Below are 130086 nucleotides of genomic sequence, written 5' to 3' on the forward strand. Positions count from 1 at the left end.
AACTCCAGCTTCCTGGCCAAGAAATCAACTATCATGACACAGGCCAGGAGCTTCTTCAGGTCAGTTGTCTTAAGACGTAAAAACCATGTCATCCGCCATGACACAGCTGAGAAGACACCAACCAATTTTATTGCTGATCCAAAAGTTGCACATGAGGGGCCCGTAATACCACAAGGCATGTCCCTGGGAGAAATACCAGAAAGGGGGGAACCCCCACAAAAAAGACCCCGGGACACTGATGCTGTGGAGCCATTCCTTGTCCACAAAGCACCACCTGCTAAAAAAACACCAAAGAGCTGTAAGCGACGATATAATAGAAAGACTCGTCAAAAACAGGACAAGAAAATGGCTGAGTCTGCTGAAGACCTTTTGAAGGCATCTTGTGAAGCTTCCAAAGCCAGTCTTAAAAGGAAAGCACCAACCTCCAATGACAGTCAGTCCGGGACACTTCCACCAGCCAAAAGAGCTGCGGCAGAAAACATGTCCGCTCCATCTACGAACGATGTAGGAAGCCCGGAGCTGGGAACACCACAAGTGGAGATGGCCTATACCTGGAGAGCACTGAACAACTTGTCTCCAGAGCACTTATCCATCCTGAAGAGCAGCGGCCAGGAAGGCATGCTGGTTGATGACATCATTAACAAGGCCCAGGATCTCCTGCAGAATCAGTTTGGAGACGTTGATGGCCTGCAGCCCGCAGCTGCTATTCTCTTTCCAGGATACAGTGTGCTAAAGAAGGCCGTACAAATCCACTACGACGAGGACAGGGTGCACTGGCTGACTACCTGCTTCAAAAATGGCGACATCCTAGTTGCCGACAGCATCAAGACCAGCAATTTGCCTCTATCTGTTTGCCAGCAGATTAATAACATCTACAGTGTAGTGGTCCATGAGCCCCTGAAACATCTAAAATTTCTCAACGTGGATCAGCAAAGAAACACCTATGACTGTGGGGTGTTCGCCATAGCATTTGCCTTTGAGTTTCTGGCAGATGACGGTGAACCCACGGCAATCTTCCAGCACAACGTGATGAGAGACCATCTAATATCCTGCCTGCAGAATGGCAGGATCACAGGCTTTCCCAAAAAGGTCAATTAGCGACTCCATGTCTTTCATGACATGTCGAGTCTATGATGGGCCAAGAGATCGCCCTGACCAGAAGCCTGATATTACTGAAACAGACCTGGATCCTCTACGTCACCAAAGCTGCAGTCTCTACCTGACCCCAGATTACAACCGCTGATCCATGGTACAGGTCTAGAACCCACAGACTTGTTGGCATCGGTAAGTAACCAGTGACTTTTCTGAGTTTGATCATCTTCCTGTACTGATTGTAATAAAGTCTTCTCATGTGATAATATATGTATGTGTAGTAAGTACTTAGACAACCACCAAAGGTTCTGGATAATCCTCACAAACATTGGCCTTTTAGCCTATGGGCCCCATAACTTTGCTGTGTCTATAGTTATACCTATTAATGTGGGGGTGTCCTAATTTATTATTTTAACTCAGTCCCAGAGACCTGATTATCAGGAAGTTGTGTCCCGGGAACATGTGTCAGACTATCAGATGATAGGGACTGCATCCATGAGAAGACCTTGTATCTTCATTGAGTATATTGATGATTTGTGATTTTTCAGCTTCTTGATATTTATGGTGTTTTCTGTCTAATTTGGACACAGCGGTATTCACTGGTCACCACTGGAAATAAAAACAGCCTGGGGTTAAGAAGGCAATTGCAGCAGATCGGATCACCAGAGGTCTGAGACAAAATGAGGCGCAAAATAAACCATCTCCTGATCTTCACCAGTGACCCCTGCTGGAAGGTATTGGTCTTAAGAACCAAAAAGAGCCATAAATAAGGTAAGATCCTTGCTACAGGAGTCATAAAATGTAATGTGATTTATGACAGGAGCTCATAATAATAACAGACATGATGCTAAGTTCTGGAGGCACCACCAGAGTGATGACACAAAATAATTTAGGGTTTAGATTCTCTCAGTGGCCATTAGTCGAAATTCGTCCAAATCGCCTGATACATGGCATAAAAGTATAATAAAATTCTAACTATCTGCAGTCACCACTAGGGTGTGTAAGAAAGCAGGGGTTTTGGCAATTTGTATCAGAAAAACTGAGCTCCAAACCCTATAAAGATGAAAATAAATCAGCCCACAATTGTAAGGTGCATTCTGTTTATGTTGGATACAGCAGTAGGTCCCAGAACAAGAATAACAGCTATAACAGTCAATGAAAATGATAAGCGTTGGTATCGCTGTTAGAAACACGGACCCAAGTATAATACAGTTAAAGGGATTACAATGACCCACAGTGACCGGGAGTAAATTGTGTGTCACTTACATGTAACTTTCCGCTGCTCCATGTTCAGTCATAATTAGTTATATTTTTCACATCTGCAGATCACTGTACCAGAGCGGGGGTCTCGCTGTGTCCTGGCAATGAATATGGGATACAGCTGGAGGTGATGACTCTACCACAAGTCAACGACATGGTGGCCACCATGTCAGGATCAGATTACCTGCGCTTCAGCAAGAGGCAGATTCCGGGCTCGGTCTCTGCACTCACCCACCGGACTTTCTGCAGTCAGACGTATTCACCGAATAAGTGAGTTTCCTGCTGCACCAAAGGCAGATTCCAGGCTTGGTCTCTGCAATAACCACTGGACTTGACATTCACCGGACTTTCCGCAGACAGATGTATTCACCAAAGAAGTGAGTTTCCTGCTGCATTAAGAGGCAGATTCCGGGCTCGGTCTCTGCGTTCACCACTGGACTTGTCATTCACCGGACTTTCCGCAGTCAGATGTATTCACCGAAGAAGTGAGTTTCCTGCTGCATTAAGAGGCAGATTCCGGGCTCGGTCTCTGCATTCACCACTGGACTTGTCATTCACCGGACTTTCCGCAGTCAGATGTATTCACCGAAGAAGTGAGTTTCCTGCTGCACCAAAGGCAGATTCCAGGCTTGGTCTCTGCAATAATCACTGGACTTGTCATTCACCGGACTTTCCGCAGTCAAATGTATTCACCGAAGAAGTGAGTTTCCTGCTGCATCAAAAGGCAGATTCCAGGCTTGGTCTCTGCAGAAGTCAACGCACTTGACATTTACCATTGATTGAAGGAAAAATCTACCGTCCTTGTCATGTGACATCGATTTCCTCCACCGCCTAGGGGAAGGGCAGTCCTTCAGCCATGGTTCCCTAGAGGTTTCCTCCACTGGGGGTTTTTCCTCTCCTGAGTGCTGAAGGCCCGACTCTTCATGAGTCAAAGCCCCATCATCAACAGGGCCACATTTAAGACCAGTGCCCTGACTTCTAATGATAACATCTATTACTGTACATTTGATACCTTGCAGTTAATAAAGAAGTCAGTGTATATTAAGTAGTGGTGTGTCTGAGCCTCTTTATGAATCTTCATAGTCAACTGGATGGGGGTGCAGGGTGTCGGACCCTGCTGATCAGATAGTGATGGCCTTTCTTGGTTTTACAGCTCAGCTTATTTTATTATCCCCTACCTACAGGATAGGGAATAAGTATCTGATCGGTGGGGACTGCTGGGTTCCCCATGATCATGAGAAGGGGAATCCTGTGTCCCCCAAAAAATGGAATTGTAGGTCAACCATGTTCCCTTCTGCTTCATTCAGTGTCTATGGGACTTCTGGAAATAGCTGAGCATTGTACTCTTCTATCTCCAGCAGTCCCTATGTGCACGCTCGACCTGCCACTTCATTAGTAAGGGGCGCCGGATCCAGTTCTCGTGATCAGTGGTGGTCCCAGATATTCTGTGGAGAGGGGAAAGTTTTGTTTTGACAGAAACTATCTCCGGACCACATACCCATTGAAGTCAACAGGTCCGCAAAAAATGTGGATGTAACATGGACCACATCCATATTTTTTGCAGATCAGCGATTTTCAGACCGCAAAATGGATATGGTTGCATGCATGGCATCTTATATAGATCCTACTGAAAAAAAATGAAATAAAAAAATTGAGGTACAGTCAGCCATGCACCTCCAATGGAGGCAGAATACGCTGCTGCTATGGGGCACCTGGAGGAGGGGGGCCCGATATTGGCCAAAAATCCCCTCCTCCTAATTACTCTTATTTCTCGCTCCTGTCTTGAGTCGCTGCCCGGGGCTCAGGCTCCGCTTCCCAACTCCCTGCTTCCTTTGTCCTGTCCTCGGGGCCTCCCTTTACTCAGCACATCATCAGTGGCTAGCGCTGCACCTGCTGGAGTCCCGACTAGCGCTCTATGTTGTCTCACTGCTGGGTGCTGGGCTGGCCAATCAGCATTAGCGGTGCTTGCAGAGCCTGCTGCTGATTGGCTTGCCTAGCGCCCAGCAGAGAAAGTTTAGTGCCCTGTGCCACGGGAGTTGGGATTTCCTTCCTCTGTAAGCAACTTGCAAGTGACAGTGTAGAGGATGATGAGAGTGACTTCTGCGGAAACTATGACTTAAGGTGAGAAGTGACTGTGCTGTCAGTAATATGTGTTTTAGGTGTGAAGTGAACCCATCATTTCCAGTACTGAACCTGCAACGGCCACCTACACTAAGGGCCCTCTATGTAATGCGACACAGGTATAGCAATGCCAAGTGGTATAGTGCAGCATAAAATGTCCCTTTGTGTGTCACGGTGCTCCTACCTGGATACGGCTGGACCCCCAGCAATAAATAGGGGGAATAACTGAGGAATTTGCAAGAAAACTTGAGTCCAGACCTTGTATGTATTTGAACAGCAGCTTTACTTGAATAAACGTTCATCAGAATCAATCTTCAAACTTTATCTTGGTCCCAGCAGGCTTCAGCATGAAACTGGCAGGCAAACTCATCTCTGCTACATCTGTTTATGATGAGACTCAGGCCTCATTATAAGGGCTCATGCATACGACCGTATTTTTTCAGTGTCTGTTCTGTGTTTTTTTTTTTTTTGCGGCCCGTATGCAGAACCATTCACTTCAAAGGGGCCACAATGGGGCGGAAATGGCTCCATGTGCATTTTGTGTCCGTATGTCTGTTCCGCAAAAATATAAAACATGTCCGATTATTGTCCACATTACGTACAAGGATAGGCCTGTTCTATTAGCTGCTGGACGTTCTGTTTTCCTCGTGCCCGGGTTTTGCGGACCGCAAAGCATCCAAAGATCATGTGCATGAGCCCTAAATTAGCACAGTCTGAATGTCTAGATTGACTACTACACCAGCCCCTAGGTGGAGTAGATTTAAATCGGCATTTATATGCCAGAAAACGGTCCCCGCCTCTGCCACTCCTCAGAGTGTAACAACACTGTGTGTGCCTAAATTTAGGGGCATTGGCATTCAGAAAGTCACAAAACTGGGCCGAGTGACTTATTTTTTACCCCAGTTTCGGGCATAGGGGGTAATAATAAATGGCCTGCAATGACCCAAATTTACTAATCCACTGAAATGTACTTATGTGTGCATCTAAAATCTGGCGCCATTTTGGTGCAACTAGGGTTTGCACATTTTTTCAGACTTGCTTGAAAGGCGGTGGAGCATTGTCAGAAGGGGTGTGGCCTAATTTTGCACCACAATTATGGCATAAACTTCTGTTGCAAAGTAAGCCAACCAATAGTTGGTAGCGAGTTAGAGAAAAGTGTCTATTCCTGCACCAGATTTATCATCCAGCCTGAGCCACTGTGATAAATCTGCTGCAGGACTAGACAGCCTTATGATCAGTGACTGCAGCTTAGCTGCATTGTGTATAGGAGGTTCTGTCTACATATAAACTTGGTCTGCTGTTCTGTATCTCCCTCATGCTTTACACTGCAGCACGGCCTGTTCAATTTTGCTGCTGTGTGTAAGTGGAAGGTCAGTACGTGGAGAGATGATTAGGTTACAGTAAGGATAGAAGATTATAAACTACAGGGACCCAAACCCTCAGAGAGAAGAGGACTATCAGGAAGCTGCTGCATGGAGGGGAGGGGCATTAATAAGGGGGAGGGGCCTGGGGAGCTGCTTTCATCAGCCATTGATTAGTAAACCCATGACTCCTTGGGCTGAACGGTGCAGGGCTCGCTGCGGGAGGAGAGGTTTTGGGGAAGTTGCTTGGGGTGTTTCCAAATTTTGCACCTAGTTATGCCCTTGGGTACAGTAAGGCCCCATAGACTACTTTGGGGGCTGTATTATGGCTGCGTACCACTTGCATATTACTCTGGTGTCAATGGGTGGCTGAAATTAAATTGACAATTTGGACAACCCCTCTCTAATCACCAGTGTGGGCACAACACAAAAATACACATCTCATACACTGCAGACCTTCTTATGACGAGGCCTTTTCCAAGCAATCAGCGATGGAAAGGAATCTCTTCCTTACTTTTCAGAAAAGAGTTTCTGTAGCATCGGCATGATGTAATTTTATTTAAAGTATTAGAGTGTTTCATATAATATAAAGATCTGACCCCTAAGTTTTGGAACTATACAGATTAAAAAAATTATAATCAGCAACCAAATGAAACTAAAAATGCAAAGCACAAAATGTACTGTAAAAGTAAAAATCTATGAATTCTCGAAAACTGAAAATCTGCATCCATTAAACAAACACTATCCGTACATCTTAGTTAATTAACATATTATGTGCTCTGGTCATTAAGTGGTTAAAATAATCTGGCCTTCATCCTGGCACAGCATTGTGATGTCACCACATTTGCATAGAATGTTCTAGAACTGGGCCTACAGCTGTGATGTCACTGGATGACATCACAATGACGAATTTGTGAAGGTGTGACTCCAAGTTGCACACGACTTCAGAAAGAAGATTGGACGCCATCATGAGGATTCATAGGCGTCGGCGCTATGTTGATCGGCGGCTGCTGGTCAACTCTCTCTCATCCTGCATGTCGATTGGCTCATTCTTTCTGACCCGATTCAGGAAATTGAATCAAAAATGGAGAACTCTGATCAGGAACTCCAGCTTCCTGGCCAAGAAATCAACTATCATGACACAGGCCAGGAGCTTCTTCAGGTCAGTTGTCTTAAGACGTAAAAACCATGTCATCCGCCATGACACAGCTGAGAAGACACCAACCAATTTTATTGCTGATCCAAAAGTTGCACATGAGGGGCCCGTAATACCACAAGGCATGTCCCTGGGAGAAATACCAGAAAGGGGGGAACCCCCACAAAAAAGACCCCGGGACACTGATGCTGTGGAGCCATTCCTTGTCCACAAAGCACCACCTGCTAAAAAAACACCAAAGAGCTGTAAGCGACGATATAATAGAAAGACTCGTCAAAAACAGGACAAGAAAATGGCTGAGTCTGCTGAAGACCTTTTGAAGGCATCTTGTGAAGCTTCCAAAGCCAGCCTTAAAAGAAAAGCACCAACCTCCAATGACAGTCAGTCCGGGACACTTCCACCAGCCAAAAGAGCTGCGGCAGAAAACATGTCCGCTCCATCTACGAACGATGTAGGAAGCCCGGAGCTGGGAACACCACAAGTGGAGATGGCCTATACCTGGAGAGCACTGAACAACTTGTCTCCAGAGCACTTATCCATCCTGAAGAGCAGCGGCCAGGAAGGCATGCTGGTTGATGACATCATTAACAAGGCCCAGGATCTCCTGCAGAATCAGTTTGGAGACGTCGATGGCCTGCAGCCCGCAGCTGCTATTCTCTTTCCAGGATACAGTGTGCTAAAGAAGGCCGTACAAATCCACTACGACGAGGACAGGGTGCACTGGCTGACTACCTGCTTCAAAAATGGCGACATCCTAGTTGCCGACAGCATCAAGACCAGCAATTTGCCTCTATCTGTTTGCCAGCAGATTAATAACATCTACAGTGTAGTGGTCCATGAGCCCCTGAAACATCTAAAATTTCTCAACGTGGATCAGCAAAGAAACACCTATGACTGTGGGGTGTTCGCCATAGCATTTGCCTTTGAGTTTCTGGCAGATGACGGTGAACCCACGGCAATCTTCCAGCACAACGTGATGAGAGACCATCTAATATCCTGCCTGCAGAATGGCAGGATCACAGGCTTTCCCAAAAAGGTCAATTAGCGACTCCATGTCTTTCATGACATGTCGAGTCTATGATGGGCCAAGAGATCGCCCTGACCAGAAGCCTGATATTACTGAAACAGACCTGGATCCTCTACGTCACCAAAGCTGCAGTCTCTACCTGACCCCAGATTACAACCGCTGATCCATGGTACAGGTCTAGAACCCACAGACTTGTTGGCATCGGTAAGTAACCAGTGACTTTTCTGAGTTTGATCATCTTCCTGTACTGATTGTAATAAAGTCTTCTCATGTGATAATATATGTATGTGTAGTAAGTACTTAGACAACCACCAAAGGTTCTGGATAATCCTCACAAACATTGGCCTTTTAGCCTATGGGCCCCATAACTTTGCTGTGTCTATAGTTATACCTATTAATGTGGGGGTGTCCTAATTTATTATTTTAACTCAGTCCCAGAGACCTGATTATCAGGAAGTTGTGTCCCGGGAACATGTGTCAGACTATCAGATGATAGGGACTGCATCCATGAGAAGACCTTGTATCTTCATTGAGTATATTGATGATTTGTGATTTTTCAGCTTCTTGATATTTATGGTGTTTTCTGTCTAATTTGGACACAGCGGTATTCACTGGTCACCACTGGAAATAAAAACAGCCTGGGGTTAAGAAGGCAATTGCAGCAGATCGGATCACCAGAGGTCTGAGACAAAATGAGGCGCAAAATAAACCGTCTCCTGATCTTCACCAGTGACCCCTGCTGGATGGTATTGGTCTTAAGAACCAAAAAGAGCCATAAATAAGGTAAGATCCTTGCTACAGGAGTCATAAAATGTAATGTGATTTATGACAGGAGCTCATAAAAATAACAGACATGATGCTAAGTTCTGGAGGCACCACCAGAGTGATGACACAAAATAATTTAGGGTTTAGATTCTCTCAGTGGCCATTAGTGGAAATTCGTCCAAATCGCCTGATACATGGCATAAAAGTATAATAAAATTCTAACTATCTGCAGTCACCACTAGGGTGTGTAAGAAAGCAGGGGTTTTGGCAATTTGTATCAGAAAAACTGAGCTCCAAACCCTATAAAGATGAAAATAAATCAGCCCACAATTGTAAGGTGTATTCTGTTTATGTTGGATACAGCAGTAGGTCCCAGAACAAGAATAACAGCTATAACAGTCAATGAAAATGATAAGCGTTGGTATCGCTGTTAGAAACACGGACCCAAGTATAATACAGTTAAAGGGATTACAATGACCCACAGTGACCGGGAGTAAATTGTGTGTCACTTACATGTAACTTTCCGCTGCTCCATGTTCAGTCATAATTAGTTATATTTTTCACATCTGCAGATCACTGTACCAGAGCGGGGGTCTCGCTGTGTCCTGGCAATGAATATGGGATACAGCTGGAGGTGATGACTCTACCACAAGTCAACGACATGGTGGCCACCATGTCAGGATCAGATTACCTGCGCTTCAGCAAGAGGCAGATTCCGGGCTCGGTCTCTGCACTCACCCACCGGACTTTCTGCAGTCAGACGTATTCACCGAATAAGTGAGTTTCCTGCTGCACCAAAGGCAGATTCCAGGCTTGGTCTCTGCAATAACCACTGGACTTGACATTCACCAGACTTTCCGCAGACAGATGTATTCACCAAAGAAGTGAGTTTCCTGCTGCATTAAGAGGCAGATTCCGGGCTCGGTCTCTGCGTTCACCACTGGACTTGTCATTCACCGGACTTTCCGCAGTCAGATGTATTCACCGAAGAAGTGAGTTTCCTGCTGCATTAAGAGGCAGATTCCGGGCTCGGTCTCTGCATTCACCACTGGACTTGTCATTCACCGGACTTTCCGCAGTCAGATGTATTCACCGAAGAAGTGAGTTTCCTGCTGCACCAAAGGCAGATTCCAGGCTTGGTCTCTGCAATAATCACTGGACTTGTCATTCACCGGACTTTCCGCAGTCAGATGTATTCACCGAAGAAGTGAGTTTCCTGCTGCATCAAAAGGCAGATTCCAGGCTTGGTCTCTGCAGAAGTCAACGCACTTGACATTTACCATTGATTGAAGGAAAAATCTACCGTCCTTGTCATGTGACATCTATTTCCTCCACCGCCTAGGGGAAGGGCAGTCCTTCAGCCATGGTTCCCTAGAGGTTTCCTCCACTGGGGGTTTTTCCTCTCCTGAGTGCTGAAGGCCCGACTCTTCATGAGTCAAAGCCCCATCATCAACAGGGCCACATTTAAGACCAGTGCCCTGACTTCTAATGATAACATCTATTACTGTACATTTGATACCTTGCAGTTAATAAAGAAGTCAGTGTATATTAAGTAGTGGTGTGTCTGAGCCTCTTTATGAATCTTCATAGTCAACTGGATGGGGGTGCAGGGTGTCGGACCCTGCTGATCAGATAGTGATGGCCTTTCTTGGTTTTACAGCTCAGCTTATTTTTTTATCCCCTACCTACAGGATAGGGAATAAGTATCTGATCGGTGGGGACTGCTGGGTTCCCCATGATCATGAGAATGGGAATCCTGTGTCCCCCAAAAAATGGAATTGTAGGTCAACCATGTTCCCTTCTGCCTAATTCAGTGTCTATGGGACTTCTGGAAATAGCTGAGCATTGTACTCTTCTATCTCCAGCAGTCCCTATGTGCACGCTCGACCTGCCACTTCATTAGTAAGGGGCGCCGGATCCAGTTCTCGTGATCAGTGGTGGTCCCAGATATTCTGTGGATAGGGGAAAGTTTTGTATTGACAGAAACTATCTCTGGACCACATACCCATTGAAGTCAACAGGTCCGCAAAAAATGTGGATGTAACATGGACCACATCCATATTTTTTGCAGATCAGCGATTTTCAGACCGCAAAATGGATATGGTTGTTTGCATGGCGTCTTATATAGATCCTACTGAAAAAAAAATGAAATAAAAAAATTGAGGTACAGTCAGCCATGCACCTCCAATGGAGGCAGAATACGCTGCTGCTATGGGGCACCTGGAGGAGGGGGGCCCGATATTGGACAAAAATCCCCTCCTCCTAATTACTCTTATTTCTCGCTATTGTCTTGAGTCGCTGCCCGGGGCTCAGGCTCCGCTTCCCAACTCCCTGCTTCCTTTGTCCTGTCCTCGGGGCCTCCCTTTACTCAGCACATCATCAGTGGCTTGCGCTGCACCTGCTGGAGTCCCGACTAGCACTCTATGTTGTCTCACTGCTGGGTGCTGGGCTGGCCAATCAGCATTAGCGGTGCTTGCAGAGCCTTGCCTAGCGCCCAGCAGAGAAAGTTTAGTGCCCTGTGCCACGGGAGTTGGGATTTCCTTCCTCTGTAAGCAACTTGCAAGTGACAGTGTAGAGGATGATGAGAGTGACTTCTGCGGAAACTATGACTTAAGGTGAGAAGTGACTGTGCTGTCAGTAATATGTGTTTTAGGTGTGAAGTGAACCCATCATTTCCAGTACTGAACCTGCAACGGCCACCTACCCTAAGGGCCCTCTATGTAATGCGACACAGGTATAGCAATGCCAAGTGGTATAGTGCAGCATAAAATGTCCCTTTATGTGTGTCACGGTGCTCCTACCTGGATACGGCTGGACCCCCAGCAATAAATAGGGGGAATAACTGAGGAATTTGCAAGAAAACTTGAGTCCAGACCTTGTATGTATTTGAACAGCAGCTTTACTTGAATAAACGTTCATCAGAATCAATCTTCAAACTTTATCTTGGTCCCAGCAGGCTTCAGCATGAAACTGGCAGGCAAACTCATCTCTGCTACATCTGTTTATGATGAGACTCAGGCCTCATTATAAGGGCTCATGCATACGACCGTATTTTTTCAGTGTCTGTTCTGTGGGGTTTTTTTGCGGCCCGTATGCAGAACCATTCACTTCAAAGGGGCCACAATGGGGCGGAAATGGCTCCATGTGCATTTTGTGTCCGTATGTCTGTTCCGCAAAAATATAAAACATGTCTGATTATTTGTCACGGCTGAGGACGGGGAAAATCCTCAGCCGTGCGATGCCAGATGATGTTAACCCCTGCTCGGCCAGGACGACAGAATTAGGGAGCAGGTCACCTCCTAAACGCATCCCTAATCTGACCCTAACTCCTAGCTGCATGGGCCGACCTTTAAGGTAGGAGGACCCATGCTCAGGAACCTCGGATCCCTACTCACCCTCCGACCGGTCCCTGAACTAGGAGTGAAGGGTAAGACGACCTGTTCCTTCTGGACACGGAGGAACAGGAGTCTCACTGGCCAAACTGCAGGGAAAAGGGGAAACACAAACAGATCTATGGATATGGCAGGTGAACTGAATCAGTTCTACCTACCTGCCACAGCCTTGCTGGCTGGATCCCTGTGCTGGCAAGCTGAAGATCACAACGCATCCACACACAGGGACCCAGATCCATAGCTGCACAGAAAAACAAGGAAAACATCAAATAGACATCACACATAAACTTGACATAAACTTATGACCACAAGGGTGGCCCCCACTGGCAGGTGAAATAACAGGAGGCTGCTCCAGCTAAGCATGGCTGAAGTAACCCACAGACTGGAGCTAACAGTGAGGCTTTATAGGCCCAAGTAGCCACACCCAACAAACACACCCAGTGTTCACAGACACAGAAGGGAATTAACCCTTGAAACACAAGGTACGGGAAGACGGACACTTAAAGGGGAAGTGTCCAAACCAAGATCACACTGTGGCTGTTGCCGCAGGCAACGACATGGGTGGCAACCATGTCCTGGGAGTCAGCCCGAAGGCCGGGACACTGCCACCACATGTACACATCCAACCAAACGTTGCCACGGGCAGCCACAGTGAAGGGAAGAGTCCTAGTGCACACACACAACACAAAACGCAGTGCACACCAGACAAACAAACACAACATCCAACATGAAGGTTGTTAGGTGCAACCGCATGCCATGCATGCGGTTGAGGAGTCACAACCATAACCGTGGCCGTGACATTATTGTCCACATTACGTACAAGGATAGGCCTGTTCTATTAGCTGCTGGACGTTCTGTTTTCCTTCTGCCCGGGTTTTGCGGATCTGCAATTTGCGGACCGCAAAGCATCCAAAGATCATGTGCATGAGCCCTAAATTAGCACAGTCTGTATGTCTAGATTGACTACTACACCAGCCCCTAGGTGGAGTAGATTTAAATCGGCATTTATATGCCAGAAAACGGTCCCCGCCTCTGCCACTCCTCAGAGTGTAACAACACTGTGTGTGCCTAAACTTAGGGGCATTGGCACTCAGAAAGTCACAAAACGGGGCCGTGTGACTTATTTTTCACCCCAGTTTCGGGCATAGGGGGTAATAATAAATTGCCTGCAATGACCCAAATTTACTAATCCACTGAAATTTACTTATGTGTGCATCTAAAATCTGGCGCCATTTTGGTGCAACTAGGGTTTGCACATTTTTTCAGACTTGCTTGAAAGGCGGTGGAGGTCTGCTGTTCTGTATCTCCCTCATGGTTTACACTGCAGCACGGCCTGTTCAATTTTGCTGCTGTGTGTAAGTGGAAGGTCAGTACGTGGAGAGATGATTAGGTTACAGTAAGGATAGAAGATTATAAACTACAGGGACCCAAACCCTCAGAGAGAAGAGGACTATCAGGAAGCTGCTGCATGGAGGGGCATTAATAAGGGGGAGGGGCCTGGGGAGCTGTTTTCATCAGCCATTGATTAGTAAACCCATGACTCCTTGGGCTGAACGGTGCAGGACTCGCTGCGGGAGGAGAGGTTTTGGGGAAGTTGCTTGGGGTGTTTCCAAATTTTGCACCTAGTTATGCCCTTGGGTACAGTAAGGCCCCATAGACTACTTTGGGGGCTGTATTATGCTTGTGTACCACTTGCATATTACTCTGGTGTCAATGGGTGGCTGAAATTAAATTGACAATTTGGACAACCCCTCTGTAATCACCAGTGTGGGCACAACACAAAAATACACATCTCATACACTGCAGACCTTCTTATGACGAGGCCTTTTCCAAGCAATCAACGATGGACAGGAATCTCTTCCTTACTTTTCAGAAAACAGTTTCTGCAGCATCGGCATGATGTAATTTTATTTAAAGTATTAGAGTGTTTCATATAATATAAAGATCTGACCCCTAAGTTTTGGAACTATACAGATTAAAAAAATAATAATCAGCAACCAAATCAAACTACTTACTGTAAAAGTAAAAATTAATGTATTCTCAAAAACTGAAAATCTGCATCCATTAAACAAACACTATCCTAACATCTTAGTTAATTAACATATTATGTGCTCTGGTCATTAAGTGGTTAAAATAATCTGGCCTTCATCCTGGCACAGCATTGTGATGTCACCACATTTGCATAGAATGTTCTAGAACTGGGCCTACAGCTGTGATGTCACTGGATGACATCACAATGACGAATTTGTGAAGGTGTGACTCCAAGTTGCACACGACTTCAGAAAGAAGATTGGACGCCATCATGAGGATTCATAGGCGTCGGCGCTATGTTGATCGGCGGCTGCTGGTCAACTCTCTCTCATCCTGCATGTCGATTGGCTCTGTCACGAGGGTGTCAAGAGCCACGTCTGACTCAGTTATACCCGGGGTCAGGAAGTCGCAGCGGGTGGCTGCGCGCTCTATGTCTAAAGATCACGTTGTTTCTTAGTGATTGTTTTCTGTGTTTGCCTTGCAATCCTTTTGTCTCACTCAGGGATCCGTAGCTTCTCCTCCTCAGCTGTTTCTTGTCTGTCACTCCCAACCTCCTTATATTCTCCTCTCACACTTCTCTAGTTGCCAGTTATAGAGCTTCCTGCCTGGACATCTATACTGACCCACTGGAGCTGTGAATCCTGGTTGTTGTTCCAGAGTGCTTCCCTCCGGATCCCTGTTGGGCTTTTTTGTTGTCTCCTGTTGTCGCCCACCTGGGATTATATGTTTAGTCTGTATTGTCTGTCCTCCCCTTGGTGTTTTCCTTTAGAGCTAGTGGTGCGGACTAGTGTTCCCACCGCCCTGTTCACTATCTAGGGCTTATCTTAGGGAAAGCCAGGGTTTTAGGCTAGCGTGACCACGTGTCCCGGTTTGCCCGGGATCGTCCCGTAATTTAAGTTTTTGTCCCGTGTCCCGGGAGCCTTCAAACCGGGACAATAGAGAGTCCCGGAATCAACTGCCAGTCTGCACTCTGCAACATTCACTGCCGCAGCGCTCCCCCTGAGTCTCCTCCCCGGGCGGCCGCACCGAACATGAGGTTTCCCTAGGCTGCGCAGGCGCACAACGACGCCGAGACGCAGCAGGGAGAAGGCGCCAGAAAAGATTTGTAGGAGCGCGAGCGCTGCGCGAAGAAGCCGATGCCGGAAGAAGATAAGATTTGTAAAAAAAAAAAAAAAAGGTCTTCATAATAGCTCACCATAATTGGTGAGTAAGTTCAGAACTTCAGAGTAGAGTCAGGAGTAGACTCAGAGTAGGGTCTGAACTCTGATGGGGGCTGGCTAGTGGCTCTATCTCTGCTATATTTCTGTAGCCTGGTGCCTGGAACCTCTGACTGCCCAGTTGAGCTGAAACTACTACACCCAACATGTTCTGGCAGTAATAGTAAATGGATATTGGTGCAATTCTGAGCTACTAGTCTATATAATACATAGACTAGTAGCTCAGAATTGCACCAATATCCATTTACTATTACTGCCAGAACATGTTGGGTGTAGTAGTTTCAGCCTGAAACTACTACACCCAACATGTTCTGGCAGTAATAGTAAATGGATATTGGCGCAATTCTGAGCTACTAGTCTATATAATACACAGACTAGTAGCTCAGAATTGCACCAATATCCATTTACTATTACTGCCAGAACATGTTGGGTGTAGTAGTTTCAGCTCAACTGGGCAGTCAGAGGTTCCAGGCATCAGTCTGGCGGCGTTCAGCCTCCGCTCCGCTCGCCTCCGCACGGACAGGCGGACAGCTGAACGCTGCTTGCAGCGTTCCGTTGTCCGCCTGGCCGTGCGGAGGCGTGCGGATCCGTGCGGATCCGTCCAGACTTACAATGTAAGTCAATGGGAACGGATCTGCTTGAAGATGTCACCATATGGCTCAATCTTCAAGCGGATCCGTCCCCCATTGACTTTACATTGAAAGTCTGAACGGATCCGCGCAGGCTACTTGCGCACTTGCGAATTTTTTTAAAGTTATTAATGCAGACGGATCCGTACTGAACGGAGCCTCCGTCTGCATTAATATGATCGGATCCGTTCAGAACGGATCCGATCAAGCGCAAGTGTGAAAGTAGCCTAACACATTAAAAATATGACCTGTTTTAGGTAGCCAGTGATTGTGTGCAGGGCACAATCACAAATTACTGAACAATGCACAGGCAGTTATGTTTATAGCAATCTCAAGCATAACTTCGATGCAATGAACTTGCCAGCGTAAGTACAAAGTACGCCGCTGTCACTAAGTGACTTAATTTTTTTTTAAAAGTATCAAAAATCATATTTTTTGGGGAGTGGACATGGGTGCGGGGGGGCCGGGGCGGGTGTCCCTGAATGGCAGTTTGGAAATGTGGTCACCCTATTTTAGGCACGTGATCGGCGTACGGGTGAGGAACCCGTCTAGGGACGTCAGGGCAGCCAGGTGCCAGCCGCAAGGTGAGTCAGGGGTCACCACCTTCCCTCTCACTTGGGCAGGGCCTTCCTCTTTCCCTCCCTCTGTGTCACGTATGTGATAGTCACGCCGATCGTGATATTATAACTGGCCCTTATTTTTTGAGAAAAAAAAAATATATATTTTTTTTTTTTCCTCTCTCTCTACTTAGAATCCAATATGGATCCTATTGCTGCTTTGGCAAAACAGCTTCAAGGCCTGTCTTTGGAGGTGGCAGGATTGAAGGCGTCTGTCCTCCAACAACAGCAGCAAATGCAGCAGACCGCAAGCCCAGCGGTTGCTATAGGTAACCAGGTTGTTACAGAACCCAAGGTTGTTCTTCCTGACAGATTTTCTGGGGGAAGGGACAAATTTGTCACGTTCCGTGAGGCCTGCAAATTATATTTTAAGCTGCGCCCTTACTCCTCAGGTAATGAAGAACAGCGGGTGGGGATTGTTATTTCCCTGCTTCAGGGGGACCCGCAATCCTGGGCGTTCTCGTTACCCCCTGGTTCCCAGGCTCTCCGGTCAGTGGAGGGATTTTTTGGGGCTTTGGGTCTCATATATGATGACCCTGACCGAGTCGCCCTGGCTGAGTCGAAGTTACGGAGACTCCTACAGGGAGATCGGCCAGCAGAGGAATTTTGCTCAGAGTTCCGTAGGTGGGCTACGGATACTCAGTGGAACGACCCGGCTCTCAGGAGTCAGTTCTGCTCTGGGTTATCTGAAAGGGTTAAGGATGCGCTGGCGCTGTATGAGACCCCCCTTTCCCTTGATGCTGTTATGTCCCTCTCTATCAGAATAGATAGACGTCTTAGGGAGAGATTGAAAATTCCTGAGCAATCGGTAACCTCTCCCAAGCAGCAGTTAGTCGGTACTGACTTAGATGAGCCTATGCAGCTAGGAGGAACTTCTCGTCAGATCCGTCCTCCTGAGGTTCGCCGTAGGTGGGGGGCTTGTTTTTTCTGTGGGGGGAGGGGTCATTTCATTAATGTCTGTCCCTCCTTTCTCAAAAACAAAAGACCGTCGGAAAACTACTAACCCCAGGCTGTGCGGAGGATGTCAGCCGGGGGGTATACGTTTCCTCCATACGAACATCTCAATTTGTGTTGCCAGCGGTTATTGTTTTTGGTGTTAAGACGGAGTCTATTTCTTTTTTTCTAGACAGTGGAGCAGGGGTAAATTTAATAGATGCCCATTTTGCCCGCACTATGGGTTTGTCTCTCTGTACGCTGCAGAGACCTATTCCCATATTCGCTATTGATTCTGCTCCTCTGTCTCAGAGAAACCTCACTCACATTGTCCATAACTTACACCTTCGGGTAGGGGACCACCATAATGAGTATCTTTCATGTTACGTTCTGGAGGGCCTTCCCTCTCCTGTGGTATTGGGTCTTCCCTGGTTGGTAGCGCACAATCCAGTGGTGGATTGGCAGGCCAGGGAGATATTGGAGTGGAGTGAGCATTGCAGAGAGAATTGCTTAAATAACAATTGCTTAATCGCCTCCATAGCTTCCCTACCTACATTTATTTCGGACTTTGAGGACGTTTTTTCTGAAAAGGGTTGTCAGAAGCTACCACCTCATCGTCCGTATGATTGCCCGGTTAACCTGATTCCCGGTGTAAAATTACCCAAGTCCAGGTTGTATAATCTTTCGGGTCCCGAGAGACAAGCCATGAAAGATTATATCTCCGAGAGTCTGGCTAAGGGACACATCAGACCCTCTTCTTCACCCGTGGCTGCAGGGTTTTTCTTTGTTAAAAAGAAAGATGGGGGCCTGCGTCCTTGCCTAGATTTCCGTGAGCTAAACCGGATAACCATCCGAGACCCATACCCTCTTCCTCTCATTCCTGACCTTTTTAATCAGATTGCGGGTGCTAGGTGGTTCTCCAAACTTGATCTTAGGGGGGCCTACAATCTGATTCGTATCAAGGAAGGGGATGAGTGGAAGACAGCTTTTAACACCCCTGAGGGGCATTATGAAAATTTAGTCATGCCTTTCGGTCTGACCAATGCCCCTGCTGTCTTCCAACATTTCGTTAATGATATTTTTAGTCATCTCATCGGCAGGTTTGTAGTCATATACCTAGATGATATCTTAATTTATTCGGCTGATCTGAAAACACATGAAGTACATGTCAGGCAAGTACTGCAGGTCCTACGGACGAATAAATTATATGCGAAAATTGAAAAATGTGTTTTCGCCGTTCAGGAAATACAGTTCCTGGGATATCTATTATCCGCTTCAGGTTTCCGTATGGATCCTAGGAAGGTCCAGGCAATTTTTAGATTGGGATCTTCCTGAGAACCTTAAAGCTCTACAACGGTTTTTGGGTTTCGCAAATTTCTATAGAAAGTTCATTAAAAATTATTCAGTGATCGTTAAACCCCTTACTGACATGACTAGGAAGGGGACTGATTTTTCTAAATGGTCTGACGCCGCTAAAATTGCATTTTCCTCTCTAAAAGAGAGATTTACCTCGGCACCTGTTCTAATTCAACCCGATGTCTCCCAGCCTTTTATTGTTAAAGTAGATGCGTCAGAGGTGGGGGTGGGGGCTGTATTGTCTCAGGGTCCGTCTCCTGGCAAATGGCGTCCTTGCGCTTTCTTTTCCAAAAAGTTATCTACAGCAGAAAAGAACTATGATATTGGAAATAGGGAACTGTTGGCGATTAAACTGGCATTTGAAGAGTGGCGTCACTTCTTAGAGGGAGCAATCCACCCCGTCACGGTGATTACGGATCACAAAAACCTTCTGTACCTAGAATCGGCTAAGCGTCTCACCCCTAGACAAGCTAGGTGGTCGCTATTCTTTACCAGATTTAACTTTGTAATCACCTATCGTCCTGGGGCAAAAAATACCAAGGCAGACGCATTATCTCGTAGTTTCCCTGGAGAGGGTAATGTTAGTGATCCGGTACCTATTTTACAAAGAGGAGTGGTTGTCTCTGCTGTACACTCTGTTCTAGAGGGAAAGGTGTTAGAGGCCCAGGGGGACGCCCCGGCCTCTTGCCCCTCAGAGAAATTGTTTGTACCGTTAAACCTGCGTCTTGAACTATTAAAGGAACATCATAATTCGGCACTTGCTGGGCACCCGGGTAGTAAAGCAACCTTGGAGCTATTGTCTCGTCGTTTTTGGTGGCCAAGGTTGCGTCAGGATGTAATGGATTTCGTGTCTACTTGTTCTACTTGTGCACGCGCGAAAGTCTCTCATACACGTCCAGCAGGGTCTTTATTACCACTTTTCATCCCCAATAGGCCATGGACACATCTATCAATGGATTTCATCACTGACTTACCTTTATCTGCGGGTAAAACAGTTATCTTGGTAGTAGTAGACAGGTTTAGCAAAATGGTACACTTTATTGCGCTACCCGCACTTCCTAATGCTAAGACTCTTGCTCAGGTGTTTATCAGTGAAATCGTGAAGCTTCACGGGGTCCCTTCTGATGTGGTTTCGGATCGGGGAACCCAGTTTATTTCTAAGTTTTGGAAAGCTTTTTGTTCCCGTTTGGGGGTACACTTGTCCTTTTCCTCAGCTTTCCATCCTCAGTCGAATGGACAGACTGAGCGTACCAACCAAAACCTAGAAACATATTTAAGGTGTTTTGTGTCTGAAAACCAAGAGGTGTGGTCATCATATTTACCGTTAGCCGAGTTTGCCATAAATAATCGCTGTCAGGAATCCACTGGCAAGTCACCATTTCTTGGTGCATACGGTTTTCATCCCCAATTTTGTACTTTCAAAGAGGGGGGGTCTTCTGGGGTTCCCGAAGAGGAACGGTTTTCTTCATCTCTTTCATCGGTATGGCAGAAGGTGCAAGCTAACTTGAAAAATATGAGTGGTAAATATAAATGCATGGCCGATAAGAAACGGTCGCCAGGTCCGGACCTAGGAGTGAATGACTATGTGTGGTTGTCTACTAGGAATATTAAGTTGAAGGTTCCCTCTTGGAAACTGGGTCCTAGGTTCATTGGTCCTTATAAAATAGTAGCCGTCATTAACCCTGTGGCTTTTCGCCTGGAGCTACCTCAGACTTTTAAGATCCATAACGTCTTCCATAAGTCGTTACTCAAGAAATATGTTCCACCTCTAGAACCATCACCGCTGCCACCTCCTCCTGTTATTGTGGATGGTAATCTGGAGTTTCAAATATCCAGAATTGTTGATTCTCGTCTGGTCCGCCGCTCTCTTCAGTATCTGGTGCATTGGAGGGGTTACGGTCCCGAGGAAAGAATGTGGGTTCCAGCGTCAGAGGTAAACGCCAACAGGTTAATTCAGGCTTCCATGCCTCTCATCCTGAGAGACCTGGTCCTGAGTGTCCGGAGGCCCCTCGTGAAAGGGGGGGTACTGTCACGAGGGTGTCAAGAGCCACGTCTGACTCCGTTATACCCGGGGTCAGGAAGTCGCAGCGGGTGGCTGCGCGCTCTATGTCTAAAGATCACGTTGTTTCTTAGTGATTGTTTTCTGTGTTTGCCTTGCAATCCTTTGTCTCACTCAGGGATCCGTAGCTTCTCCTCCTCAGCTGTTTCTTGTCTGCCACTCCCAACCTCCTTATATTCTCCTCTCACACTTCTCTAGTTGCCAGTTATAGAGCTTCCTGCCTGGACATCTATACTGACCCACTGGAGCTGTGAATCCTGGTTGTTGTTCCAGAGTGCTTCCCTCCGGATCCATGTTGGGCTTTTTTGTTGTCTCCTGTTGTCGCCCACCTGGGATTATATGTTTAGTCTGTATTGTCTGTCCTCCCCTTGGTGTTTTCCTTTAGAGCTAGTGGTGCGGACTAGTGTTCCCACCGCCCTGTTCACTATCTAGGGCTCATCTTAGGGAAAGCCAGGGTTTTAGGCACGTGATCGGCGTACGGGTGAGGAACCCGTCTAGGGACGTCAGGGCAGCCAGGTGCCAGCCGCAAGGTGAGTCAGGGGTCACCACCTTCCCTCTCACTTGGGCAGGGCCTTCCTCTTTCCCTCCCTCTGTGTCACGTATGTGATAGTCACGCCGATCGTGATAGGCTCATTCTTTCTGACCCGATTCAGAAAATTAAATCAAAAATGGAGAACTCTGATCAGGAACTCCAGCTTCCTGGCCAAGAAATCAACCATCATGACACAGGCCAGGAGCTTCTTCAGGTCAGTTGTCTTAAGACGTAAAAAAACATGTCATCCGCCATGACACAGCTGAGAAGACACCAACCAATTTTATTGCTGATCCAAAAGTTGCACATGAGGGGCCTGTAATACCACAAGGCATGTCCCTGGGAGAAATACCAGAAAGGGGGGAACCCCCACAAAAAAGACCATGGGACACTGATGCTGTGGAGCCATTCCTTGTCCACAAAGCACCACCTGCTAAAAAAACACCAAAGAGCTGTAAGCGACGATATAATAGAAAGACTCGTCAAAAACAGGACAAGAAAATGGCTGAGTCTGCTGAAGACCTTTTGAAGGCATCTTGTGAAGCTTCAAAAGCCAGTCTTAAAAGGAAAGCACCAACCTCCAATGACAGTCAGTCCGGGACACTTCCACTAGCCAAAAGAGCTGCGGCAGAAAACATGTCCGCTCCATCTACGAACGATGTAGGAAGCCCGGAGCTGGGAACACCACAAGTGGAGATGGCCTATACCTGGAGAGCACTGAACAACTTGTCTCCAGAGCACTTATCCATCCTGAAGAGCAGCGGCCAGGAAGGCATGCTGGTTGATGACATCATTAACAAGGCCCAGGATCTCCTGCAGAATCAGTTTGGAGACGTTGATGGCCTGCAGCCCGCAGCTGCTATTCTCTTTCCAGGGTACAGTGTGCTAAAGAAGGCCGTACAAATGCACTACGACGAGGACAGGGTGCACTGGCTGACTACCTGCTTCAAAAATGGCGACATCCTAGTTGCCGACAGCATCAAGACCAGCAATTTGCCTCTATCTGTTTGCCAGCAGATTAATAACATCTACAGTGTAGTGGTCCATGAGCCCCTGAAACATCTAAAATTTCTCAACGTGGATCAGCATAGAAACACCTATGACTGTGGGGTGTTCGCCATAGCATTTGCCTTTGAGTTTCTGGCAGATGACGGTGAACCCATGGCAATCTTCCAGCACAACGTGATGAGAGACCATCTAATATCCTGCCTGCAGAATGGCAGGATCACAGGCTTTTCCAAAAAGGTCAATTAGCGACTCCATGTCTTTCATGACATGTCGAGTCTATGATGGGCCAAGAGATCGCCCTGACCAGAAGCCTGATATTACTGAAACAGACCTGGATCCTCTACGTCACCAAAGCTGCAGTCTCTACCTGACCCCAGATTTCAACTGCTGATCCATGGTACAGGTCTAGAACCCACAGACTTGTTGGCATCGGTAAGTAACCAGTGACTTTTCTGAGTTTGATCATCTTCCTGTACTGATTGTAATAAAGTCTTCTCATGTGATAATATATGTATGTGTAGTAAGTACTTAGACAACCACCAAAGGTTCTGGATAATCCCCACAAACATTGGCCTTTTAGCCTGTGGGCCCCATAACTGTGCTGTGTCTATAGTTATACCTATTAATGTGGGGGTGTCCTAATTTATTATTTTAACTCAGTCCCAGAGACCTGATTATCAGGAAGTTGTGTCCCGGGAACATGTGTCAGACTATCAGATGATAGGGACTGCATCCATGAGAAGACCTTGTATCTTCATGGAGTATATTGATGATTTGTGATTTTTCTGCTTCTTGATATTTATGGTGTTTTCTGTATAATTTGGACACAGCGGTATTCACTGGTCACCACTGGAAATAAAAACAGCCTGGGGTTAAGAAGGCAATTGCAGCAGATCGGATCACCAGAGGTCTGAGACAAAATGAGGCGCAAAATAAACCATCTCCTGATCTTCACCAGTGACCCCTGCTGGAAGGTATTGGTCTTAAGAACCAAAAAGAGCCCTAAATAAGGTAAGATCCTTGCTACAGGAGTCATAAAATGTAATGTGATTTATGACAGGAGCTCATAATAATAACAGACATGATGCTAAGTTCTGGAGGCACCACCAGAGTGATGACACAAAATAATTTAGGGTTTAGATTCTCTCAGTGGCCATTAGTGGAAATTCGTCCAAATCGCCTGATACATGGCATAAAAGTATAATAAAATTCTAACTATCTGCAGTCACCACTAGGGTGTGTAAGAAAGCAGGGGTTTTGGCAATTTGTATCAGAAAAACTGAGCTCCAAACCCTATAAAGACGAAAATAAATCAGCCCACAATTGTAAGGTGTATTCTGTTTATGTTGGATACAGCAGTAGGTCCCAGAACAAGAATAACAGCTATAACAGTCAATGAAAATGATAAGTGTTGGTATCGCTGTTAGAAACACGGACCCAAGTTTAATACAGTTAAAGGGATTACAATGACCCACAGTGACCGGGAGTAAATTGGGTGTCACTTACATGTAACGTTCCGCTGCTCCATGTTCAGTCATAATTAGTTATATTTTTAACATCTGCAGATCACTGTACCAGAGAGGGGGTCTCGCTGTCTCCTGGCAATGAATATGGGATACAGCTGGAGGTGATGACTCTACCACAAGTCAACGACATTGTGGTCACCATGTCAGGATCAGATTACCTGCGCTTCAGCAAGAGGCAGATTCCGGGCTCGGTCTCTGCACTCACCCACCGAACTTTCTGCAGTCAGACGTATTCACTGAATAAGTGAGTTTTCTGCTGCACCAAAGGCAGATTCCAGGCTTGGTCTCTGCAATAACCACTGGACTTGACATTCACCGGACTTTCCGCAGACAGATGTATTCACCAAAGAAGTGAGTTTCCTGCTGCATTAAGAGGCAGATTCCGGGCTCAGTCTCTGCACTCACCCACCGGACTTTCCGCAGTCAGATGTATTCACTGAATAAGTGAGTTTCCTGCTGCACCAAAGGCAGATTCCAGGCTTGGTCTCTGCAATAATCACTGGACTTGTCATTCACCGGACTTTCCGCAGTCAGATGTATTCACTGAAGAAGTGAGTTTCCTGCTGCATCAAAAGGCAGATTCCGGGCTTGGTCTCTGCAGAAGTCAACGCACTTGACATTTACCATTGATTGAAGGAAAAATCTACCGTCCTTGTCATGTGACGTCGTTTTCCTCCACCGCCTAGGGGAAGGGCAGTCCTTCAGCCATGGTTCCCTAGAGGTTTCCTCCACTGGGGGTTTTTCCTCTCCTGAGTGCTGAAGGCCCGACTCTTCATAAGTCAAAGCCCCATCATCAACAGGGCCACATTTAAGACCAGTGCCCTGACTTCTAATGATAACATCTATTACTGTACATTTGATACCTTGCAGTTAATAAAGAAGTGAGTGTATATTAAGTAGTGGTGTGTCTGAGCCTCTTTATGAATCTTCATAGTCAACTGGATGGGGGTGCAGGGTGTCGGACCCTGCTGATCAGATAGTGATGGCCTTTCTTGGTTTTACAGCTCAGCTTATTTTTTTATCCCATACCTACAGGATAGGGGATAAGTATCTGATCGGTGGGGACTGCTGGGTCCCCCATGATCATGAGAAGGGGAATCCTGTGTCCCCAAAAAAATGGAATTGTAGGTCAACCATGTTCCCTTCTGCTTCATTCAGTGTCTATGGGACTTCTGGAAATAGCTGAGCATTGTACTCTTCTATCTCCAGCAGTCCCTATGTGCACGCTCGACCTGCCACTTCATTAGTAAGGGGCGCCGGATCCAGTTCTCGTGATCAGTGGTGGTCCCAGATTTTCTATTGATAGGGGAAAGTTTTGTATTGACAGAAACTATCTCCGGACCACATACCCATTGAAGTCAACAGGTCCGCAAAAAATGTGGATGTAACATGGACCACATCTATATTTTTTGCAGATCAGCGATTTTCAGACCGCAAAATGGATATGGTTGTTTGCACGGCGTCTTATATAGATCCTACTGAAAAAAAATGAAATAAAAAAATTGAGGTACAGTCAGCCATGCACCTCCAATGGAGGCAGAATACGCTGCTGCTATGGGGCCCCTGGAGGAGGGGGGCCCGATATTGGACAAAAATATCCTCCTCCTAATTACTCTTATTTCTCGCTCCTGTCTTGAGTCGCTGCCCGGGGCTCAGTCTCCGCTTCCCAAATCCCTGCTTACTTTGTTCTGTCCTCGGGGCCTCCCTTTACTCAGCACATGTCACGACCCTTGGTCATGGTCGTGACTCCTTGGGAACCGCATGCAGTTGCCTGCGGTTTGGTGTTGTGTCAACCGCAGCTGGGGGCAATTAGTTGTTTGCCTCAAGTGCGGTTGCCGTGGACAACAGGTAGGCGTGCGGTTGCCCTTGGCAACGTGTGTTTGTGTGCACTTCCCTTGTCTGGTGTGCACGGGGGTTATTGTGTGCACTTTCCCTTTGAGTTGGTGTTTTCCCTTCCCTGGTGTTAGAAGGGTTAACTTCCTTCCTAGTGTGTGTGTGCACTGGGTGTGTCTGACTGTTGGGTGTGGCTTCTTGGCCCTATATAGCCTCAGTGGAAGGCAGTAGTCAGAGAGGGTGCTTCAGCCATGCTTGCTGGAGACATCGTCCTGGTTATTTACCAACTGCCAGTGGGGGCCACCCTTCTGGTCATAAAATGTTACCTTGTCTGATGTGATGTTTATGTATATGTGGTTGCTTGTTTATTGAACCTTATGGTTTCCTGGTTTCCCGTGTGATGTATGGTGTGTGCTGTTGTCATTTCTGTTGTTGTGGACAACAGCACTTTTACATGGGTTCTAGGCTGTGTGTCTGTGGCAGGTAGGTGAGGTTGTAGTTTCCACGTACCTGCCACTGCCATAAGTTGTATTGGTTTCCCCTTATTTACAGCTTGGCCATTCTAGGCTCCTGTTCCTCCATGTCCAGGAGGAACAGGTAGTCTAACTAGCTCCTAGCTTAGGGACCTGCGTAGGGTTAGTAGGGACCCAAGGTTCCAGAGCATGATTCCTCCTACCTTTAAGGTCGGCTCATGCCGCTAGGAGTTAGGGTCAGATTAGGGAGGTTTTAGGAGGTGACCTGCTCCCTGATCCTGTGGTCCTGGCCAAGCAGCGACCTAACATCTACGGATACCGCTCGGCTGAGGGTTTCCCCCATCCCCAGCCGTGACAGCACATCACCAGTGGCTTAGCGCTGCGCCTGCTGGAGTCCCGACTAGCGCTTTATGTTGTCTCACTGCTGGGTGCTGGGCTGGCAAATCAGCATTAGTGGTGCTTGCAGAGCCTGCTGTTGATTAGCTTGCCTAGAGCCCAGCAGAGAAAGTTTAGTGCCCTGTGCCACGGGAGTTGGGATTTCATTCCTCTGTAAGCAACTTGCAAGTGACAGTGTAGAGGATGATGAGAGTGACTTCTGCGGAAACTATGACTTAAGGTGAGAAGTGACTGTGCTGTCAATAATATGTGTTTTAGGTGTGAAGTGAACCCATCATTTCCAGTACTGAACCTGCAACGGGCCACCTACCCTAAGGGCCCTCTATGTAATGCGACCCAGGTATAGCAATGCCAAGTGGTATAGTGCAGCCTTAAATGTCCCTTTATGTGTGTCATGGTGCTCCTACCTGGATACGACTGGACCCCAGGCGTTGGCTCCAAAGCAATAAATAGGGGGAATAACTGAGGAATTTGCAAGAAAAATTTAGTCCAGACCTTGTATGTATTTGAACAGCAGCTTTACTTGAATAAACGTTCATCAGAATCAATCTTCAAACTTTATCTTGGTCCCAGCAGGCTTCAGCATGAAACTGGCAGGCAAACTCATCTCTGCTACATCTGTTTCTCTCTGGCTGTGCTGTACTGACAGGCTGACTGTATAACTTCTTTTGTCTGCTGCACCTTCTCTCTGTAGTCTGACTCTTAGGTTATGCCAGGGAACCATGCTACTGGCTTCTGAGGCTTTAAGCTTTGGTCTCCATGGCCAGCAGATCTGAGGGTGTTCTGGCTGGCTTGGGCACATCCAGCAGACTTGCCTTTGCACAGCTTCCCTTAGCAGGGGGTAAGCTAGAACTGACTAGTAAGTGGGACACTCCCTTCCTGCAGTAAGTAGGACTTGCCCACTTCTCTCCAGGGGGCGGGTTTAGAATGGAATGGAAAGCTGGATTGTACCTAACTGCAGCTCTGCCATGTTTGCTGCCACCTGCTGGTGAACCTGGCACATTACACTTAAACATAACAGTTGCAAACATTAGAAATGCACAGTGTATAGGAACTGAACAAAATACATAAGATTTGAGATAGTAGCAGGGTGCAGAAGTGGTAATGCCACTCTGGGCGTTACAAACCCCCAGTTCTGCTCTGCAGATGAACCTGAAACTTCACCCTCTCAGTCACCGACACAGTGTAACGCCTCCATGCTCTGCTCTGTGCATTCAGATACAGTAAAGTGTCTCTGTGTCAGCTTCATGCACTGATGTAGAGATACACCGTGTGTCCTGCTTTACACTGCGGCTTAGCGCTCCAAGGGCACTATTGGATTTTGTAAACTTTGGCACTCCAGCTGTTTTGAAACTACAACTCCCAGCAGAGTTGTAGTTTGAGTACAGCTGGAGGATCCTGGGATTAATAAATCCTATCCAGTGAGAACAGGTTTTCCCTTTCAACCATAATATGTGCAACAAAGTGCAGAAACACAACGGGGCTTTGGTGGTTAACCCCTAACATGCTGTAATAACGGATAATAATATATATAATCATATATTAGAGGCGCAGAGACAGAAGGGCGGGGCTGGCCGGGGCAGCCAATTAGATGCCTGCTTACATCATTGTCTTCTGCGTGGCAGAATGACAGGCTGTGTGATTGGTCGCTGCTGGGCCGTTCTGTCATCCTCTGTGTACAGCTCCTCGCGCAGCCATGTACTCCATAGTAGACTACAGGGGGCTACGCGATGAGGCCGCGTGTGGGTATTGCCGTTCAGAAGGCGGCAAAGCGTCTCACGGTAAGTCCCGCCAATACACGTAAAGTAGCAGGCTCGGAAGTTAATATTTCATTTTTTTTCTTTTACTAAACATTTCCTACCCGCATCCAACATGGCGTTTTGATCTACACTTGTTGGAATGACGTTTTTCGGTTACGCTGGGACAGGAAACTTGCCTATGCCAGTGGTAAAGATGGCGGCTTTACCCGCACACAGGGTACTGCGCATGCGTGCTGCCGGCTGTGCTTACTGTTTGGAACAGGGAGGAAGATGGCGTCCGCCGGTGCGGGAGCGCTGAGTATCCTGGAGTACTTCGGCGGGGAGGATGGGAACCGGTGCGGGTACTGTAAGAGCGAAGCAGGGAACTTCTCTCACGGTGAGGGGCTGAGTGTTTCTTCTTCTCGTGAGACAGGCTTGTCTGTCAGTGTGGATGAGAGAAGTTAGGTGTGTCAACTAATGGGGTCCATGACCTCAGCATGACAGCTGTGCAGTAGGAGGGGGGTCACATCACGTGACTGCTGCACAATTCAAAACTCTCAACTTTATGTGTTTTCACCTCTAGAGATCAATGGGATTTTAGTGCTTGTCAAAGGCTATGGGCGCCTTTCCGAGCAAATTCTTTTTGTAGTATTATCGATTTTACTCGTTTTGGGCTAAAAACAATATTTTTAATTGGGTTTTATAAAAAAAAAAAAATCTGCAGTTTTTGTTCTGCAGTGTTAAAGGGGTTTTCTTTCTCATAACGGCTGTTCGGCAGGGGTCCCTGGTATCGGACCCCCACCGATCAGATACTAAGGATAGGTCATTAGTAGTAAAGTCCTGGAAAAGCCCTTTAAGTTTTGTCCTGATGGTTCATATGCAGCCCTTATGACTGAGCTCCTGACAGCTCCTAATCTCTAAGTATAGGTCAGTTCTTATAAAAACTGATAACAGTATGGCTTAAAGGGGTTATCAAGTATCTACAACAGCCCCCCGTGTGCTGGGCCCCTCTGTGGGACTATATTGTCCCCACACCGCCGCTGCTGCTTCTCCCTGAAAACATCCGGTGACGGGGGGGAGCAGCCAAAGGCAGGCGGGGACCGGGACAAGCATCCCTAGCATCACCCAGATAACCCCTTTAGGTGATTATGAGCTGTAAGGAGGCGAGATGAGCGGCATCAGAACAACAACATGGCCGGACTCCGTGTAAACAGAAAGTGACAGTAGGCATAAAAACTGAAACTAACCCTGTAGTATAAAAACTGCTGTACATTTTTGATAAAGACCAATTGAAAATATTGTTTTTAGCCCAAAATGAGTAATGTAGTAATACAGTGGATGGCACTGTTATTGGGGGGGACAGCTGTGGATGGCACTGTTATTGGGGGGGACAGCTGTGGATGGCACTGTTATGGGGGTGAGACATCTGTGGATGGCACTGTTATGGGGGGGGAGACATCTGTGGATGGCACTGTTATGGGGGGGGGAGACATCTGTGGATGGCACTGTTATGGGGGGGGGGGGGGAGACATCTGTGGATGGCACTGTTATGGGGGGGGGGGAGACATCTGTGGATGGCACTGTTATGGGGGGGGGAGACATCTGTGGATGGCACTGTTATGGGGGGGGGGAGACATCTGTGGATGGCACTGTTATGGGGGGGGGAGACATCTGTGGATGGCACTGTTATGGGGGGGGAGACATCTGTGGATGGCACTGTTATGGGGGGGGGGAGACATCTGTGGATGGCACTGTTATGGGGGGGGGGGGAGACATCTGTGGATGGCACTGTTATGGGGGGGGGGGAGACATCTGTGGATGGCACTGTTATGGGGGGGGGGAGACATCTGTGGATGGCACTGTTATGGGGGGGGGAGACATCTGTGGATGGCACTGTTATGGGGGGGGGAGACATCTGTGGATGGCACTGTTATGGGGGGGGGAGACATCTGTGGATGGCACTGTTATGGGGGGGGGAGACATCTGTGGATGGCACTGTTATGGGGGGGGGAGACATCTGTGGATGGCACTGTTATGGGGGGGGGAGACATCTGTGGATGGCACTGTTATGGGGGGGGGGGAGACATCTGTGGATGGCACTGTTATGGGGGGGGGGGGAGACATCTGTGGATGGCACTGTTATGGGGGGGGGGGGAGACATCTGTGGATGGCACTGTTATGGGGGGGGGGGAGACATCTGTGGATGGCACTGTTATGGGGGGGGGGGAGACATCTGTGGATGGCACTGTTATGGGGGGGGGGAGACATCTGTGGATGGCACTGTTATGGGGGGGGGACATCTGTGGATGGCACTGTTAGGGGGGGGGGACATCTGTGGATGGCACTGTTATGGGGGGGGGAGACATCTGTGGATGGCACTGTTATGGGGGGGGGGGAGACATCTGTGGATGGCACTGTTATGGGGGGGGGGAGACATCTGTGGATGGCACTGTTATGGGGGGGGGAGACATCTGTGGATGGCACTGTTATGGGGGGGGGAGACATCTGTGGATGGCACTGTTATGGGGGGGAGGAGACATCTGTGGATGGCACTGTTATGGGGGGGGGAGACATCTGTGGATGGCACTGTTATGGGGGGGGGGGAGACATCTGTGGATGGCACTGTTATGGGGGGGGGGGGAGACATCTGTGGATGGCACTGTTATGGGGGGGGAGACATCTGTGGATGGCACTGTTATGGGGGGGGGAGACATCTGTGGATGGCACTGTTATGGGGGGGGAGGAGACATCTGTGGATGGCACTGTTATGGGGGGGGGAGACATCTGTGGATGGCACATATATTCACATAGATTCCCCCCCATAACACTACGTCATGCGCCTTCATTCATAAAGTGGGAGGAGCAGGCGCGTGACGTATACGTTGCGATACCAAATTTTTGATTCGGTTTCGTTACCATGAAAAAGTATTGCGATACTCGATACCATTCGATACCGCGCGAAAAAAGTAAACCAAAAAAGCCACGTGCATTCCGCATTTTTAAAAATGGCTAATCGCGCAGTTTTTATTTATTTTTTTCTGTTCCGGCGTTCACCACCTAGATTTTTTTTTTTATATTTTAATAGTTTGGACTTTTCTGACGTGGCGATATGTAATATGTTTATTATTTATAGGTGAAATTGGGAAAAGGGGGTGATTTATACTTCATATTTTGGTGTTTTTTATTTTTTTATTTTTTTATTTACACTTTTTATTTACACTTTTTATTTAATAACTATTTCCCCCTTAGGGGCTAGAACCTGGGATCTTTAATCCCTTGTCCTATTCAGCCTGATAGATCTCTATCAGGGTGAATAGGACTTCACACTGTCCCTGCTGCTCTGTGCTTTGTGCACACAGCATCATGGATGTTACCATGGCAGCAGGGCTTCTGTAGCGTCCTGGCTGCCATGGTAACTAATCGGAGCCCCAGGCTTACACAGCTGGGGCTTCGATCAGAAGCTGCCACTGCACCACCAATGAGGGGGAGGGGAGAGTTCCCTGTGGCCACTGCCACCAATGATTTTAATACTGGGGGGGTTGAGAGGGGCTGGCGCACTGTGCCACCAATGATTTTAATGGGATGGGGGGTTGAGGGGGGGGGGGCACACTGCACCACCAATGATAATTACCCCTTTATACAGGAGGCGGGTACTGGCAGATCAGCGGCAGTTAACCCCTTAGGTGCCGCACCTGAGGGGTTAACTGCCTCTGATCGCAGCTCCCTGTCAGGGGCAGGGTGCCGGCAATGCGATTCTGCTGCCGGCACCCGCCTCCTGTATTGTGTTAAAGACTGACTTTCACTATCAGGCCATACAGAGCGGCGCCCAGCGATGTCTCAGCACTCACCATTAGTCCTGGGCGCCGCTCCGTTCGCCCGCAGTGCCCCATTACTGTCTCCTGCTCCACATGCTGCTGATTACTATCGGAGCGATGGGAGGAGACATCAGCTTCACTAGTGGGCGTTCCTTCTTCCTGGCTGTAGCGCTGTCCAATCGCAGCGCAGGGAGAAGGAACGCCCACTAGTGAAGCTGATGTCTCCTCCCATCGCTCCGATAGTAATCAGCAGCATAAGGAGCAGGAGACAGTAATGGGGCACTGCGGGCGAACGGAGCGGCGCCCAGGACTAATGGTGAGTGCTGAGACATCGCTGGGCGCCGCTCTGTGTGGGAAATGGGAATAGTCCTATCACTGGTGGCGCAGTGCGCCCTCCCCTCCTCCGCCCCTCTCTTCTCATTGGTGGCGCAGTGCGCCCGCCCCTCCTCCGCCCCTCTCTTCTCATTGGTGGCGCAGTGCGCCCGCCCCTCCTCCGCCCCTCTCTTCTCATTGGTGGCAGCGGCAGCAGCACAGGGGGAGGGAGGAGGACAGCTTCCTTCTCCCCGTGCTGCTGAGAGAACATGAGAGCGCAGAAGCGCAGCCCAGTATCGAAAAAACTGAAATCCCGGTATCGTATCGATACCGGGATAAAAGTATAGATTGGGTATCGAAATTTCGATACCCGCAACAACCCTACAGTGTACTAGTAAGTTTTACACGCTGCCGCCCGCATACAACAAATCGGCCGATTATTTGATAACGGGAATCATCGACAACGAATCCAGTTATCAAATATTATCGATAATGTTGATTAATCGTTGCAGCCCTAGTCTCCAGTACTGCGCACAATACTCCTAATGAGGTCTCACAATATACAGGTATCAGCCTGTGCAGTCTGTGATGCAGATGCCGACTCATTGACTTGAATGGGTCCACGAGATACGACTGACGATAGGTTAAGTCCTATCTTTTGCGGAGCGGACGCACTACGAAGCTCTTCCATGGAATGTAGGGTCTGTGCCTCCGAACTGCAAAAGATAAGACGTCCTATCTTTTGTGGTATTTTGCGGATCGCGGACCCCTTCAAGTCAGTGGGTCCGCATCCGCACCAGTAGTGCTCACTGTCAGTACCTATGCATTGCAGACTGCAATACGGGCACTTAGCCCTTACGTTTGTCCACCTGAGCCCTCACACAGTGGACAGTTACTGCGCAAAAGCTGATCGACAGAGGCGTTGGACTGTCGCTGATCAGATAGCGAGGAGCTACGGTATTCTGCAATTAGCCTATCCCTAATCGTGACAACCTCTTTAGCAGAAGATGTAAAAATGCTCCTTATTTGTTTCACTGGGTTTCCATTTTGTAAAACTCTTTGCAGCGTCCTCTAATCCCAGTTCACACGCTTTGTACTGGTCTGCTTCTAATTGGACTCTGTGACGGGGGAGAAGCAGGGAAGGTGTCATCAGAACATGACCTGTTTTATTAATCAGTTTTATTTCAATTATTAATAAATTACAGAAAAGTTTCACTGAATGTAGTTAAAGGGAACCTGTCACCGGGATTTTGTGTATAGAGTTGAGGACATGGGTTGCTAGATGGCTGCTAGCACATCTGCAATACCCAGTCCCCATAGCTCTGTGTGCTTTTATTGTGTAAAAAAAAACGATTTGATACATATGGAAATTAACCTGAGATGAGTCCTGTATGTGAGATGAGTCAGGGACAGGACTCATCTCAGGTTAATTTGCATATGTATCAAATCGTTTTTTTTTACACAATAAAAGCACACAGAGCTATGGGGACTGGGTATTGCAGATGTGCTAGCGGCCATCTAGCAACCCATGTCCTCAGCTCTATACACAAAATCCCGGTGACAGGTTCCCTTTAAATAGGGGAACATATGTAAAACAGAAGAGTTCTGAAGCTGAGACGTGCTGATGTGAACAGGCTCGCAGGCATTTCCCTGCCAGACACAGCTGTTCTGTGGGATGACGCAGGGAGAGTCCTGGCTGACGGATGCGGGGGACGGGACGGGCGGCGACAACGACGACATCTACCGCCATAGAAGTATAGATTGTGCTTTACATCTGGAGTCTGAATAGGGGATATTAACAGAAAACTACAGAAAACCAAATGACAACAGAAATGACAGAGAACCTATCATGTCCTGGAATAAGTTAGGCCTCTTTCACACGGCCGTAGCCGTATTGCAGGCCGCATGCGGCGGTTCCGCAATACACGGGTCACCAGCCATGTGCATTCCGCATCACGGATGCAGACCAATTCACTTGAATGGGTCCACAAATCCCGAGATGCAGTGGGGAACGGAAGCACTACGGAGTGGTTCCGTTCCGTCCTTCTGTTGCGCAAAAATATAGAACTTATTCTATCTTTTTTCGGAACGGACAGAGCGCAAACCCAATTCAAGTGAATGGGTCCGGAATCCGCCTGCGGCTTCCCAAAGTCGGGGGCCGCAATTTGCGGACGGTAATTTGCGGTCCGCAGCACGTGCCCGGCCAGCACACGGCCGTGTGAAAGAGGCCTTAAAGGGAGTCTGAGGCGGTGCTACGCTGCCGGAGGCTGTAATTTATTGACAAGGTGCGGGCACTTAGACTGAGATCTGTGCCAGTAAACTGGTTTAAGTGACGGTAAATGTGCTGGGGCCGATGGCACCGCCACGTCCTCTCATGGGAAAGTGGCAAGGGCAGTGTTAAAAGGGTACTTGTTCCTGAATTTAGGCACATTGACATTTTAAAAATTTTTGAACTTTTTTTGTACGCCCATATGTCCATTGTAACTGACGCACAATGCCTTGTAGGGCCAGCAGATGGCTGTAATGCAGGGCAATCTGCGGGCAGCCTGTCATAGAGCAGAAGGACTGAGAAGATTGATGTATCATTTTGTGGGGAATGAAAAACGTGTCATTTATACATTTCTCTCTCCTCTTTTTGGGCTCATTAGCCAAGTGGGTGGTCTTATCAGTGACTGACAGCCTGCCTTGCACACACAGTTTGTCTCATAAGGCCTCAACCAGACGACCGAGGGGCTGCCGTGCTCGTGTTGTGGGCTACAAACTGCGCGTCCGCAAAACACTGACACCAGCCATGTGCACTCTGCATCGCGGTGTGGGACCGTTGACTTCAATGGGTCCGTGATCAGCAAGATACGGTGAAAAGACGTGTTCTATCTTTTGCAGTGCAGAGGCTCGGACCCGGAAGCCCACAAACACACAAAGGCCCTTCAATGGGCTCCCATGCCTACACACCGCAAAAGATAGAACGTGTCCTTTCGCCGTATCTTGTGTATCGCGGACCCATTGAAGTCAATGGTTCCACACCGTGATGCAGAGTGCACATGGCTGGTGTCAGTGTTTTGTGGACGCGCAGTTTGTACTACGGTCGTGTGCATGCACGGCCCAGTGGTTTCGTTCACTGACGAGCAGGCGGTTTTCGGGAAGGAACAGTTCTCAATTGAGCAGTGTAAGGGGCCTTTACATATTGATGGCCTGTTCTCAGAATTGGTCATCAACATCAGATTGGTGGAGGGCCGATATCTCAGCAGGCTCCAGAAACAACATAGTAGATGGAGCCGGTAGCACATGGTTTCATTCCCTGTGTATTGGCCAGGCCGGCTGCTGCTCAGCTCGAGCCTTCCCTCCCCTTATAGTTTCCAGTGCCTGTTCGGCAGGGGTGCAGGGAAATGGACCACCAACGATCTGAGGATTTTGATGACTTATCATGAGGATATCTAAGTACTATAAAAACCCTTTAAGTGCACTGAGGGCAGTCCTATGCCACTCTGTGCACCCTTGCTTCTCCTACCTCTGCCATCCCCTCTCTGTGACTGTGCCAGGTGAGATGACTGTACTGCTGGAGCGGTACCGGCAGACCATATATTGAGAATTATTTCTACCCAATACACCTTAGATAGTTGTCAGCAGCCCCTCTTCCCATTATACATGTATGCTCGGCCAGGCATACACGTGGCCTCTGTATAGAACAGGTATGGAGAACTTTAGTGGCTTTTCTCCCCTGAGAACAAAGAATTGGGTGTGTCGGAGTCCGTGCTGGTCACCTCCATACACACTAGATGGTCCCACGTTCATCTGATTTGTGTGGCCATCTTACCTTAGGCTAGTGTCACATTTGCGGCACAGCATTCTGGCAGAGAACAGCATGCCGGCGTTGTCCGGATTGGACATTATCAGATGTTACCAGAATTCCTGCCTACCCTATTAACATTAAGGGGGTCCGGCGGAGATCCGGCTGCTACTCTTACAGACATGCTGGGATTCGGATGGAAAAAAACGCTGCATGCAATGTTTTTTGTCCGGCCAATTCCTAGCCTTATATGCTGGAAGCCTGTACCGCAAATCTGAAAGAAGGCTTGTTGTAATTTAATATTTGCCATTGTGAGGCAATTTGGAGAATCCACCCGCCTGTTCCAGCCTACTTATGTGTAGGGGCACCCTCCAAAAATTCAGTATATGCTTTTTTTGATAACCAGACAGCAGGACGGGATCTGACAGAGTTTAAATTGCATAAAAATTATAACGTTTCGGAAAACATAGTTATAAATGTACCGTGTAATGAGCCCGTGGTACATGATGTCCGTTATTTCTCCTTATTTAGTCTTTTTTTTTTCCCTTCCTTCTAGGAATGTGGGCGCACTCTCTGACTGTTCAAGATTACCAAGGCCTGATAGACAGAGGATGGAGACGGTAAGAGCTCGTCTTTGGGGCCGTGTTTTTTTCCAGCATTCTTTCCTGCTTGTTTTCTGCAGCGATCGCTTTGTTGCAGGCGGTCTCCCCTTCCTGTCCCTGTGTACTTCATAAAGCTCAGTATCTGACACATGGCCTCTCCCTTCTGACTTCTTCAGATCTAGCGCTGGATACATTCATTACTGACTGACGTCTCATTGTTTGGCCGTGTGCTCAGAAAACAGCATAAACATCAAAACGTGAGGCGTTTCCCAAAAATCACGCAAGCTGGGTCATCTTGAAATGTATTATTAGGTCCTTTGATTGGAAGGTTACTAGTGTAAAAAGTGTATTTTGGCTCCCTAATTCCGACATTGCTTTTACTCCCTCTCTTTAAAGATAGTTTCTTAGATTAGGGAATTTGCAATTTTTGTTGATGGGCCTGCCGGGCAAGAGCGCAGAGCATGAAATCCCCCCCGTCTGTCAGCAGTTTCGTACCTATGAAGCTGGCGGACCTCATGCATTTTCCTATTTATCATTCCCCTCCCCCTGCTGTCAGTGATCAGAGCTGCATTGAAATACATTGTCAGGACTGCTGTACATTCTCATAGAAGTCCTCCCCATTATGTTAACATAATTTGTATTCCAGCGCCACTTTGAGCGCTGTCAACGGGGGCGGTAGGTAAATAAGAAGTCCAGATCACTATTTTCTTATGTGCCATACTACTCATGCATTAGGCTACTTTCACACCCGTGGTTCTCCATTCTGGTATTAAGATCAGTCATAGGATCTCAATAGCGGGGGGTGGGAAACGCTTCCGTTTTGTCCCCATTCATTGTCAATTGGGACAAAACTGGACTGAAGGGAACAAAATGCCCCAGAATGCATTCTTCTCCGTTTGGTTGCGTTCCCAGACCGTACATAGAAAAAAAACGATGCAAGACGTTTTCTCAGACACAAAAGTAAACGGATCCGTCTCCCACTGACTTACAATGATTTTAGAGACGGATCCGTCATGGCTATTTTAGCGATCACACAAATGGATCCGTTCATAATGGATGCAGACAACCGTATTATCATGACGGAATGAGCAAAAACGCTGATGTGAAAGTAGCCTTACTGTAGAGAATAGTCCAAAATCGGGGTGAAATATTACCTTAAAGGGGTTTTCCGAAATTTGAATACTGATGACCTATCCTCAGCATAGGTCAGGTCATCAGTATCTGATCAGTGGGGGCCTGACACCTGGGACCTCCACTGGTCAGCTGTTTAAGAAGGCATTGGTGCTTTTGTGAGCGCAGCGGTCTTCTCACAGCTTTTCCTAGGCCAGTGACGACGCGTTCCTCAGTCACATGGCTGAGGCACAGCTCAGCCCCATAGAAGTAATGGGGCTGAGCTGCAATACCAAGCACAGCCACTATACAATGTACGGCGCTGTGCTTGGTAAGCATGCAGAAGGCCGTGGCACTCACAGGAGCGCCGGTGCCTTCTCAAACAGCTGATCAGCGGGGGTCCTGGGTGTCAGACCCCCACCGATCAGATACCAATGACCTATTCTGAGGAAAGATCATTAGTATTAAAGACCTCGAAAACCCTTTAAAGGGTCAGTTCACTAATGGCCACACAATTAGCAAACTTTTGTTTTACTTGTAAAACTGCGTGTAATGTGAACAATTAATGTGAAAATTGTGCTGAACCACATGTCAGCGTGGTTTTAGCCCGTACTATATCACGTGCGGAGTACACAAGCACACGACTTGTTACTTGTTATAGTCTTCATGTGTCTCTTGAAATCAGCCGTGCACCTATATCATATGGGCATAATCAAGATATGTTTCCGACTTCTGGAAGTGAGCACGAATGCTTCCATTCGCTGACAGCAAGTAGAGATCGTTTTGACAGTGATCAGGAGTTGAACTGCCATATGTGCCATACTGCTGATGATGCTACACGATGTGTTCCACATCTGCACAGATTGTCCGGTTGACATTTACACTTGTGTGGGATCGCTCTGTGTACAGGAGGGCTTTGTGTATTTGTCTGCTGTTCTATCTGGGCCTAAAACTTTTTGTGACTTTTGTTTGTAGGAGTGGGAAGTATGTGTACAAACCTCTAATGAGCCAGACCTGCTGCCCACAATACACTATAAGGTAAGATTGCTCCTCAGTGCTTTTAGAGACCACAAATGGTGTGCACCACATGTCTGACATGCACATCTACTGAGATTTTTTTTAATTGATGGCCTTTCCTTCAGTATCTGATCGGTTGGGGTCCCACTCCTGGCCCCCCTGCCGATCAGCTGTCTGAGGAAGCTGTGGAGCTTACCTTGCAGCTTACCAAGCACAGCTCCATCCATTGTATAGAAGCTGGACTTGGTATCACAACTCAGCCCCATTCACTTGAATGGGACAGAGCTGCACCTAGGCCATGTGACCGATGAATATGACTTCACCTGGCCTCAGAAGAGGCCTAAGTACTCATGGAGCGCTGCAGCATCTTCATACAGAAGATCAATGGGGTTACCAGGTGTCAGACCCCCACCAATCTGATATTAATGACCTGTCCTGTTGATCTGGTATCAATATGAAAATCCCAGAAATCCCCTTTAACTTGTAGTAGTATGCATTTATCTATAGGAAGACAGATGCAGTCCTGGAGATGTTTATTCCCTGAATACATTTTTACTCCAGATGTATCTACGACTTGGTGCACACCTCGTGCTGCTATATTTAAAGAGAAACACGACCAGGTGGTAGACAAGAGGAGCAGCAGAAACTCCCGTTAATGCTTTAACCGCCTCCGGACCGCCTAAAGCAGGATTGCGTTCCGGTGGCGGTTAATTCATTCCTCCTTGACGCACCATCTTGCGAGATGCGTTCACAGGAACCGGAGGTAAACAAGCTGATCTACAGCCTGCCAGCGGCGATCATTCGCTGGCAGACTGTAGATGCGATTTATTTATTTATTTATTTTTTTATTATTTTTTTTTTAACTCCTGAAAGGTATATTAGACGCTGTTTTGTTAACAGCGTCTAATATACCTGCTACCTGGTCCTCTGGTGGTCCCTTTTGCTTGGATCGACCACCAGAGGACACAGGCAGCTTTGTAAAGTAGCACCAAACACCACTACACTACAACACGGACACCGCGGATCCGCAAGACACGGACACCGGCAATGTACTTTCCGCATTTTGCGGATCCGCACATTGCCAAAACTATATAGAAAATGCCTTTTCTTGTCCGTAAAATCGCTGCGGCACTATAAAAAGATCACTTTTGAGGGGCATGGCGAGTTCATAGAAGATTATTTTTTTTTTTTGTCACAAGTTAGCAGAAATTGATTATTTTTATTTATTTTATTTTTTTCCTTACAAAGTCTCATATTCCACTAACTTGTGACAAAAAAATAAAATCTCACATGAACTCACTATACCCCTCACGGAATCCAAATGCGTACATTTTTTTAGACATTTATATTCCAGACTTCTTCTCACACTTTAGGGCCCCTAAAATGCCAGGGCAGTATAAATACCCCACATGTGACCCCATTTTGGAAAGTAGACACCCCAAGGTATTCGCTGAGGGGGCATATTGAGTCCATGAAAGATTTAACTTTTTGTCACAAGTTAGCGGAAAGGGAGACTTTGTGAGAAAAAACTAAGAAAAAAGTCAATTTCCGCTAACTTGTGCCAAAAAACAAAAAAATAACGCCTATGAACCCGCCATGCCCCTCACGGAATACCTTGGGGTGTCTTCTTTCCAAAATAGGGTCACTTGTGGGGTATTTATACTGCCCTGGCATTTTAGGGGCCATAAAGCGTGAGAAGAAGTCTGGAATCCAAATGCCTAAAAATGCCCCCCTAAAGGTACTCATTGCAATTTGCGCACCTAGGCTGCAAAAAAGTGTCACACATGTGGTATCGCCGTACTCAGGAGAAGTAGGGCAATGTGTTTTGTGGTGTATTTTTACATATACCCATGCTGGGTGAGAGAAATATCTCTCTAAAAGTCAACTTTTCCCATTTTTTTTTATACAGAGAGATATTTCTCTCACCCAGCATGGGTATATGTAAAAATACACCCCAAAATGCATTGCCCTACTTATCCTGAGTACGGCGATACCACATGTGTGACACTTTTTTGCAGCCTAGGTGCGCAAAGGGGCCTAAATTCTAAAGAGTATCTTTAGGATTTCACAGGGCATTTTTTACGCATTTGGATTCCAGACTTCTTCTTACGCTTTAGGTCCCCTAAAATGCCAGGGCAGTATAAATACCCCACAAGTGACCCCATTTTGGAAAGAAGACACCCCAAGGTATTTTGTGATGGGCATAGTGAGTTCATGGAAGTTTTTATTTTTTGTCACAAGTTAGGCTACTTTCACACTAGCGTTCGGGGCTCCGCTTGTGAGTTCCGTTTGAAGGCTCTCACAAGCGGCCCCGAACGGATCTGTCCAGCCCCAATGCATTGAGTGGATGCGGATCCGCTCAGAATGCATCAGTCTGGCACCGTCTGTCCTCTGCTCCGCTCAGCAGGCGGAGACCTGAACGCTGCTTGCAGCGTTCGGGTGTCCGCCTGGCCGTGCGGAGGCAAACGGATCCGTCCAGAGTTACAATGGAAGTCAATGGGGGCGGATCCGTTCGAAGGTGACACAATATGGTGCATTTTTCAAACGGATCCTCCCCCCATTGACTTTCAATGTAAAGTCTGCACGGATCCGTCTGAATTCAAATTGTACTTAGACTTTTTTAGTAAAATATAATGCAGACGGTTCCGTCTGAACGGATACTATCGTTTGCATTATAGGAGCGGATCCGTCTGTACAAATACCAGACGGATCCGCTCAGAACGCAAGTGTGAAAGTAGCCTTAGTGGAATATGAGACTTTGTAAGGGAAAAAATAAAAATAAAAATCATCATTTTCCGCTAACTTGTGACAAAAAATAAAAAGTTCTATGAACTCACTATGCCCATAAGCGAATACCTTAGGGTGTCTACTTTCCGAAATGGGGTCATTTGTGGGGTGTTTCTACTGTCTGGCCATTGTAGAACCTCAGGAAACATGACGGGTGCTCAGAAAGTCGGAGCTGCTTCAAAATGCGGAAATTCACATTTTTGTACCATAGTTTGTACCATAGTTTGTAAACGTTTGTAAATATACACTTATTGCATTTTTTTATCAAAGACATGTCGAACAATAAATTTAGAGAAAAATTTATATATAAATGTAGTTTTATTTGAAAAATTTTACTACTGAAAGTGAAAAATGTCATTTTTTTTTTTTTTTTTTGCAAAAAATTCGGTAAATTTCGATTAATAACAAAAAAAGTAAAAATGTCAGCAGCAATGAAATACCACCAAATGAATGCTCTATTAGTGAAAAGAAACGGAGGTAAAATTCATTTGGGTGGTAAGTTGCATGACCGAGCAATAAATGGTGAAAGTAGTGTAGTGCAGAAGTGTAAAAAGTGGTCTGGTCATTAAGGGTGTTTAAGCTAGGGGGGCTGAGGTGGTTAATGGAGTTGTGCACTCAGGGTATAGGTGATAAATGATCGCTTGGAGCCCACCACTTGGAACCCACAGGACCAGAGGACAGTACTCGACCCCATTGAATAGAGCGGCGTAGAGCATGCTTAACCACCTATCCATTCAGTCTTCTCTTCACTGAAGTTGCACAGTGAGGAAGACCAAGGGGCTCCTCATCCTTGTTCTAGGGTTCCCACTGGTGGAACCCCCAACGATCAGAATTTTCTCACCTTACCTGTAGTAATATTTTCAGGTTTGCCACCTTGTAGATAGTTATGGAATACCAAGCAGTCAGTTGACCCAACTCGGACGACTTGTGCCAATGACTTCTTGAATATCTTCTTATGACCTTATACCTGCTCATAGGTTATCTGCAGTAAATTACCAACTCAACAAATCCCACAAGAAAGTGCTCAAAAAGGTGCAGAGGTTTCTTCAGGAGGGAGAAGTGTCTCATTCTACCAGTGATGGTAAGTAGATTGCAGATGATGAATGGCTTCAACCAATGTAGAAGATGCAAAAATGGCGTTTTGATTTACAACTTTCAACTCCCTTCCTCCTACTGAGAATTCTTGCATGCTTAGCCGAGTATGTATATTTACGGAGGCGTCGGGAGTGATAGATGTTGGCTGAACGTGCGTTTGGCCAGCAGCTATCCTCTGTGTGTTGCTGGCCTTTTATCAATGCTGGTTTTGCTTTGCATTTACTTACTATAATAAAAAATCACCAGTGAATAGATGTCATTGCATTAGTCTCTTCTCATTTTACTATTTTAATCCTCTTTTTTTTTTTGGCTAAATCTGGTTTTGTAAGAGCGGATGCACTGGTAATTGTCCAAGTACACAGAAAGATATAGAAGCAAGGAAATGGAATGAATAAGATGATGAATGTGCTCCTTGCAAGATTTAAATAAGAGCAAGGAGATTGTTGTGAAGGAAGCGTTCCTTCCCGACAGTTGTCTGCTTGTTAAGGGGAGGTGAAGCGCTGTGTTTACAGATTGCTGGTTAGATTGCACGATTTGCTGCCCACAAACGATAATTGGTGTGCCTGCACGAACAACAGGTTCACCCGATGAACAAGCATTTTGCTTGTTTATTGGGTGATTGGCTGCACCTCTACACGGACCAAATATCGGGAACGAGGGTTTGCAGGAACGTTATTTCCCTATAATCTGCCCGATTTATTGCACTGTGTAAATCCACCTTTAGGGCTCATGCCCAGGAGCCCGTGCTGCGAACCGTAAATTGCGGTCCGCAATGCACGGGCACGACTGTGGGGCAGCCGCACGCAGATTACGAACCCATTCACTTGAATAGGGTCCATTATCCGCATCCGACGGTCCGCTCCGCAAAAAAGTAGTGCATACACTACTTTTTTGCAGAACGGAGCCCCATGGAAGTATTCCGTAGTGCTTCCGTTCCGTACCACATCTCCGGATTTGCGGACCCATTCAAGTGAATGCACACGGCTTGTTTCCCGCCGTGTATGCTAATCCATACCATCGGTACGGGGAGGAGAAGACGACCATGTTTCTCAGGGGGCGTCTCCTTCTCTATGGCTGTGATCTGTCCAGTCGCAGCAGAGAAGGTGAGCTCTTCTTTGTTTTTTTTTCCTCCCTGGCTGTGACACTCTCTGATTAGCATACAGGGTGGGAAACCTGGGAAACCAGACACACGTATGCACATGCTCTTGTATTACAGCTCCTTAATAAGTTGTCATATGTCAAAGTTTATGGTCCCTTCTTTCATGTGGATGTAGACTTCTTGAAAAAGGAGGGTGTTTTCCCAAAATGCTGCCGTGTGTGTGTGGAGAAAACTCTGATGGGGACTCCTGACTTTACATTGAAAGTCAATGGGGGACGGATCCGTTTGCAACTGCACCATATTGTGTCAACGTCAAACGGATCCGTCCCAATTGCCTTGCATTGTAAGTCAGGACGGATCCGTTTGGCTCCGCACGGCCAGGCGGACACCAAAACTTTCCTTCATGTCTGGTGATCCTCCAAAAATCAAGGAAGACACATGGAAGAAAAAACGGACACGGAACAACGGAACCCTGTGTTTTTTCACAGACCCATTGACTTGAATGGGTCCGCGAACCGTTGTCCGTCAAAAAAATAGGACAGGTCATGTTTTTCTGACTGACAGGAAACACGGACGCGGCTGACAAACAGTGCATTTTCAGAGTTTTTAACGGACCCATTGAAAGTCAATGGGTCCGCAGAAAATCACGGAAAACGGAACAACGGTAGTGTGCATGAGGCCTATGCCGGACTATGCGCCTACATTGTGCATTGTACTTGGAGCTCACAATGATATTTATGTATCTGTTTGGCTACATGACCACACAGCGCGGTTACTGCTTGACTTGCTTCAATTGAATGAATTAGGACTGCACTATTTGGTCGGTCTGCATTGTTAATGGCCGTGCAGTATTGTGGTTGCTGGGTGTCCATTAACAATGCACACCAGCTAAACAGTGCGATTCTAATTCGCAAAATATTCGACCACAGCATGAGCATGTCAGAACTGCAACACGACAGCACCATGTGGTCATACCCTAAATAATTATCATTGTAAATTCGCAACAGGAAGGGGGGGGGGCACTACTTGTGATTCCAGCTGTTTCATTTGTTGTTTTCTGTGCTGCATCATTGCTGTAAAGCCCGTTGCACATGAACACATTTTTTTTGGTTTACGTTCAGTATACGGAACCATTCATTTCAATGGATCTGCAAAAAAAACCTAAAGGTACTCCGTATGTCTTCCGTTTCCGTTTTTCCATTCCGTTTAAAGATAGAACATGTCCTATTATTGTCCGCATAATGGACAGGGATAGTACTGTTCTATCAGGGGCCACCTGTTCCGTTCCGCAAAAAACGGAATGCACATGGATATCATCTGTATTTTTTGCCGACCGCTAAATACTGAAAAAGCCATACGGTCGTGTGCAAGAGACCTAAGGGGGAGTAGAGTGCTGGTCATAGCCACCAGATTTCATATCTTTTCTAAAAAAAAACATTTGAAAAATGAAATCTGCACCCTGCTCCACACTTTCTTGCCTACGTTTTGAGAAATCTTTCCCAATATTTGTGAATATACCCCAAAATACTAATTTGTGCACTGCTGCGTTACTGAACATTGCCATTAGCTTCCTTTCATCTAAATGTTTGTCTTTCTCGCAGGAATTTCAGTTGAAGAAATGGACTCTCAGGCCGACGGCCCGGTCTCTTGCAGTGTTTCCTGCAAAGACAAGAGTGAAATCCCAGAGGATGAGCTCAAACCACTGAGCATCGAGGGCGAGGAAACTGAGAAACCACATGGAGACAAGGAAATGGAGAAAATCATTGGTGCCGAAATACACACGGAACATGGAGACCCGGTAGAAACTACTACATTAAAGACCAATGTTCACTCAATGCCAAGACCAGGTTAGTTGTTTTATGTTGTATGCAAAGTAAGCTCGCCTGTACCTTTTTTTGGTACCAGACGTGGATGGTTATAGTCCGATTCCCGACCTTTTGTAATCCATAAAGTAAATGATTAAGGACATGTTTGTCCGAAACGCGTTTACAGTCGGGGTGCCAGTCGGATTATTTGTATGTGCTTGCTGTACTCAAGAATAAAGGACAGTCACAGCTTTTAAGAACGGTGCTGGTTTTTACTTTTTGTTTTACGTTGTGTTTGAAGTAAAGCTCGGACTTGGAACCACTGTGCGCTATGAGCTAAGGCTACTTTCACACTAGCGTTCGGGGCTCCACTTGTGAGTTCCGTTTGAAGGCTCTCACAAGCGGCCCCGAACGGATCCGTACTGCCCTAATGCATTCTGAGTGGATGCGGATCCGCTCAGAATGCATCAGTCTGGCAGCGTTCAGCCTCCGCTACGCTCAGCAGGCGGACACCTGGAGTGAGTGGTGTAAAAATGCCAAAAGTTGCTAAATCTTTGCGCAAGTGAGCCCAAAAAGTCTCAAAAGCTCCAGAATTGTCGAGTGAAGGGGTGATGAATCGGGGCCATTCTCTCGGCTTACATGAGTTAACATTTACATATGTTCTTGTGCTTATTTGCGTGTGCAGGTAAATGCTTTATTATGAAATTGAAGGGACAAACTTTGACTGGATACATGTATGTCACCCACACATCTGGTTTTTTAGCTGTAGAATAATCCTCAGGATAGGTGATCATTATCAGGTGATCGGGGTCTGAGTCCTGGCACCCTGTCGATCCGCTGGCTCCCGGCAGCTTTCCGAGCACAGCACCGTACTGCGTGCAGCAGCTCAGCCCCAACGTGGCTGAGCTGCAACTAGGTCACGTGAACAATGTACAGTGCCCTTCTGCCCTCCAGACTCTACCAATGCAAATCCGCATAAGACGGTGCAACGGAAATAAAACCTTCAGCAAACATACTGAGCTGCAGTACCTGTAGTTTGAATTAATAACGTTACACGATTCTGATCCTTTTAGCCATTAATTATGAACTCGCATAAACGCTATAACTGGTGGCGTATGGTACCGGTTCCTTTGAAGATGTTTTCCCTGATCGGCTTATAGAAACATGACTTGAGTTTTGTCTTAAGGGGCTTGTCCCACAATGGATGCTTCTCCACAGGGGAGGTGATACATGTTGGTTTGCCAGGGGCCCACTGTTTACCAGAACAAGGATCCTGAGCGCTCTCTTCACTCCACAACCGCAGTGGGGGCACCGTGCCAGCATGACTTCAGCTGTTCCATTCAGTGTCTGAGTATTTTATGCTGCTGTCTCTGTCCCGTAGACTTTGAATGGAGCAGCCATGTGGACAGGTGATGAATGTCCTTTGTGGGTGAACGCTCTTTAAAGTTCGGTCTGTAACTTCTGTGTCACACATGCTGTATGACTATTGGCATGTGTGTACACCACATAATAGTCGTACAGTTTAGTTCTCTGCACACATCGCCTCTGCACATTTTGCTATGAGTGGGTTTGGGGCATGTGTCCTGATTTGTATATATAGATAAATGTGTGTGGTGTCAGGAAGGGTTACGTTTTACGAGGTTGACAGAGACTTTTGTGCTGGCTGAAATGCATCAGCAGTATACAAAGATGTCCATCTGCTCAGCTCCTCCTGCTCTATAACATGCGGCCTTCAGGTTGCTTTTCATTTTCACAATGCCGGGTTGTAGTGGATGGCACTGGTTAGGCTTATTGCACACAAACTTGTGCGCTCCGTGGCCTTATTGTGGAACGCGTTTGTGGATCTGCAATACACTGGCACCGTTCCGTGTGCATTCCGCATCACGGATGCGGACCTATTTTACTTTAATGGGTCTTCAAATCCGGAGATGCGGAACGGAACCCTATGGAAGCACTACGGAGTGCTTCCGTGGGGTTTCGTCTCGTACTTCTGTTCCGCAAAAAGATAGGGCATGTTCTATCTTTTTGCGGAACGGCAGGATCGCGGACCCATTAAAGTGAATGGGACCGCGATTCGCTGTGGCTGCGCCACGGTGGGTGTTCGTGCATTGCTTTGCATCAGAAGGGCTTCACAGGCAAGGAGATTGTTGCTTGTCAGATTACACGTGAACTAACCACAGGTGGTGTAAGGACTGACCGTGCGTCTGACTCTCCATCAGGCAGCATTCCCTAGCAGTAGCAGAATATACTGCTGGGGGGCATAGGAGCTGTAACTGCGGGGTGGCATTCTCTTCCTACTCTTCCCTATTTTCTGAGGATACCATATATTCATCAGCTGTGTAGTCAGGTATTAGTCTGCTATCCTCTGCTGCTACACACTAAAGGGCTATCACTGTTAGGCCTAATGCACACGACCGTTGTGTGCACCCGTGGCCGTTGTTCCGTTATCTGTGATTTTCTGCGGATCCATTGCTTTTGAATGGGTCCGTTGAAAACTCGGAAAATGCACAGTTTGTCATCTGCCTCCGTGATCCGTGTTTCCTGTCCGTCAAAAAAATAGGACCTGTCCTATTTTTTTGACTGACAACGGTTCACGGACCCATTCAAGTCAATGGGTCCGTGAAAAAACACGGATGCACACAAGATTGGCATCCGTGTCCGTGATCCGTGGCTGTAGGTTACTTTTATACAGACGGATCCGAAGATCCGTCTGCATAATAGCTTTTACAGAGCTGAATTTTTCAAACTCAGATCCGACAGTATATTCTAACACAGAGGCGTTCCCATAGTGATGGGGACGCTTCTAGTTAGAATATACTAGGAACTGTGTACATGACTGCCCCCTGCTGCCTGGCAGCACCCGATCTCTTACAGAGGGCTGTGATCCGTACAATTAAACCCCTCAGGTGCCGCACCTGAAGGGGTTAATTGTGCGTATTATAGCCCCCTGTAAAAGATCCGGGGCTGCCAGGTAGCAGGGGGCAGACCCCCCTCCCTCCCCAGTTTCAATTTCATTGGTGACCAGTGTGCAGCCCCCCCTCCCTCCCTCCCTCTATTGTATTTATAACATTGGTGGCACAGTGTGCGGCCCCCCGATCATTGGTGGCAGCAGAGTTCCGATCGGAGTCCCAGTTTAATCGCTGGGGCTCCGATCGGTAACCATGGCAACCAGGACGCTACTGCAGTCCTGGTTGCCATGGTTACGTAGCAATATTAGAAGCATCATACTTACCTGCTGGCTGCTGCTCTGTCTGTGACCGGCTGGGAGCTCCTACTACTGGTAAGTGACAGGTCTGTGCAGCGCATTGCTTAATTATCTGTCACTTACCAGTAGGAGGAGCTCCCGGCCGGTCACAGACAGTGCAGCAGCCAGCAGGTAAGTATGATGCTTCTAATATTGCTAAGTAACCATGGCAACCAGGACTGCAGTAGCGTCCTGGTTGCCATGGTTACCGATCGGAGCCCCAGCGATTAAACTGGGACTCCGAACAGAACTCCGCTGCCACCAATGATCGGGGGGGGGGGGGGGAGAGAGGGGAGGTCGCACACTGGCCACCAATGTTATAAATACAATAGAGGGAGGGAGGGGGGGCCCGCACACTGGCCACCAATGATATTCAAAATGGGGAAGGAGGGGGGTCTGCCCCCTGCTGCCTGGCAGCCCTGATCTCTTACAGTGGGATATGATACGCACAATTAACCCCTTCAGGTGCGGCACCTGAGGGATTAATTGTGCTGATCACAGCCCCCTGTAAGAGATCGGGTGCTGCCAGGCAGCAGGGGGCAGTCATGTACACAGTTTGTAGTATATTCTAACTAGAAGCGTCCCCATCACCATGGGAACGCCTCTGTGTTAGAATATACTGTTGGATATGAGTTTTCACGATGTAACTCATATCCGATGGTATATTCTAACATAGAGGCGTTCCCATGGTGATGGGGACGCTTCAAGTTAAAATATACCATCGGATTGGAGAAAACTCCGATCCGATGGTATAAAAGAGACTCCTGACTTTACATTGAAAGTCAATGGGGACGGATCCGTTTGCAACTGCACCATATTGTGTCAAGGTCAAACGGATCCGTCCACATTGACTAGCATTGTAAGTCAGGACGGATCAGTTTGGCTCCGTGGATCCTCCAAAAATCAAGGAAGACCCACGGACGAAAAAACGGTCACAGATCACGGACCAACAGAACCCTGTTTTGCGGACTGTGAAAAAATACTGTTGTGTGCATGAGGCCTAACACTGAGCAGTGATACAATGCCCCATCATTGGGGGAAGAGACGATTGTCTATCATCACAGCCGGCATCCGTTTTGTGAGCTCTTTATATCATCCAAACCTGTATCACTGCCTCTCCCTGTAGCTTAAAACATTGAATTCATACTAGAGGACCTAATACCTCATTTCTCCATCTGGAGGTAGGTATTTGGAGGATCTCTCTAGCCCTGGATGCAAAGGACATACCGATTACCCTGATCATTTGACCACCCAACCTGGGACTACTTATCAGTGGAGCATTTCTTTGCTTGGGTTATTTCTAGCTTTAATTTCAACTATCGGGGTCATTTATTAAACTGGCGTAAATTAGAACTGGCTTAGTTGCCCATAGCAACCAATCAGATTCCACCTTACATTTTTCACAGCTCCTTTGGGAAATGAAAGGTGGAATCTGATTGGTTTCTATGGGCAACTAAGCCAGTTCTACTTTACACCAGTTGGATAAATGACCCTATATGTTTTGAGTTTGCCTGTCATGTTTATTATATGTCTATTGTGGTGGCATTGTCCCCTGAGGAAACTCATTGGGACACCTGGAGGGGGAGCTTTACTCTCCTGCAACTCCTTTCTTAGAGGATGTTATCTTGCAGGCCAGTATAGAGCCCCCTAACAGGAACCTTATGTTGGGGATTATGTCCTGTTTTTGTCTATGGTCATGAATCAGTAAAAGCACTTTTTTGATACTACAATTGTGGTTGTGGACGATATTGTGGGTGACCTTCACCCCTTACCTGTTATTAATTATCTTTGGGTCTAGGGTATGTATGAGTGGTCTAAATAGTCTGATATTTCATGCAGTCTCCACCTTCAGAACTTTACCTGTTCTCCAACCCACAGTATATTGGCGCTTTGGTGCTGGGTTGCAGTGATGCACAAGTGCCAGAAGGTGGCGATATTTCATTGCACAGTTGCCAGCTAGGGGCTCCAGTGGCGTTCAGCTTTCTTTCTCTACTTGAATTCACTTTTGTTCTAAAGACTCATAGATTTTTGTGGAATTTGGCAACCTCTTTGGTACGTTTTATATGCCAGTGTAAATCTCTGTGGAGTTTTATGACTTGTATCCATAGGTGCAGTTATATAGTTTTGAGATTTTGGTTTTATTTTACCAGGTAAAGGTGCAGATACAACTAGGCCACCTTGTCGGAAAGCCAAAGACATCCGTAAGGAGCGCCGCTTGCAGAAAATGCTGCTTCAAAAGAAAGATCAGGCGTTGGAACAACCAGCTGTCGCCCCGACTCCACCAAAACCCAAAGCAAGTGGCATCAAATCTATAGAGGATTTCATTGATGTGCCGGACCGTGACAATGTAGCTCATAAACTTGAGGTAAAAAATATATTATTTTTTTTCCTACATGTAAACTTGAATGTAGTTAAAGGGGTTGTGCAGCGCTAAAATATTGATGATCTATCCTCAGGATAGGTCATCATTATCAGATTGGCAGGGGTCCGACTCCCAGCACCCCCGCCTTTCAGCTTCTCCTTCAAAATTACTGGCGCGTTGTTTTGCTTGTAGAGGCAGCACAGTGTAAGTACAATTCGTTGTCCTTCAAAAAATATTCTACATTTTTAAACCAGAACCTGGATCTGAATACTTTGCTCGACTATACCCACTGAGTTATTCAATAAAATGGACCTGTATAGCGCCACCTGTTTTTCCTCTTTTTCTTATCCACCTCACCCAGGTGGTCGCACATGCTCAGTTTAAGGGTACAGCTACATGGCGACGTGTCGCCTGACACAAAAGGGTATGGCTACATATTTTTTTTTTGCAACTGTGGTGTCACAGCACCATTGAAATACATTATATGAAATGTCAAGCACAAGTTAGAAGCTGTGGCAGTTACAGGGAGAGAGAAGCATCAGAAAGGACATGCCGCCTGAGCTGCCAGCCTGAAATAATTCTGGAAGGACAATTGGAGATCTCTGGATCCATGTTGATGTACTGGGCTGGTTCTAGCTTTGCTGGAAAGAGATTGACATGTACTTTTACTTTTTATTACCTCAATCATGGCCTTTACGTGAATAGGATGAGCAGTTATAATTACCCTCCGCTGCCTCTACAACCGAGATGACGCACAGGGGAGTTTGAAGAGGAAGCGACACTTGTCGGAGCACCCTACCCCTTCATACAGCTGATGGACGGGGGTGCTGGGAGTCGGACCTCCGTCGATCTGATATTGATGACCTATTCTGAATATAGGTCATCAATATTTTAGTGCTGCTCCGCCCCTTTAATCTGTCTATGGATCCACGGCTTATACACTTGGATTTCTGCAGTGGACTCTAGTAAATGTAGTAAACCAGCTTGGTTTTCTCCTTTTATATGGGAAAGTTGGATAAGAATAAATATGGCTGCCTTTACAGCATCCTTACAGGGTGTTTTCCAGGCTCCCGAAGGCAAGTCGGCCTAGCTTTGCTATACTCGGGCCTGCTGCTGTATTTCTCCTCACAGGGGTATTACAGTTCAAGTTGAGACTAGCAGTATAGCCTACCTTTTTAATCTTAGACAATGTTCACATGCAGCAGAAATGGTTTTACCTTTTATTGCATATTTAACCCCCTTGCCTTACAGAACATGAAACTTGCAACTAATCCAGATTTTGCAGATTCCAAAACGCCATACCCATCAACGCCATCAACTTCTTATGGATTTTTTTCGACCGTGTATGAATGCATTGTGAAATGCTCTGACATTGCTGTCACATCATAATCTTTTCCAAAAAAACACCACCAATAGCTGTTTAACTATTACGTAGTAAAAAAGGTTATGGACTCTGATATAGGGTCAGTCTCTTAACAATCCCACGCTGGGCCTCTTTATAGTATACCAAGCACATTGCCATGGTATAGCTGCTGTGCTTGGTAATGTTGCCCGATCCCATTGAATGAAACTGAGCTGCAACGCTTGTGACTAATAGAGGGGATGTCACCGTCCTAGGAAGATGCCACAGGATTCTGGGAGTTGTCCCCCTCTGAACAGATATTGATGGCCCATACGGAGGATAGGTCCTCATATTTGACTCCCAGACAACCCCTTTAATTTTTATGTTAGGAATTATTTAATGTTTTTATGATGGACGCTCACAATATTGCATGTACACAATTTCCTTGTCCATAGTGTTTAGCCACTAGGGGGCAATATGATATCATTTTTTATCAGCTTTCTAGTAAGCAAATCAGTGCTTTTGGTCTCCTCTTGCAGCGTTTTATTACCTCACCCATTGTATTACTGTATGTACAGTAATTGCTCTTCTGCATTACTAAAAAGTATTCATTTATTTGCCAAATGCCATTTATTACCTTTTATCTTTTGTTCTGCCTCGTTTTCCGGACCCAACTGTTCATCTTAATTTTCTCACACTTCTTTACAAACCACTGCAGGCACAATTGTATATCTTATATCTACCCTGCATTACCGCACACAGCCTGTGGATACAAGTGGAGTTTTTCTTTTGGGAGAAAACAAATATATACATTTTTTTTTTTATTTCTTAGGAAAGTTTTGCACCTGCGGATATCCTCTCCAGTAGGAATGGGCTGGACAAAAACCATTGTGTGCGCTGGTTTTTGTCAGACCAATTCCCGGCTAGTAGACTGTTCTCTGCCAGGCCCCATTATAGTCAATGGGAGGGCAATATCCAGGAATGCCGGATATGGAGAACTGTTTTATGCCTGGGCAGCCTGCTGAAGAGGACAGCATCAGATGTGAAACTAGCCTTACTTTTTTTTTTTAGGTCCTGCAAGCTTCATTTCTTATTTTAAATCCCTTCTTTTTCTTGAGTTGAAGACTTTGCCCAGGACTTGGCAGCCACATTGAGAAGACTGGGTTGTTAGGAAATGAATCCATAGTAACCAATCTGTCTGTCAACTGTTCATATCCAGGCTGATTGATACTGATGCCAGCAGCGAAGCTGCTTGGTGGCAGTCACGTCATGTATACCGCATCTCGAGTCATCACTGGGGTATGTCATCAGTTTCTAATCAGTGGCGGTCCTCTGGGATCCATATGTATCACCAGAACAGTGTCACAGGGGAAAGCACTGTGCTACTTGCTCTCCTGCTGGCTGCAAACTTAGAGCTGTTGACTATAACTGGCCCACCATGCGGCCTCAATATAAGCTGAGCAGAGCTCCTAGGAGACTAACTGGCACAGCACATCCCTAGTGCCATTGCCACCTTTTTGAGCTATTGGCATCGCTAGTCAGACACTGGTTACATATCCTACCAATATGCCACTGTTGTCTATGATGAGAGAACCACTTTAAAAAGTGTTGCCCATTATACATGGTTTTCCCCTAAAGGCTAGTAGCACATTAAAATAATTAAATGACTAATACTCCTTTTTAAGCCACTGCTCTGCTCCCCGACAGCCCATCACTGTTCTCAGCAGCATCCCTACTGAGACTAGCGATTGGCATAGATGGCACGTGACCTCTGCCCAGAAGTAAAAGGACACTGCAGGGCACCAGAACGGACTAAAGAGTTGAGTATTTCTTATTTTATTCTAAAGTGGTCCCAGCATTTCGGGGGGGAAAAAAATTATGGGCAACCCGTTTAAAGGGGTTCTCTGGGAATGATCTAAAATGGCCCCCAGCATCCTCTCCTAGAATGTGAGTAGTACTGGTTGCTCCACTTGCAAAGCAGCCTATGGAGGTGAAGGTCGCTACACATTGCACTTTGGCACTTGCATATACTACACATTGGTGAGCTTTCCTGTCAGGCTGCTCAGCCATGATGGCATATCGTAGGCAGGATCACATCATTACTGACCCCCTCATCCCCCTAGGCAGCTATAGAAGTGGTGGCAACCAGTCGCCTTTGCCAATTTAAATTATTCCCGGAGAACCCCTTTTAAATTCTTTTTTTTATTGTGTAGCAATGTTTTATAATCTGTACCTTTCTCTGCATCATGAATATGCCCTGCATGGTGTCCCTTCTCCGTCTGGGGTGACCGATGTCTCCTAAGGTGCCGTAACGGCTGTGTTTTATTTCACTCCTTTTGAAGGTAAAACTTGTGAGGTCCTCTCCTCCCAGCCACCAGTTCAAAGCAACGTTTCAAGAGTCTTACCAAGTATATAAGCGTTATCAGATGACCATTCACAAGGACCCACCCGACAAGCCAACTGTGAGCCAGGTCAGAAGACCAAAGACACCAGAACCTTGCAGGCAGCATAAGAATGATAGGATAAATTGTAGTGTTTTATACCCATTTGTTTTTCCTTCTGCAATGGGTTCAGATTTATCCAGCACAGCCAGCGCTTCACAAGACCTTGACGGCCTGAGATTCCATTGTGTGTCCCTTGCTGCACACACATAGGTAGATAACGTGACCTGACTCAGATGGCACCACAAACTGGATTTGGTTTCTGATCCATTCCTTAGGCTGCTATTCCTGCAGCTTGCGGTTGCTTGTGTGCCAGCCATAATCACGAATGTTCTAGTTAAATAGCGAAGAAATCTAAACAGGATCTCGATGTTCTGCTCAAATAGGCAGTGACCTTCTTCACTTCTCCTTACAGGGTGCCAACCCAGTGATAGCAATCTCTGCGTGCCTAGAGCAGGACAAACGCTTTCAGTCTCTTTACGTGTTCCAGTTACATTGTGGTAGTGCTCTGCTTGTGTGGGGGTCTGTGCCCCCTCTAGTTTTAAGGAGTGAATGAGATATTGACTTTCTTATGATACCCTTGACATTTGCTCTCCGAGCTGTAATCGTTCAGGTGTTCATGCACTGCCTTGGCAGTGTTGTGCGGTGGGTGGGAGAATGGGCGTTTTGGGCCGGTAGTTTTGTATTGGGCAATGTTAATAGACGTTCATGAGACTTTTTGTGTGCTATTTGTTAAATTTCTCATGCTGTCCTGTATCTCGGTACAGGAATTGATTTGTCATTGCGCTTTTTTTCATATTTGCTGTGGTGCTGTGCACCCCCGCTTCGGTTTTGGCGCCCTATATGCTAATCAGTAGCATCGTTACTGGGAAGTGGAAACGGCAAGATTTCTCAGGGGGCGTCTCTTTTCCTTGGCTGTGGTGTGGTCCCATCTCAGCGGAGCGCATCACAGCCATTGAGAGAAAAACGCTCACCTTCTCCCTGGCTGTGACACTGTCCACTGCGATTGGACAAATCACAGCCAGGGAGGAGGAGGCGCCCCCTGAGAAACATGCCCGTCTGCTCCTCCTTGTACCAATGCTATTGATCAGCATGCAGGGCGCCAAAACCGAACGGAGATCACAGCGCTGCAACGGAGGAGCGGATCAGTAAAAAAGCAATTTTTAGCAAGTAAAAACTGATGAAAGGTCCCTTTTAAAGAACCTGATTAACCCTACTGCACCAGATATATTGCAGGTAGAGCCATGCTGATTAAAATGATACATTTATCTCTGTAGGTAGAGAGATCAGCTTTTTTTTTTAGTAATATGTAAATTAGCTGGTTTGAGCACCAACAGGTCAGCTGGAGCCTTTGGAGCACTGCTTTTAGAACGCCCCTCTGCTCTGGACAGTCCCCTATCCCCTTCACTGATGGGGCTAGACATCTTACTTAGTCCTGTAGTCCTGCACTGTGGCTCGGCGCTTGCTCATTGGATCGCCTCCTCCTCCTGCTTCCTGAGAGTAGACCTGGAAGCAATGATTTCCTCGTCTTCCAGGTTTAGCCTCGCATCATCGGCGTATGCACAGTCTGGATATGCACTGGTCCGGAAGCAATAGCAGATCAAGTACACAAGCGCCGTGGTGCAGGTGCATGAAAACGGGGCTAGGTAAGATTTCTAGCCCTGCCAATCAATGGGGACAGAGGAGTGTCCAGAACTTAGGGTCTTTACAAAAGCAGTGCTCCAAGGGCCCTGGCCAGCCCCTTGCTACTTGAACCAACTTATTTACATATTAAAAAAAAAAAAAAAAGATATTTCGGGAACCATTTTGTCTACAGAGAAAACAAAGGTATTGTTTTAATCAGCATGGTCAACCCTACCACGTAATATGGATAGGGTTGATCATGCTGACACAAACTCTTTAACTCCATCTGGGAGGTAAACATAACTTGGAGAGTAAAACCATGGCTTCTCCGATGGCTGATGCCTCCTAGTTCATTTACAGCGATGGCCCTCAACTTGTGGCCTCCCAGCATTCCATATGCTTGCAGCATGCAAGGCATGCTGGAACGTGTAGGTTCTCATCATGTTGCAGACCACTGACCAGTTACTGGCAGTCTGCTGCTGAGGAATATGTGATGAATGTTTTCCTTCTAGGAAGCCTCGGCCAGATGTTACGTGTTGGCCAGTAGGAAATTATAAAATGCCCTAAAACATTGTGCAACAAAAAAACGGCACCCTCAAAAACACACATGAATTTCATGGTGTTTTTTTTTTTTTTTTTTTTTTTTTTAATTACATAAGCATGTTGAGTTTTTCTAGATACACAAAATTGATTGAACGTATTAAACAGTTTTTTCCCACATTTTCCCCGTTTTGATTATATGCCTGTTCCTCATTGCTGCTCAGTTTATTCGGCAGAGTGAATACATAGAGTGGAGCAAACTTGCTTAATTCATAACTTCCATAGTTTTGGATGGAGCTGTGTATGTGAGCTGCCACCTCTCCATGCATCCGGCCTGTCTGCCAGCCCTGGGGGTCAGGGGTCCTCTTTTCTCTCAGTAGGTGTGGGTCTTAGTCCACCTGTCGGACATTTATGGCCTATCCCGTATCACAGGAAAAAGAAAAACGTACCCTACCTTTGTACTACCTACCTGTAGTTACTGTTAGTAAGGCTATTTATACGCTGTGTTCACATCTGCATTGTGGTTCAAACCGGGACTGTGTCCCTGATAAGTCAAATGATAGATACCAACAGCGTACGACATACCTCGTTGTCTTCTAATGGGGTCTGTATTCTGAATCACTAAATTTCTCTTTGTCACTGCAGTGAAAATGATACCTCTTATCACCACCGCAGCCTAGGACCTAGCCCGGTAGAGGGAGTCCTTCTTAAATGTGTTTTTTCTCAGGGTATCTTCACTTTCCGCCTCTGAAAATCTGCAGTGTATCAGTCAGAATTCCGCGTTATCAAAATTTCAATGCGTAAATGCCGAGGGTTTTCCACAGACTTCACCCTGTGTATTGCAAATGGTAAATTCCTAGGCTGAAATCCTAATTAACATGCTGCAGATTTAGGCTACTTTCACACTAGCGTTCGTCGGTCCACTCGTGAGCTCCGTTTGAAGGGGCTCACGAGCGGACCCGAACGCAGCCGTCCAGCCCTGATGCAGTCTGAATGGAGCGGATCCGCTCAGACTGCATCAGTCTGGCGGCGTTCAGCCTCCGCTCCGCTCGCCTCCGCACGGACAGGCGGACAGCTGAACGCTGCTTGCAGCGTTCGGGTGTCCGCCTGGCCGTGCGGAGGCGTGCGGATCCGTCCAGACTTACAATGTAAGTCAATGGGGACGGATCCGTTTGAAGATGCCACAATATGGCTCAATCTTCAGGCGGATCCGTCCCCCATTGACTTTACATTGAAAGTCTGGACGGATCCGTACGAGGCTATTTTCACACTTAGCTGTTATATGCTAAAATAATGCAGACGGATCCGTTCTGAACGGAGCCTCCGTCTGCATTATTATGATCGGATCCGTTCAGAACGGATCCGATCGAACGCTAGTGTGAAAGTAGCCTTAAAGGGGTTATGCCATGAAAAGTATTCCTATACAGTGAATAGGGCATTTCAAGTGAAATATTAGTGCAATATATGTCCAATAAGAAAATTGTTCTTTCTCGTTTCTATTTGTGCATTACGTTTTGATCTCTGATAGCGCCCCCTGCTGTTTCTCATGTGGCTAAAATTCTTGTCCACCATCTCCTGAATTCAGAGGTGGACTAAAATGCTCTGCAGTTCCCCTGCTCTCTTCCTCACCTCTGTGCTGGACTAGTGCTAGATTAGTGATTCACCCGTTCTTCTAAATTCATGGAAATTATATAGCTACGTCTCTCTATACAGAAAAAGGAAATTTAGAGGAGCATTACATACTAAAGTGCTATTTATTAGTGGACTCTCGTGGTGTGTGTGCCAGAATATTTTTGGTGAATGGGTAGGAAGGAATTAACAAGAGTTGACTGTGGGGCACTCCTGGAGTTGCGTGTGCTTGACGAGCTGCTGCCCACCCACAGAAAGGGAAGAAAAAAAAAGCTGAGAATTACACCGGAGCGCAGTGTTTTTTGCATTGATATACCTAGTATAATGGTGTGCATTATTTGGCAGGCTATCTGCCAAGTGTGTCTTTGTAACCCTACAAATTACAGGTAACAGATTCTTGGCAAAGAAGGAACATCTGATGATGCAGACACTTGGAGCCATGACTTTTCTCTGATGTTTATTGTTATTCATGTATGTTTTATTCCCATTGTAGCAGGTGACCATTTACGGCGCCCGTACATTCCATCTAGATTGATCACTTCGGAAGTGCTGTCAGTTGTGTTTTTCTGTAGCTAAGCTGGACTTTCCCTTGCCCCTGAAGGTCAAGTTAGTTCCAGTCTCCATGGAGGATCCTGAATTTGTGGCTTCCTTCGACTCTTCAGCCGCTCTTTATGCCAAGTATCAGATGAGCGTGCACAAGGACCTTCCTTATGAATGCCAACCCTCAGAGGTATTGCCTGTCTGCTGTAACTGTATGTTTTGTGTCCTTTTTCTTCTCCTCTTTTTTTTTTTCCCCCCTTCAATTTCTGCATGGATCGTCATGGAACTCTCTAGACACGACTGACCTTTCCCTCACACGTCGTCTTTTGCATCAAGTGTAGCATGGCTAATGAGTCATATTTTTCCTGTAAGGTGTATAAGACTCTTTGCTCCGACTTTTCCAGTATATTTTATGGTCCCTTTTTCTGAAGATGTCCAGATCAGGTTTTACGCACTCTTGCTTGTGACTCATTCCTGCTTGTTAAGAACACGGAAGGCCCCCATAGCTGTAAATATGGCGCAGTCTGATGAATTGCTGCTGGGAAAGAACAGCCTTCTCTGTCGCAAACTACTACGAAATAGATGATGACTTTTTCTCCTCAAGCTTGGCATGCCTTATAGCTGATCTGTAGTTTGGCTTCTGTGTACCATGTCTACAAACACAACTGGTAATTGTGTGGTAAGGCCTGTTTGCATAAATTTTGCGCAGACAATAGAAAATATTCTGTGGCTGCTTCTTGAGTTGACATATCGTGCAGTTGATGCCAAGCAATATATTTGCAGTAGGAACACAAAGTTACTCTAATGGTGATGAGCTGAATGTGGAACTACAACTACAAGAATAGAATTACATAAGTATTCTTTAGATTGCTAGAGTGAGGTTACTGCGGCATTGAGAACTGCTCTGTCTGCCTCTACCGGAGCAATAAGTCACAGCATTATTCTTATACACCAGTCAGCTATTTCACACAATAGTTCTCATGCATAAAAGCATCCAGTCAGATTATTTCTGTTATTCTGAACAAGGAAGGAAAACCGTGTCCATTGTCTAAAGATCTTCACATCGGGGCTTTATTCAGATTTTAGTACAATCAAAATGTTTGGTTGCAGACCAGTGCGGATTATGCGCATCGTTTCTGTGCACATTTTATAATACAGTATGAGACTAGACAAATCTCATGTTCACGTTGCTTTTTTTTTTTTCTTTGGTGCGGAAATTGACCTGCTGTGCAGATTTTGAAATCTGCAGCATGTCCATTGTTGATGCATTATTATTTTTTTTTGGCAGTGTCCCAGTTGCTGCAGGCAAAATTAACTGCTGGCGCTGCCCCTCATAATAGGGTACGGCTACATGGCGCTTTTGGGACCAACACATTGCACGCCCAAGTATCGCAGTGTAGAGGACTGCCTTCGGAATGAATGGGGTTTCAGTGAAACTCGCATGTTTGCTGTGGGCGCAAAACGTGAATGGGAAAAATCCAACGCTGCTGGACCCTTAAAGGGATTGTCTGTGGTGATATTACCTCTTTAACAGTGGGTGATGCTTTCCAGTCTGCTATTAGAAAAGCTGTTTACACACCGCAAAAAGTGGATGTTTTCATGGCGGTGGGTTGCTGACAGTTCGCTTTTTCCTAATTCTGCGTTTTACCTCCATGCTGTTTACCAACCCCTTCAAAATGCAGACGGATAATATTTTTCCAGCAGTAAGTTGAAGGTTGGTCTGTATGTTGAGAATGCAGAGTTGGAAATGGTTATAACTATTTGATGATATTCTGCTATAAAAATAAATTCTGTTCCAATATCCCAATAATTAAACCACTACTGAACTGTAGCCCTTGTCCCCAGCTCATCACTTAGAACTCCTGCCCTCCTGCGATCAGCGCACAGATCGCCTCTGTATTTCACTGTGGTTATGGTCCATGCAAGAAAGCTCCCCCAAAAGTGCTTGCGGTTGGCACTCAACACTGTAAGTGCCAACCACTGCGCAGAGTCTTTGTTGGCAGGTCCTCAGCAGTAAAGCAAGCCTTTCAAATGGACACTTGGTTGTTTCACACATGGAGGATTTTACCCGCAGATTAGCACAGGTAAAATCCGCAGAGCAATGCAGCACAGTACAAGATTTGACAAAATTTTGTCCTGATGCATGCCGTTACTGAAGTGCTGTGGACTGGCACTTTACCACTAGCATGGATGAAAACTGCAGCACAATCCACTGTGGATGCACTTGCTGAAAAATGTTGCCGCCTCTGGGATAACCCTTAGGGTATGTTCACATGTATTAGCATGCGGAAAATATTGCCGCATTAGACCTCATGCACACGAACGTTGTTTGTTTCCGTGTCCGTTCCGTGTTTTTTTGTTTTTTTTTCGATTTTTTTTTTTTCCTCTGATATGATGCGGACCCATCCATTTCAATGGGTCCGCAAAAAATGCGGACAGCACACAGTGTGCTGTCCTCATCAGTATGTCGTTCCGTAGCCCCGCAAAAAAATAATAGAACATGTCCTATTCTTGTCCGTTTTAGGCATTGTTACAATGGATCCGCAAAAAAAAAAAACGGATGGCATACGGTCGTGTGCATGTAGCCTAATCTGCATCAAGATTCCACGCATTTTTTTTAGAAATGTGGTGTTTGAATTCAGTGTGAGCAGCACTGCTGTAATGGCTCCCTCAACTACAAGGTTAAAGGGTTATTCCGGTTATAACAAGTTATCCCCCTCAGATTGGTGGGTGTCCTAAAGTTGGGACCCCCATTGATCTCGAGAATGGGGGGAGGGGGCGTGCCGTACCCTGAAATGGACAGAGTGGCTGGCCGGAAATGCATGCAGCCACTCCTTTCATTTCTATGGGAGCTCCATAGATGGCAGAATACTGCTCTTGGCTATCTCTGGAGCTCCCTTAGAAATGAATGGAATGGCGGCACTCCGTCCATTTCAAGGGGACTCCACGGGGTACGTTCAGTAGGACCCCCACCGATCTGATGGTTATCCCCTATCCTGTGTATAGGGCATACCTTGTTATAACCGGAATACCCCTTTAATGGTGCCGGGTAGGTCCGGCGCTGACATCCAGTGATGGAGCTACACCCAAAACGGTTTGGAGGTGTCGTCCCCCAGACCTCAGCTAGCAACAACCCCTTTAACACTTTTTTGTTTTCTGCGGCTAAAATTGAGTTCTTTTCATGTGAATGGGGCCTGCAGAAAAACATAGGATTGCTGCAGGAGCAACTCCATTCGGATGGTTAAAATGTGTTAATAGTTGCAGAAATTTCTGTAACAAATAGAATTTATCCTTAGCCGTATCTCGTGCGCCCTGCTTGAGCTGGAAGGGCTGCAGAGTCTGATTTATCGCTTAGTTTATACCCCACAACACCTTGCTAAACCGCCATATCCTCTTATTGGCAGTAGTTTAGTTTGGTGATTTAAGATGGGATTTTTTTTATTTGTGTATCTTTTTAATTTGGATGCCAATTGCTGGGCTCCGTTGCCCACTTGAAGTTTTCTTTGGAAGGCAGTATGTTGGAGACTTTGGCAGCAGTAACATACACGTGTGTGTCTGCAGAGACTAGGAACATTTATTCCTAGCAACCGGTCACGGTCCAGCCCTTTTTCATATACCCTTTAGAAAATGGGAGCAGCAACCTGACTCCGTTACCAATGGCAACTGCACTTTTTAAAATATTTGATACATCTCCAACCAACTTCAAGGGTTGTTCTATTCGCTAATTTCTGTTAGCCAGAGCAGCTGCATAGAGTGGCAGGAAACTGTGCGCCCATGTATCACATGGCACCGTTTTTTTTCCAATTGTAATGTTTATAAAGTTTTATATTTTGAGCTTTAACGTAACAAAATGGAACATACAAAGATTCGGTCAGCCTAACACAGTAGGACCAAAATACAAGCCATTCGCATATCAGAAATGTTACACTTTTGCCTAGGCTCCATTCACACGTCCGCAATTTTGGTCTGCATCCGTGCCGCAATTGTGTGGATTGGGTGCGGACCCATTCATTCTCTATTGGGACGGAATGGAGGCGGACAGCACACAGTGTGCTGTCTGCATTTCCGGAGCTCGCTGCTGATCTTCCGGTCCGCGACTCTGGGGAAAAAAAAATAGAACATGTCCTATTCTTGTCAGCAGAATAGGCATTTCTATGGGGGTGCCGGCCGGGTGTATTGCAGATCCGCAATACACTGCGGACGTGTGATCGGAGCCTAATAGACAGCAAAATAAAAGGTAAGCGAAAAAAGGGGTAGGGGGGTGGGGGGAGGACTTCTCTCCATCTGGATGCACAGGAGCCCCAAGCCTGCCATGTCTTCAAGAATTTGGTAGTCTCTGAAGGGCAACTGAATTTGAGCATAAGGCTACATGCACACGACCGTGCGGTCCGCAAATTGTGGATCCACAAAAAAAACGGATGACGTTGCATATGGCATCCTTTTTTTTTTTTTTTTTTGCAAATCCGTTGTAATAATGCCCATGTACTATTTTTTTATTTTTTTTGCGGAGCAATGAAACGGACATATTGATGCGGACAGCGTTTTTTGCGGACCCATTGAAATGAATGGGTCCGCATCCTATCCGCAAAAAAAACAGATCGGACACGGAAACAAAATACGGTCGTGTGCATGAGGCCTTAAGCTCAGATTTTGAGGATGGAGCACTTCTTCTCCAGTAATGAGATATAAGGCATTTGGCAGCCGTCAAAAGGTGGAGAAACAGCCTAACCGCCTCCAGGACCACATTGAGCAAGAGCACTAGGGGGTCCTTAGGTAAGAAGACATTCAACACATCTTGACATGGCACAGTTTATTAACATTTCCCCTGCAGCGCCTGTACCTGGTTTAGCCATCGTACCAGGGGCAATCATTATGTTCCAGTGGAGCCTCATTAACCACTTAAGGACCACAGGTTTATACCCCCCTAGTGACCAGGCCCTTTTTTTTACAAATCGGCACTTCACAACTTTAACGGTTTATTGCTTGGTCATGCAACTTACCACCCAAATTAATTTTACCTCCTTTGTCACAAATACAGCTTTCTTTTGGTGGTATTTGATTGCTGCTGAGATTTTTCGTTTTTCCGATATTAATCAAAATAGGCTGCAATTTTCTAAAAAAAAAAAAAAAAAAAAAAAAAAAGGTATTTTTAACTTTCTCTGGTTAAATTGTTCAAACATAATTACATTTCTATACAAGTTTGTGTCAGAATTTATTGCTCTACATGTCTTTGATAAAAAAAAAATGCAATAAGTGTATATTTATTGGTTTGCGCAAAAGTTATAACGTTTACAAACTATGGTACAAAAATGTGAATTTCTGCATTTTGAAGCAGCTCTGACTTTCTGAGCACCTGTCATGTTTCTTGGGGTGTTAGAATGCCAGGATGGTATAAATACCCCCCAAATGACCCCATTTTAGAAATAAGACACCCCAACATATTCCGTGAGGGGCATAGCGAGTTCATGTATGATTAAAAAAAAATTCCCAAGTTAGCGGAAAATAACACTTTCTGAGGAAAAAAAATATATATATAAAATTTCCATTTCTGCTAACTTCTGGCAAAAAAAAAATATAATCTCCCATGGACTCACTATGCACTCAGTGAATACCTTGGGGTGTCTACTTTCCGAAATGGGGTCATTTGTGGGGTGTGTTTACTGTTCTGGCATTTTGGGCGGGGCTAAATTGTGAGCAACCCTGTAAAGCCTAAAGGTACTCGATGGACTTTTGGCCCCTTTGCAGGGCCGGTGCAAGGATTTTTGCCAACACAAGCGAAGCTACGTTTTGGCCCCCTCCCTCTCGCAGCTCACCTGCGAGGGGGGGCCCCCACCTCAGGTCAGACCAGCAATCAGACCCCCATGTTAATCAGACCTCAGATCAGCCCCCCATGTAAGCCATCAGCCCCCCATGTAAGCCATCATGCCCCCCATGTAAGCCATCAGCCCCCATGTAAGCCATCATGCCCCCCATGTAAGCCATCATGCCCCCCATGTAAGCCATCATGCCCCCCAAGTAAGCCATCATGCCCCCCATGTAAGCCATCATGCCCCCATGTCACATTTCTCCCCCTCCATGTCAAATCACCCCCCTATGTCACATATCTCCCCCTCCATGTCACATTTTTCCGCCCTCCCCCAGGGTGCGCCCTAAGGCAGCCGCTTGGTCTGCCTTATGGTAGCACCGGCCCTGCCCCTTTGCGCATCTTGACTGCAAAAAAGTGTCACACATGTGGTATCGCCGTACTCAGAAGAAGTTGGGCAATGTGTTTTTTGGTGTATTTTTACATATACCCATGCTTGGTGAGAGAAATATCTCTGTAAATTGACAACTTTGTATAAAAAAATGTAAAAAGTTGTCATTTACAGAGAGATTTCTCACACACAGTATGGGTATATGTAAAAATACACCCCAAAACACATTGCCCTACTTCTCCTGAGTACGGCGATACCACATGTGTGACACTTTTTTGCAGCCTAGGTGCGCAAAAGGGCCCAAATTCCAATGAGTACCTTTAGGGCTGTTTCACACAAGCGGATGCCGTGCGTGGCATCCGCTCCGTGAATGACAGCCAAGACTCGATGCGGACAGCAGAAGCACGGAGCAGTAACATGACTGATAATGCTCCGTGCCTCTCTGTGATCTCTTTACTACAAAATCACAGTGAGATAAAGTTGTCACTGTGATTTAGTAGTAAAGAGGTCACAGAGAGGCACGGAGCATTATCAGTCATGTTACCGCTCTGTGCCTCTGCAGTCCGCATCAGGTCTTGGCTGTAATTCACGGAGCGGATGTCAACCACGGCATCCGCTCGTGTGAAACAGCCCTTAGGATTTCACAGGGCATTTTTACGCATTTGGATTCCGTGAGGGGTATGGTGAGTTAATGTAAGATTTTATTTTTTGTCACAAGTTAGTGGAATATGAGACTCTGTAAGAAAAAAACTAAAAAAATAATTAATTTCCGGTAACTTGTGCCCTAAAAAAAAAATCTTCTATGAACTCGCCATGCCCCTCAAAAGTGATATTTATAGCGCCGCAGCGATTTTACGGTGTTTTTGCAGTGATCAGAAAAAAATATATTCTGTCACTGAACGCATATGTGCGCACAAGATCAGGCCTGATCGGGCGAACACTGCGTTTTTTGTAGAGCCTATAGAACATGTCCTATTCTTGTCCGCAATTGCGGACAAGAAAAGGCATTTTCTATATAGTTCTGGCAATGTGCGGATCCGCAAAACACATACGGATGTCTGAATGGAGCCTTACAGGAGGGGTGATCAATGACAGGGGGTGATCAGGGAGTCTATATGGGGTGATCAGGGGTTAATAAGGGGTTAATAAATGACAGGGGGAGTGTAGTGTGGTGATTGGTGCTACTTATAGAGCTGCCTGAGTCCTCTGGTGGTCGATCCAAGCAAAAGGGACCACCAGAGGACCAGGTAGCAGGTATATCAGACGCTGTTAACCAAACTGCGTCTAATATACCTTTTCTAGGGTTAAAAAAAATCGCACCTGGCAATGATCACTGCTGGCAGGCTGTAGATCAACTCGTTTACCTTGCGATCCTGTGAATGTGCGCTCCTGTGAGCGCGCGTTCACAGGAAATCTTGGCTCACGCTAGATGACTCCTTTCGCCGTTAGCGTGACCTGGGAGAGCCGCCGCAGTCACACCTTTCGGCGTTAGTGTGACGGGAGGTGGTTAAGAGCAAAATTTGCCCAGAAATACCCAAAGCCCACCCCACAGGGCTAGGGCTACACAGCGACGTGTTGCCGAAAAGTAGTGCAAAATTGTTTTGTAATGAAAGTCAATGGTGTCACTGCTACATGCTGCAACACATTGGATTTAAATACGGATTTAAATTTTAAAAATGCACAGCAGTAGATAAATGTAAATTGTATTATAGGTGCTGTTTTAGCATTTATTTTTTCCCCATAGGCTTCTCTATGGAAATAAAAAGCGCAGGAAAGATTTAAAGGCCATCTGTCAGCAGATTTGTACCCATGACACTGGCTGACCCGTTACATGTGGTTCATATGTGCAATGCGGGCACATATGTACATGGGACCAACACAGATGCCTTCAGCTGCCAAGCGCACATGTAACAGGTCAGCCAGTGTCATAGGTACAAATCTGCTGACGGACACCCTTTAAAAAACACACCAAAAATTGTTTCTAGTATATTGAACTAATAGTATTTTGCACAAGCCAAAAACAATAAAAAGTTTGTATGTCCACAGGATAAGTGGGGCCTGACCAGAGATCGCAAGAATGGTGGTCCGCAAGTGCCCCATGCGAATGCAGCGGTGGTATGACTAGGGGCTTTTGCCCTATGTAAACCCCCAACGATCTATATATCTGATATGATGTGAAACATACCAGATGCCTCCATCAGCAATGCCTTTCGGACTAGGAAATCTGGTTCAGCGGTCATTGTTGCTGAGCCTGGAGCCGATCACCTTGTCCCGAGCGCTATAGTTTATAGCACTAGTCCTGATGCTGTAAATCTGCAACTGTCAGAACAAAATGAGCATTAGGCTTCATGCACACAACCGTATGTATTTTGCGGTCCGCAAAAAATACGGATGACGTCCGTGTGCATTCCGTGTTTTGTGAAAATGAACAGCTGGCCCCTAATGGAACAGTCCTATCCTTGTGCATAATGCGGACCATAATAGGACATGTTCTATTCTTTACGGAATGGAAATACGGAAACGGAATGAACATGGAGTACCTTCCGTTTTTTTGCGGAGCCATTGAAATGAATGGTTCCATATACGGTCTGCAAAAAAAAAAAACGGAACGGACATGTAATGAAAATAAGTTTGTGTGCATGAGGCCTTAAATGGTTTTCCTCAAGAGCCTTTCCCCTTGCTGTTCCAGGACACACTCCGGCCCCTGTCCTCCATGCTAGGTCTGTGGACAGGCGAGACCTTTAAATATAGCCTGGTTTCTGTGCTTCGATTTAGTGCACTGTGGAGCTTGTTGGGAGAAGGTGAACAAGCGTCCCTCTGTTCTCCTGTACTACATTAGCTCAGCCACCCCCCCTCTCTTCCTTCTGAAGGGGTACACTTTGCGTGCTTTCTAAACCACAGCCACCCGCCAGTGAAACGGAAATGCAGGAGGCAAGCACATCGGGCCCAGCGCGGCCCGTTCCAGCTCCAAGGGACAATCACAGCTTTGACATTGTGCAGTAACAGCATGTGCAAGGAAGCAGGCCAGCATAGTGATGGAATGCCTTCTTTCCAGCTCTCCCCCGCCCGCTCTTCACTTGTATTTAACCCTTCACTGCAGACCCTTGGACTCTCAGCCGCCATAAAACAATTGTAGATTATAGCCTATCCTTGTTATATTTTACTGTGAACCCCATAATCTGAAATGCATTGTATGACGACGTTGATGAAGATAGTTTAGACGTCGAGGGGTAACTTTGAACTTCACTGTCGTTTGGGCCTAGATTGAGTTTTTATTTTTTAGATGTGTCTCTATGTCCTTCATTTCAGTGGTGACGCGCCATGCAATGATTGATGCCTGTGATTTGCCCTGTAGACCCATCAGCATCTATTCTGTCTCCTGTCTAGGGCAGTCGCCAGCACCTGGCCCGCAGTCTGTTACTACAACTCTCAGCGTGCTGTTGTAGCCTATGCCTGTAGATGTACTTTTACAGTAGCTGGAGGTTCGGGTACTTTCACACTAGCGTTGTTAGAATCCGGCAGGCAGTTCCAGGAAGCAGTGTACAAACGGATAGCTTTATTTTCTGGATCTGTTAGACTGATCCGGTGATATACCGAATCCGGAATAAAGAATCCGGTATTGAAATTTTTTCAAAGATCAAAAGTCCGGCGCATGCGCAGACCGGAAAACCGGCTCCGGCGATGCGGCAATTTCCGCAACACTTGGTACTGAATCTGTCATTAATACATCTCTATGGAAATTAATGCCGGTTCCGGCAAGTGCGGTATTATTCTGGGATTTTGCAAGCTGCGGTATTTTGTCCGGTCTAATACCGTACAAGGGACGGAACGGAAGACATCCTGATGCACACTGAACGGATTGCTTTCCATTTATAATGCATTAGGACAAAACTGGTGCTTTTTTTTTTTTTTTCTGGTATTGATACCCTTTACCGGATTTCGATACCAGAAAAGAATAACGCTAGTGTGAAAGTACCCTAAGGGATCTGAAACGTTCCTGTAGCTACTGCCTCTTCCTAGGCCAGTGACATCACTGTACATCAGTCACATGGACTGCCCTAGTTGCTGCTGATCCCCATTCAAGTCAATGGAGCTGAGCTGCAATACCAAGCACTGCCACTATACAATGTGCGGCGCTGTCCTTGGAAAGCTGCCGGGAGCCTGAATCGCTCATCAGCGCTCTGGCGATCCCATCGGCTTCCTGAAACAGAGGATCGGCAGGGATGCAGGGACTTGGACCCCTGCTGATGTGTTAATGATGACCCGGTTTACTCCTTTAACGATTTTGGAGTAACTTTCCTTATACTTTTATTATTCCTCCTAAAAATGTTTGAATAAACAGCTGCTACCATTCGCCTTGTCAGCAGGAATGTGCCTACACGGTCAGTGCTGATTAGACAGTGTAGGAATACACCCCGTTAAAAAGGGGGAATGGTAACACCCAGTCATCAGTTGATGGGAGGAATAACAGAGGATCATTCTAACAAAAGAAGGCTCAGAATTGGCATTTTATGTAGAATATATGTATTTATTAAGACTTGGTGTAATTTGCGAGGCTCCATGCTGCGAGGACAGTTTCTTCATGTCCCTAGCCTTCTCATATCCACCGCAGCCTGCCATATGGAGCAGCGTCCGGACTTATAACCTCTATACAGTTTGCGTGTTTCGCCTGCGTCTACGGCTTACCGTTCCTCTTGACAACCTCTCCATTTCCTCACCACACCTTCCATTTACAAATGCCTTTCTTCAATTAACCACGGCATTTCGGAGGATTCTTTGGCTCGTTCACTTACTGGAGCTTCCAAAGTACACAAGAAGCATCGGCGGTTTGCATAGACGTGAACCTCTGCGGCTTCTGTTTTGTCTCTGCAATTCCTATTAATTGCTGTGTGCGTGAGGCGGCACCACACTTTGTCGTTTTTTTTTTTGGTCTGAGTAGCGTTAACGTCTTCTGCCCTAATGTGCTCTGCAGATTTGGCTGTGCAACGTTGTAGATGAGGTTTACTTGAAGCGGGTCCTGCGTGCGGCCTTCTGAGCCGCTTTACAACCTCATTGCTGCACCGTAAGGACTGCAGGTCCTGTAACAGGAGGCACTCACCATTTCCAGCAAAGCCGCCTTTGTTTCACAAGGTAACAAGTTTATTAACTTTTCAAACAGTAAAAATGGCAGAGTAGGTGCGAGTGAGTTTTTTTTTTCGGACTTTACTGCAGTTCCAGCTCGTACTGCCAAGTGGCACAAGGCTTTATTGGAAGATGAAGTATGCATTTGTTAGAGTCAAAACACGTCTTGATTTTCGGTTCCTTCCATCTCGTTCTGCATGTAGCGGAGGTTATCAAAAGTGCGATACACTTGGGCGTTTCTCTTACAATAGCGCAAAAAATAAATAAATAGTGAATTACTTGAGTTGTCCTTTTATGTCAGCAGATTTGTACCTATGACACCATCTGGCCTGCTATGTGTGCGCTCAGCAGCTGAAGACATCTGCGATGGTCCCATGTTCATACGTGCCAACATTGCTGGGAAAAATGAGTTATATGCAAATGAGTCTCTAGGTGCAACGGGGGCGTTGCTGTTACACCTAAAGACTCTGCTCTCTCTGCAACTGCCGCGCCCTCTCCTCTTTGACAGGACCGGGCATATTCACCTTTTCACTGCCTGGTCCTGTCGATCAAGGTGCAGGGGCCGCAGCAGTTGCAGACAGAGTAGAGCCTGTAGGTGTAACGGTAACGCCCCCGTTGCTCCTAGAGGATCACTTGCATATATTAAAAGATCCGTTTTCTCAGTAATGCGGGCACATATGAACACGGGGCCAACACAGATGTCTTCAGCTGCCAAGTGCAGATGTAACAGGTAAGCCAGTGTCATAGGTACAAATCTGCTGACAGATGCCCTTTTAAAGGGTTGTCTGAGAGCCACAAAATGAATGAGCACAGCCGATTGGCGGGGTTGCCCAAAATCTGGCCCCACCGTTCAGATACTGATAACTTATCCTGAGGATAGATCATCTGTTTTAAGCACTCAGGCAATCCCTTTAATGCTATGTTCTATGGATGTTTCTATGGATAACCACTAGTATCCATAGCAAGGATGGGAGACCTCAAATCTCCACTGCAACTGTGGTGAGAAGTTTGTATGTCAGACATTCATCCTATTTCTCCAGCTCTGTTGGAGTCCCCTCTTCTAATGACTGGTGGTGATCCCAGCAGTAAGACCCCCCCACAGATGCTGACCTCTCCAAACCAGTGGACAGATTGTGATTGATAAATGCAGAAATAGCCCTTTAGGCCTTGATTGTATATCTATGCGCCATTAGAAGATACCACTTCCTAAGCACCGGATTGACCTAACAAATGGCTAATTTATAGCTCTTCATTTTCTTCTTGGTGGAAACTTCATTGTGACCTGAATGTGTTGCTTTTCAGAGTTAATACTTTTATAGCTTTTTCTTCATTGATCTCATTTGTGTGATCTAGACCTGCCTAGATGTTAATTGCATATATATGACCGGCACTCAACATCTCTATATAGACCCTTGACACAGAGCTTAAACTCAGCTTGGTCTACATTTTGCTGTGGAGTCGGAGGTCCATGATGATGCACTGCCGCCACCTTTTACAGAGCTCCTGTAATCTGAGCATCCTCCATTTCCTTGGCTGCTGTAAATAGAAGCCACCGAAGCACCGTGGTGGGGGAGTATGTTTGCATTGGCTGTCAGACAAGGGTAGAGGTCTCTTTATTGGTTATTGCACAAGGTGGTCTTTCAATACAGAGGAAACCAGGGGGGAGCGGAAAACATCCATTCAATTCACATTTCTGCTAGAACTTTGAGCCTTCACACTTTTGAAAATTGTAGATTTTCTGTTCCAATATTCTGAAATCTGCTATAATTGCAATATTTTAAAGATTCTACAAATATTGTGAGGACAATGAAGGAAGAAATCATTAAGGTGTATTGTCAGCCAAATCCGCTGAGAACGGCGGGTTCTGACAATCTAATGTGTATGGGGAGCTACCCACACTCTACCGTGAAGGAGGGAGAAGGGTTGGAAAAAAAAGTGCGGACTGATAATTTTATTTTTTATTTTTATAGACACACATGGGGTTATTAAACTGGTGGGAAGTAGAACTGGCATAGTTGCCCATAGCAACCAATCAGATTCCACCTTTCATTGTCCAAAGGAGCTGTCCAAAATGAAAAGTGGAATCTGATTGGTTGCTATAGGCAACTATGCCAGTTCTACTTTACACCAGTTTGATAAATGACCCTGATAATCTTAATGTTTTGGGCTCATTTGCCCCTTCAAAGTGCATGGATCCCCTTGAGAGATATCTCTGAATAACGTTTTGGGTATTCAAATGAGAGAGTTAAAATTAGCAGCCCCTTAAAGGCTATGTCCATTTTTGCAACAATTTTTTTTATTTTATTTTTTATAATTGTAGCGAGTATGTAGCCTCTTTGCAAAGTATCTAATATTATTTTCTTTCTGCAGCTTAGATGAAAATGTGTCTCCATGGTAACAACAAACGCTGTCATTCACTCTTCTGTCTGTCTCCAATTCTTTGCTAACTTACTTTTGTTGGGTTAGCAGCAAGTAATAAGTGACAGATGGGAGACTTATGACTGCAGTATCTGACTACATGGTTTGTTTGTAGTCGTTACCATGGAGATGCATAGACACTACAGAAAGAAAATAATGGATCATGGTCTTACGCCTCATTCACACGTCAGTGTTTGATCAGTGATTTTGAGCCAAAGCCAGGTGCGGCTCTAAACACAAAAAAAGTGCAGATCTTTTCCTTAGTGCTCATGCCCACGAATGTAAGGGCTCCGTGCCCGTGCTGCGGACCGCAAATTGTGCTCCGCAATGCACGGGCACCGAGTGTGGGGCAGCCGCATGCCGATTGCGGACCTGTTCACTTGCATGCACTACTTATTTGCGGTGCGGAGGCACGGCCAGAAATACCACGGAAGCACTCTGTAGTGCTTCCGTGGTGTTCCAATCCGTGCTTCCGCACCGCGTCTCTGGATTTGTAGACCCCTTCAAGTGAATGGGTCCACATCTGTGATGCGGTTTGCAGCACAGGCACAGAGCCCTTACGTTCGTGGGCATGAGCCCTTATACCTGGGCTGGGCAACCTGTGGCTATCCAGCTGTTGCAAAACTACAACTCCCAACATGCCAGGTCTGCCTACAGCTATCAGCCTACAGCAGGACATGGTGGGAGTTGTAGTTTTACAACAGCTGGAGAGCCACAGGTTGGCCAGCCCTGCCTTATACCTTATCTCTGTGGAGGCTCCAACCCTGGCTTTGGCTCACAATCACTGATGGAAATCACTGACCAAACACTGACGTGTGAATGAGCCTTTGTGATTGGTGCCTGACTTTTCTTTCTGTTCTATACATATATATTAATGTACTGTTGGCATTTAGATGGAGTGGCTGACCATCTAATGTGGGAAGCTTCCAATTTTTTTATTTCTTTACCTTTGCCTCTGTCTCTGATCGTGGCTTTTTCCTCTTTCCCAATTGACAACACAATTGGAAGCCAAGCATGTATGTGGGATTGGGAAGACTTTCGTCTGAACCAAGTGTGTATGTGGGAGTCTGGAGAGATTGACCAACATCTGTGGAAGGTGTTTGGGTACCTTTTTTACTACTTTCTGATGAGTTTAGTGACGGAGAAAGCTATGGGTAGGAGCAGGGGACAGTGAAATGCAATGTCAGCCTAAGGGCCTATTTACACGTCCGTATCTGTTTTGCAGATCTGCAAAACATGGACACTGGCAATGTGCGTTCAGCATTTTGCAGACCGCACATCGCCGGCACTCTCATAGAAAATGCCTTTTCTTGTCCGCATCCATTGCTCCGTTCCGAGGCCCTGCAAAAAAAATATAGCATGTCCTATTCTTGTCAGTTTTGCGGACAAGAATAGGCATTTCTACAATGGGCCGCCCATTCCGTTACGCAAATTGCGGAAGGCGCACGGGCGGCTTCCGTCTTTTGCGGATCCTCACATTGCGGACCGCAAAAAAACGGCACGGTCGTATGCATGAAGCCTAAAACTGATCATCGATGAACAGAAACCAAAACGCCAGTGTAAAAAGTAGCCTTATAAATTCTGGGGGAAACCCAAAACTGTTTTACAAAATCCAAAGATAAGACCAATCTATGCTATCAAAGGCTTTGGAAATATCTAAGGGTACTTTCACACTTGCGGCAGGACGGATCCGACATGCTGTTCACCATGTCGGATCCGTCCTGCGGCTATTTCGCCGTGCCCGCGGACCGCCGCTCCGTCCCCATTGACTATAATGGGGACTGGGGGCGGAGCTCCGGCGCAGCACGGCGGTGCACGGAGAAAGGCCGCCGGACTAAAATTACTGCATGTCAGGCTTTTTAGTCCGGCGGCTTTCTCCGTGCACCGCCGTGCTGCGCCGGAGCTCCGCCCCCGTCCCCATTATAGTCAATGGGGACGGAGCGGCGGTCCGCGGGCACGGCGAAATAGCCGCAGGACGGATCCGACATGGTGAACAGCATGTCGGATCCGTCCTGCCGCAAGTGTGAAACTAGCCTAAATGGTACTTTCACACTAGCGTTTTTCTTTTCCGGCGCTGAGTTCCGTCCTAGGGGCTCAAATTCGGAAAAGAACTGATCAGTTTTATCCTAATGCATTCTGAATGGAGAGTCATCCGTTCAGGATGCATCAGGATGTCTTCAGTTCAGTCTTTCCACCTCATCACCACGACGGCTACAAGGAGATTGACCCCTGACCTCTGTAGGGGCAGGAACAGAGAGAGGGTTTAAATCCCCCCCTCCCACCACCAGCACCAGTGTTTCCTGTCCCTACAGAGGACAGGGGCAGAGAGAGTCTCCCTGCGGGGAGATGAAGAGAATGTAACGTCCTGACACCTACCGGGTGTTCCCCCTGCCCTCCTGCGGTCCTCGTACTAACGCTGGGCAGGGGCGAAGGAGGGAGGACTCGCTCCATTACAATATGTGAGCCTGCTCCCGGGTCGCGTTCTCCCGCCGAGCCTGTTTTGCTATCGCCGGGTGCGCGCCTAAGCGCTTCAGGAAAGCGGCAGACGTCACTTCCGGTGGACGAGGGAAGTGACGTCATTCAGAGGCGTCTCACATTCAAATTTTCGGCGCCAGCGGTGCCGAATGTCTGTGTACCGGCGTACATCGGAGCAGCGTGCAGTCATGTCGACCGAACCCCGCTCCCCTGGAGACCCTTCTGTGCCGCCTGCAGTAAGTTCCCCTGTGGGGAAGCGCTTTGTTCCACCCTGTTACTTGTTCCTAGACACTGTACCAGGTTGCTTGTTCCTCCTCCTCCACTTCTCTGGCTTGGGGCCTCTGTCTGTTAGTTCCATGTATACCTTGATGGCTAATGGGGGTTATTCTTCCCAGGTCGCTAAGGAGGCCCAGAAAAAAATCAGAAAACAGTCAAAGTGTGTGTCCTGCCTTAAACGGCTTCCGGACGACTATCGCAAAAAGCTTTGCAAAGACTGCATCTCTAGCGTTATCGCTGAAGAACAGCCTTCCTTCTTTAACGAATTAAGGTCCATGATCCATGAGGAAGTAAGAACCTCCTTATCCCAGATGCCTTCACCCAGGGATGCACCTCCACCAAAAAGACGTAGGGGTCCATCTCCTTCCTTATCAGACCCGGAGATGATAGAGGAAGATGCCTCATCATCTAGAGCCTGGGAGGACGAGGGGGCCTCCTCTGATATTGATACTTCGGAATCAGATAGAAGATTCTGCTTTTCATTGGACGAGATGCCAGATCTTCTAAAGGCGGTCCGGGCCACTATGGGGGTCGAAGAAACCCCTAGAGCCCACTCGGTCCAGGATGAGATGTTTGGGAGACTCAGGGTTAAAAAGACCCGGGTGTTCCCAATAAACGAGAACATACGAGATATGGTGCTTGACGAGTGGTCCAACCCGGAAAAGAGGTTGGGGGTGTCCAGGTCCTTTAAGAACCGGCTATTGTTTGACTCAAGCGAAGCAAAAATTTTCAGTGAAACACCAAAGGTCGACATTCAAGTCGCAAAGGTCAATAAGAAGACTGCCTTGCCGTTCGAAGACACTTCTCAGCTGCGTGATCCCATGGATAGGAAGGCAGATAGCCTCCTAAAAAAATCGTGGGAAGCGGCGATGTTCACTTTAAAAACGAACATCGCAGCTACCTCAGTGGCAAGATCCATGAGGCTGTGGCTAGAGGAACTGGAATCTCACATCAGAGATAATACTTCCAGGGATGAGATCCTAAGGTCCCTCCCCCTATTGAAATCCGCCACAGCATTTATGGCAGACACCTCAGCCGAGTCTGTCAGATTTGCGGCAAAGGATGCGGGGCTCTCTAATGCGGCCCGCCGGGCCTTGTGGATGAAGAGCTGGTCAGGTGACAACACATCAAAGATGAAACTATGCTCCATCCCGTTCTCGGGGAATATGTCTTTGGGCCCGTCCTAGACCGTATCCTGGAGAAAGCGGCGGACAAAAAAAAGGGGTTCCCAGAGGAGAGACCCTTTAAAAGGAGATATCCTTTTCGGGCCCCCACCAGCCAGAATAGACCCTTTAAAGATAAAGGGAAGTCAGGACGCTGGAGTTACCCAAAAGGGGGCAGGGGTAGGAACAACCCCTCCTCCTCCCAGAATAAGCCCTCGGACAAGCAGTGACGCCAGAGTTGGGGGGAGATTGAAGAATTTTCTGACTCCTTGGGAGTCCACTACCCGGAACCCTTGGGTTCGGGACATAATAAAATCCGGGTACCACATCGAACTTTCTTCATCTCCCCCAAACCGCTTTATTGTCACCAACCCAAGTTCCCCCAAAGTGCGCAAAAAGATTCTGCTAGGGGTCCAAAGTCTTCTGGCGACGAACGTGATAGTACAAGTCTCGTCAACACAGCAAAGGCAAGGGTTCTATTCGAACCTGTTTTTGGTAGAGAAAAAAGAGGGCTCATTCCGCACAATTATAAACTTGAAAGCCCTGAACAAGTTTGTCATTTATCGGAAGTTCAGGATGGAATCCCTGAAGTCCCTGATTCCGTTAATAGGGAGGAACGCCCTGATGTGCTCAGTAGACCTTCAGGACGCCTACTATCACGTCCCAATTCATCCAGAGTCACAAAGGTTCTTGAGGTTCGCCATCCAGGACCACAAGGGAGTAACTCATCACTTCCAGTTTACGGCCCTCCCCTTTGGGATATCATCTGCACCCAGAGTGTTTACGAAGCTGGTAGTCGAGATGGTGGCCTTCCTGAGACACAAAGGTCTGGTGATTATACCGTACCTGGACGATTTCCTACTAATTGGGAATTCGGAGAACAAACTCAGAACAGACCTACAAACCTTCCTGTCTCTCACTCAAGATCTGGGTTGGTTGGTGAACATAAAAAAATCGAACCTGGTGCCCTCCAGCACTATCCAGTTCTTGGGCGTCATCCTGGATTCCCGAACGCAGCATACCTTCCTTCCACCAGACAAGGTCAAAAACCTTCAATTACAGGTTCGACGTTTCCAGAACAGGAGGTCATGTCCCATAAGGGAAGCTATGAGCCTCCTGGGGCTTCTCTCGTCTTGTATCATGTCCGTCCCATGGAGTCAGGCCCACTTCCGATCTCTCCAAGCATGGATCCTCAGAACTTGGAACAAACAGTCCTCCTTGGATCACAAAGTTCTGATTCCCCTAGCGGTGAAGACCTCCCTGAATTGGTGGAAAAACACAAGCAATCTGTCCTTGGGAGTTGCCTGGGAGAAGGTTCCCTACATTCAAGTACTTACGGACGCAAGCAGAAAAGGATGGGGAGCGAAAGTAGGAGATCATTTGTTCCAAGGTTCCTGGATTCCAACAACCCGCTCTCAGTCCTCCAATTTCAGAGAGCTGGAAGCAGTCTAGAAAGCCCTGAAGGCTGCAGAGACCCTTCTGGTGGGTCAGCACGTAAAGATCCTTTCGGACAACACGACGACTGTGGCTTATCTCTCTCACCAGGGAGGCACGAGATCGGAGAAACTGATGTCTATTGCAAGGAAGATCTTCAACTGGGCAGAATCCCATGTGAGTTCTATCTCCGCAATTCACCTAAAAGGAATACTGAACGTAGAAGCAGACTATCCCAGTCGCCAGTCAATAGATCATACCGAGTGGTCCCTGAATCAAGAAGTATTTCAGGTTTTGGCAGAAAGATGGGGCACTCCACAAGTGGATCTGTTCGCCTCCAAAAAGAACGCAAAGGTACCAACGTTCTGTTCGCTAAACCCACAGGACAATCCCTGGGCGCTGGATGCGCTGACGATTCATTGGGACTGGGATCTCAGTTATGCATTCCCACCTTTGCCTCTACTTCCCAGGATAATCCAGAAACTCTACCTAGAAGATACGACACTAATTCTAATAGCCCCCTATTGGCCGAAAAGGAGCTGGTTCTCTTCTTTAAAAAAATCTATCAGTAGAGGATCCATGGCCTCTTCCTTCCAGGAGGGACCTGCTTCACCAGGGGCCAATCCTACACCCAGATCCGAGCTTCCTCAAGTTGTCAGCATGGATCCTGAGGTCCAGAGGTTGAGGTCCCAGGGGCTCTCAGACCGAGTGATAGCCACCCTAAAAGCGAGTAGAAAGAAGGTTACCTTCTCAATTTACTTAAAGATCTGGAAGAGATTCTGTACCTGGATGGGCAACCCTGCCCCAAACTTAGAGCCGCCCAATTTTCTGAAAATCTTGGACTTCCTCCAGCAGGGGCTTGAATTAGGTCTTAGACCCTCTACCCTGAGGGTACAGGTCTCGGCAATTGCCTGCTTCTTTGATCGAGATCTAGCCAGTCATCGCTGGATTAAAAGATTCATGAGAGCTGCCTCCCGACTACGTCCCTCTCTAAAATCTAGGATCCCCAACTGGGACCTCAATACGGTACTCACTGGCTTGACTCTTGCTCCGTTTGAGCCCCTATCTAGTTGTTCCACCAAACATCTATCGCTTAAGACTGCATTCTTGGTGGCCATCACGTCCGCAAGAAGGCTAGGCGAGATCCAAGCACTATCGATACAGGAACCCTATCTCCGTATCACCGATGACAGAATCATTCTTAAGTTAGATCCAGGATTTTTGCCTAAAGTGGTATCGGATTTCCACCGTAACCAGGAGATAGTCTTACCCTCCTTTTGCAGTAATCCCTCTAATACTAGGGAATCTAGCTTCCACTCTCTAGATGTAAGACGCTCTGTCTTACGGTATCTTGAGGTATCAAAAGGTTTCCGTAAATCCAGCAACCTATTTGTGTTATTCTCAGGTAAGAATAAGGGTCTAAAAGCCTCCAGGTCCTCCTTAGCACGGTGGATAAAGGATTCTATTTCCATCTCCTATGAGTCCCAAGGTCTGTCGTGCCCCCCAAATTTGAGAGCTCACTCTACCCGGGCTATGTCCTCCTCCCAGGCCGAGCGGGCCGGAGCTTCTCTTGAGGATATCTGTAAAGCTGCTACTTGGTCTAACATCCACACCTTTACTAAACACTATAGGTTAGACCTATCTACTTCAGACTTGTCTTTTGGACGTAAGGTCCTTCAGGCGGTCGTCCCCCCCTAAGCTATAATTTTTATATCTCCTTGTAGCCGTCGTGGTGATGAGGTGGAAAGCCGGAATTAGACTTACCGGTAATTCAGTTTCCACGAGATCACCACGACGGCACATATATTCCCTACCCTTCCTTAGTCTTACCTGGGAGGTTATGAAGTAATACCCTCTCGGTTCATTAATTTTCTGTTCTCACCACTTATTTCTGTCTCTGTAATTTTGGACACACTGGTGCTGGTGGTGGGAGGGGGGGATTTAAACCCTCTCTCTGTTCCTGCCCCTACAGAGGTCAGGGGTCAATCTCCTTGTAGCCGTCGTGGTGATCTCGTGGAAACTGAATTACCGGTAAGTCTAATTCCGGCTTTTTGACTGATCAGGCTTTTCAGAAAACCGTAGCATGTTGTATTTTTACCTCCGGCCAAAAATCCTGAACACTTTGAACGCCGGATCCGGTCTTTTTCCCATTGACTTGCATTAACGCCATATCCGGCGGCGTGTGTTCAGTCAAACTGGATCCGGCTTTTGCATGTTAAACCCGAAAAATGTGAAAAAAAAGTTAAAGTCCATAAATGGCAGATCCGTTTTTTCCAATGCATTTTTTCATTGTGATCAAAATCCTGATCAGGATTCAAATGTAATCCGTTTTCACACGTTTTTTCGGATCCGATGGGCAGTTCCGGTGTCTGAATTGAACGCCGGATTTGAACAACGCTAGTGTGAAAGTAGCCTAAGATAGAATTGACAATTCATGCTGCTCTAAACCATATGTTTTACACATCCGTAAACTTAAAAAAAAAAGACCATGTAAATTATGATTAATATAAAACCATTTTGATCTTTATGTATGATTGATGAAACAGCCTTGGCCAACAACTTCGCGTCAGAATTCATAAGTGATATAGGTCTATAAGACCCCATATCGTCTTCTGGTTTACCAGAATAAGAGTTATTAGGGCTTCTTGCCATGAGTCCGGTGGTTTATTAATAATAAAGACTTCATGCAGCATTTCAAAATACAGGAGGAGTATTATGTCCTTAAAGGGATTCTGTCACCTCCCCTCAGCCAAAAAACGATTTAAAGGGTTTCTACCACTTGCATATCACATATTTGGTGATCAGACACTAGCGATCCGCTAGTGTCTGATGTAGCTTACAAGCTAATTATTACCTTAATCCGTTCGGCCCATACCTCAAAAAAAGCACTTATATCTTTATGCAAATGAGCCTCTAGGTGCTATGCAGGCGTTTTTCCAGCACCTAGAGGCTCCGTCTACCTTGCAGTTTGCCGCCCATCGCCTCGCTCCAGCACGCCCATCTCTTACCGTATTCGATCCTCCCCCTGCTTCAGCCTTCAGAAATCCCGCGCCTGCGCCGTTCGTCGCGGCATTCGGAGGCATTCGGCGCAGGCGCAGTCAATGTCTGACCGCTCCGTGCTCAGACATTTCCACTGCGCCTGCGCCGATGTCATCGGCGCAGGCGCAGTGGAAATGTCTGAGCACGGAGCGGTCAGACATTGACTGCGCCTGCGCCGAATGCCGCGACGAACGGCACAGGCGCGAGATTTCGGAAGGCAGAAGCAGGGGGAGGATCGAATAGAGTTGAAGATGGGCGTGCTGGAGCGAGGCGATGGGCGGCAAACTGCAAGGTAGACGGAGCCTCTAGGTGCTGGAAAAACGCCTGCATAGCACCTAGAGGCTAATTTGCATAAAGATATAAGTGCTTTTTTTGAGGTATGGGCCGAACGGATTAAGGTAATAATTAGCTTGTAAGCTACATCAGACACTAGCGGATCGCTAGTGTCTGATCACCAAATATGTGATATGCAAGTGGTAGAAACCCTTTAAAAGCAGCCATGCAGCACAGCTTACCTGGATTAAGCTGTGCTCTTTTATCTTGAAATCCGTCCAGCAGTTACTGCAAAAAACGACTTTGATCGATAAGGAAATGTGTCCTGAAGGTGCCCAGAGGGGCGTTTTTTTCTTCTTAGTGAGCCCAGTACCGCCCCTCTTACAGTGCCCAGCCCGCCTTCCTTGTACTTTCTAACCGCCGCCCCCAGCCTGCCACAGCCTCCCCTCTCTCTCCTCCCCCTCCCTCACGCCGAACGAAGTCTCGCACAGGCGCAGTACCCACTGAGGGCTGCGCCTGTGCGATCATCAGGAGACTGAGGGCGGCAGCTTCATCTTCGTCACTGGGCATGCGCCGAGCCCAGTGACGTCCGATGTTAGCTCTTTCCCTCAGTCAGCCTGGTAGGAAGCGCAGAGGATTGCCGATCGGCTGCTGCACCCTGCGCTTTCTCCAGTCTGCCTGCCACAGTGAAGACGGCCAGCGATTTCTTTCCCCACCCTCCCTTCAGGAAAGAAATAAGTATTTGTTGGGGCGAATTAGGTATTATTATATTAAGTAAAGCTTTACTGAATTTATACATTTTCACTGAGCAAAAACAAATACTTATTTCTTTCCTGAAGGGAGGGTGGGGAAAGAAATCGCTGGCCGTCTTCACTGTGGCAGGCAGACTGGAGAAAGCGCAGGGTGCAGCAGCCGATCGGCAATCCTCTGCGCTTCCTACCAGGCTGACTGAGGGAAAGAGCTAACATCGGACGTCACTGGGCTCGGCGCATGCCCAGTGACGAAGATGAAGCTGCCGCCCTCAGTCTCCTGATGATCGCACAGGCGCAGCCCTCAGTGGGTACTGCGCCTGTGCGAGACTTCGTTCGGCGTGAGGGAGGGGGAGGAGAGAGAGGGGAGGCTGTGGCAGGCTGGGGGCGGCGGTTAGAAAGTACAAGGAAGGCGGGCTGGGCACTGTAAGAGGGGCGGTACTGGGCTCACTAAGAAGAAAAAAACGCCCCTCTGGGCACCTTCAGGACACATTTCCTTATCGATCAAAGTCGTTTTTTGCAGTAACTGCTGGACGGATTTCAAGATAAAAGAGCACAGCTTAATCCAGGTAAGCTGTGCTGCATGGCTGCTTTTAAATCGTTTTTTGGCTGAGGGGAGGTGACAGAATCCCTTTAATTTTTAATTGCAAATGGTATTCCATCAGTTAGAAAGCGCTTCTTGAAGCTCGCCTAGTGTAATGGGGATATTTGGTACAACTTTATTATACAAAGTTGTGTTACAGTAAGGGCTCATGAACACTAATGTATTTTCTTTACCATTTGTATTTGCGGTCCGTATGCAGAAGCTTTCATTCCAATGGGTCCGCAAAAAAAAAACGGAAGTTACTCCGTGTGCATTCCGTTTCTGTGCGTCTGTCTTTCCTTCCGCAAAAAATAGAACATGTCTTATTATTGTCCGCATTATGGACAAAGATAGGACTGTTCCGTTCTGCAAAATACGGAATACACGCAGACGACATATGTAGGGATGAGCGAATCTACTTCGAATGAAAGTTCACTTGGAACCGAACCCGAGTTTGGGGAAATTTTATTTTTACAGTAGAAATCAATTTATAAAGTAATCACGCGAAGTCTCGTTAGACTTCGTGAAGTAATAACTTCGGCTCATAGGAGCCAATACATTCTAATACTGTACGGAGCGCTCACTCCGTACAGTATTGAAAGGAAGTTTTATGCAAATCGACTTCAAATGTTTCATCTGAAGTCGATTCGCTCATCCCTACTCATATGTATTTTTTGTGGACCGCAAAATACATACGGTCGTGTGCATGAGCCCTAATACTGTTAGACCCAGAAACAATTTATCCAGCAGAGGTGGCCATGCTTGCACACTATAGAACAATGCACTAGCGTCTCTGGTGGCCGAGACCGTGGGAGCACGCACAGGATGGCGCTTTTTCCTATAGTGTTCAAACACGACCACCGCTGCTGGATTGCAGGGTGGTCGTAACCATGGAACCATGGAAATGAACTGTGTATAATGTGATTGAAAAATGAATTGAACCAGCAAAAGAGGCAATATGGACAGTCACAATATTAACTTTCACTACATGAGAAATGCCACTTGCTGAAGTGAGTCATTGTAACCCCTTTTTATATGGACATTGCAGCATGCACTAAAAACTATCAATGATGATTGAATTAGAAGGTAAAATGCAGTTTTAGGTGGTTTTAGTATTAGTATTTGTGTCGTCCCCCCCCCTCCCCCCCTTTACGTTCTTGCTATTTTTTTTTTAAACTATTGGCCAAAGTGTAAAAACCAAAGCCGATAATTGCCCTAACATTTGCCATTCCACGACTTTCCCTACTCCTAATCAGTGCTTATCTTAATTTTTCCAGCCTCGCTAAAGTCTTAGGCCGCATTCACACATACGAGAATTTTTACGGACCGTGGTCCGTGAAAACCCGTCCTGCTGAGGGCATGGCGTCATTGGTTGCTATGACGCCGTGCGCTTCGTGCCGCCGCTGTACAGTAATACACGTATGTGTGAATGCGGCCTAAGACTTTAGTGAGGCAAGCTGTAAAGCCCTTCAGATAGAAGTAATGGGTGTTAGGTTAAGAAGGAACAGATGTTCTGAAAGGAGCAGTGTGTTGTGTGATCTGAAGGCACTTTGATGAGACGTTTCTACATTGATGTGACTTTGCTATATGTCATGGTGCAGTCAGGATAGATGTGCTAAAGCAAGTTTATGTTCATTACTGAAAAGCAAACACTGAAGCTGTCCGTAGACTGAACAGTTATTAACGTTCCAAAAGGTAAAGATGATTGCTGGCGATCATCCAGTTCCAATCTCTTCCAGCAGTTGGAACAATTTCTGGATCTGCTTCAAAAAATTTTTTTTATTTTTTTTATGGTGCTTAAAACTATTGACTGAGCACTAACATGGAGGAATGCCCAAAAAATTTGCAACAATAGGAATGCTATTCGCATTATTTATATAGCTTCAACATATTCTGAATAGGTTGTGATCGCTCCCCTGAGCTTCTGTCCTCAGATAGGATAGGTTGAGGTCTGTGTTTGGTAACTTTGGTAGTCTTTTGTGGCAGAGACTCAAACGCAGGTGTATCCAGCATAGCCGGGAACTGATGGATTTTTTGCATAAATGCATGCAGCGCTATTTTTCCAGCAGAAAGTCAGCATATTTACTGGAAACCCACCAGATCCCATTATGCTAGAGTTACCGAATGTAAATGTGAACCTACGCCTAACCTATCAGTTAGTTTTTATTGTCCTTGGTTGTAGGCAACAGTGCCACCATGATTAAAATATCTTTTGATTATATGCTGATTTAGTGCCAAGCTTCCCAATGATTGAAAATGTCAGACACATCGCAATCTATGGCCAGAGTTGACATATTGAGCAGCCTTAACATTAAAACCACCTGCCTTTTATTTTGTAGGCCCCCCTCGTCCCTGCAAAAAAGTTCTGACCTGTTGAGACCTAGACTGTACAAGACCTCTGAAGAGGTCCTGTGGAATTTGCCACCAAGATGTTAGCCACAGACGCTTTAAGGCTACTTTCACACTGGCGTTTTGACTTTCCATTGTGAGATCCATTCAGGGATCTCACAAGCGGTCCAAAACGGATCAGTTTTGCCCTAATGCATTCTGAATGGAAAAGGATCCGCTCAGAATGCATCAGTTTGCCTCCGTATAGTCACCATTCCGCTCTGGAGGCGGACACCAAAACGCTGCCTGCAGCGTTTTGGTGTCCGACTGACGAAGCGGAGCCAAACGGATCCGTCCTGACACACAATGTAAGTCAATGGGGACGGATCAGTTTTCTCTGGCACAATAGAAACGGATCCGTCCCCCATTGACTTTCAATGGTGTTCAAGACGGATCCCTCTTGGCTATGTTACAGATAATACAAATGGATCCGTTCATGACAGATGCATGCGTTTGTATTATTGTAATGGAACTGTTTTTGCAGATCCATGACGGATCCGCAAAAAACGTGAGTGTGAAAGTAGCCTTAGTCGTGTGGTTGGGGCCACCATGGATCGGAAATTCATTAGTACCCTAGGGTGCACGTGATTCTGTTGCTAGTTCACCAGTTGTCCTTCCTTGGGCCAATTTATTTATTTTACTCCGTATATATATCGCTGACACATTCCGCAACGCTTTACAGACCTTGTGATTTGAAAAGTGCTAATTACGGTAGGCTGGAAGCACCTTGCAAGACCAGACATTTAGGAGATGCTGTGACTCGGTTGTCACCCATCACACATTTTGACCCATCGCCTCAGGTCCTTAAGCTTGCCTGTTTTTCCTGCTTCAAACACATTAAAGGGGTTTTCCAAGAGTTTACTACTGATGACCTATCCTCTGGATAGGTCATTAGTATCTGATCAGTGGGGGTCCGACACCCGGGACCCCCACCAGTCAGCTGTTTGAGAAGGCAGTGGCGCTCGCAGTTGCACCCAGGCCTTCTCTCAACTTTTCCTAGGACAAGTGATGACACGTTCGTCCGTCACATGGCTTAGGTGCAGCTCAGCCCCATAGAAGTGAATAGGGCTGAGCATCATACCAAGCACAACCACTATATAATGTACGGCCCTGTGCTTGGTGAGCTGCGAGAAGGGAGCAGAGATCACAGGAAATCTCGGAAAACTCCTCTAATTTGTAGCTGTATGCTTAATAATCATCTCAAGGTCACTGATATTTATTTATTTTTTATTTTTTTACTTTCATCAGTCCCCCCCCCCCCCCCCACTTTTAATAGGTTTTGTCCAAGCTCAAAGATGGGATCCCCATTACCCCACTGTGTTTGTGCATCTGATACTGTGGAGATTATCCCGGCTGGGGAAGGATTAGCAGCCTAGTGGGAATGACTTGGGGGATGTGCTGAACTGCAAATATACGGGTTAACAAGGGTATCCAGTTGCATGTGATTTCCTAATTATAATCGCCAGATTTCACAGCCAATTAAAGAGAATAAGTACTCAAATAACGGCCTATTCTGCACGCTTGGCAATTGTCAGCCCTGTAATCATGTAATTCTATGGGCTATCGACGGCGAATTGTTCTACATGACACAATAACTGTAACCAGATAAAGAATGACCGGCTCTTGTGCTGGCTCCTTTCAAGACGTCACAAAAACAGTTCACATTTCTACAGGTAAATTGACACAAAAAAACAACCAAACACATACATGGATACTCCTTTTCATCAGTACTCATTTCTTCTCATTTACTTGAGTAAAATGCATTTCTTTAGACTCTGAAATGCTTGATCACCTTCTTAATGAAAGTGACAGCCCTGACATCGCTTTTCTCTTGGAGGATCACACTAGTGACGGTCAGCATAATCCTGCCACTAGTTATGAAGAGGATATCTCCCCGGCTTTTAGACTACCACTATCCTCCTATGATCATCTCTGTAATTGTGAGGTGTACCTGAATGTAGTTGGCAACCACAACGGTAGACGCTTCTCACCAGCTTCACCTTGTATCCAGGGCTGAAATGAGCTTCTCTTTTATTAATTATTCAGATGAGTATCCATCCTCAGGGTGGGTCCTCCAGGATGGCTCTCCGTTCTGGATCACATAGGGGAAGAGTGAGTGACCACCTCCTCTGACTTCCATATGTCCCGATTGGGCACATAGATAAGGGTGATCTTTATAAGACAACCCATTTAATGAAAATGTATTCAACTCCTTTTCATTACTGTTTTTGCAAGTATAAATTTTTATCTAATTGGGGGAAAAAATCTGCCTTCTATAATAAAACTAGAGTAGAAATGAGTTGACCGTGGTGGTTATGCATGGTCATGGTAGTGCAGATTAACACGTGAGAGACATGTTATCGTCTGTGCCACCTCTTTGCCAGTGTTAATACGTGCAGTGGATGTAAATAATGCAGAGAGCTCTAGGGCGATAGAAATGATGAGTAGATGGCTGCCTCTAGCTGTAGACTTAATGGGCCCCATTTATCAAAACGGTCTAATGGAAAACTGTCTTAGATGCCCACAGCAATCAATTAAAGCTTGAAGTAAATCAATTACATTAAAATAAAAAAAATAAAAAAATGAAATGTGAGCTCTGATTTGGTTGCTATGACCAACTAAGACCGTTTTCCATTAGACAATTTTGATAAATGAGGCCCAGTGACTCGAGATCATACCCTGCCGTCTGTTTTACGAAAATTGTATGGTCGAGTTGTATTGTACAGCGCTCAGCTATCTCCAGAATTCCCATAGAGAATAATGGTGCGGCCACACGCATGTCTGACCAACACCAACCACTCCATTCATTTCAGGAGAGCTGCAGAGGTATTGGGCCCCTGTTCTTGTGATCGGGGGGGGGGGGGGGGTCCCACCGGTAGGTCCCACCGGTAGGTCCCACCATGTACACGTGGTGGTGATTCTTTCCCCACTGCTGATTTCGAATCCGCTTCAGAAGTGATGTTACTTCTTTGAAGTGGATTTGATTGTGGATTCCATAGTCAATAGGGAAGCCAAAAAAAACAAAAAAAAACACTCTTCTAATAACGTGTGTGAAAACTTCACTAAAATCACCATCAAATTACAAAACTGTCATGCAAAAGAACCTGTTTTCGCCTTTTTGGCCTTTATAACTAGCCCTAGCTGTGTGATGTACCTAGTGAAAAAAAATAAGTCACTTGCTCCCTTGTGCCTCATTCACACAGTCATTGTTTCCCATCAGTGATTTTGAGCCAAAACCAGGTGCAGATCTAAACACAGAACAGGAGCAGATCTTTCCCTTATACCTTATCTCTGTGGAGGCTTCAATTCTGGTTTTGGCTCACAATCACTGATGGAAAACACTGACGTGTGAATGAGACTTTACAGCTACCTGGCTCCGTTCTGTAATCTTCCAGTCCTAGACCTGTGAACTTCTGGACAGGGCCACATGTGCCGCTGTAGCCAATCACTAACATCAACCACAACTTGTCCCCAAGCAGCACATTACTGTTGAGTCACGTGCTTCTTGGGGACACGTCAGCCCTAAGGCCAGAACTAGAGCTGTGGAGCAGGTGCGTGATTGCCTGCCCCCCGCCCCCCCCGCCCCCCCCAGGTACAACACACTGTTCATGCTATTTACAAAATGTATGGCTGGGCAAGTCCTTTAAGGGTTTTAGGCACTTTTTCCACCAAGCTTAACAAGTGGCCTTTGCAGGGTGGCTTAAAATGACAACGTGCTCCAAAATTGCATCTGAATTTTGGTGTAAAAGTCTGGTGGATGGTAAGCCAACTAATTTAGGTGCTATAGGATGAAAGCCTTTTAAAGGGGTTGTCTCATCACAGACAATGAGGGCATATCGCTGGGATATGCTCCCATTGTGTTATAGGTGCACCTATATCGGGAACGGAGCCCCGCAAGCGCTCCATTCACTTCTATGGGCCTGACAAAATAGCTGAGCCCCATAGAAAATGAATGGAGGGCGTCTGCACATGCGCAGTCCGCCCTCCACCACTTTCGGGACCCGCACCTATAAGACAATGGGGGCATATACTAACGATATGCCCCCATTGTCTGTGATGAGACAACCCCTTTAAGCTGAAATGACACATGTCAGGAGTGGATTTAAAAGGAACAGCAAATATAAAGGAAGGACTTTGCTGTGAGTCACTTTACCAATGATTGTGCTTTCAATATGCTACGAGGCAACATTGTGACAATGAGTGGAATTACATGGTGACTTGCTAGTTACAGTCACAAGAAGTCCAGCCCTGCTATCGTCACCACAACACACAAGTCGCAGTGCAGCTCCATTCATTGGGCTTTCATGTTAGCATAGCGGAATCTCGATCTTATTTGTCACGGCCAAGAATACAGTGTAGCCCTAGACTTCTCCTTCCTGCTGGATTGTTCTCAATAGCTCATAATTAAGAACTATCAAATTTGAAACGCGTAGACCGGTCCGGCAGTATTTTTTTTTAATGGACTTTATTAAATGATGATTTAACAGACGTTGTGTGCTGGACTTCACCTTTTTCCATTACTAGCTAAATACTGATCTATAGTCTAGTTCTGTCTCTGGTCCATATATTCTGGTACGACACCAGAGTATGCCATTTTCCATAAATGAAACGTCCTCGTGTCCAGGAGAAGACTTGGCTGTGATGGTCTTGTTTTCTTTGTACTAGTAGCAGTGAATAAGGTTATCCAGACCTCTTCAGAAATCTGTTGCCATGAACATCTTGCAGCCTGCTGAAATATGTACAGACATCAAAGTACATGGTCCCCTGTATTGGTGTGAAACAGCGTGTGCCCTCGGATTTTTTTTTGTTTTTTTTGTTTAGCGGACCTGGAAAATGTAGGGCAGCAGGATATGCCTTAACCGGGCACGCCAAGCCCTCCTGCTTGGGGGGCTGCTCATGCAGCTGTGGGATTAAAGCTGTATATTCCTGGAACTGTAAATGAGCAAGCAGTACTTGTCCAGTGCCAGCTTTGTAAAGAGGGCAGACTGTACCAGACCCCGAAGAAGCAGTACACTTGTACCCATGCGATTTAGTTTATTGTTCAGTCTGCTTCAGGTCTCCTTGCATCTCAAGAAACTTTATAAAAGCCGTATGTATCGCTGGAGAAAGGCCAGTCTTTTGTAGAAAGTTCACCTGCAGGGCAGACTATTAATATAACTGTCCAAATATATAGCATTTTTTAACTCTGGCTTTTTTTTTTTTCATAGCAGACACTTGGAAAAAAAAAAATCAGTGCATTGGAATTCTTATGCAGCAGTTTCCTATGTTTCAAACATTTAATTTTGCAGTGACCTTTAAGAAATAATGCTGGAAGCCTCCACGGTATATTTCTTATACGTAATTTTGTGAATTATGACTTGGAAATACACAGGATAGTACTGAACGTTAAGAGCAGGTTATTTTAGATGCTTGGATGACGTTCGTGGTACAGCACTGACACAGGCAGTACATTAGAAGGAATCTGTCAGCAGTTTTGACCATGCTAAACTGCTGACAGCGTTAGGTCGGAGCTGGGGAGAGCAGGACAAATATTCCTTTTTTGTGGAGTTTTTATTATCAGGAGTAGTGTGAATATGAAGTTTTCTTCTGCCAGATTCTCCTCCTAAAAGTGCATTGGAGGCAGATCTTCACTGTGCAGTGCTCTTTCCATGGAATTTTCTGTTCTTGCTGCTGTATCATTCAACCAGGAGACTGCAGCTGTCACTCAGATTAGAGGGGAGAAGTTGTGAAGCATCTTAATACAGAGAGCATTTTGTAGAGCGGTTGTAAAGCTTCTTAATATGGAGAGCGTTTTGCAGAGCGGTTGTGAAGCATCTTAATACGGAGGGCATTATGCAGTGAAGCCCCGCCTCCTGGATAATTGAGGAGCAGAATCTAGCAGAATAAAAGTTCATATTTATACTGCTCCTGCTGAGAAAAGTGGCATGAAAGTTATGTTAGTGTGCTGTCCACATTCGTGTGTCTGTTCCGATGTCCCGCAAAAATAAACTGTGAAATGCACTCGGCCGGAATCCATGCTTTCCGGATTTTCGGACTCCAAAAAAAATAGTCCTGTGCATGAGCCCTTACGGTAAGATTTCTTCTTCAGGCATAGATGACACAGAGACCGCCATGACATGCATGTTGGCACCTGTTGGTTGCAGTATAGAATGTATGTAGAAGTAATGGAAGATTGGGTACTGGTGTCATGTGGATGCCTCAATCAAGTCACTAGATAATAGTGAAGTATGCTTTACAGGCAGTGTATTTGTAATTTTCAGGAGGATTAACAGAGGACTGGCATAGTGCAGATTGCTCCTGAATTGCTATTTTAATAGGGAATACAATTATTTACTAAATCAAGTGAGGGTCAATTATCAAACCCCAACGCAAGAAAATCTGGCATGGTGTGGGCGAGACCATTGGCCCCAACAGATTTATCATCATTTAAGGGTTCGGCTACAGCTGTCACACCCAAGGATTGCATTGTAGGATCACAGTGTAGCGGTGCTAGCATAGAAATGCGTGGGGTCGCAGCATGACCGTGTAGGATTTTTAGCGATTCTGGGGTCGAGGTTGCAGCACACCTGCGAGTCGTACTGCGACCCCATTCATTCGTTGTGTAGCCGAACCCCAAATGTTCCCCAGTGTCCCTGAATCATCCCTATTATTGAAACCCCTCATGTCATAGTGACTTTATAGTTGCTCCTGTGCCTCAGTCTAGTTCTTGCTCCCATTATCCTGTGCTGGGATGACTGTATGCTTACGGGTTTGCCAGAGGAATTTTTTAGCTCTTTTGAAATCTCTTCATCGTCCTACATCTGGGCGCTAATGTACTTAATTCAGCATGTGGTGACATCCGGCTGCCCATTCAGAGCTGTTTGCCTTTTATTGTGGCTTACGTTATTTTACTTACCACATGCTGCGATTCCTATTATTAATTAGCATTAAATTGGATCCATAAATAATGTGAACAGAATAGGATTCTCTGAGCCTGTCATATGATGGTCTTGTGTATGAGAGAGTCCATGGCTGGTGCTGTATAACTCTACAACCTTTGTAGTGACCCTAAAGGAACATCTGCACCCTAAAGGAACGTCCACATGGGATGTTAATTTTGCGGTGGATTTGCTTCAGAACTTGCCCAATGCATTGCGAAGGGTGAAATCTGGAGTGAAAATGTATTGCCTAAATTGAAACGCCTCAGATTTAAAGGGGTTGGCCTATCTCAGAAATTGATGGCATTTGACTAGGATATGCCATCAGTGTCGGATAGGTGCAGGTCCCACCTCTGGTACCTGCTCCTATATCCAGAACAGGCCACCTGAAGTGAAGGAGAGCACGAAGCGCATGCTCAGCTATCTTCAGAAGTCCTCCTCTCCATTCCCACCTATCGGACATTGATAGGCATATGCTGGCGTGGAGTCCCAGATGGGAATACCCCTGTAAAATTCACATTGCGGGTCAATTTCTATGCGGATTCAGTGCAGATTTTGTTTGCATCGCACGGATGATTCATTAGAATCTCATCCACTTTGTTCTTACTGTAAAACGCGGAGGATTTTGTGCTTGCAAAATCAGGATTGAAAATCTGCAGTGTATCTGCCCTGTGTGAACATAGACTACTACCGCATTTGATAAATGGGGAACACATTGTACAAATTTAAGATGGAAAATTCTGTTTCTCTGGTTCCTGTATCTACCTGTCTGACCCCTGTGCGCTGCTACCGCTGTAGCGGGATATTTGAGTAAACTGCAGAGTCTGCAGCACCTTTTAAGTGAATGTCCAGGAGCATAATGTCTCTATAGTGTTTATATTAAAAAATCCAGCTCCGCTAGTGGTAAATTTACATCTGAACTGTCCAGAAATAAACATACACGGACGCAAAGCAGAACCACATTAAGAGAAGTGACACTTGGAATAAACCGTTCGCCTACCATATATAGGCCGTGCTTGTTCTCTATCAGAACATGACTAATCTCTTTCTGGTTACTTGCAAGTACATTCCTGCTCCTAATCAGCGCGAGAGGCCGCGCTCAGCAGTCGGAGCAAGCGAGAAAAGTTACAGCGCTAATTGCTAATTAGATAAAAGGGGGCACAAAGGGTTATTCCAAGGCTTCTGTCTAAACAGAGACAAATACTGTACGTTTCCTGTTGAGGCTTTATGACGAAAGGTTAACAATGGCCGAAATTTTTTGTTGCCCTCCTTCAGTCATCTCTTCTACAGCTTATGAATAAATGTCCTATTCTTAAAGGGAACCTGTCACGTAGAACGCGGTGTCTCAGATGAAAGCAGCATGTGGTGGAGCAGGAGGAACTGAGCCGATTGATGTTTATTTCTGTAAAACTGGTAATTTATACATTTAAATTCCTGCTCATTCCGGGCTTTGAAGTCAAGGAGGCAGGAATATAAATGTATAAAATGCAAGTTATACAGAACCTTCTCCCACAAAACTATCCATCAATTCTGCTCTATAACACGATACCTGCAAATTACTTGACGTTTTCATGGTGACGTGTTCCCTTTACGGAGGACCTGTGGGCTCTCCTGACATGTCCGTTTTAGTAAATGCTTGCTTTTTGCTATGAAATGACAATGCTGGCGCGTATTTCCAACTCTTCATAGTGCTCTGTTATTCCTCCTGGAAATGTGCGACTGAATCGACAACAGGATAGTACCACTAGCCCTGTCACTACATTGTGGCCTTCCACACTGTGGTGAACATTTAGCCTATACAGTACTTGCAAAAACCTTGGGCAGTTGTGGAAAAAATGCAGCCAAGTAAGAATGCTTTCAAAAATACAAGTGTTAATAGATTATTTTTTATCAATTAACAACATGCAAAGTGAATGAACTAAAGAGAAATCTAAATCCGATCACTCTTTGGTGTGACCACCCTTTGCCTTCATCAGCCTCAGTTCTTCTAGGTATACTTGTACACATTTTTAAAGGAACTCGGCAGGGAGGTTGTTCCAACATCTTGGAGAACTAACCACAGATCTTCTGTGGATGTAGGCTTGCTCACATACTTCTTTCTCTTCATGTAATGCCAGACAGACTCTATGAAGTTGATATCAGGGGTCTGTAGGAGGCATATCATCACCTCCAGAACTCCTTGTTCTTCTTTACGTTGCAAATAGTTCCTAATGACATTGGCTGTATGTTTGGGGTCGTTGTCCTCCTGCAGAATAAATTTGGAGCCAATCAGATGCCTCCATGATATTACATAATGGTTAAATAATTTGCCTATATTTCTCAGCATTAAGGACACCATTAATCCTGACCACATTCCCAACTTCATTTGCTGAAATGCAGCCCAGACTTGCAAGCAACCTTCACCCGTGCTTCATTGTTGCCTATGTGACAAGATAGAAGGATTTGAGTAAGCCTACATCCACAGAAGATCTGTGGTGAGGCCGGGTTCACATCACCGTTTGGTTTTCTGTTCTTCTGATCAGAAAACGGCAAACAAAATGGATTCTGTATTTTAAGCATCCGTTATGCTCATTTAAGCACATTTTGCACCCATTTTAGCCATTTCCGTCTGAGATCTGTTATTTTACACTGAAAACACTCACTTTTTTTTCGTTTTGTTTTCGGTTCAGAAGAACGGAAAACGAAACAGTGATGTGAACCTGGCCTTAGTTCTCCAAGATGTTTGGAATGACCTCCTCCTGCCGAGATCCTTCAAAAGATGTGTACAAATATACCTAGAACTGAGGCTGTTTTGAAGGCAAAGGGAGGTCACACCAAAGAGTGATCTGATTTAGATTTCACTTTAGTTCATTCATTTAGCATTTTGTTAATTGTTATATAAACTATTAACGCTTGTTTTTTTTTGTTTTGTTTTTTAAAGCACTCTTACGTGCATTTTTTTTTCACACCCGTCTAAAACTTTTGCACAGTATTGTATGTCTAATGTGCAGCATAGACGTCAGCAGTCAAACATAAGCTGGAAGAGTGTCTTTTTGGTATACATTTGGCCTCTATACATTGGGGTACAGTTGAAACTGGGAGTCGTGGCAGACTACTGCAGAAATGAAGGCCTAAAACCTTCTTACATGGTGCAGAAAGTAGCTTCTAGATCATTTCCAATCTATCAGGTTTCCCTTTCTCAGTTTTCTAGAATAATCTAGATGTAGAAAACGACATACAGTGACTACTTCCACCATATGTTATAGGTTCCCAGTGACACCAGTTAACATATTACTCTTATGATACATGCCATCAGTTATGCAACATTTATTTGTGTGTAACTTGTTTTTTCCTCTTTTCCTACATATGATTCCTACCACGTTGATTTCTGGGCCAGTTCACAAGGTTCCTCTGCGATTCTCCATTGGAGGTAAGGATTTTTTTCATTTCTTAAGGAAACACAAATTCTCAAAATAAATTCTCAGCCAGCAGCCATGGGATAGGGAGGGCAGTGATTATGTCAATGTCTTGCCGCTACAGCCAATATCTGCATGACACTTGGAAATGGGTTTTAATGACTGCTGCCAATCTCCTTGAATCTTGGAGTCGTTTTTGTGAACAAAAAGACCACAGAGTGAATGATTGCCATATAAACCTAGCCTGTGGGGGACATGCACTGAAATAATGCCTGGCTATATTAACCAACCTTGGATTTATTTTTATAAATGTGATACTCTGCCCACTTTAGTGGGTTATTCCCGTTACAGACATTTATAGTCCTATCTGGATATGTTATTTTTGGATGATACTCTTGAATGCTCCAATACTCTAGCAAGCTCTAGCTCTTATGGAAATAAATGGTCAGGGCCCATGCCCGGCCACCTTTCTTTTTAACTTCTAGCCTAGACGTGTCTTTGGAAATAGAAGGATAGACTATATGGACCGTGTGGCCTTTTTGTTCCATAGTTCTTCTATGTTCAGGAGAGGGGTGCTAGTCTCAATGTAGGGATCCATCCCCCATATATACAATAATTGTCTAATGCAGGTTTTCTTAACTCCCCTCCTCGGGACCCACCTACCGGTCAGGATTTGAGAATATCCCACAGAATGAATACCTGCGGTAAGTCCTGATGCGTGGACACTAATTATTTCACCTGCTCAATACTAAGGAAATCCTGAAAACATGACTGGTAGGTAGGTCCCGAGGACCGGAGTTGAGAAACCCTGATATAATAAAACAGGATACACCCATCATACTTGTGTCAACAACATGTAAGGAAAGAAGTCTTATAAACACCCAGATGACTTCCATGATTCGCAGTCAACACATTCTTGATTGAACTTTGTCAGGGTTCCTGCGTATATCAGATTATAGTGAGTCCTCTGCTTAGATTTGGGTTGAGGAACTTGACAATTAGTACTAACAGGAAGAATTTGTTATCACTTCATCAATGCCAAGCAGGACTTCTCCCCAATGTTGTGTTTTGACCTTTGTAAGATGTCTTGATGTTCCCTCCTGCATTCCTGCTGTGTTTTCTATACCTATGGTTGGCTTTATTCAAAATCACATTCAAAACGAATGTGAACACTAGTAAATATTTGAATTGAACCACTGGTGGATTTTCTGCTAGTTCTAGAAATTCAACCTATAAAGATCATCTGGACCTTCACTTGTACCGTCAGCCTGTTCTACTTTCACATAACCCCTAAGGCTCGATTTCCATGCTCAGGTTTTTAAATGCGGTTTTGGAATGCTAAACCAGGAGTGGACAGAACATATAAAGGACAGATATAATTTTTTTTACAATCCACTCCTGTTTCTGGCTTCAAAAACTTCATCTAAAAAGCCTGTAAACACAGCTTGAGGCAATGGTCAGTATTTAGTCAGTATTTTCATCAGTATTTGTAAATCCAAATAAGGAGCGGGTCCAAAACACAGAAGAGGCACAAATCTTTCCATTATGCATTTTTTTTCTGTAGGCTCCACTCCTGGCTTGGGCTTTCAAGTACTAATGCAAAATACTGACCATGTGAAAGTGGCCTTACATTTGGTTTATACACTGCAGTTTTTTGTGCGTTTAAAAACTTCAACAATAAGTAGTTTTTTTTTAAAACAAATAAAACTTGCATTTTTACTACTTCGCCTGTAGAAACTTATAGTGAGTTATATTGACTATTTATAACTTTTTAATTGTTACAGTTGTCGTAAAAAATTTTTTTTAACAATATAAATCCAGCCTAAACCCAATGCCCCTATTTTAATGAACTGTGTGAAATTATACAATCCACAGTCAATTGCCTCCACAGGAAGCCCCATTTCACAAAGCATGTGGAGATATTTGCTGTAGACCTGCTGTGGCTTGTCGCACATGGCTGCTCCTAACCCCAGCCTACAAGTTTCTATTTAGGGGTCCAGTGGTCATTTTGTGCATTGCCTTCTGTACGTTCCTCCCTTTTTCCAGCGGTACATTGCTCTCTTTGTAGGGGTATGAATGTGGACGGCCTGGTTCTGCCTGTTATTTACTTAAGTGTTTCCATGAACCATATCTAACTCCAGTCATGATCTGCTTGACTGAGATGCTGCTTATTAAATAGGACGCCCATAGAGGCAACGGCTCCCGTCTACTCTTTTGTGAGTAACACAAGCTTTAGTATGGAAGTCACAGCACTAGACAATCTCTGCAACGGACATTGCAAGAGAATACATGTAGAGGATTTGCAACTATTTCTTTATTACATTGCACCTAAAATGAAGCAATTTCTCAGCATTTTGTGCCTGCATCGTGTATGTAAACCTATAGGACTGCTGGAGCTGACTACTTAAGTTTGTAGTCTGTTACCATGGAAACCTACAGGTCTGTACAGGATCTGAAGACACAACGATTTGCAGAGTTGGCTGTTGTTTTTTACATTTTATAAGCATTTTAGCAAAAAGAATAAAAATCTCTGTGAAGGTGGAATAAACATTGGCGTGGATACGCCAAGAACTAGCTCGAGCAGGTACGCATCCTCACTTTTTAAATCTCCTCGAACCAAGCTGGACATGAATAGAGTCCGGACTCCACAGCTGATCAACTCACATCATCCATTATATTGAATAAAATACAGAAATTCTCTCTCGCACTTTGGCATGCTTTAGCTACTTGCTATGAGTAGAGACTAGAGCCGCCCGAAATGATCAGGTCTGATCTTTGTGGCCATTTACAGACTGCAGTTATCCCTACGATTTAAGATTCTGTTCTATTAAGGTGAAAGTCACGGTTTGCAAATCCGGCCGAACTGATGACGTTGGGTGTTGTATCGCACTGTACCGCTGTAAAGGAACCTATGGCAACAAAAAGCTTAATATACGTTTGGAAAAGGCAAATTGTACTAATCCTCTCCACGTGCTGGTCCCTTTCATTTCCCTCCATTGTACATTTCATGCTGTTTCACAATCGGTGGCAGTAAATCACATCAGAGTGTCTTAACTGCAGGTTTCTGCAAAGCCTCCCCTCCTGCTGTCTTCACTCGGCTCTCTCTCCGCTACCAGTTTATTATGGACTTAGTTTTTCCCTCCTGCCCTATGAGGTGTCAAAACAACAAAGAAACTTACAGCAGAGAGATCTTCCTTCCTAAAAAAAAAAAAAAAAGCCTATCCTATTAATCCAGTGGAGACTGTCAGACAGAATACAGTGTCTGGTTCGCAAAGAAATATGGACCCCCAGGCAGTTTCAAAGTTTGGAGGAGGGGGGTGCGGAGATGAAAAACACTCCTGTCCTGTCCTTGCCGTGTCTTGGTTTAAATGCACAGAATGCCTTAATGACAGTTTACATTCCTCAGGATGACACTGCCATAAGGCATGGGGAGGGGTACCATGGCATGTATCCTGCAATTCATCCTCTAGGAGTTTATAGGAAGTGGCGTTTGGAATGGCATGTGCGAGCAGCAAAGGCTATGGGCGGAATTTAACGCAAAAGTAACTTTGGAGTGCCTTATGCCACATTTATCAAATGTGGCACATTGGTTGAGAATTTTTGGCGCATCTTTAGACCTTACACTTTTGTCTCGAAATGCTACTCCAATTTTTCTATGCCGCCCCCCAGCTGGAGTGAGTTTTCAACTTTTTAAAAAGTTGTAGTGATAAATCTGGAGTGAAACTAATTAAAGGGGCTGTCTCACTTCAGAAAGTGGCATTTATCATGTTGAGAAAGTGAATACAAGGCGCTTACTAATGTATTGTGACTGTCCATATTGCCTCCTTTGCTGGCTGTGTTTAATGTATTTTTTATCACGTTATACAATGCTCGTTTCCATGCTTACGACCACCCTGTAATCCAGCAGCAGTGGCCGTGCTTGGATGGCGACTAATGCTGGATTGCAGAGTGGTCGTAATCCCTGGAAACGAGCGTTGTATAATGCGATGGAAAAATGAATCAAGCCAGCGAAGGAAGCAGTATGGACAATCACAATACATTAGTAAGAGCGTTGTATTAACTTTCTCTACTTGATAAATGCCACTTGCTGAAGTGAGACAACCCCTTTAACATAGCGGACTTTTTAAAAGTGCGGCTCTTTAATTCCAGACCCTAAGGATAACTTCCCCCCTATGTGTTGATGGCACCTCTGGGATACAGCTCAGTCCATGGCTTTAGTAGTGAGACAACTGCATGTGGTTTTTATCATGCCATTTTAGTCAATGCTTGGAACGCTACAAAAACTTCAACATGTAAACCAAGCCTTATTGTGTCACATACTTACTGTACTGTCACATACTGTAAAAGGTTGTCAGATTTTAGAAAAGGAAACCCTGTTTGTCATCCTTTTTCTACTATGTGTTAATATTTCGACTTCTAACACACTTGACATTTATTTACTCCTTGAAAACATGTGATGACACATTAAAATAATTTTTTAACAGCCGGAGACTCGGCCAGATGGCATCTCGTGTGGTTACGGTTCTTTTCACCAGCAGTATTGGCTTGATGGGAAGATCATTGCCGTTGGGGTTATTGACATCCTTCCATACTGTGTCTCGTCTGTATACCTCTACTACGACCCCGATTGCTCCTTCCTGTCCCCTGGTGTATACTCTGCCTTACGGTAAGAACCTCAGAAGGATGGAGAGATTTGACAAAGCTCTTGGTTCATGCCTTGGTAAACATGACTAGTCGGCCTGGCTTCACCGGCTATGGTTGTCTTGGAAGATGTGACTAGTTCTTGTAAAATTCATATGAATGGAATCTTCTAGAGGACCTTCCAGCTCTCCTACCATGTCTGTTTTAGATTTCCTATAAATTAATGCTGCAGCATTTTTTTCTGTTATTTCTGTTGGAAATGTGTGAATAAGTTTACAACCTGATGCTACCTGTCAATGGGGCATGTCCCTACACTGTCTTACCACTGTCCAATCAACGTCGGACCTTGCTGAGACGCACCCTATTGACGAGGGAAACGGTAACACTCAGTTCTCAATGTATTCATGCTTTTCCAGGAAGAATAACAGGATTGGCACATTCCAGATTCAGCAAATTAGTTTTTTAAGGAAAGCAGGAGACTCTGAAATTGGTTATTGCCACTTGTAGTCTTTAGGAAATTTCAGATTTTGATGCCATTCTCAAATATTTTTTTTCCCCCCTATTTTCCTCCACCAGAGAGATAGCCTTTACCCGCAAATTGCAAAGAAAGGCCGCTGACCTGTGCTATTACTACATGGGATTTTATATTCACTCCTGTCCGAAGATGAGATACAAGGTGAGCCGTGTTTGGAGAGATTCTTCTTTTCTTTAATGTTGTTAAATTGTTTAATGGAATTCTTTTTTCTATTAAAGGGGTTGTCTGAGACTGATAAAAAAATATAAATAATTGGCAGGGGTCTGGACAAGGAGTAAAGGTAATAAAAGAAAGACTTAAATAGTCAGAGCATCCCATGTTCCTCCATCGGGGCTCGCATCTCTTCAGTTCCCTGCGCACCATGCACGTCTGCTGCCTCCCAGTCAGTGGTGATGTGCTGGAACCTGGACGCTCTAACCAGGTGTTTATTTTTATTTTTTATTATACACCATGTCCAAATCCCATGCAATTTTTATCAGCCTCTTCGAAAAAATTATTGCAACCACGCTGACTATTCTTCTCGTCAAAACTCCCCAACCCTTTCCAAAGCTAGTATTCACACACGACTCATCTGAGTGGGACTTGCAGTAATCAATGCAGTTGCAGACATTTCTGCAGCAAATGTTTGACTCTGTACTAACCCTGGATGAAAATAACCACAGGCATAATTCAGTTTTGGAACATTCAAGGGGATTGTTTAGCAATTTGTGATAATGGAAGAATGAGGGTGATACGATCAGATTTCCCACTAACTTTTTTTTATTTTGTTATTTCTATAAAATTTGGCCAGTTGGTAAATGCTTTCATTTGTAGTGATGGGCACTGGTGTCTGAAAGTCCCCCATACCCATTAGTTGGCCGAACCTATCGAGAACATCGGGTTTGACCAACAGTCTAATAAGTATGGGGAGTTTGTGACTCTCCGTCGTCAGATGTTGTCGGAAAGGTAGGATTGGGTGAAGTGATTTATTTTTGCCTGCCTGATCCTTTTGTTTCCCTGGGAGATAAGCCACCACTAGAAGTGTCTGCCAGTGACTTTCTCCTCTCTCTCGCCATTGAATACACAGACAAAATGTGTATCGGGAGTCGGGAGAGGTAGCGGTCGGCTGACCAATTGTTCGTCCGACAGCTATTGAATGTATATGGCCGCCTTAAAAGTGATCAGTCCTGCCTGAAAACTGGTCTGTCACCGTAGATGTGTCATGAGTGTCTGGCCCCGATCTGTAGTATGACACTCAGGCCCGAGCTGTTTCGTGTGTGTGTTGTATCCCTGAATCTAATTCTTATGGGTCTCAGATTTTTTTTCATTTGGATTTGTTTTTGTAGAGGGTGAAGTATAGTTACATACCAGGAATTCTTAACAAGTGCAGTGTTTGCGCTAAATGCCCTACAGAGCTTTTGGTTAGCGGCCAAGCAAAGGCTTCCATTCCATACTACGCCTCCTCGGTTACTGCTGCCATTACTCAATGTCCTACGTCTAGCTTTAAAGACAATCAAATACGTGAGCAAATGTTTATGTAGACCAGGGGTGGACAAACATTGTCACATGATATCACCCCCAAGGTCTATAATAAAGCTGAGTTACTGCCTTTTAAACACAGGCTGATAATCGGTTCATCGTAAACGTGCCTGGCGATCATTCGACGAACTGAGCATCTGTCCGTTTGTGGTCTGCAAGCATTAAAATCGTTGTTGGCTGTACATGGTGAACAAGGATATGCTTCTGATAGTAATAAAACTGCATTTGCTGGTGACGATTGTGTGGCCAAATACTGTACCGATTATTTTTCCATGTAAATGCAGCCAAATGACTTGCTATATCATCAGTCATCGCTAGCTAAGGCAGGAAATCTGCCCATGTATAAGGATCCTTATGCACTGTGTTCTGCCTAGTGCTGGGCCCTTGAAGACAGCGCATAACGCAGGGATTTAAATGGAGAATACCACTGATTACTTGGCAGACGACAAGGACAGGTTTGGCTGGATTTCTCCTTAAGGTTTCTTAAAATGCAACTCATGGAGCCCCACAGTTCTCCATATAATAGCGACATGACATTAGATAACACCTTTAATAGCTCAGCATGAGGTTATCATCTCCCTCTCTGTCTTATGCTGCCCTGAGGGATAGCGTAGAACATTACAGATTCAATCACGTCACTTCAAGCCTCTTAAAGGGGTTGTCTCCCCCTGGAACATTGGCATATTGCTAGGGCTTGCATCCAATGTCAGATAGGTGCAGGACCCAGAGCTCCCAAAGAGAACAAGAGTGCACCACGCATGTGCGCCGCCCTCCATTCATTTCTGTGTTAGTGCTGGCTTACCTATTTGCAGCAGTTCCATAGAAGTGAATGTAGCAGTGGCCGCATTTGCGTGGTACACTCTTGATTTATTTCTGTGGGACTTCCGAAAATAGGCGATCATGTTGCGGCGGGCTGTCCTGAGTTTTGGGCGCTCTGTTCTAGAGATAGATGAGGGTCCCGAAGGTGGGACCAGCACCTATCTGACATAGGCGTCATAGCCTAGCAATTATGCCACCAATGTTCCAGGTGAGACGACACCTTTTTAGGCTGGCCATACACATTAAATTACAGTGGGCCAAACCTGGTAATTTTCGTGGAAGCCGGCTGACCATCTAATGTCCCTGATGGTATATGTCTGGGCAGAGAATAATCAGGCAGTTGGATCCCAACATGTCTGATTCTCTTTTGTTCTTGTAGAGGTCAAGTCATCAAGTAACAGAGTTCTGGACTGGACAGATATGTAAACTGCTCATGCACAATAGTGTATTACACTTGATGGGGCAGTACTGTAGGTCTCTGAGATGCTTTACCACTGTATTGTGGTGCACAGGATGCCTATGGCTGTGCGCTAAGGGGCCGCAGTCTCACTAACGCACACGATCATCCATTTCCAGTACAGCATTTAGCAAGCATCAAAAACTACAGACAATAATTCGCTTTCACAACTTCATGTGTCTCTTGGCCAAGGTTTAAACCTTGCGTCGTTGTGATGGCACCTGTACAGGTTTCATATAAATCTGCTCACGGCTGTGTGTGCCAGCCAGTAAAACTTCCAGTGATGTTGCGCCACATATGCAAACACTTTGCACCATTTTCAATTTGGAAATTGTGTCATGAGCGACATTTTTAAGAAATGTATCTTTTAGCAGAGACCTTTTTTTTACTAAATGCAGATAAAATTGATGAACCCCAGAGGGGTTACTGTCACTAATATTCTGCTGGTGACAGGGGAAGATTAGTTCATGCAGCAAGTGCAAAGCTGTTTTTAATACCCTTTTAATAAAATCCCAACAGGGGTCATGGTGCCGCAGCAGACTGCAGATGTGAATGCAAGAACGGCTGTATGTTTAACCTTCCCTGTGCCAGCCTTCGTGGACTCCGCTGAGTTAAATCTCCCCTTTGTTAAAGGCTGATCTCCTTGCGACCCTTTCCTAGATGGGATATGACAAAGCAAACAGTATTTTTTCAGACCCTTCAATAAATCCCTTCCAGTATTCCCTTTGAAATGTCTCCAGAATGCAGGGTAGGGGAGGGGGTCGGGGGCTGCTGCCTGCTTCTGATGTTGTGCGGGGGCATGCTGTGTGCGTGCCAATATTTGGGTTATATGGCACTACTTAAAAAGACTGTTCGCTTACCAAACAAAAATTAGTTGACCGACATTTTCTCTGTCGATTTAGGTGCTGAGGCCCGAGACTCAAGTCTCTCTCTATATCAAATTACCCAGCTCACATTCTTTTCAACATTTTATGTTTTCACTTTATCCCCTTTAACGCTGTATTAACGGATCGCCATAGATCACTGGTAAGTAGGGCGCAATTCAGCTGTTAACAGCAGCCACCCCGGTCCACGTAGTCGTTTTTTTTTTTTTTTTTAAGGCTGGAAGTGGAGAAAGAAGTTGTTAATCCCCTACTTCAATTCCATAAAATTTCATTCCAGTCTCTCTTTTTTATCTTGTATCTCTTATATTTATATCACTTATGTGAAAATGTTGAAACTACATTTAGGTCTTGTTCAGACAAGGATTTTTATGTCTTCAAAGGAACATGTACACACACTTCTCCAGTCCATCCATCACCTCCTTTTCATTTATCCACAGTTTGTCATCCTTGTGCATATTACTTCCATAGACACATCTCTGGGCCTTCATTGCCTACATAGGTTAGTACAGAAGAACATTGCGCTCCTATGTGGAGGTTGCGATAAGTGTATACTAGGAGCTAGCAATGCCTAATTCCACCCACAAGCTGTCGAATGGTAAATTTACATTCAATCTGCTATATCACCCATTTGCTTCCAACTGGTTACATGTTTTTTTTTAAAGCAAAGCAGGAGCTCTTCGTGAAGACTTCTATCTCTGCTGGCCTCCGCACAGCTCCACTAAGTGGCTCACACATAGTTTAGATTGATGTTGGACAAACGACCCATCTGCCGACAGCTATTCCAAACCCCCCCTCCCCCCCGTAGCCAGGGGTTGTAAGATCTGACTTGCATCTCCTGGCATTGGCATATCTCCCTCAAAAACAAATGGATCGGGCATGAAATTAAACTGATCGATTTTTTTTTTCCCCCTGACAACTAAGAGGCGGAACACCTCCATCTTTACACATTAGTTGGCCATTCCACCAATGTTGGTAGGTTTGGCCTACATTCATCTTTTGTGAATGGTCACTTTTACATGCAGTGCTTAAAAAACTTTTCCAAGATTTTTAAACTGATGACCTATCCTTTGAATAGGTCATCAGTATATGATTGATTGGGGGTCCGACACCCGGGACCCCCGCCGATCAGCTGTTTGAGAAGGCAGCGGTGCTCTCAGTAGGGTTGCAACCTTCTATCAAGCACAGCAACTTACATTGTATAGCGGTTGTGCTTGATATCGCAGTTTAGCCCCATTCACTTCAATGGGGGTGAGCTGCGCCTAGACCATATGACCGATGAGCATGACGTCACATGGCTTAGGGAAAGCTGCAAGAAGGCCGCAGAGCTACTGCAAGTGCTGATGCCTTCTCAAACAGCTGATCGGTGGGGTCCTGAGTGTCGGACCCCCAATGATCAAATACTGATGACCTATCCAGAAGGTAGATCAGTTAAACAATCCAAAAACCCCTTTAAGAGAGGAAGAAGAAACAACTAGGAAGATTGCGAAGGAGGAAGTCGGATATGGAGGAGTCCATTGCTGCAAGTAAGCTGCTCTTCATAGGCAGTCCCTTCTTAGGTCTGTCCATGTAAGGCTCTGTTCACATTTGCATTGTGGCTTTCATTTATAACAGGAGCACAGTGCTCTTCCTTTTCGGTCACACAACGCACATTACTGATGCCCCAGAGAGAATTTAAAACTGTAGTGAGAAAATAGAGATACAAGCTCTTCGTAGAATGGGTTCCCAATGAGCCTGCTCCGCTTTCAGTGCTGACCTAAGGGTGCATCACCGCAGAGGACGCCCAGTATGCCAGCTGCTGAAGCCTTCTTCCTTTTACATGTAATTTGGGAGTATAGAAACAATAAAGGATCACTCTGATGCTGTTGCTGGATGAAAAGACTCCCAACAGGTTTGGTGTCAGGTTTCAGTAACTTTATTAGGTGCAAGAAATACCAACGTGTTTTGGGACCATAACGGTCTCTTATAACTTCTGTACGCTGTTGGTTCTTCTTGCCCATATTGTTAAAGTTTTTGGAAGTTGACACTGAACCTTTTTGGAGTCTTTTCATCCAGAAGTGAACATTGTTTCCATACTCCCCCATTGACCTATAATTCAGGGTTCTGCTGAGCTATCCGTTACTTCCAAATATGACATGTTCTGCGACGGAGCTTCCAGTGCAGATGTGGACATAGCCAAAGCCACTTTTCAGTGCTGAAAACCTGTTCCTGGACTGATAGGTACATCCTGCCAGCGCTCCCGCTCAATGGGAGTGGTGATGCTGGATCTCCACAACTGGGGGTTGATATAACATTGACATCCACTGATGAGAAGCATTTGCTCCATCAGTTTTTCATTACGGTATCTTAAAGGTCCTTAATGAATATTTGCAATGGCTCGGACGGTTTCTTGCCGAAGTTGACGGTATAGTTTTAAGGTTCAGCACAAAGCCTTGCGGGGCATGCTGCTCTGAATCCACATGCTGACTGCAGACATTCTGGATATATGCTTCGACAAGGGATTTAAACAATCAGAAGAAAAAAATTCTGATGACCTTGCAGATGTTCCATGTTCAATGTCCTAGATCCTTCAGCTTTATTTAGGGAAACATTATTAAAGCATATCTTCTAGCCACCCTCTGTTTAGTACATGCTGATAAGTCTTTTGATCATTAGTATATTGCCCTCTAGATAAGTTGTTTTAATTGGGAGTGCACGCATCCAGCGGGCGAGAACTTGTCAGCATTTGCAATTAGGGTCTTTCCGGTCCTTATGAAATTATCTACTGTGTATAAAGAGATTTCCTATTGTTACAGGCTTTGTAGGTGACATGCTAGTGTTATCTTTGTATACCGTACAGATATGTCCATTTGGAGGACGAACAGTCATTTCCTGACCACGAATATGGCTTGTGTTTTGATTTCTTAAAAGTGGAAAAAGATAGCTGGCAGCCTGTAAGAACCATATTGGAAGGGTCTCCCGGCTGCAAAGGATGTTTATAGAAGCGAGGAAAGCCATATGCTGAGAGTAGATGTTCGTTTTTTTTAATGAGGATTTTTCAGGCAGACTACATCTAACAAGATTACTTAAAGGGGTGTTTAAAGGGGTTCTGCGGTTTGTTTAAACTGATGATCTATCCTCTGGATAGATCATCAGCATCTGATCGGCGGAGGTCCGTCTCCCAGGCCTTCTCAAACAGATAATCGGCAGGGATCCCGGTTGTCGGACCGCCGCTGATCAGATGGTGATGATCTATCCAGAAGATAGATCGTCAGTTTAGACAAACTGCAGAATCCCTTTAATCCTGATGGCCTAAACTCATTAGTATCAGATTGGTGGAGGTCTGATTTCCAGCACCTCCGCCGATTTAGCTGGTGTGCCAGTAACATCACATTCATTGGTCACATGGCCTAGGTGCACTTCAGTCCCTTTCAAGTGAGTGGGGATGAGCTGCAATACCAAATACAGCCAATAAGGTATGGCGCTGTACTTTGCAAACTGCAAGGAGACTCACCTGAGCGCTGCAGCCTCTTTAAATAGCTCATCAGCGGGTGTGCCAGGAGTTGGACCCCCACTGATAACCTTTCTTGAGGATAGGTCATCAGTATTAAACACTTCTAGTATTAAAGAGTCAGTATTTGGCCTCTTGCACACAAACGTTGTGCATCCGTTCCGTGCATTGGGAACCGCAATTTGCTGTCCCCAATGCACGGGCAACGTCAGTGCGGCAGCCGGGACAGATCGAGACCCATTCAACTTGAATGGGTCCGTGATCAGTCCACACCGCAAAAAAATTCTATTTTTTTGCGGTGCAGAGGCACGGACAGAAACACCACGGAAGCACTCCGTAGTGCTTTCATGGGGATCTGATCCGTGCTTCCGTTCCGCATCTCTGCGATTGCGGACACATTCAAGTAAAGATCTGAAGATTACATGAATGACCCTGTTAAAAAGTTAAGAATTAAATTAAAAATATTTAAATAGATTGCAGTATGATATAGTAAAAAAAAATAATTTTTTAAATAAACTTTAATAGGTATGCCCAACCTATTAAAATATTTTTCCTGCCTACTGAACGCAGTCACAATTTTTGGTCACCTTGATCAAACGGTGTGGGGGACTCGCTCTGGTAGTAAGATTTGGCGGATGCAGCACAGAGGAAAAGTACAAGTCTTGGTTCAAAACATCAGTGTTTATTCACACGTGAAAGCAAAACAAAAACGCAAGTTGCTTGGTGAACGTTCACACACATGAAAAGTTCATATACAAAACAGTCACCTTTTCTCCTGGGTGTTACCTCACACCCTGTTGGAAGTTCTGCCTTGTCAAGTCCACAGGCAGGCGTTAGGCGGCCTGTTCGCCCTTACAGGGGTTTGAGCCCTCCAGCCCGACTCAAGCCGCAGATCCCAACACAGCCCTCAGATCACAGCATACAGATCTCCTGAGCTCCACTGTCAGACTGAGATAATCCTCTCCACCTGGCAGTGCTGGCTGGTTTTTATGCCTGGCAAAACCCGGCCTGAAACATGGGGAGTAGTCACCCACCCAGCACTTTGACTACTCCCAGTCAGAGCCATCCTGGATCAGCTATTTTAGCCATACTAAGTATCAAGGTGTCAAACAGCAACTGTTGCTGACACATAAAAACCGGCACTTACTCCACCGATGCCAGGAACCTCGGTGACGCGTACTTATCATCCACAATGATTCCTTGTACCTTCTTACAACAGTCAAACTTATCCCACATTCGCATCAATAAAAACTACAGTTCACTCAGCTCTGTAGATGGAAGTTTATGGGTGTGAAGATTTTTTTTTCCGAAGGTTTTTATTTTTTAAAAGTAGTAAAATGAAAAGTATATAAATGTGGCATTGCAGTTTTCATACAGACCTTCAGAATAAGGTTGACATGTCGTTTTTAGTGCACAATGAGTGCTGTAATATCAAGCCACCAAAAACCTTGGGGGAATTTTTTTTTTTTTTTTTTTTTACAGTTTCACCCTACAAATATTTTCTTCCCATTTTCCAGTACAAGATGATGTAAATTAAATGGTGCCATGAAAAAATAAAACTTGTCCTGCAAAAAAAAAAGTCCTCATACAGCTTTCCCAGAGCCATAACTTTTTATATTTTTTTCATTGACATAGCAGTATAATGGCTTGTGTTTTTTGCGGGACAAGTTGTACATTCTAATGGAACCATTTACTGTTGCATACAATGTAGTAGAAAGCAGGAAAAAAAAAAAAATCGGGTATAATTATAAAAGACACAAAAAAATAAGTTTTATGGTGTCACGAACCAGCAGGTGTGAACCCACTGTGCCACGTGTCCTACCTTCTCTAAGGGTGTTGTCTAAGTGAACCCTTTGATCTTTACAGTACCCCTAATGGTGGGGGTACTCAGCAGGCTGAGTCGTAACCAGGAGCAACAGTGCAGGACCGAAGGCAGAGGCGACGTCAAATAGGCAATAGGTCAGGGAGGGCAGCACAGGTCAGGCATTCCGAGTCGGCAACAGGAGAGTCAAGGCAAGTAGGCAGAGATCAAACAGGTAGCAGAGTCCAGGAATACAAGTACGAGTGAGGAAGCTTAACAGGACACAAGGACCTTGACACTGAGGCATCTGGGAAGGGGGCTGAGGCACTTATATATGTGAAGGAGGGCTAGGATTGGTCAGCGAGGTCACATGATCCAACCCATAAAGCACAGGAAGGGACGCGCGCCAGCCCTTAATAAAATGCTGCAGGAAACGAGCAGCAAGCATGCTGTGGCCAGGGCTGAAAGGAAACACTGGCAGCAGATCACCGCTGAACACCGCCCAGGACCGCGGCAGTAAGCAGGGGAACAGCGGCGCACAGCAGCCGCTGTTACATATGGGTTTTGTTTTTGCAGTGTTTAATATGCGGTAAAACTAACTTGTTACCCTCATTCCCTGGGTCAGTGTGATTACAACTATACTACATGTATATAACGTATTTTTCGGACTATAAGAAGCACCAGACTATAAGACGAACCTAGGATTTGGAGGAGTAAAATAAGAAAAATATTTTTAATCGAACCCCCAAGCTCCATCAACCACAGATCAGACCCGCCCAGGCTCCATCAACCACAGATCAGACCCCCCAACTTCCATTGGACTCAGATCGGACCCCATCAGCCTGAGATCGGACCCCATCCTCCATCAGCCTCAGAGCAGACCCCCTATCAGCCTCAGATCTTGCCCCCAATCAGGCCTCAGATAGTACACGCAAGCGTAGTACATGACGCTGTAGTTGGAGGTACTATGTCCCGACGATGTACGCAGTCAGGACACTGCACAGCGGGATCCAGAAGAATACCAGGGAGGGTGAGTACAGCCAGTGCAGTGCTGCCCTCACCTCTCCGTGCCTCCTACATGCTGATGCAGAAGGCACGGGGGGGGGGGGGGGGGTGGGGGGAAAGCACATCTTATAGTCTGAAAAATACAGTAGTTTATTTTGCTTTTTAATAGGGGACAAAAATATAAACTTTTAAAAAAGCTATATATTTTTTCTTTGCATTGCCTTATTAAGACTCCCATAAGTTTATTTTTATTCTATTTGTACAGAGCTGCAGGAGTGCTCAATTTTTGCTGGAAGATTTGTATTTTTTTTTATTGATACCATATTGAGGTGTGTGTGACTTTTTGATCACTTTTTTTATTACATTTTTTGGAAAGGTGAAGTGACCCAAAAAATGGCTAATTGGTGATTGTGATGTTCTTTTCCATTACATCATTCACCGTATAGGATAAATATTTATTTGCATATTTTAATAGTGTGGACGTTTTTAATACACGGAGATGCCAATGATTATTTTTTTGTTTATTTTAATTTTGGGGAAAGGGGTGGCATTATGTGTCTGCAATTGTATGGAGCGGGCTACTGCTGCGCTAAGCAGTGGGCACCTGGCTTCAATGACTGGGAACAGTGATCACACCGAACCCAGTCATTTAACCCCTCAGATGCCGTGTTGAACAGCGATTGTGGCATCTGTAAGGTAAGGCAAAGGGATGCGGCTCCCTCTGCCTTCTGTTTGGAGCCCCTGCAGTGAAATTGTGTGGCTTCAATCAATTACCATGACCGCTGAGGGCCTGCCGAGGCTTCCCAGGGCTGTCATAGTAACCTCCTTGCTAAGCTGTGCACCAGTCATAGCTCAGCAGATATCGTGACAGAAGGCCATTTACCTTGATAGATCTTTTGGGGTGAACGGTTTAAGGGATTGAAAGATCCCAGGCTCTAGCCCCTAAAAGCCAAGTTCACACTTCAGTTATTTGGTCAGTTATTTTGATCAGTTATTGTGAGCCAAAACCAGTAGTGACGCCTACTCAGAGATGAGGTGTAATGGAAAGATCTTCACCTGTTCTGTGTTTTTGACCCGATTCTGGTTTTGGCTAACAATAACTGATGGAAATAACTGACCAAAAAAATGAAGTGTGAACTTGACCTTATTAAGTTAAAAAGAAAACTTAAAAAAAATATTAAAAGTTTAAAAAGTTTTTAAATCACCCCCTTTCCCAATTTTACATATAAAAATATATAAATATAGTAGGCATCGCAACATCCAAATATTTTTGTCACCTTACCGAAGCGTAATATAGAAATGGTACCAATAAAAACGACAGTTCCTTCCACTCTGTAGACTGGAATTTAAAAAGTTATTGTCTTAAAATAGCGATGCAAAGAAAATGTAAAAGGTCTTTATTTTTGTGAAAGTAATAGAACAAAATAAAAACTATACAAGTTTGGTATTGCCGTAATTGTATTGAGCTGCAGAATAAGGATGCCACGTCCTTTTTAGCGCACAGTGAACACGCACTGTTAAAACTCCCAAAACATTGGCGGAATAGCTTTTTATTTTATTTTTTATTTTTTCTACCCCTCAGAATTTTTTTCCTGTTTTCCAGTTCAAGACATGGTAAATTTAAATGGTACCATTAAAAAAAAATGCATCTTGTCCCACAGAAAATAAGCCCTCATATGGCTATGTGAATGGAAAAATTAAAAAGTTATGGCTATTGTAACAAGAATGAAATGCAAGAATGAAAATGAAAATAGGCCACTTTTCAGTAGTTCCCCCAGGGAACTTAAACACACAATCATGAGATTGCTTCTCTCATAGACACCAGTGCATTAGTGTTGTAGTCTAGATTAATTTTACTGCGTTCCTATGGTCTCCATAGAAACCTATGTGCGGAAACCTCAGATCATTTAGGAGGACCGAGGCTGCCGCACACACCATCTGACTCCCCTGATGTTATCATTGATCGCATTAGCCCCAGATGTCTGCTGTTTAAAACAGCAAGCACCTGGCGGCTATGGGCGCCATCTTTAAATACCCCGACTCCTGACGTATATTTACGTTGGGAAGGGGTTAAGAAGTTCAAATGACAATTGGTGGTGGCACAACCCCTGTGACTGTTCCCAGAAAGATTGTTTGTCTTTTGAACTATTGTCATTGAATGCCTGTAATGACCAATAAGATCAGTCCTTAAATGGTCATTCAACCATTAATATTCTCTAGATATCTAAGGGTTATGGTCTCCTTTAGGGATATCTGTTTATACACCAATTTTATAGGAAGCCAGTGGAACATCCCGATACATTTCTGGAGAGTAGAAAAAGCTACCTCCACTCCACGTAAATTTTGAGAATCTTTAGTTTTGCTGAATTGCCTCGGTGTTAACTTTGAAATCACCAACCTGACCGAAAAAATAAGAATTGTGTGTGGTCTCCTTCGGGCAGTCTCACATTGGTGTCTTAGTAGCTCCGTTCCATAGCAGAAAATTGCAGCTATTTTTGTGCGCTTTTTGTGTGGAATCAAACCGTACGTTGACTGCTTGTGCCAGGAAATAGTCTGACAAAAACTGGTTTTAATACTCAGCTTTTTCCAGAGGTGTTTTATCAGCTCCATTAAATCTGTCAGAAAACGGCTAGCAGATCATTATAAGGCAATTCTCTGTTCCCATTTCTGAAAAGTACCAGTATTTAAAGGTATATACATATCCTGTAATGTTGTAGCTTATCGCTGATCAGTAGGCGCCAACTTCTGGGACAGCAGCATTTTTGAAGAAGCAGCAGCCCTTAAAGGGCTTGTCTTACTTCAGCAAATGGCATTTATCATGTAGAAAAAGTTAAAAGGAACCTGTCACCGGGATTTTGTGTATAGAGCTGAGGACATGGGTTGCTTGATGGCCGCTAGCACATCCGCAATATCCTGTCCGCATAGCTCTGTGTGCTTTTATTGTGTAAAAAAAACACGATTTGATACATATGCAAATTTAGTCAGTGGGATTATTTTATTTTTTTTTAAAGTTTTTTTTATGGTTGCTAACTTTTTGATTTTACTCTTGCCCATGACTGTGAATGTCCTTATTGCCTGAGCACTACAATAATCATAGGCTTCTGGAGGCTCCCACATGCAGTATTTTGTCAAGTCCTAAACAGTTACTCTATCTACCTGCCTGTATTGTAATTCATGTTTGTTCACTCTTCTAGGGTCATTATAAGCCATCGCAACTACTTTGTCCGGAGAGCTATTCCTGGGTGCCTATTGAGAAATGTGTACCACTGCTTGAGTCCTCCAAATACTCTCGGTTTAATGGTAATCCTGAAGAAGGTATGTTCTTTTCTGGCCTGCATTCCTGCCCTCTGTGTTTTTTTTGGCTTTTATGTGAAGATGGTTTACGTTTGTTTAAGTTTATTCTTTATTTAGCTGATGAGCAGCCATTTTCATCGATACAACTTTCACACAAGGCCAGAGGGACTCTTTCTATAGTGTTCGTTTTCAGTAGAGGACTTCAGTGTTGTGCTGAGGTGGTCTCTTTAAATCCAGATGGCCCACAGATGTTCTTGTGCAGAATTCAATTCCTCTCATCCATCATAGATTAAACTGGCACTCCTGCATCTTGATGTCTTTCTTCTGTACAGATGGTTGAGGAAATCCTCCTTACTATAGCTTTTTACCCCACTCTCTTTTGTGGTATCACATTGTGACTTTTCTTTTGCGTCTTTTTTTATTTTATAGGAGACATAGATTATCTGACAGAGTTGAGTCGAGTTCGAGTCTTACACAAACGCACGGTCATGCCTTACAGCGTATACAAGAAGAGACGCAAAGGGCCAAGCGATGAGACTGTTGTGAAACAATATGCCGCCTTGGTGGGTCAGACCTGTGCAGAACGCATGCTCTTATACCGCAGCTGAAATTCCTTGAGTATGGTCCCTCATAAATAAAGCTCTGGAGAAGAAGACTGCATGCCATTGTTTTTACCAAGTTTAACATAGATCTGCCAGATGACTCATTGAAAAAGTGTGACTTGCCACCAGCTCCCGCATACATTAAGATGCCCCCTGAGAAATATACCCCTCCTCAGCGCACTGGTGAAGAAGACCATGCAGTGGAAATGTGAGAAGGAAGAAAAATGTGGTGGCTTCAGTCCATGTGCCCCTCTGTTATTCTAGAAATGAAACCATTACTCTTTGTTGCTGAGACCGATATGAATATATAATGTGTTGGTATTTAAGAGACTGCACTTTATATATGGCTTTGTATAGTTCTGCATCGGATGTTCTGCAGGACTCGGCCTCTATAGACATGATTTTATGTTATTTTGTTGTTTTTGGGGTCTAGATAATTAACCAGGTTGATATGAAATGTTAATCTAATTTAGTCAAAGTATCTTCTACTTGAAAGGCATCAAATAGATATGTGATCATTTAGCATATCATTTGTCACCTTTTAAAGGGGTCCTATCATTTAGCTTTCTAAAGATGTCCCTGTCTCAACCACCAGGCGCATTATGTTTTAAAATAATTTATCTGTTACCCAGAATGAGTACAGGAGATAAGTCTGGCTTCTTCAGACACATGAGTATTTGCACGGATGAAAGGGATCTGGTGAAATTAAATATTCGTATTTACCTGTTCCCCACTTCTCAGTTCTGCACCCTGGGTTCTGTTTCACCATATTATGTTACCTGTTTGCCAGCCACGTATGGACGTTGTCGGGTGCGCTTGCTGAAGCCAATGACTGGCTTCAGCAGTGACCTTTCCCCAAGTGGTACATCACTGCTAGGTTACGTACCCATTGGGAAAACTTTACTGCTGAAGACAGTCATTGGCTGCAGCAGCGTATGTGACAGTGTTCTTACCTGGCAGTAAGTACAGAAGCCTGGGCACTGGAAGATGGCAGAACGGAACTCGGGTAGCGGGTAAGTAAGAATCTTTCAGTAGGTGATCCTTGCCAAGGACCATAAGTAAATAGTTAATTTAATCCAAGGACCATGCAACTTACTTCACTGCGCATGTGCAACAAATTGAGGTGTACTGTCCTCGGATTAAATGTGTCTGGAGCTGCCGGCTCCTCTCTGGTAATAGACGGGTTCTTTTTCTACATAAGGCTAAAACTGCCAGAGGCATTTTTGGAAAGATGCTTAAGGACCTGCGGGTGATTTAGTGGCCCCAAAACTAATGAAAGCTTCACTTTAAACTATTACAGTGCTGTGGATGTTTTTGAAAACGTTATCCTAACATGTATGACCGGGTCCCTTGTCACACTATGTGCCTCTTAACTGTAAGGATGCTTGGCAGACAATGCCTGACCGTCACTGTGTACGCAAAACTTTATACAGCCACTGTAAACGCCCACAACAGCTTAACCTTCTCGTCATGAAAACCTGCCCCATCAAGTAACAGATTTCTGTTTACAGAGAATATTTTGGTGGTTTTGTGATGTCTATAATGAATCAGGAGGCGGCTAACTGTTTCATGTCTCCTTAGGCTACTTTCACACTAGCGTTTTGGCTTTCCGTTTCTGAGATCCGTTCAGGGCTCTCACAAGCGGTCCAAAACGGATGAGTTTTGCCCTAATGCCTTCTGAATGGAAAAGGATCCACTCAGAATGCATCAGTTTGCCTCTGTGAAGTCACCATTCTGCTCTGGAGGCGCACTGCTGTCCATCCTGGGATGCAGAGCAAGACAAATACGTCCTGACACACAATGTAAGTCAATGGGGACAGATCCGTTTTCTCTGACACACAATAGAAAACGGATCCGTCCCCCATTGACTTTCAATGGAGTTCATGACAGATCCGTCTTGGCTATAGAAGACATAATACAACCGGATCAGTTCATGACTGAGGCATGCGGTTGTATTATTGTAACGGAAGCGTATTTGCAGATCCATGACGGATCGGAAAAAAACGCTAGTGTGAAAGTAGCCTTAGTCTGTTTGCCTACTGTCCAATTAACGTATGTTAGATTTATTTTCTCTTATGTGGTTACACAGACATCGGATGTTACCAAACCCCCTTCCCCAATAAAAAAAAATCTTCAAAAATTCACAAAAGTTCTTTCTTTAGTAGGCTATATTTTGTGTTTAAATGTGGGGCGATTGCTATTCTTGCAATGAACACCTTGTATTAAACTAGTGACTAAATATGACTGAGCGGAACCGTAATAACTTAAAGGGGGTTATGCCATGATTGATGTAAAAAAAAAAAAAAAAAAAAAGTTATATCATACATCATATAGATAATGACAATACCTTTCTAACAGAGCTAGAACCAGCCTTGTACTTGACATGGTTCCAGAGATCTCTACATTCACTGCTCCAATTGGTTTGTTAAATCCTCTTGAGCCTAGCAGCTTAGTGGGTGTGTACTTTCTGCTGCTGCTTTCTCCATGTAACTACCATAGCCTCCCTCAGAACATATGGCTAGTGGCAACTGAACATTTAGTGTCCAGTCACACGTCCGAAACTGTTTTGCGGTCCGCATATTGTGGATCTGCAAAACAGGGACACCAGCCATGTGCGTTCCGCATTTTGCGGACCGCACATGTCCGGCACTATGATAGAAAATGCATAGGAAGGAGATGTTATATTTTTTTGTGGGGCCGCAGGACAGAAGTGCGGATGCGGACAGCAAAATTGGGGAACGGATGCGGACCCATTTTGCCGACATGTGAATGGACCCTTAAACTGAACATGTTTGACCAGCTCAGTAAGACGGACAAAACAATAAGGAAAAGAGCAAACAGCAGGTGGCGCTATACAGATACATTTTATTGAATAGTTCACTGGCTATAGTTCAATTTTAATTGCATGCAAATACAAACGTATTCAGATCCAGGCGCTGGTTTCAAAAATGTAGAATATGTTTTGTGACACAGCCCCCTTTAAAAAACAAACTGCATGTTACTCATTTTCAATAAAAGACACTGGAAAAATGAATGACTGAAAACTCTGGAATCATAAGGCGGAATTTATCACGCTTTAGACTTCAGAATGTTGGCCTCAAAAAGTCGCCAAATAGGGCTTGACAACTTTTGTGGCTTTCTTGCACAAATTTTGCAATCTTACACCACCAACTTCAATTTTGAAAAGTCATGGGAATATGGTTAGGTATGTCAAGGAGTTTTTAAAAAGTTGCAAATTCACTTGTGTAAAGTAAGAAAAAAAATACGGAGTATCATTTCTAGACAAAAGTGCACCAGATTTAACAACCAACGTGCAAAATGTGTTTGCCGCACAGTTAGCCCACGCGGACTCATGCAAAACTGACTTCAAATATTGCCCTCATAATTCATACCACCCATAGTATCAGATGTTGCACGGCAGTGGTCAGGGAGCTCTTCTGCCTCAGGAGCGCACATTGTAGTAAGTGCATAACCGAAGCATCCATTGTTCTAGTTTGTCAGAAACTGGGAATAAGATCATACCCATATGTGGTTGAGTTAAGCAGCAAAACTCATTGTTAAAGGGGTTTTCCAACAGTTTACTACTGATCAGTGGGGGTCCCCCGCCGATCAGCTGTTCACTCGCAGTAGCGTCGTGGCCTTCTCACTGCTTTCCCTTGGCCAATGACGACATGTTCATCAGTTGCATGGACGATACAAAGCACAGCCGCTATACAATGTACGGCGCTGTGCTTGGTAAGCACGGAGAAGGCCGCATTGCTCGCAGCAGCGCCAGTGCCTCAGATACTAATGACCTATCCTGAGGATAGGTCGTTGGTAATTGAACTAAAGAAATTGCTCTGATTTGGACATCAATCATCTTAGAAGATCATTCAGGAGAGGAGAGTGAGGGATGGCGAGAGTCATCAGGCAGCCAGTCGTAGAACATTCACTAGCGGCAGAAGTCGGACATGTTTTTACAAAAAAAATCTAAAAATTTTTTAGCCCAAAATGTATATATATTTAAAAAATTGCCCCAAAGGTGTCCATAGTCTTTATATGACTAGTTAGGCGCCATACACCTCTGCGGTAGAGGTTCAAGCTAAAATGAGGAACGTCTGGTACTCAACGGATCTCAATATAGTAAATGGGATCTGGTAAGTGCAAGTGCGCACCTAGCCTTACATGAGAAAGGGCCTGTGTCACTGTGTTTTGATTTGTAAGCAATGTTCTTTTACAATATCGGATGCTTTCACACAAGCATATTTGCAATCTGTATATGGCCCGGATTTTATGTCCAGGAATCCGCTGCTAATGTTTATGAATAGGGCCATTTACATGGGCGTATAATTTCCATGAGTATTTGAAATCCGCAGCATGTCTCAGTTTTGTGCGTATTAGTTTCTAAATATTCACACCACAGTCTATGGGAGTGCTTCAAAAATGCAGGAAGGAAAGAATACGCATGTAAATCCGGATGAATTACTGAAGCAATACTAATGGTATGTCACCTGGAATCAGTGCATAATCCAGAGCCAGAATACTGATGGATTTCATTACGCGCATGTGAAAGAGGCCGTATTCTCGTGGAGGGATTGGATTCTCTCAGCTTTCTTCCAGCAAATGTCTATAAGATTGTCCTGTGATGCTGGATTCGGTCACATTAATTGTTGCACAAAAGTGATATCGCCTGACCGGTCACTAGGCTGGGTCTACCTACATGTGGTAATCCGTTTAAGTTTCCCTCTAGCGTGGTACAGAAGCACTGAAGGGAAACTGATGCCAGAGCTGATCCCATCGTTTTCTATCGGATCTTTCATGGCATCCAACACATCAGTTTTGATGCTGGATGTGAAACAACGCTGGACAAAACAAATGCTGCGTGCCGTGTCCTTCTGTCCAGTGCTGGCAGTTCTATGGAGACGCGTACACTACACATAGTAGGTCCAACAGCTGATATGTGCCCAACCTAATAAGGCTGACCATCTAATGAATACTCACGAGCAGCTATTTTTTATGAAGACAGATGAAATTCAGGACGATCACAGTAGGAGTTGTATAAAAACTAACCTTTTTTGTGGTGCAATATACATTTTTACATCATTACGACATAAATTGTGCAAAAACAGAAGAAGGGAATTTTGGCATTGAGGTTTTAGTACAAGTCCTCTCTTGTTTTGCTGTCATCACTCCTTTCTTATGCCACTGCTGGCGGAGGGCAGACTCGCAATAGACTTTACAGGGAAATGTCCCGGTGGGACGATGCCCAAGGGGGCCCTAACCATGGAAGCCGGCCCAGTACATAATGATCTGATGCTCTCAGCTTTAATGCTGGGAGCCTCAGGTAAGTATGCACCTGGCCAACTTTTGCAAGTGCCCTCCTCAACTCAACTGTATTACATCCTCAGGGCGATGATACAGTTGAATTGTGTGGTGAAGGCGGCAGTATTTTGTGCAGCACCGTGCTATTTGATTCTGCTGAAGCACTATGGTATTGCAGGCCCTGCCTACTTGTGTTCCCCCATCTTTTGTCCATGTATACCGCCTACAAGATGGGGCAATTTTTTTTTTCCAAGGCCTGCTGGTCATACAGGGGACATGACGTCACATAACCATGTCCTCCAGTTATGGTCCACTGTGGTCATGAAATGTCATGTGAAATTGTCACTTTATGGCATTGTAAAACTGAGTGGCAGTGGCAAAAGGAAGGAAGTGTCTGTGACAATGAATGGGAGAGAATTGGCACTACAGATCCATTGTGATTGTTATATTTATCTTTAATTTAAGATTTTTATAGTGCCTGCGTATTCTGGGGCGCATTACAATAAAGTGCAATTAGATACATACAAAACTGATAGTACAGTTTATATTTTTTTGCACTTTTTTATGCCGTTTTATTTAACCAATGGGTGTTCACTTCAATACTAAACTGCATTCTCAGCTTGTAGTTTTTGGCATGGACCCACACCAAAAAACTCATGGACACTTATGGAGCAGTTTTTTGTTTTGTTTTTTTAGGCTTTCCATTCCTTTCAATGGAATATTCAGAGTGGATTTCTCCCCAAGATAGGGCATGCTGCATCTTTTTTTCCATTTGCTGCTTTCCATTGAAATGAATGGGAAGCTGTTTTAAAGCATCCTTTGGTGCTCATTTTGAGGCCAAAATCAGCACCAAAAGCCTCTGTGTCAACTGGCCCTAAAGTGTTGTCCTAGTGTCCACATGGGCCACCTGTTGGTTGACATGTCATCATCTTGGGATGACCGCTTCGCACACTATGTATCAGAGGCATACAAGCGCATTTATGTTTTTCGGTTTCTCTAAAAGAATTGAGTTTCTTGTGAACATCTCATCTATTTCGAGTTTCTCATATACTGAGGCAGGTACGTAAAACATACAGTATTGGTTTTCAAGTCTACTGTGTATGGACTCAATTATCTTTCCGGCTGTAATGTGCTTTCAAACAGAGGCACTGCAGTTTCTAACTTTCTAAAGAATATGTGTGGCCTTATTGTGCTCTCGGGGATGGAAGAGTCCGAAGTGTGTCCTCCCTGTATAGTCTGCATGAGTTCATTTCTCTAATCTGAGCTTTAATGAAACCCATATGCCCAGAATTAGAGGGCTTAGCCTACATCAGAAACCTTTGGGCTCCTTTCTACTCCTTGTGTTCCGTGCAGGCTCTAATCCTCTCTGGCGTTTGCTCTTGTTATTTCACCCTTTACTCTGTGGTTCAGGAGGAAGGCTAAGGTTCCAAGGCAATCAGTGCTATGAAATGAGAAGCATGCAGAACTTTTCACGACCCGGCCATGTGAATTACGCAGGGCCACTTAAATTTTCGAAGATGTAAGCTATACAAACACTGCTTTCTACCTAATTTTTCTATGATCCTCATGGAATTCCACCAGACACTGAATATATTGCATGATAACACACAAGCGGAAATCCTATTTATTTAGCTTTATTTTTAATTACGTTTGTATCGTACAAACAAATGCACTTTAGGTTCAATTTCATCATGTTTTTCATTGTGTTCCTATTTGCAAAACTAAAGCATTATTGTGTAGATGTTCTAGCTTGACCAAACTGCACAAAGCTGAGCCGCAAGGGCACAGTTCTTGTGAATAATCCAGAGAAATACTGTATATGAAGATCAACATAGGTGGTGATAAAAGGCTGATTCAGGAGTCGGACCCCAAATATACTTGTGGAACCATGACAGATGCCTCTAATGCCTCATGCACAAGACCGTATCCATTTTGCAGAGCGCAAAACACAGATTACGGCCATGGGATGTGTCTGAGGCCTGCCGAGCTCCAAAGCCACCACTAAGTTACGGCCATTATCAGACACAACCATGCCTGGTTCTAGGTTGAGTGGCGAGAGCCACAGCTCTGCGGCGGTGCGCTGTTTGTCCCCTAAGCAGATCAGCTTCATCAAGGCCTGTTGCCGCTTCCCCACTGCAGTGCTACACTGCTTCCAGCTACCGACTGATGGCTGACTGGTGCTGCACGCAGATAATTTGGAAGTGGAGGACAAAAAGTGGGAGTTGGAGCCACTAACGTAGGTGCTGGCAGAAACCCTGATCGACGTAGGGCCTGCAATACTTGGCGTCGGTAGCACCTCTGCTATCCCATGGTATGACTCGCTCCCGGCCTCCACAACATTCACCCAGTGTGCCGTCAGGGAAATGTAGCGTCCCCGGCCGAATGCACTTGTCCACGTGCCCGTGGTTAAGAGGACCCTCCCAGTAACTGCGTTAGTCAGGGGACGTGTGATGTTACGGGACACATGTTTGTGTAAGGCGGGCAAGGCACACCTTGAAAAATAGTGGCGGCTGGGGACTGCGTAGCGCAGGACGGCCGCCGACAGGAGGCTGCGGAAGGCCTCCGCGTCCACAAGCCTAAATGGCAACATTTCCAGGGCCAGTAATTTTGGAAAGCTGCGCATTTAGTGCTATGGCCTGTGGGTGGGTGGCTGGGTATTTGTGCTTGCGTTCAAATGCCTGGGGTAAGGACATTTGTACGCTGCGCTGGGACACTGAAGTGGATGTGGTCACTGATGGTGCTTGCAAAGGTCCAGGTGCAGGGCGGGAGGCATCCGGCCTGTGCCTTTGACAGGGGATTGGCCAGCATGTAATACAGGGGAAGAAGAGGCAGTGGTGTGACCCGCAGACACAGATTGTGGACCCAGGTGTTTGGCTCACCTATTATGGTGCTTTGATGCCATGTGGCGGATCATGCTGGTGGTGGTGAGGTTGCAAGTGTTCACGCCCCTGCTCATTTTTGTATGGCACAGGTTGCAAATTACAATACTTTTGTTGTCCGCACTTTCCTCAAAAAAGAGCCAGACTGTGCAACACCTACCCCTTGGCAAGGGAGATTTCCGCAAGGGGGTGCTCCGGGGAACAATTGCGGGCCTGTTTCGTGTGGCCCGCCTTCTCCCTTCTGCCTCCCCACTTCCTCTTCCATCCTCACTCTGCTCATCCTCCTGACTTGTTGACCTAACCCACTACCTCAGTGATTGACAACTGTGTCTCAAAATCATCCACCTCATTAAACAGTTATTGCCGTTTCCCACAGTCATCTTCTTGTGACTGTGGATGCTCAAGAGTTTGGGAATCGGGGCACAAGATCAGCCCTCTTCAAGTGTTCTTGGCGAGAGGGCCAAATCAAGGAATGGCGCTAAAAAGAGCTCCTCGGAATATCCAAGTGTGGGATCACTTGTTTGCCCAGCCTCTACATGGTGGGAGGAAGAAGGATCAGGGTGAGGATTGGGTTGAGCAGACTCTTGGCTATTGAGACTGGACTTGGTGGAAGACAGGGTGGTGCTTAACCGACTGGAAGCATTATCTGCTGTAATCCAACCGACCACCTGGTCGCACTGGTCTGACTTCAAGACTGGTGTCCTGCGTCGCCCTGCAAACTGGGCCATAAATCTAGGTATCGTGGATTATTGTTTTTCTTGTGCTCTGGCAGCAGGCACAGTTTCACCGCGCCCAGGGCCACGGCCTCTGCGTGCACCATCAGCATCACGGCCACTTCCCCGTCCCTTACTGCTCGCCTTCTTCATATTAAATGTTATATATGATTTGAAATTCTGTCACACGTACAGTAGTGTAGGATTTGGAAGTGTATGCACAAACAAATTTAAAAAGGTATTTGGGATGTGGAAACGTCACACAGGAGATATCCCGCAGATAATGTCAATGCTGTCACCAGCGGCTAATGAAAAATTACAAGGAATGTCACAGGTATTTGGGATGAGGAAACTTTATACAGGAGAGGTACCACCGGTAATGTCAATATACGCACCATCTACGCCAAAAAGTACACTGTATGTCACGGATACATTTTTGAAACGTACACGTTACACTGCAGATGTGGCACTGGTAATGTCACTGTCCGCAGCAGACACCGACCACGGAAAAAGTACACTGTATGTCAGATACATTTTTGAAGCGCACACTTTACACTGCAGATGGGGCGCTTGTAATGTCACTGTCAGAAGCGGACACAGTCTATTGAAAAAGTACACTGTGAGGCCTCATGCACACGACCATTGTGTGTTTTGTGGTCCGCAAACCGCTGATCTGCAAAACACGGATCGGGTCCGAGTGCGTTCCCCAATTTCAACGGCACGGACAGCCTTTAATATAACTGCCTCTTCTTGTCCACAAAGCACGGACAAGAATAGGACATGATATATTTTTTGGGCGGACCACGTAATGGAGCAACGGATGCGGACAGCACATGGAGTGCTGTCCGCATCTTTTGCGGCCCCATTGAAGTGAATGGGTCCGCATACAAGCCGCCAAAACTGCAGCTCGGATGCGGACCAAAACAACGGCTGTGTGCATGAGGCCTGTGTCACAGATACATTTTTTTAAGTGCACAAGTTAAACTGCAGATGTGGCACAACTTATGTCACTGTCAGAAGCGGACACAGTCTATTGAAAAAGGACACTGTATGTCACAGATATTTTTTGGGATGCGCACACTTTACACTGGAGATGTGGCACAGCTAATGTTAGTCTGCAGCAGCCTAACTATTGTACGCTATTTAGCGCAGGTTGCGCTAAAAATAGACATTGCTGCCACACACAATAGTCCTTAGAAGGACTTTTGGGTCTGTAAAGTTTTAGAGGAAAAAAGACAAGACAATGCAGCAGCACTCCGCAAATCAGATAAAGTACAGTAATGCCATAGTCACAAAAATATTTTAGCGCTAATGCTACGCTTATTTATAAAGTGAGATGCTTGGCCAATGCATTTTGTACAAAACCATCTGAGCCCATCTGCCGTACATCAAGGCGATCTCTGTTAGGCTACTTTTACACTGGCGTTTCTGGGTCCGTTTGTGAGATCCGTTTCAGGGCTTTCACAAGCGGCCTAAAACGGATCAGTTTAGCCCCAATGCATTCTGAATGTATAAGGATCCGCTCAGAATGCATCAGTTTGCCTCCGTTCAGCCTCCATTCCACTCTGGACACGGACACCAAAACGCTGCTTGCAGACCAATCCGCACCTAACGCAGGTGTAAAAGTAGCCTAAGCCTAACACTAAATACTACCTGTTATGTTCCATAATGGCCGCCATAAAGTTCAGGGAGTGTTCGATCCACATGCGCCACAAATACTTTTTGTGACTATGGCATTATTGTACTTTATCTGATTTGCAGGGTGCTGCTGCATTGTATTTTTTTCTGTTTTCAGTCATGGCAGTGTGCACCTGCGCACTGGGAGGTGCTGACTAACCCCCTTTTATTTGCAGATTTACAATGCTGGAGATGTGGCACTCCTGATTAGCCTGTCTGCTCCATAGGCTGATTTTAATTAGTTTCAGTATAAGGCCTCATGCACACGACAGTATTTTTTCACTGTCCGCAAAACGGGGTTCCGTTGGTCCGTGACCGTTTTTTCGTCCGTGGGTCTTCCTTGATTTTTGGAGGATCCACGGACATGGAAAAAACAGTTTTGGTGTCCGCTTGGCCGTGCGGAGCCAAATGGATCCGTCCTGAATTACAATGCAAGTCAATGGGGACGGATCCGTTTGACATTGACACAATATGGTGGAATTGCAAACGGATCCATCCCCATTGACTTTCAATGTAAAGTCAGGAGTCCCTTTTATACCATCGGATCGGAGTTTTCTCCAATCCGATGGTATATTTTAACTTGAAGCGTCCCCATCACCATGGGAACGCCTCTATGTTAGAATATACTGTCGGATATGAGTTACATCATGAAAACTCATATCCGACAGTATATTCTAACACAGAGGCGTTCCCATGGTGATGGGGACGCTTCTAGTTAGAATATACTACAAACTGTGTACATGACTGCCCCCTGCTGCCTGGCAGCACCCGATCTCTTACAGGGGGCCGTGATCATCACAATTAACCCCTCAGGTGCCGCACCTGAAGGGGTTAATTGTGCGTATCATAGCCCCCTGTAAGAGATCAGGGCTGCCAGGCAGCAGTGGGCAGACCCCCCCCCCCCCCCTCCCCAGTTTCAATATCTTTGGCGGCCAGTGCGCCCCCCCCCCCCTCTATTGTAATAAGAATATTGGTGGCCAGTGTGCAGCCTCCCCCGGCCCCCCCTCCCTCCCTCTATTGTAATAAGAACATTATTGGTGGCAGCTGATCATTGGTGGCAGCTGAATTCCGATCGGAGTCCCAGTTTAATCGCTGGGGCTCCGATCAGTAACCATGGCAACCGGGACGCTACTGCAGTCCTGGTTGCCATGGTTACTTAGCAATAGTAGAAGCATCATACTTACCTGCTGGCTGCTGCGATGTCTGTGTCCGGCCGGGAGCTCCTCCTACTGGTAAGTGACAGGTCTATGCGGCTCATTGCTAAATGAACTGTCACTTACCAGTAGGAGGAGCTCCTGGCCGGACACAGACATCGCAGCAGCCAGCAGGTAAGTATGATGCTTCTACTATTGCTAAGTAACCATGGCAACCAGGACTGCAGTAGCGTCCCGGTTGCCATGGTTACCGATCGGAGCCCCAGCGATTAAACTGGGACTCCGATCGGAACTCTGCTGCCACCAATGATCGGGGGGGGGGGGGAGAGGGGAGTCCGCACACTGGCCAACAATGTTCTTATTACAATAGAGGGAGGGGGGGGCCGGGGGAGGCCGCACACTGGCCACCAATGTTCTAATTACAATAGAGGGAGGGAGGGGGAGGCCGCACACTGGCCACCAATGTTCTTATTACAATAGAGGAAGGGAGGGGGGGCCGCACTGGCCACCAATGATATTCAAACTGGGGGGGGGGTCTGCCCCCTGTTTCCTGGCAGCCCTGATCTCTTACAAGGGGCCATGATACGCACAATTAACCCCTTCAGGTGCAGCACCTGATGGGTTAATTGTACGGATCACAGCCCCCTGTAAGAGATCGGGTGCTGCCAGGCAGCAGGGGGCAGTCATGTACACAGTTCGTTGTATATTCTAACTAGAAGCGTCCCCATCACTATGGGAACGCCTCTGTGTTAGAATATACTGTCGGATCTGAGTTTTCACGAAGTGAAAACTCAGCTCCGAAAAAGCTTTTATGCAGACAGATCTTCGGGTCCATCTGTATGAAAGTAACCTACGGCCACGGATCACGGACACGGATGCCAATCTTGTGTGCATTCGTGTTCTTTCACTGACCCATTGACTTGAATGGGTCCGTGAACCGCTGTCCGTCAAAAAAATAGGACAGGTCATATTTTTTTGACGGACAGGATACACGGATCACGGTCTCGGCTGCAAAATGGTGCATTTTCTGATTTTTCCACGGACCCATTAGAAGTCAATGGGTTCGCGAAAAAAAACGGCACAATGGCCACGGATGCACACAACGGTCGTGTGCATGAGGCCTAAAGCTGTGGCCTGCTCTCACTACATTCATTGGAAGCTGTCTGGCACAAGGAAAGGTATAGAGTGGGCTCGGCATGCATGTTGGTACCTGCATCCCTTGTAATGGAGGCCATTATGGCACCAAAAATGGTAAAAGGCAGAGTGGACCCAGTATGCATGTGGATCCAACACTCCCTGAACTTTATGGCGGCCATTATGGCACATAACAGGTAGTATTTAGTGTTAGGACCCGTCTTACAGAGATAACCTTGACGTTCGGCAGACGGGCTCAGATGGTTTTGTATAAACTAAAACTGAGCCTACCATTAGCCATTTGGCTCCAGGAGAAGTATATAGTGGGCTCAGCATGCATGTTGGTACTTGCACCCCTGGATCAGATGGAAGCTATTATGGCACCGGATGGGGTTAAATTTTTTATTTATTTTTTGCCATCTAAAAAAAGATATACAATACCAGTTTCACTTGACCATAATACAGCCACATTTTACAGCCACAATACCCAAGACCACCCCATCTACATTAGACCAGCTATGGTGGTCTAATTATGGTTAATAGGACTGCTTAGGTATAATGGGGTGGCGACCATACGCATTCCAGCAGTCAAGCGGAGACCCGGCCGGACACAAACTGCTGCATGCTGCGTTTTGTGTCCGGCTGATTCCATGCTTGTCTGCTGGAACAGACCAGAGGTGTGACAGTAGCCTTAGAAGTTACTTGGAGTTTTTAGAAAGAGCGTACTATTAGGCTGGAATCACACATTTTTATGACAATTTTTTGCATCAAAACCAGAAGTGGACTCAGCAGGAAGGAGAAGTCCTTCCTACATATTACCTATTTCTTTTAAATTCACTCCAGGTTTTGGACCAAAGGTTTAATTTGCGATTTGCAGTATTAGGGCTCCTACACACACAAATTTGCTCTAGCATTTTTGTTCACTAAAAATACCATAGAAAGCGCTTGCAGATTTTTCCATATCACATGGCAATAACTTCATATACCACCAGAGAGACAAAAAAAAGCCAGTAGGCAAAAACACTCATTTACCCTGAATTTCTTATTTCCCCTAAGCTTTCAGCTAACATCTGGTCTGGAGCTGACATTTTTACTCCCAAAAACTGCATGTGCAAAAATGCCAGTAAAGTGCTTAAAATACCTATGTGCGTTTTCAACCTAAGAATGATACTTGGTAGTTTTGAACGAGCATGCTTTGCCGAACACCAGTCCGGCTCGAGCATCGCAGTGTCCAACCGAATACCTTTGTGTGTGATGCTCAAGTCAGTGTATTTAAATCCAATTTAGCCTCTATTTCTGAAAAGTTTCTGCTGGGATTTGAACGCGCAACCTTCTACATTAGAGGCAAGGACTTTAACCACTCAGCTATAAAGCTGAATGATATACTATGTCAGAAAAAACTCATAGTAGTTTGTCATGTAGTAAGTATTCCTATACAGCACAAGTATCATTTCATATTTCACTGCAGGTTAACATGTAGCTGTATAGCGTAGTGGTTAAGGATTTTGGCTCTAATGTAGAAGGTTGTGAGTTAAAATCCCGGCAGAAACCTTTCAGAAATAGAGACTAAATTTAATTTAAACACATATATATATATAAAAGTTTTGAGCCATAATATATTTACATATATTATATTATATTATTACATATATTATTATATATTCTATATATATAATACAATATGTAAATATATTATGGCTAAAAACATCATTAGTAGTTTCCCACATATTATGCATTCATATATAGCAGAAGTATGTTTTTATCCATATATATTTACAGTCAGGTCCATAAATATTGGGACATCAACACAATTCTAAAATTTTTGGCTCTATACACCACCACAATGGATTTGAAATGAAGCGAACAAGAAGTGCTTTAACTGCAGACTGTCGGCTTTAATTTGAGGTTATTTACATCCAAATCAGGTGAACAGTGTAGGAATTATAAGAGTTTGCATATGTGCCTCCCACTTGTTAAGGAACCAAAAGTAATTGGACAATTGGCTTCTCAGCTGTTCCATGGCCAGGTGTGTGTTATTCCCTCATTATCCCAATTACAATGAGCAGATAAAAGATTCAGAGTTCATT

At 45.6% G+C, this 130086-nt stretch overlaps 1 protein-coding gene across 6 annotated transcripts; it reads left to right on the forward strand.

The window, feature by feature from the left end:
* Positions 1-27876: 27876 nt before the first annotated feature.
* ATE1 (arginyltransferase 1) lies at positions 27877-116838 on the forward strand. Of its 6 annotated transcripts, none has more exons than XM_044296650.1 (13): positions 27877-28565; positions 36994-37057; positions 39125-39187; positions 42931-43034; positions 45749-45994; positions 51347-51561; positions 55243-55371; positions 59735-59863; positions 96080-96112; positions 100583-100764; positions 101316-101415; positions 114440-114560; positions 114969-116838. In XM_044296650.1, the coding sequence occupies exons 1-13, from the start codon at positions 28481-28483 to the stop codon at positions 115145-115147; spliced, it is 1650 nt and encodes a 549-aa protein (XP_044152585.1). In that variant the 5' UTR covers positions 27877-28480; the 3' UTR covers positions 115148-116838. The 6 variants fall into 6 exon arrangements, with proteins under 6 accessions (XP_044152585.1, XP_044152589.1, XP_044152584.1 ...); XM_044296649.1 differs by lacking the exon at positions 27877-28565 and adding an exon at positions 28743-28920; XM_044296654.1 differs by lacking the exon at positions 55243-55371 and having other exon boundaries at positions 27880-28565.
* The last annotated feature ends 13248 nt before the right edge of the window (positions 116839-130086 follow it).

This window comes from Bufo gargarizans, chromosome 6 (assembly GCF_014858855.1).
Source record: "Bufo gargarizans isolate SCDJY-AF-19 chromosome 6, ASM1485885v1, whole genome shotgun sequence".
NCBI lineage: Eukaryota > Metazoa > Chordata > Amphibia > Anura > Bufonidae > Bufo > Bufo gargarizans.

Coding starts and splice junctions, on each gene's coding strand:
- ATE1 (XM_044296649.1), top strand. CDS start 28,815: ATGGCGTCCGCCGGTGCGGGAGCGCTGAGTATCCTGGAGTACTTCGGC. Junction 39,188..42,930: donor TGCCCACAATACACTATAAG/GTAAGATTGCTC, acceptor ACCTGCTCATAG/GTTATCTGCAGTAAATTACC. Junction 45,995..51,346: donor TCACTCAATGCCAAGACCAG/GTTAGTTGTTTT, acceptor TTATTTTACCAG/GTAAAGGTGCAGATACAACT.